This window comes from Mirounga leonina, unplaced genomic scaffold, assembly GCF_011800145.1.
Source record: "Mirounga leonina isolate KUSES-001 unplaced genomic scaffold, KU_Mleo_1.0 Mir_129, whole genome shotgun sequence".
In the NCBI taxonomy this organism is placed as follows: Eukaryota; Metazoa; Chordata; class Mammalia; order Carnivora; family Phocidae; genus Mirounga; species Mirounga leonina.
Genome location: NW_023270323.1, coordinates 70,334,163 through 70,478,341, shown reverse-complemented (window position 1 = coordinate 70,478,341; position 144,179 = coordinate 70,334,163). Strand labels below are relative to the sequence as shown.

General features: G+C 37.8%; 1 protein-coding gene across 7 annotated transcripts; it reads left to right on the top strand.

The window, feature by feature from the left end:
* The first annotated feature begins 63,812 nt into the window (after nt 1-63,812).
* Nucleotides 63,813-134,697, top strand: CPEB2 (cytoplasmic polyadenylation element binding protein 2). Of its 7 annotated transcripts, XM_035005285.1 has the most exons (12): nt 63,814-65,708; nt 68,556-68,837; nt 69,601-69,690; nt 77,952-78,042; nt 93,743-93,793; nt 101,486-101,509; nt 115,701-115,871; nt 117,024-117,113; nt 122,337-122,455; nt 122,727-122,841; nt 125,536-125,717; nt 130,704-134,697. In XM_035005285.1, exons 1-12 carry the CDS (start codon nt 64,005-64,007, stop codon nt 130,929-130,931), a joined length of 3,147 nt encoding a protein of 1,048 aa, XP_034861176.1. In that variant the 5' UTR covers nt 63,814-64,004; the 3' UTR covers nt 130,932-134,697. The 7 variants fall into 7 exon arrangements, with proteins under 7 accessions (XP_034861178.1, XP_034861181.1, XP_034861176.1 ...); XM_035005286.1 differs by lacking the exon at nt 101,486-101,509 and having other exon boundaries at nt 63,815-65,708; XM_035005288.1 differs by lacking the exon at nt 69,601-69,690 and having other exon boundaries at nt 64,005-65,708.
* Nucleotides 134,698-144,179: the final 9,482 nt, after the last annotated feature.

Here is a 144,179-nt window from a genome sequence, read left to right as displayed (position 1 = left end):
GCTAGAATTATATATATATATATATAATTTTATATATTTATATATTTATATATATAATATATATATTGCATTTCTTAGAGGTTAGAATTATATATATATATATATATAAATGCTATGACCCACAAATTCACTCCCAAAGAAATACTTAAGAGAAACACATGTGTGTGTGTCTACCACAGGAATTTTGTTCATAATACCCAAACATTGGAAACACCACAAATGTCCACCATCAATAGAATGGATAAATCAATTGGGTGTATTCATAAAATGAACACTACAGAGAAAATTAAAAAGAATGAACTACTACATGCAATGATATGGATGCCTCTCTCAGACATTATGTTGCATAAAAGGTGTCAGGCATGAAGAGAAAATACACTATAATTCCATTTATATTGGGCTCAAGGACAGGCAAAATTAACCAATCATAATGTAAGTCAGAATAGTGATGGGGGAAGAGGGACTGTAGGTATTGACTGGGACAGGACATGATGGAGGCTTCTGTGTGCCAGAAAGTTTCTAAATCTTGATCTGTATGTGGGTAGATGGGCGTATACAGGTATAGAATTCATTGAGCTTACACAATTCACAGCACTCAACATAACATAATAAAAAAAAAAGAATTCATTGAGCTTAAAATTAGTTCAGCTTATTATACAAAGGTTTAACCTCTATGGAATGGAAAAAAATGTAAAAATAAAAATAAATAACAAAGCATGAATTTTGAAGGACCATGTAAGTATATGAACCCTCTTGTGAAGGTCCTTTAAGGTAAATGGTTCATTGCTCCATTTTATGGGAGTGAGAACTGGTTTTTGGATGATATCACGCTTTGCTGTTCAGGGAGTTAGATAATGAACTCACTGAACTATTTACACATATGTTTGAAGGTTATAGAAAACTGGAATGGTGCCCAAAAGACTTAAAAAGTAAAGGAAGTCATTTTAGCAATTACCATCTGGCAAATCTACCACTTCAATTATTATTTAAATTACCCTTTTAGGGACAAAACATGATAAGCATAAAAAGAGAAGAAAAGCATATAAAAGTCTTCAGTAACTGGGAATGAAACAACACTAGGAATCAGAAGAACTGCATTCTAATCTGGGGTTTTTTAATAAATGATTTCCAGAACACCATGGTTCCCTGGTTTTCTTCTACCTTCCTCTTTTTTCATTCTCCTTTGGTGCCTCCCAATCTTCTTCTCTTCCTTTAAATATTGGTGTGCTCTGGGGCCTGTCTCCCTAAGGTAATTGTGTGTAATTCCATGACTTTAGGTAGTACCATCTATAAGCCAGTGCCTCCCAAATTTACATCTCCAGACGTGACCTCTCATCTAACCTTCAGACTCCTATAACTACCCACTTGACATCTCCATTAGGTGTCTAATAGGCACCTCAAATTTAAGATCTTCATTTTCTATACACACTCTACTCCCCAAAACTACTCTTCTCCCAGCTTCTTCACCTTAGGATGGAGTAACCACACACTGTTCAAAGATCAGAACCCAGACATAGAGAAGGATCATGACATGGGGAAAGCCCCTTTCCACATATGCTTTTATTCCTAGCATTTATAACCACATCCCATATCATATATTAGTATTTTTATTATCTGTGTTTCTGAAAGAAGAATGAAAGCTCTATGACGGCAGAATTTTGGTTAATTGTGGTATCACCAGTACCTAGAATAGTGGCTGGCATGTTGTAGGCACCTGGAATATGTTGGTTCAAAAAATGAATGATGTATTGAACATTACACATTCTGACTGAAATAATTTGTAATAATAACATGAAGGACCATATTTAGTAATACTATCATTTACTCATTGGGTGCTATAAGGTTTAAGTGAAATAGATTATTGAAAATGTCTTTTTTTTTTTCAATAATAAAATGGCAGATTGTTCTGCTGGTCTCTACAGGACAATGGCCTCATAACTCTGACACTGGCATTGGTAGTTGGGAGTCAGAAAGTTTGTGTCCTGACTCTCTCCCTGACTATTAACTGGTGGCCCTTAGGTTATATGTATAATCTCTCTGAATCTAGGTAGTATCATCCATAAATTGAAGATAATTAAACCTACCTCACAAGGTTATAATGCAAATTACTTTAAATGATGCAATGTTTATGACCATGCCAAGCAAGTACAAGATCCACAAAAAAAAAAAAAAAAAATGACAAAAAGCACTGATGTCTGTATTTATGTAAATTATACCATTGAGGATTATGCTTTCTTGAGGGGCCAAGTATTATTCCTAAATAATATTTATTATTCTTTTTTCTCCTCATTATAAATACATACTTACTATAGAAATTGTGAACCTTCCATCAAAATATTTATTAAATGAAGCTTGCTTAGAATTGTACTTCCTTAAATAACATGACTTACAAAAGCTGTATTTCTTTCTTCTGAGGTCTTACTAATAGTCAATATGGTTGATTTACATGTTTATAATTATAATAATATTAATAAATTTTTGTGATTATTTCCATGATTGAAATTCCCAAATGGAATAACTGTATAAAAGGGAATGGAACCCTCAAACTGAGGGTTGCTGGAGGGGAGGTAGGTGGGGGGATGGGGTAACTGGGTAATGAGCATTAAGGAGGGCACATGATGTAATGAGCACTGGGTGTTACATGCAATGGATGAATAACTGAAGTCTACCTCTGAAACTAATGATACACTATATGTCAACTAATTGAATTTAAATAAAATAAGTTTTTAAAAAAGGGGAATGGAAACCATTGGAGTTTTGAATGCACTTTGCCAAAATTTTGTCCAAAAAACATAGTACTAATTTATACTAAAACCAGCAGTATATGATTGTGTGTTTCCTCCCATCTTCATGAACTATTGAATTTCAGTGTGGGGGGAAAAACACAAATACCATTGTGATAAGCAAAAAAATAATATTATTTTTGTTTTCAATTCAAAATTTAAAACCCCACCGTCCAATAGTAGTGATTGTCAACTCTCACTGATAAAATTCCAGACATCTCTCTATGTATGGAAAGATGTATGGATAGGTAGGTAGTTAGAGAGCAGAGGAGAGAAGGAAAAAGGATGAGATAAGGTTTTATTAGAAATAGAGTTAATTCTCATTATCTGTGGACTCTGTATTTGTGAATTTGTCTACATGCTGTATTGTGGTGATCATTTTGCAATATATACAAATATCTAATCATTATGTTGATACACCTGAAACTAATGTAATATGTCAGTTATATCTCAATTAAATTTTTTTAATAAAACTTTTTGTAACCCCAAAGTCAATACTCACAGTGCTTACTTAAGTAGTCATTCACTGACACACATGGAGCAGCCAAAAATTTGAGTCACCCAACTTGAATATTCCCCAGAGGTCAAACAAGCAATGCTCTGTCTTCCTATTTTGGAGTAAACAAGTGTCCTTTGGTGGTGCCTGGGTGGCTCAGTTGGTTAAGCATCCAACTCTTGATTTCAGCTCGGGTCATTACCTCAAGGTCATGGGATCGAGCCCCACATAGGGCTATGCCCTGAGTGCTGAGCATGGAGCCTGCTTGGGATTCTTATCTCTAACTTCTCTCTCTGCCCCTCCCCTTGCTTGCACTCCCTCTCTCTCAAAATAAATAAATAAAATCTTAAAAAAATAAGTGTCCTTTATGCAGTCTATTTGGTGCCAAAGTTTTTGCATTTTTGAGCTTTCTGTTGGTGATTTCACTTTTAAAATGCCCCCCAAGCACAGCACCAAAGCGCTATCCAGTGTTCCTAAGTGCAAGAGGGCTGAAATGTGCCTTATGCTGGAAATGTGTATATCAGATAAGCTTGTTTCAGTGTGACTCAGAGCTGTCAGCCCTGAGTTCACTATTGATAAATCAACAACATATGTTAAATAAAGTGTCCTTAACAGAAATACACATAAACAAGGTTATATATTGATTGGCTGATGAAAATGCTGTGATCAGAGGCTTGCAGGATCCTAACCCTGTATTTCCCCTAGGAACCATGGTTCGGTATTTGTTAATTAAGTTTTTGCAATGACTTTATACAACTTAACTACCGTGGATTTCAAGAATCTGCTGTACTTAAGAAAACTTAGAAGTAAGATATTTTTTAATGGATTATACTATAAGTACTGCTATTAATAAAAGTATCAAATTTGTTTTTACTTGAATTAACAGTAAAAATATAAATCATGTGGAATTAAAAGAACTGCTGAAAATTATTCAATTTTCTTCCCAACAAGAAATATCAATTCCTAAATGATCCCTCTATATTATTAAATCTAAAGGGATGAAAATGATTTTGTACTAAAAAGCTGGAGTCATTGTTTTTAAACTATGCTTTGACCTTACCATTCATGGACTCTCTGATATGAGCGCATTGGAACACTTATACTTGCCAACACACACATCTTCCCTCTACCTCTCACCCTGTATTTATTAAAGTATTATTGTGGCATTGTCAAAATCTGTGTCATTTGTATTTGGGGCTGTGACCATAAATTCAACAGTTTTTCAGACTTAATCTGTTTTTAATCTGATTTGATATTCATCACCAGTACTTTGAGTGGAGTTTCTCCATACCTGGACTCTGACTTCACAATAAAGTGGTTTGGTATTATTGTTCCTATTATTCTTATTATCAGTGACTATTAGAACAGAACTGCATTGCTATCCTTAGAGCATGGGGCATGCCTTTATAATGCACACACACACAAACACACACACACACAGGCACACAGAACCAAACCACATCACACCTGACAAGAACCCCACCCCCTGCCCAAGCAGGCTCTCTTACAAGGGTACAAACTGGGACAGCCACCCATGTCAGAGAAAGCCAACCACCTTGGGAATACTATCTCCAAGTCCAGGAGCCACACTGCATGGCACATATTGGCAATCTGAAGCTGCCCTAGAAGAAACAACTGCCTTACTATATTTCACTGATTCTAAAATACTCTTTTTTTTTTCACATTTTAACACTTCTGAAAATGAAGTGTGCTTTATAATTGACGTCATGTCAGAAATTAATTGGCAATGGTTTTGTTTGTTTCTTAGTGGTACACAAAAGCAATGATGGCATTGCACACATACATAACACAATGGTGTGTCACAGACCTTCTGAAAGGCAGCCCATGAACAAGGCTGGGGGACTGTGGGTGATTGGCAGGGAGAGGAGGAGGTTTGGGTAATTGGGGCAGAAAATGGCAAAGGTGAGGGAGTAGGAAGATTCAGAGTCACGGATGAAGAATATTTTAGTTGAAACACCGTGCAAAGGTCACTTGTCCATGATCATCATCCTCAAATATTTGAAGGGCTGCCATGTGGAAAAAGAGAACACACCCGTTTTGTGCAGCTCCTGAGGGCAGAATCAGGACCAATAAGTAGAGTAAATGTTGCTGCTTTGGGCTCAAAAAAGTAAGGATTTTCATATTTTTGTTTTGTAAATAAACAAAGTGGATGAACTTCCACATGAGAAAATGAGTTTTATTGGAAGGAGTCGGGAAAAGGCATGTTGCTTTACAAGGCATCTCTGCCTTGAATTTAAGATTTGATGTAGCAACTTTTTTCCAGTTTTAAGACTCTAAAATTCTAAAATTTCATGCCTATTTTAGTCCCTACTAAGGAATTATTTTATGTAAATAATCAAAAAGAATAATGAAAGTAGGTGTAGAAAGATGTTATTTGTAAAATAAGAAAGATTCAATCAATATATCCATTCCCTGGGATATGATTAAATAAATACAATGTGATGAAATATACAGCTGATTAAAACAACCACTATGAAAGCCAAGTACCAGAGCAAGGAAAACTATGTGGGATAAAATCTTAAGTGGGGGAATAAATCACCATACATCGTTGCTGATTGTATGTAAAAATATCATGTCTATATATGGACAAGGTTTAGAGGGGAATAGATCAATGAAAACAGATGGTTATATGAAGGGTAGAATTCCAGGTTAGTCTTTTTCTTTTTTAATTTTCAATTTCCATTATTGTTGGGGCTAGCTGTTTCAACAATCCCTGTTATGAGGATGTTAGCTCTGCTCTTGCTCTAAGGGATACAAACTGGGGCCTTTCCAATGAAAACCATGCAGTGTAAGCTCCTGGTGCTCCTTCCCAAAGCACTTATATCTATAAAGGATAATCTTAAATTGTTTTGACCTAATTAGACAATAAACAGACCTGCTATTTCTTTTAGGCTAGGGACCCCATAAAGAAATGACTGAGAGGGCGCCTGAGTGGCTCAGTTGGTTAAGCCACTGCCTTCGGCTCAGGTCATGATCCTGGAGTCCCAGGATCGAGTCCTGCATCGGGCTCCCTGCTCGGCAGAGAGTCTGCTTCTCCCTCTGACCCTCCCGCTTCTCATGCTCTCTCTCTCTCTCTCTCTCTCAAATAAATAAATAAAATCTTAAAAAAAAAAAAAAAAGAAATGACTGAGAAAGAAAGGGCAACATGAACCAAGAGATTTTGGGGAGCCTCTCACATAGTCCCTACAGACAAAAAGCTCATCATCTAGTGGCAAAAACTGGATCATAAATAATTAAAAAAAAAAACTAGCATAACAAATCATACAATGTAAATGAGCACAAAATAGGGGAGGGGGATTCATGGGGAAGGAGACAGAAAGTCAAGTCATTTAGACCATATGGGAGGCATAAAGAAAAACTGCATGGGAAAAAGAACTGCCAAGGTTGGTGGCTTTATTTAATCTAAATAATAAATGCCCTTTTTTAAATCAAATAAACTGGTTTATACTGAAAAATGATAATCTACTGCCCCACTCAGCATCACATCCCCAGTCCTACTCCCTAGAGCCAACCTTTCAACTACTTTATCTACTTCCCCTGGTAATCATTCCCCTATCTCTAAATAAGAGGCTTAAACTGCTATATCTTGTTTTATAAATTTAAAACCTTTTATATTGAATTCCTGTTATAGAAATTAAGCATTTAGCTTTTTTACACCATCCTCAACTTCTTAATTATATATCAAATACTGTGATCTTCATACCCTTTCTTATTGAACTTATAGCTTTTCCTAGAGTTAACTTTTTATAATTTGTTCATTTTTAAATGTATTTATCACTATTTTTCATTAAGTTTTTATTTTAATTCCAGTATAGTTAACATACAGTGTGATATTAGTTTCAGATGTACGATATAGTGATTCTTCAACAGTTCCATACATCACCGGTGCTCATCACAAGTGCACTCCTTAATCCCCATACCCTATTTCACCCATCTCCTCACCCACCTCCCTTCTGTGACCATCAGTTTGTTCTCTATAGTGAAAAGTCTGTTTCTTGGTTTGTATCTCTATCCTTTTTTCTTTGCTCATTTGTTTTGTTTCTTGAACTCCACATGTGAATGAAATCATACAGTCTTTGTCTTTCTCTGATTTATTTTGCTTAGCATTATACTCTAGCTCCATCCATGTCATTGCAAATAGCAAGATTTCATTCTTTTTTTATAGCTGAATAATATTCCTATACATATATATATATATGTATATATGTTTATGTATATATAACCACATCTTCTTTATCCATTTATGGGCTGTTTCCATAATTTGGCTATTATAAGTAATGATACTATAAATATAGGGGTGCATGTACCCCTTTGAGCTAGTGTTTCTATATTTTTTGTGTAAATATCCAGTAGTGTGATTGTAGGGTCACAGGGTAGATCTATTTTTAACTTCTTGAGGAAACTCCATACTGTTTTCCACAGTGGCTTCCCACCAACAGTGCACAAAGTTTCCTTTTTCTCCATATCCTCACCAACCAACCTTGTTGTTCCTTGTGTTTTTTATTTTAGCCATTTTTATCACTACTTTTTCCCCAACTACCCCAACAGAGCTTTTTAGAATTTTTACAAATGCTCAACCACAGTTGCAAATACTCCATCCATTTCTGCCGCCTGTTCTCCCTTCTTCCACTCAACCGTCCTGCATCTCCTTTCCCAGTACCCTCAGTCCTCTGTTCCTGTCTGGACCCATTGATCTCCAGGCCTGCTATATAGGTTTCATGCTTTGCCTTCTTTTCTCCACTACTCTACCCCAGGCATTAAACACCTTGTTTTTAAAGCCCGTCTTTCTTTTTCTTGACTGACTCCTCATTTTATAAAGCACATCCTTTATTAGGTCCCTAAGAAAAGATTTGTAGTGGGTACAATGTTTGAGCCTTTTATGTCAGAAAATATCTGTATACTACCTTACACCCTCAATCAATAATTTGGTTGAGTGTAGAACACTAGGTTGAATGTAATTATCCCTCTGAATTTTGGAAATATTGCTCTTCTGTTCTAGCATCCAGTATTGCTATGGTTAAGCTTGAAGCCATTTTGAATTCTGAATCTTGTGTCTGTCTCTCTGTCTCTGTCTCTGTCTCTTGTCTCTCTCTGCCTCTCTTTCTCTCTTATATTCATTCCAAATGTTCTAAAATTTCAAATAATGTGCCTTGCTGGAGGAAGGTCTCCTTGCCTATAAGAAGCAGTCAAGGAGCCTTTCAATATGAAAGCTCTCACACTTCAGTTACAGAAGACATTCCTACATTATTCCTTTGATAATTTCATTCTTTTCATTTTCTCTTTCATCTTCTTCTGAATATCTTAATGTATTGATATGGGAGTCCCTGGATTAAGCTTTTGATTTCCGTATCTTTTCCTCTTTCTTGTCCATTAATTTTTCCTTTGTTGGGCAATATGGTATTTTTCAATGTTTTTGTGGCCTTTTTAATTTTGGAGAGGGGGAGTATGAAATAAAAATATCATCTTTTTCTCCCCAAGAGTTCTTTATTGTTCTGATATTTTCTTTTCCCAAGCATCCTATTGAAAGTCTGTCAATGCAACAAATTTTCTTACCTATATGAAGGTATGAGTTGCAGATTTTTTTGAAGTCTTCCTCTGCTGCCAGCATCATCTCTACTTCACTGAGCTCCTTTTTCATTATTGTTCCATTGGATTATTTATTTCTTTGGTTGCTTGGTTTTTTTGGTGTGTTTTCCTCACTTTCTGTGGAAGGCCTTCCTCAAACACCTAGTTATCCTGGATATTAGTTTTTTTAAGTATAAAGCACCAAATGTTTTATCTGAAGCACTGTGAACATGGGCAGAAACTTAATTGCTGGGTTTTACTTGGGATAATGCAAAGGCATTCCATCCTTGTGGGTGGAAAGCTCTGGTCTGTCTCTGGAAATCTTTTCTCTGGAGCTATTTCATTTCCCTACAAAATGATCTTCCAATCTGCTGCTAGAGAGGTTCAGGAAAGGGATATGGGGACAATGTGCTATAGTTTACTGGAAGCCTAATGTCAATTTCAAAGGAACACTGGGGTTATCCAAGTGGAGGGAGTAGAAGGAGCAGTCCAGGCAGATTTCAAATGATGGTCTTATAGCAGATATATAAAATAATCTACCTATGGATAAGGTCTTCAGCCTGTTCCAGAAAAGACATTGAAGTAGCATAGTACTCAATATTCAAGCTCAAGATCTGGAAGGATATACACTTCATCGGATATACACTTCATCCCAGGTCTTTTACTTAGTAGCTATATATCTATTGGGAAAATTTAACCTCTCTGGACCTCCATTACCTCATCTGTCAAATACAGAGAATAACTGGACCTACCTCATAACCTTATTGAGCCAATTAAAGGAAATGATGCTTTGTGAAGAGTTTAGCATTATGTCTGGCAAAATAGTAAGCACCAAATAAACATCAACTATGGTCAGTAGCAGCAGCATATAACTACACAAATACACATTAATAAAGAAAAATTGGCTAAAGAGACAAGCAAAAATAATTTAGATAAGCAGAAAAGAAAATTGTATGAAGAGTCATTGATGGAGTTATGAAAGCCTTACATTTGATTCTGTTTCCTGACAGAAACTAGAGTTATTTGAAGGGTGAAACTAAACATGAGTATATGTGCAAGGTGCTATGTAGGAACCTCTCGCACAGGTACTTATTAAATGGTAGCTATTTTGTTATCATTATTGTTAAATGCAGTAAGAGTGGGACAAAGAAGCCACCTTGAAAGTTTAGAAATGGAAAGTGGGATTATGTTGTAAAGCAGATTGACTGTCAGCCTTAAAAGCTGGCCTTGAGATGCTCTGATATGCCAGCCAATCCCTGGTATAATGAGAAGCCCCACTGTGTTCCCCTCCAGGTTCTTGTACTTGCCTTAATACCTCTCATTATCCATTCATCTCTTTTCCTCAAGAGACTATAGCTGTGAGTGGGAGGCACTCAGTGGGTCTAATTCTCCTCTAATTCCCAGCACCTAGCAAGTATCTAGACACAATAGGTTTCGATAATACATGAAAACTGGTTAAATGTTCTACATAAACATTTTTTAAACATTTATTTATTTATTTGAGAGAGAGAGAAAGAGAGCAGGGGTGGGGGGGAGGAAGAGGGAGAGAGAGTCTCAAGCAGACTCTGCACTGAGCACTGAGCCCGATGGGGGGTTTGATCCTATAGCCCTGAGATCATGACCTGAGCTGAAACCAAGAGTCAGTCATTTAACCAACTGTACCACCCAGGCCCCCTTCTACATAAACATTTTTTTAAAGTATTTTTATTTATTTATTTTTGAGAAAGAGAGAGAGAACAAGCAAGAGGGGGGAGGGGCAGAGAGAGAAGCAGGCTCCCCAGTGATCAGGGAGCCAGATACAGGACTCGATCTCAAGTCCTGAGATCATGATCTGAGCCAAAGGTAGACGCTTCACCAACTGAGCCACCCAGGCGCCCTACATAAACATTTTTAAGAAGAGCGTGGGGTGATAGGAAGGATTGAAAATAGCTGGTTTGCCATGTCTTTCATTTAATGCTCATGCCCCAAAATATCCCATATCCAGACTTTTTTTTAACTAAGTTTTTATGCATAAACTAGGCACATTGAGTGGCACCTAAGTCAGCAACCTAATCTGACTCCAACTCTTTTCACAAATCTCCAAGGCTGGTAAATCCCACACGAGCCTACCTGGCAGCACTAATTTCCCACTGGACGAAAGAGTTGATAGCAAAGTGTTTCAGGAAAAGCTTGCAGTGCTGACTGTATTCCTTTTTACCTCATGCATTTAGCATGCTTTTCTTATTAGCTAGACATTTTGTCACAGATTATTAAAATGAAACAATGCGTGTTAAAACAAATGGGTAAAAGATTCTCTCTATAATGTCTTGAATTTTACTCTTTATAGATGCCAAATTGTAGGATTCAATAATGTTTCCTGACACCAAAGGGAATGAGTGACTTTTTCTGCAGAGTACCTGGGGTTGAGAAGCATCCTATGATGAAACCTCATGCTTTGAAGGTGCATTTATAGTTCTCAAAGTGTTTTCATGTATTTATATCATTTGGTTCTAGCCAAGTATCCAGTGAGAATAAAATTCCATTCTTGCAATGGAAAAACAAGGACTCAGCGAGGTTTAGGTGACTCAAGTCAAGGTCACACAAGGTATTGAGAGCACACAGCATGGCAAGAAAGTCGCTGGATGAGCAGTAGTTTTGGGCAAGAGAGCTGGGTTCTCCTCCTGGCTGTGAGTCTAATAAGCTATGCAACCTTGGGCAAGCTACCTCATCCTTCTGGGTCTCAGCTTTCTTATTTGAAAAATGAGAAGGTTAAAATAAGAACCCTCCCAAATTTAATATTCTGAAATTATAGAATCCAACCTGGACTTTCTGAGCTCTTTCCACAGAATAGGACAAGGTAGCTTATCCTCTGGGATTAAACCTCTTCTATTACTAAAGAACCCAATGTATCTCTGTTCCTCAATTTCCAGTTGCTTACCCTGAAGGACAGTGAACTATATACAAAGGGATTGAGTACCTGCTATTTGTCAGGCACTGTACTACACAGTAATGATGCCAAGCCAAGGGGACCTCATGCGTACCCTCAAGAAACTTACTGCCTGGTGGAGGCACATAAGTGGCTACAAAGCTATGTCATGGCTTCAGTAATGGAGAGGTGATGGGCAAGGTGTTAAGGAAGTATTTTAAAAAGCAAGCTCAGGTCTGTCTTCCTTAAGAAGTGATGTTTAAGTTGACTCTTGTTAACCTACAGGAACAAGACATTGTGACAATGGATAATAGCAAGCGCACAGTCAAGAAGGCATGATGCATCTAGAGAAGAGTCAATCCTTCCGGACTTGGGACAAAACTGGTGGAAAGAAAAGAAATATATAACAAGAGATTCCAAGAATGGGAAGTGGGATGAGATCCCACTATGAATGACTCCTCTTGTTGCCATTTTAACCTGGTTTTATTTATTTATGTTCTGCCTTGTTCCCGAAAGGATCTGAGGTGGTTTAAGTGAAAACAGAAGCAAAAACAAAAACAAATAAACAAAAATAACAAAACAATTCAGAATGGCTTAAATAACAGGGAACTATATCTGACTCAGAAGAGGTACAGTGAGAAATAACTAGAAAGCAAACTTTCTAGTTTTTAGATTGTAATACACACATATATAAACATACAAATCCAAAATTTTTGAAACAATATTAAACTTTTCTAGATACCAAAGCATTTTTTAAAAATCCCAGTATGTTGATTAGACTCTGTGGTAGACATCTATTTTTATTTTTATTTTTATTTTTTGCTGAGCAACAAAGAAGAAGCCTAGAGACCAGTGAGACTTCAGGATTTATTAACTGAGAGACACTAGCTCAGCTCTTGTGCAGTTTGGGGATCATACTTTCCTCAATGTTTTTACTTCCCTCCAGCTCCAATAGTTTCCTATGTGGAGATAGAAAATGTTTGGCCCAAGAAAATACCCCTCTGTCTCTCTGGCCTGAGGTGGGTCACATACCCATTCACGAATCAGTCCTCAAGTCCAGGGAACTGCCAGGTGCTGACTGTCTTAGGCCTGCATTCCTGAACCACTGTGCCACATTGGAGGGATTACCCCTAGACTGCTCGTGTCCACCTCTGGAGCTGAGGATGGAGCCAGCCTCCCTGAAACCATAGGCTGTGATGGGAAAGGATGCATCAGTGAATGCACACTGAGGTAGTTTACAATGATGAAGAAAAGGATGGATGTAAGATATATAAACAGCAATGTCCACTGCATTTAGAATACATTAAAAAATGATATAGACACCGTGATGCTACATAATGGTATTATTACAATATTATCTTATAGTATACATAATCATATATACTACATAGTAATACATAATGCTATTGTGTTATAAATAAAAAAAATAAACGTGAAGGGATAATAAAGGTAAAATAGTAAGATGAAAACAATGATAATGTTGCTAGACAGATTCCAAACAGTACAAGTCCCAAATAAACATTGAAGATGAAATGGTAATTTAGTTTTGAGTTTCCTAGCAGCCAAATCAAAGAAGGAACTTTGATCAGTTAAAAAGAATCATAGTATACTTTGGAAAAGCAAAGCTATTTCTGGCCCAGAGTCCTCAGAGAAATATTTTTCCTGTGGTTTTTCATAAAAGGACCACTGATGTTATGGAACTATCAGCAACATCCCTATAGTATACATAACAGCACATTTTAAAACATCTATCCACACCAACTCAAATTTAATTTAAGGTGTTCGGAGATTTTTAATCCAAACAAAAGCAAATCCAAACTCTTGAAAGCCTAGGATTAATCCAAGCATGAAGTCTACACTGATCGGAGCCATGTTTCTCAAACTGGGATAAAGTGAGTACCCGAGGGGATACAACAGTACATAAAAATGGTGGATCTTCCTGGTGATAGGTAGGAAGCCATTTAGGCCTGACTTTTTCTTGGTGGTGCCAGATTTAAAACACTGATTACATTATATGTTAAAAAAAAGAAAGAAAGAAGATAGTAGGAAGGGAAAAATGAAGGGGGGAATTCAGAGGGGGAGACGAACCATGAGAAACTACGGACTCTGAGAAACAAACTGAGGATTCTAGAGGGGAGGGGGGTGGGGCAATGGGTTAGCCTGGTGATGGGTATTAAAGAGGGCATGTATTGAATGGAGCACTGGGTGATATATGCAAACAATGAATCATGGAACACTACATCAAAAACTAATGATGTAATGTATGGTGATTAACATAACATAATAAAATAAAAATTTTTTTAAAAAATAAAACATTGATTACATATCTTAAAAGCCAACACGTATATATACAGAATAGACTATAAATGCATCCATGCTTTGAAAGAGGGAGCAGGAAACCTCAGTGAAAGGAATATCCCACTTGTGTGGACAGCCCTAGGTCTACACACCCTAACCCCCGGAGGGACGCTATCATGCTCTTCTCCCCTTGCGGTTTGTTCAGGGGGATGCTTGAAAACACTTTCCCCTGCACTCCCCCCTCTGGCCAACTCCTAGTCACCTCTTGTGGCTTCTGGTAGTCCTCCCATTATGTCACTCTTCACATTTTACTGCAGGGACTTGTTTAATATCCTTCTTCCCTGATAGAGAGTAAGGAACTGGCTGCTTTGACACTTGGATTCCTGGCACAGTGTCTGGTCTGGCCTGAGGGATCAATGAATTAATACGTTAATGAACTAAAGATACCCAGTTGCTATGGGTTGAATTGTGTCCCCACAGATTCATAAAAAGTCCCAACCCCCAGTACTTCTGAATGTGACTTTATTTGGAGATGGTCTTTACAGAGTTAATCAAGCTAAAATTAGGTCATTAGGGTGGGCCCTAATCCAGTGTGACTGGTGTCCTTATAAAAAGGGGGAATTTGGACATAGACATGCGCAGAGGGAAGATGCTGTGAAGACAGAGCCAAGGAGAAAGGCCTGGAATGGGTTCTTCCCTCAGGGGCCCTCAGAAGGAACCAACCCTGCTGACACATGGCTCTCGGACTTCTGGCCTCTAGAACTTGGAGACAATGACTTTCTGTTGTCGAAGCCACTCCCTTCACAGTTCTTTATTACGGCAGCGCTAGCAAACGAACACACTGATTTTCAGATACTTCAGATGACTGCCCCCTCCATGGATACATTTCTTCCAAAAGGGCATTTGAGGAAATCAAGTCCTTTACAAGGACGGTGAGGATGACATTGCCTTCCTCTGCAGCCGTTGTTGTGGTGACAAGGCGAAGCCTGTTTTGGGAGATGGAGGTGTACTCCAGGAACGAGGGCGTCCTTCTCCCTTCCCACCCCATTCCAAGCCCTGGATCTGACAGATACACACAGACCACCTTGTGTATAAATGAGTTCTAATGTTAATTAGCTGTGTGACTTGGGGCCAGATGATCAACCTCCCTCTGTTCCTTCATCGCAAGGAAGAAATGATATAATATACCTAAATCCAAACCAAAGTACTGCCCATAGAAACTCCTCATATGATGCCCTGTATGTAATAGAACTCCAAAAATGTGAGTCTCCTTCCTTGCTGTCTTGCTATCCTTATAAATGGAATACATATTTCCCCACAGGAGGAAGCAGGCATCTAAATACTTCACAATTTTAAGACACCTTTTTCCTTTCATATTATAATCTGCCACCTTCAACATTAGGCAGAAAAATCAAGGAGATAGTTTGAGTAAAAAGATGACAAATAAGTATCATTTTATTTTGGAAAGAACTAAATTATTATGAACTAAACATCTAAACTAGTATCTTAAAATTTTTCATTAAAAACAATCTTGGTCCATTGAGTTTCCTTATAAACTTTGACTGAGGTTTACACTTAAAACAAATGTTTTTAATTTCATTATACACTACCAAACCAACCAAATCATTGTATGTGTAAATTCAACCTCCATATCTTGCAAATGTGCTTTTTTTTCTAGGGCCTTACTCTGTATGATTTTCGTTGTTTAATTTTTTTTCCCTTTATTTTCTTCTCAGGAGCTGTGTTCCTTAAACCGAGCAGAGACCAAAAAGAATAACATTCTCAATCATGGGTTTGAGGCTGTTTGATTCCAGTGATTACTTCCTAAAGATTAAAGCAAAATATAAACTAGCATACTTTTCCAGAACTAGCAACAAAGAGATGATTTTGGTACAAATTAATTTACCATGAAAGAAGAGAAAATTCAGTACTATTATTACTCCAAGCCCTAAACATCTTTGCAAGAATACCAAAACCCTAGGTTAGCATTCTGTTTCACTTAATATAACCTTATTAATAATGATTAAACAGGGTCAAACATGATGTAAAAATTAAAGAGTTCTACTAATATATAGTTAGCATTATCTATGGAGCATTTGGTTACCTGCCGCACATTTTAAATTCAGGTGTAAATCATTAAGTGTTTAACAAATTTAAGAGAAGGCAAGCCAGGGTCACTCAAGGCAGGGGCATTTAGGGCAGGGAGAACTGCTAGTTGGCATCCTTGCAACAAATGAGGGAGCCAGGAAAACCACAAAAATTGGTCATAAGCCTATAAAAACCCAGCATAGAAGCACAGAGGGTTAAATGTATCATAGGCCTCAGGACATTACTATAATACAACCCAATGGAAAAAAAAATAGGGCAGCTGCAGAGTTTCCTTGAAGGGCCAGGGTCAGGAACCATATACTCTGAAGGATCCCTGATTAGACGAGTCTCTTGAGAACAGTCATTTAATCTCTCAAAGCCATTCTTTATCTCTAAAATGAAAATAGTGATTCTGTCACTGCTTACTACACAGGCTTCTGGTGGAGATCAAAAATAACAAAGCTGGATGGAGTCACTGACATGATTTCACACCCTGACCTGTCCCTTCTCTTCTCGGCTTCCAGGACCCCAGACTGTCCTGTCACCTTCTCATTTGTTGGCCAGTCCTGCTCAGCCTCCCATGCTGGTTCCACTTTCTGATCTCTAAATGTTGGAGTACCCTAGAGTCCAGTCCTCATTCTTTTTCTCTTCTCTATCTGTAGTCTCTCCCTAGGTAATCTCAAAGCTTTAAGCATGATTCATTTTGCTGATCATCTCCACATTTATATTTCCAGTCTTAACTTCCGTTCTGAACGCCAGACTTATAAACCCAACTACAGACTTGACATCTCTACTTGATGTCTAATAGGTATCTCAAACTTTATATGGCCAAAATAGACCTCTTCATTCTCCATCATCCAACCCTAGTCCTCCCTATTTTTTAAAAAGATTTTATTTATTTACTTGAGAGAGAGAAGAGCGAGAGGGAGGGAGGGCGAGAGCGACAGAGAGCGAGAGAGTGCACAGGAGAGGGAGAAGCAGACTCCCCACTGAGCAGAGACCCTATGTGGTGCTATATCCCAGGACCCTTAACCGACTGAGTGACCCATTTTAGTCAATGTTATCCACTCAATTGTTCACATTAAAAATCTCTAGGAGATATCTTGAGTCTACGCTTTCTCTCCTCTCTCATATCCAATCCATCAGCAAGACCTAGCAACACTATCTCTGAAACACACCTCAAGTCTGTCCACTTATTTCTACTTCCACCACCACTGTCCTGGTCCAAGCCACCATTTTTGCTCATCTGAATGTTTACAATCGATTCTGAAATAGTTGCCCAGTTTACCAAGTGCCCTCTGCAATCTTTTTTTTTACATTTATTAGAACTTTTATATAAATGTATGACACATAAATAAGCAATGCATTTGATACAGAATTTTTTATTTTAGAAAAATACACATGTGTATATAAAAAAAAATAGAAACTGAACAAAGGCCTACAAGGATACACACATCTATGATGCATTTAACTTCTTAGAAAGAAAATAGGATAGGAATGAAGGACAAAATGGACTTAACTTTTACACATACTATTTCCTTATTTTATTAAAAAACATAAGATCTTCTCAAACTCAACACCCAAAAAACAAATAATCAAGTCAAAAAATGGGCAGACATGAACAGACACTTCTCCAAAGAAGACATACAAATGGCCAACAGACACATGAAAAAATGTTCATCATCATTACCCAACAGGGAAATTCAAATTAAAACCACATTGAGATACCACCTTACACTAGTTAGAATGGCAAAAATTGACAAGGCAAGAAACAACAAACGTTGGAGAGCTTGTGGAGAAAGGGGAACCCTCTTACACTGTGGTGGGAATGCAAGCTGGTACAGCCACTTTGGTAAACAGTGGGGAGGTGCCTCAAAAAATTAAAAATAGAGCTACCCTATGACCCAGCAATTGCACTCCTGGGCATTTACCCCAAAGACACAGATGTAGTGAAAAGAAGGGCCATATGCACCCCAATGTTCATAGCAGCAATGTCCACAATAGCCAAACCGTGGAGAGAGCCAAGATGCCCTTCAACAGATGAATGGATAAAGAAGATGTGGTCCTTATATACAATGGAATATTACTCAGCCATCAGAAAGGATGAATACCCAACTTTTACATCAACATGGATGGGACTGGAGGAGACTATGCTAAGTGAAATAAGTCAAGCAGAGAAGTCAATTATCATATGGTTTCACTTATTTGTGGAACATAAGGAATAGCATGAAGGACATTAGGAGAAGGAAGGGAAAAATGAAGGGGGGGGAAATCGGAGGGAGAGATGAACCATGAGAGACTATGGACTCTGAGAAACAAACAGGGTTTTAGAGGGGAGGAGGGTGGGGGGAGGGGTAGCCCAGTGATGGGTATTAAGGAGGGCATGTACTGCCTGGAGCACTGGGTGTTATACGAAAACAATGAATCGTGGATCTCTACATCAAAAACTAATGATGTATTGTATGGTGACTAACAAAACATAATAAAATAACATAAATAAATAAATAAATAAATAAATAAATAAATAAATAAATAAATGAATAAAAACTTGAAATAAACATGTCAGTATGTTAAAATGTCAATTCTTAGTTGGACATTTGGATATTGTGCTCTGTAAATTTCTTCTAATGTTCTCAATAAAAAGAACATAAACACATAGAAGGGAAGATAAAGAACAGTAAGTTAAAAGGGAAATATCCCTGAGCCCAAGAATGCATTAAAAATTTAAATATATCCTATGCATAAACAGGTGGCAAAATATTTTAATTTCATGAAAACAAAAAAAAAAAAGGAAGTCCTGCTCTATTCCTTATTTTAATTGGAATATTTCTACTTGCCTCCACACTGTACAAAATCTTAAAAATGTAAATCATATCACAACCTGTTTAAAGTCCTCCAAGGGCTTACCAACACGTTTAGAATCAAACTCAAATTCTTTCTCAAGACCCACAAAGTCCTGCCTTATCTAGCCTCTAACCATCTCTCCAGCCTCCTCTGCTGGCACTCTGATTATCCAACTCCCAGCCATGTTTCCCTTCTCTCTGTCAATCACATGTTCGTTTCCACATGAAGCCCCTTTCCATGGTCCCTCCTACACATGGGCAACTTTTTCCCCCAGAATCTTCTTGTGATGCAAGCTTCTCCAGATATGACAGCCTCAAAGAGACTTCCCTTGACCAAGTGATCTAAAGGAACCACCAGACATTCTCGATCATATCACCCTGTTATAATTCTCTCCACAGCACTAACCACAATCTGATCTTTCACTGTATGTTTATGTATTGGTTTTTCTTCATTGCATCTCCTTCATCCCCCATCCTCTTCCCAGAACATAAATTCTATGAGTGCAGAGGCCATGTTATTATATTCCGAGCACCAAGAACTGTGCCCGGCACACAGAGGGTTTATTAGTTTATTATTGCTGCATAACAAATTACCGTCATTTTAGTACCTTAAGCCAACACACCATTTATTACTTCACAGTCCTATAGGTCAGGAGTCCAGGCTCAGGGTGGCTAGGTTCTACAACCTGGTCAGGGCATTAAAGGCTGAAATCAAGGTGTCAGCCAGGCTGAGTTATTTTCTGGGTACTCTGGAGAAGACTCTGCTTCCGAGTTCATTCAGACTGTTGGCAAATTCCAGCTCCATGAGGCTGTAAGACTGAGGTCTTCATTCTCCTGCTGACTGTCAACAGAGGCCATTCTTAGCTCCTAGAGGCTAACCACATTCCTTATCATGCAGCCTCCTCCATCTTTCAGCCAGCAACTGCATGTTAAATCCTTCCTCTGCTTTGAATAGCTGATTTCCTCTTCTACAATCAGCTGGAACACTCTTTTCAAAGGAGTCATGTGATTCAATGAGGCCTACCTGGATAATCTCCAGATCTTAAGGTCAACTTGCCAAGTAATATAACCCAACTGCAGGAGCAAAATCTATCATATTTATAGCCCTGGGGATTATTTGAAACATGTACACCAGGGGCAGGGAATCTTGGCACCCATTTTAGAAATCTGCCTACTGCAGAGGGTATTCCACAAACATTTGCTGAATGAAAAAATTGAATAACAGATGTGTTCATCTAAAACCATAAATAACTTCACCAATGTCAACATTAAAGTAATTATTATTCATAAAGATGTCCCTGTGACATCATGAAAAGGTTAAACTTGGTACAACTGCCATAGTAAAGACAATCCAGGAAGGCAAGGCTATTTTTGATTTACAGTTTGGGGCTCAGAAAGATAGATTCTAGTCCGCTGGTAAAGTTTAAAAAGATGGAAACAAATACAAGTAAAGAAAAACCATAAGCTTGGGGTGCCTGGGTGGCTCAGTCGTTAAGCGTCTGCCTTCGGCTCAGGTCATGATCCCGGAGTCCTGGGATCGAGCCCCACATCGGGCTCCCTGCTCGGCGGGAAGCCTGCTTCTCCCTCTCCCACTCCCCCTGCTTGTGTTCCCTCTCTCGCTGTGTGTCTCTCTCTGTCAAATAAATAAAATCTTTAAAAAAAAAAAAAAAGAAAAACCATAAGCTAACTGATAAGGGTGGGTTTCCATATGACTCAGCTACTTTCTAGCTCTGACTTTGGGCAATTTATTTGACATGTCCAGTTCAGGTTTTTTCTTTCTAAAATGGGCAGCAATTTGACATGTGGCCCAGAGGTTTAAATTATTCGAAGTATGTACATTACCTAGTACATTTTCCAGAGAAGAGCATTTTCTTGCTAATTAACTCCCAGTAGTCTGAAGAAGTTAGCTGTTTAGAATGACAGTTCACAGACTTGCTTCATCCAGGCAAGGTTTTTCAGTGAAGTTGCAGGGTAAGAGAGAGAGTAGGGGTATGTTCTAATGTCAGAAAATTAGTCAAAATTCTGGAAAATCTTCTTGGAAATAGGAAATCTCCACACTAAAGGCTTTCTTTCTTGGCAAATTTAGGGCAGTTTCATTCTAGTATTGGGGAAAAAGTCTTAATTTCTTTAGCTGGTAATGCAAGATAATTGACCAAAATTTAGAGGATATATTGAAGAGAAAGAGAGGGAGAGAGAGGCAAGCCAAGAAACAGATTCTTAACTATGAGAACAAACTGATGGTTACCAGAGGGGAGGTGGGGGGGGTGATGGGTTAAATAGGTGATGGGGATTAAGGAGTGCACTTGTTGTGATGAGCACCAGTTGTATGGAAGTGTTGACTCACTTGTTGTGATGAGCACCAGGTATAGTATGGACGTGTTGAATCACTATATTGTACACTTGAAACTAAAATCACACTGTATGTTAACTAACTGGAATTTAAATAAAAACTTAACAAAAATACTTATCTTTAAATATTTCAATCTCAGCACAGCAAAGGACTCCTAACATAAGAGACAACATAGTGGAGTGGAAGTAAATTCCAGCCCTGCTACAATAGTTCTATGACATTGGACAAGTTTATATAATCTCTCTGTACCTCAGTGTTCTCATCTGCAAAATGGGAATAATAATTCACCACAGAGCTGATGTGAGTACTAAATGATTCGGTATGTGTAAAATGCTTGGAACTATGCCTGGCATGACATAAATCCTACAAAATTTTTATTGAACAAAAATTCCACCTTTTTTTTTTTATGAACTAGTGTATCAATTCAGGCTCTCTGAGAGACAAGCATCAAGAATGGACACAAGAAGTTTATAGGATAAGGGAGAAGGGAGCAGAGGTGAACAGGGAGAGCATTCAGACCATGACACAGGTAAAACACCTGTGAAAGGAGAGAGGGAAGGAAGGAGGATTGACTTAGAAGAGCCTCAGACCCCTGTCCAATTCTCAGAAAGTCTCAGCCAGGGCAGTGGGGGAGTCCACAAGCAAACACTGCCCGTTGGAGGAATCCCATGTCAGGCAGGAAAGTCCTGGCTCTGGTGCCCCAGCCTTGCTCAGATGTCGGCTGGGAAGAATCTAAGGCAAGTACAGCCTTGGCACCGTCAGATGGGAGTGGTCCAACAGCTGCTCTCAGCTGAGCTCTCCGCAGCAGGTTTTCTTGAAGGGAGATATAGGTGGCTCATCTCCACAGCCACCACAGCCCCTGGGACTGCATTTGTATGAGTGAAATGCACATATGATGCAATGTCTGCTGAGCAATTTTTGGTTAGGCCATCACTTAAAGAACACTGCTGAGAAGCTGACACTGTCCTGGGCAGCTAGCAGGCATTACAGCATACCTTTCTGCTCCTGAGGGACCAGCCAGGAGGAAGCAGCTGAGGCCAGTGTTGGCCCTCCAGTGGGATCCATCAATAGGGAAAGTTGGTATATCGCTGGTTGAATGTGTCTGGAAACTAATGCATTGAACCCTTACTGGATTAGGCATTCACTGAGCATGGGCTCCAGTGGTGAGCAATCTCCTTTTGCATGAAGGCAAATTCAGGCATAATATGTGTGTGTGTGTGTGTACGTATGTGTGTATATGGGTATGTGTGTATGTACATATTACTTAGAGGCCATGTTGCTTTCACTCAAAAGAAAAATAGCTGTATTAGTTTCCACCAAAAAAATAACTATTCTTGGACCTTTAATTACCTACCCACTTTATTGAATAGAAGATTTTCATTAAGAACACTGGCATTGCTTTTTAGCCACCAAAATTATAATATTGAGACTTCTTTGAAAAGCATCAATACGGGGCGCCTGGGTGGCTCAGTCGGTTAAGCGACTGCCTTCGGCTCAGGTCATGATCCTGGAGTCCCGGGATCGAGTCCCGCATCAGGCTCCCTGCTCGGCAGGGAGTCTGCTTCTCCCTCTGACCCTCCTCCCTCTCATGCTCTCTGTCTCTCATTCTCTCTCTCTCAAATAAATAAATAAAATCTTTAAAAAAAAAAAAAAAGAAAAGCATCAATAATTTGGTGACTTACTAATTTTTCCCTCTTGAAATGAGCTCACAGGCCACATTCCGAAGCTCAGCATCCCCAGCGGGCCCTCGACCTGTGGGCTGACCACAGCTCTGTTCCAGACCTTGCACTGCGATGGCAAAAGGGCATAGAACACAAAGACTCAGTGCCAAATGTGGGAGGACATAGCCTATTGGGCAAAACAGACAAGGACAAAGAGCTATGAGAGGTCTTTGGAGGTGCTTTGGGAATTCGGAGAAGTGAGCCTTGATTACGGGAACAGTAGTGGTTAGCTGAGACCTCCAGACAGCCAGCCTTGACAAGCTACTGTGCACAGCTGACAGCCAGCTTTTTCATCATCTTACTCCAAACCTTGACTTTTGCTTAACCTTGGCTCTCCAGCACAGATGGGGTCAGTGTGATCCTTGCCACCCCAGTCCCTGAGTGATGCTATCATTCATTCACCCATCCATCCATCCATCCTTAATCAAGGTCATAATTAAGCACAGAATTCATTTAGATCACAGTTTGTACTCACATCAGTTACCTTACACAATAAAAATCTGTTTTGTTATATTAATTTTCAATATTAGCCACTCAAATCACTTTGAGAATAAATGAAAATATAAAGAAGGTAAGCTCCAGTAATTATAAATGACCCGTTGTCTCAACTATATTTTGCATCGCAAGGTTGAAAGAGCATGACCTTGGTGTCAGAATCCCTGCATTTACTGTGGATGACCTGGACAACTTTCTGAACCTCATTTTCCCTCTCATAATCTGAAAAGTAGAGATAGCAACAGCTATCCTGAAAAGTGTTATATATGCAAAGGGCAAAGTATAGTGATTGGATTAGAGTAAAATAAAATGTAGAAAATAAATGTATAAATATGCGAAAAAAGGAATTTTGATTTTTTTAAAGATTTTATTTATTTATTTGTCAGAGAGAGAGAGCAAGAGCGCACACAAACAGGGGGAGCAACAGGCAGAGAGAGAAGCAGCCTCCCCGCTGAGCAGGGAGCCCGATGCGGGACTCAATCCCAGGACCCTGGGATCATGACCTGAGCCAAAGGCTGACACTTAACTGATTGAGCCACCCAGGCATCCCAGGAATTTTGATTTTTAAAAATAATCTGGAGGTAGGAAAAGTCCTCCTAAAGAAGTAAAAAAAAATTGGAAATCATAAAGGAAAAGTATAATAGATTTGAATACATACAAATTATTAACCTCCATATGATAACATATACATGAACAAAATTCTTAAAAAGCATATAACAGACTAGGAAAAAAATAATTGCAATGTACATAACTAACAAAGATCAATAGCTATAGTATGTAATGAACTCCTTCAAATTAATAAGAAAAATACAACCCCACAGAAAAATGACCAACTATTATATATGAACAATTCCCAGAAGAATTACAAATAGTCCATCAAGATCTGACAACATTCTCAACTTAGCTAGTTCATAAGGAACTTAGATTTAAATAATGAGGTGATATCATTGTTTTCACCCACCATATTGACAAGAAATCTTCAATATTAATAACATACCTTACAGACAGATAAATGGGAAAATGGGTACTTTTAGATGTTGCTACATATAAGATACTATGAGTCAAGATACTATGCAGCAGGCTTCATTCTTATGACTCTTGGCTCTAAATATGGGGGATTTGAACAAACAAACAAAAAAGGAAATTATTATTATAATCATTAAAAAGAAATTGTGATGTTTCAAACCTTAGTGCTGCTCGTGTGGTTTGACTGAGACCCCCGGAACCAGACACACAGACTGCATTTGGACTCATCCCTTCTGGTCATCTCTGCATGTTAGCTTCAGATTTCTCTTTCTTGGTGTTGACTGGTTTTCTCCATCTGGTGGAAAACATGGCAACCAGCAGATTCTGAATTTTATGGGTTCAACCAACAGAAAATTACTAATTCAAGTTTCAAGTTCAAGGAAGGGACTCACTGGCCCTGATTAGAACCAATGGCCACACCTGGACCAATAAAAAATTGATAACCTGAGAGATGGGATTCCAGGACCGGCGCAGCTTAAGTCTGGGCCCACTCCTGATGCCATGCGCTGCAGCAGAAGATGAGTACATTCAACTTGACAACTCCCATAGAAGGATGAGAGAAGGCATAATTCCTAAAAAAGGGGAATGCTATTCCCCAAAAAATATATATATGCTAGCCAGATATAAAAGCAGTCAAAATATATGGTCATAAATATCTTTTTAAATTAATTAGACAATTAAAAGATGAATTAGCAGTTGATTAGAAGTATTCAGCACTATCTATCAAGATTAAATGCATATAACCTTATGCCCCTGGTTCTACTTCTTGTCATATATACTAAAAAAATTAACATTTATACACAAAAAGAGGTTCGTTAAATTATTAATTCATTCAACAAACATTTTGTGCATACCGTGTGCCTGTATTGTTTTAAGAGCTGAAATAATAGTAGTAAAAGAGAGGAAAGTTTCTGCATTTATATTTGAGTGGAGAACACAGATGATAAGCAAGTGATTGGCACATTGCAATTGTTTATTATTAAGCATTCTGTCCAATTTTGATTTCTAGACTTCACAGTCTCACGATATAAATGTATTTTCAATTTATGCTCAGGGAGTTTTCATTATCTTCAAAGCTCCATTTGTGATACCACATACACTCGCAGTTGGAAATGGTATCAGGTTATGTCTAATTTTTATGGAATTGTACACTTTACAAAGAGCTTTCACATTTACTATCTCATTTCTCTCATGCACCAACACTGTGACTTAGGTAGAAGAGGCAGGCATTATTATTATTTTGACCAGTATTGAATCTCCAGAGCCAAGCAAAATGCAAAGTGTAAATTAGGCACCAAGTAAGAGTTTGTTGGAGGAATCAAAATTAAGAGACACAGCTAAGGACACAGAACCACTTAGGTCACATAGCAAGTCATCTAACCTAGAACTGCGAATTCCAATTCTTGGATTTTTTCCAGCCACATGATGTTTGTAATTTCTATAATCATCTAATCATAAGATTTTAGGTACTCCCATTATACTTTGTAGCTGCCATTCCTCTGAGTTTAAGGACCTTGGAGTTTTGCTTTTTCGTTCTGAAATAAATCGATATTTTGTTGAGGGTCAATTCATAAAACATGAACTACTCTCAGAAAACCTGGGAACAAAGAGTAACTAGAGCTTACAGTATGGGGTATAGAAAATAAAGTTGGTAACGCTCAGATCTGAGCCTCCTGAGTAATCTAAGACTCGTGTTTTCATTTTAAAAATATACGTGTGACTTGGACAAGTCACTACCTCTCTATGAAATGGGGTGATTATTCTAATTGAATGCTGATCCCTTCTGGCTCTGAAATGTGATGTTGCATCAACTTTTTCAGCCACGCCTGCTGAATAATTGTGGACATCAAGGGCTGTGTTTTAGTTGACCCTGAAGGGCAGCTTGATACACATTGCAAAACAAAGTCATTTCAGGCAGTTCTGTGAGCCGCTGCGTGTGTTAGGCTCCACAAGTTGCAAACTTATGACAGAGGACAAGAATTAATTCTTCTACATGATAAAATGAGTCAACAGAGGAGAATTTGTTTGAGCCCTCTCTCCTCCGTGGAAAAAGGAGGACTCATAAGCTAGGACATGACTTTGCAGATGCCTGGGTAAAAGTAACAGTGTGCACAACAGAAAAAGAAAATCTGTACTTAGCCAATCACCTGTGCTAAAAGTCTGCTGGCTGAACCCATCCTTAAACAGGGTAAAACACCATTAGTTTCATCCTTCCAGATTACAAAGAACAGCAAACACACAGAGCCCCTTCCCTAATTTTCATGACAGCCTTCTGCAGTGGAAAACGTATGGGTTTTGGAATATCAAAAAACCCTGGTTGCAAATTCCAGGCTTTGCCCTGAATAACCTTGAGTAAACCATTTAATCTACCTAACTTCAAGTTTCGAATCTACAAAATTATGCTAAAAATATTAACTTTCCAAGATTTTTAGTCACAGATGCATTTAAGCCCCTACTTGAATCCTGACACCAAGTAGATGCTGAATAAGTATATGGATGTACACAATGTGTACAGCTATTCTATTCTACTCAACTTTTAAGGGATATCTGAGTTGTGTCTAGTTTTGCCATTATAAATATAGCTTCTTTGAACATTCATATACAGGCTTTCTGAGTGAACACATGTTTTCATTTCCCTGAGATGAATGTCCCAGAGTGGATTACAGGGTCGTTGCATGTTTAGGTCGGACAGAACTTGCCAAAGTGTTCTCAAGAGCACCTGCACAGTTACCTGTCACTGTACTGTCACTATTTTTTATTTGAGCCATTCTGATACCTGTGTAGCGATATCTCATGGTTTTAATTTGCATTTCCCTAATGCTAATGATGTACAATTTCCATGTGCTTATTTTCCATCCGTTTATCCTGTTTGGTGAAATGTCTATTCATGACTTTTGCTTATTTTCTAACTGGGTTGCTTCTTTGCTATTGAGTTTTGAGAATTCTTTATATAGTCTAGATATTAGTCCTTTGTCAGATAAGTGGTTTGCAAATATTCTCCCCCAGTCTGCATCTCATCTTTTTTTTTTTTTTTAAGATTTTTATTTATTTATTTGACAGAGAGAGAGAGATAGCGAGAGCAGGAACACAAGCAAGGGGAGTGGGAGAGGAAGAAGCAGGCCTCCCGCCGAACAGGGAGCCCGACGTGGGACTCGATCCCACGACCCTGGGATCATGACCTGAGCCGAAGGCAGACACTTAACGACTGAGCCACCCAAGCGCCCCGCATCTCGTCTTTTCATCCCCTTAATAATGTCATTCCCACAGCAAAATTTCTAATTTAGCTATCCTAGTTTCTTTGCCTTCCATGTAAATCTTAGAATAATATGATCTACAAAAAATATTACTGAGATTTTGATAGGAATTTCATTAAATAGGTGTATGTTAGGGGAGAATCGACATTTTTACTATACTGATTCTTCCAATCCATGAACATGGCATTCCTCTTCATGTATTTAGATCTTCTTTGATTTCTTTCATCAGTATTTTGTCCTATAATACTTCAACATGCATGCCCTGTACAAATTTGTTTTATTTCCACCTATTTGATTTTATAAGCAATTGCAAATGGTATTATATTTTAATTTCGGTGTCTGTGTGTCCATTGCTAGTTCATAAAAATATGAGGCAGTTCAACAAGGATATAAGACAGCTTAGGAGGATCCTGAACTCCTCCCTCAGTTACAACAAATCTACAGTTACATATGCAACAAATCTCTTTGAGAAAAGCCTGAAAACTAGCTGAACAGGTCCTCCACAGCAAAGGACACAAAGACCACATCTAGAGGAGTAAGAAAGGCAGAGACAGTGTCACCAAACCCCCGCCCCCCACTGGCAACCCACAGTTCGGCAGAGTCACGAGAGATCACACACATCAGGCACACAACTCCTGGGATCTATACCGGAAAGACAGCCCCCAAAAGAGCTGTCTTCAAAGACCAACAGAGCTTGCATGCAGGAGAAACACAGGGCTGTAGGGAATGGATATTCCACTGTTAGAGGGCTCATGTGCAGACTCATTCACTCGGGAACCCTGCAGAAAAGCAGCATTTGAAAAGCGCCGAGACCACATCTGAACTAGATTGGTTTGCTAACCTTAAATCAGCCATGGGGAGCAGAAGCCTGTTGGGACTCTCTCTGGGGATGGAAGTGTTGGCAGGCACCACTCTGGGTGTTCCCCTCCACCTTGCAGGCGCCATGTGGGTGGCAGCCATCTTCAAACTCTCCCTGCTGGCTAGCCCCATTGACCGTCTTGCTCCCACTGGAGCCTGACCCCTGACCCTGGGCAGCACGCCCCGCCCCCCATTCCTCCTCACTGTTCTTGCACGCTCGAGTTTGGAAGATTCAATATTATTCAAATGTTCATATTATCCAAAACAATTTATAGATTCAATGCAATTCCTATCAAAATTCCAATGGCATTTTTCACATAAGTAGAAAAAAATTGAAAACTTACATAGACCCACAAAAGATCATACAGCTCAATAAGAAAAAATAACCCAATTAAAAATGGGCAGAGGATCTGAATAGACATTTTTCCCAAGAAAACATGATGTTCAACATCACAGTCGGGAAAATGCAAATCAAAACCACAATGAGATAACACCTCACACCTGTCAGAATGGCTAGTATCAAAAAGACAAGAAATAACAAGTGTTGGTGAGGATGTGGAAGAAAGAGAGTCCTGTGCACTGTGGTGGGAATGTAAATTGGGGCAGCCACTGTGGGAAACAGTATGGAGATTCTACAAAAAATTAAAATTAGAAATATTCCACTTCAGGGCACCTGGGTGGCTCAGTTGGTTAAGCGACTGCCTTCGGCTAGGGTCATGATCCCAGGGTCCTGGGATCGAGCCCCGTGTCGGGCTCCCTGCTCGGCGGGAAGCCTGCTTCTCCCTCTCCCACTCCCCCTGCTTGTGTTACCTCTCTCACTATCTCTCTCTCTGTGTCAATTAAATAAATAAAATCTTTAAAAAAAAAAAAAAGAAAGAAATATTCCACTTCTGGGTATTCATCCAAAGAAAATAAAAACACTAATTCAAAAAAGATATATGTATCCCTATAATCATTGCAGCATTATTTGCAATAGCCAAGATATGGAAACAACTGAAGTGTCCATTGATAGATAAATGGATAAAGAAGATATGGTATACACACATACCCACCCATCCACCCCACACACACATATACACATGGAATACTACTCAGCCATAAAAAAGAATAAATCTTGCCATTTGTGACAATATGATAGAACTTGAGGATATTATGCTAAATGAAATAGGTCTGACAGAGAAAGGCAAATACTGTATGATTTCACTTACACGTGGAATCTAAAAATCAAAACAAATGAACAAATAAAACTCATAGAGATACAGAGGACAGATTGGTGGTTGTCAGAGAGGACAGAGGTTGGAGGGGTGGGCAAACAGATGAAGGGGAACAAGAGGTACAAACTCTCAGTTAGAAAAGAAGTAAGTCATGGGGATGTAATGTACAGCATGATGACTATAATCAATAATATTGTATTGAATATTTGGAATTTATAAGAGTAGATCTTGAAAGTTCTCATCACAAGAAAAAAAATGTTTATAACTTGTAGGAAGGCAGAGGATAAGCCCTAGTGTGATGATCACTTCATAATGCATGCAAATATTGGATCATTATGTTGTACTCCTGAAACCAACACAATGTTATATGCATATTATGCATCATATACATGTATATATGTCAATTATACATCAATTAAAAAATAAATAAATAGAAAAACAATTAGTTGTATGGTTATCTTGTATTCCATCATCTTTCTGAACTTTTAAGTTCTACAAGAGGGTTTTGGGTTTTATCATTTGCTTTTTGTAGATGCCTTAAATTTTCTATACAGGCAATCATATCATCTGCAAATGACAGTTTTATTTCTTCCTTCCTGATCTGTTTGCCTTTTATTTCTTTTCTTGTCTTATTTTCACCAGCTAGAACTTCAGTATTATATTGATTAAATGTGATGAGAGCTAACATCCATGTCTTTTTCCCAATTTTAAAGGGAAATTATTCAGTCATTCACCACTAAATGGTAACTGTAAATATTTTGTAGGTTCTTTTTATCAAGTTGAGAAAGTTCTCTGGTATACCTATTTTTCTGAAAAAAAAATTTTAATCATGAACAGGTATTGAGTTTTGTCAAATTCGTTTTCTGCATTGGTTGGCAAGATCGTATAATTTTTCTTCTTTACCTGTTAATATAGTGAGTTACACTGATTGATTTTTCAATATTGAACAAGTTTTGCATTCTTAGATAAATATCATTTGATCATGAAGCATAATTCTTCATATATAACTTAATTTTATTTATTTTTAATATATTAAATATTAAAGTTTTTTGTATCTTTTATTATTTTATTGAATATATCTTGTTAAATATTTTATATTTTTAAAGATTTTTATGTTTATGTTCATAAGGGATATTCATCTATAGTTTTCTTTTCCTGTACTGTCTTTTTTGAGCTTTCATTTCAGAGTTAATATTAGCTTCAGAAAATGAATAGGGAAATGTTACCTTCTAATTTTGGGGGGGAAAGGTTGTGTAGAACAGATTTATTTTTAAAGATTTATTTATTTATTTTAGAGAGAGTGGGAGAGAGAATCCCAAGCAGACTCTGCAGGGCTTGATCCCCACAACCCCAAGACTACGACCCGAGCTGAAACCAAGAGCTGGAAGCTCAATAAACTGCACTACTCAGATATCCCCGGAATGGATTTTAATTATTCTTCAAGTGTTTGGTGGAATAATCCAGTGAAACCATCTGGGCCTGGAGATTTCTTTTTTGACAGTTTTTAAATTACCAATTCAATTTCTTTAAGTGTTGTTGGGCTATTCAAATTATCTCTCTTATCTGTGTGGAGTCATTCACTTATTATCTTTCAAATGCCTGCAGGATCTATAGTAATATCCTCTGATTCATTGTTTATGTGGGAAATCTGAATCTCCTTTCTGTTTTTGTCAGGCTTGCTAGTGGCTTGCCAATGATATTGATCCTTTGTAAGAGCCAGTTTTTTGTTCATTGATTTTCTCTACTTTTCTGTTTTCAGTTTTATTAATTTCTGCTTTCATCATTATTATTTTCTTCCTTCTGTTCACTTTGGGTTTATTTCTCTCATCCTTTAATTTCTTGATGTGAGAGCTTAGATTATTAATTTGAAATTTGTCCTATGTTCAAATGTAAGCAGTTAGCATTAAATTTTCCTCTCTGCACTATTTTAGCTGCACTTCACAAATTTTGATATATTTTACTTTCATTTTCTTTCAGTCCAATATGTTTTTTAAAGATTTATTTGTTTAGAGAGAGAGAGAAAGAGAAAGTGTGTGAGTGGGGGCAGGGTCAGAGGGAGAGAATCTCAAGTAGGGTCCCCGTTGAGTGCGGAGCCTGATGCGGGGCTTGATCTCACAACCCTGAGATCACGACCCAAGCCTAAAGAAATCAAGATGCTTAACCAACTGAGCCAGGTGCCCCATCAGTGTATTTTTTTTAATTTCCCTTGAGAATTCCTCTTTGACTCATGGGTTATTTAAAAGTGTATTGTCTAATTGTTAAGTGGAAATTTTCCTGTTACTTTTCTATTAATGACTTCTAGTTTGATTCCATGTGGTCAGAGAACATGCTCTGAATAATTCTCATTCTCATAAATTTGCTGTGGTTGGCTTTATGGCCCAGCATATGGTTAGTAGCTTATTATATGTCTCATGGGGTGCTTGAAAAGAACATGTATTCTGTTGTTGGGTGGAGTGGTTTGTAAATGTGTATTTGATCTTATTGGTTGATGGTGTGGAGTTCTACTATGTTGCTGATGATTTTCGATCTAGCTATTCTATCAGTTGTTGAGAGAGGAATGTTAAAGTCTCCATGTACAATTGTGGATTTTTTTATTTCTTTGTTCAGTTCTATGAGTTTTGCTTCCTGTAAAATAATTATTGATATATTAGGACTTAGGTTTGCCATTTAATTCCATCTTTTGTTTGTTCTGTTTTTCTTTTCTGTTTTCTTACCTTCCTATGGGCTACTGAAACACTTTCAGAACTCAATTTTGATTTATCTGTGATGTCTTTGAGTATATCTTTTTGCACAGTGTTTTAGTGGTGGCTCTATGTGATAGATACAGAATTTATCACAATTTACTGGTGCCAACATTTTACCAGTTAGAATGAAGTATAGAAACTTTACTCCTCTTATGTCTCTTTACCCTACTATACTCAAAATATAATTGTCTTAAATATTTTCTCTACATACCTTTAGCACCATATCAGACTGTATTACTATTTTTGTTACAACTGTCAAACATAATTTAGAAACTCAAAAGACACCGTTATATGTGCTTACCACGTTCCTTCTTCCTTCCCTAATGTTCCAAGATTCTTTCTTTTTGTTTAAAGAACTTCCTTTACCCATTCTTTTAGAGTAGTTGTCCTAGTGACAAATTCCTTTATCTTAGACTATCTCCCTTTTATTGCTGAAGGATATTCTTACAGATCTAGAATTCTGGATTAATAGTTATTTTCTTTCAGCAGTTAAAAAAATGCCATGCCATTTTCTTTTGGCCTCTGTGATTTCAAATGAGGAATGTGCTGTCCTTTGAATGGTGTTTCTTGTATAGTTAAGGTGTTGTTTCTCTCACTGCTTTAGGAGTTTTTCTTCAACTTTTAGATGTATGACCATAATGTGTCTTGGTGTGGATTTTTTCTTAGTTCACCCTGTTTGGAGTTCACTCAGCTTCTTGAATCTATAAGGCTTATGTCTTTTGCCAAATTTGGGAAGCCACTATTTCTTCAAACACTTTCCATTCTCAACCTCTTTCTCCTCTCTTTGCAGTACTCTAGTGACACAGATATTAGGTCTCTCGTTTTTGTCATACAGGTTCCTTAGTCTCTGATACTTTTACTTTAGTCTATCTTCTCTCTGTGTTAAGATTGAGTAATTTCTATTTTCTTTCTTTGGATTTGCTGATTTTTTCCTCTGATCCCTCCATTCAGCTATTGAGTCCATCCACTGAGCTTTCTATTTTGGTTACTGTATTTTGAAATTCTAAAGTTTAGGTTTCTTTATAGCTTCTGTTTCTTTGCTGAGACTTTCATTTTTTAATTTGTCTCAAACATGTTTATAATTGCTCATTGAAGCATTTTTATGATGGCTGCTTTAAAATTTTTATCAGCTGAGCAGAAGGGACAGAAAAAAGAACTTGTAAACTGGGAGAAAGAACAATACAAATTTACCAATCTTAACAACAAAGAGAATAAACTGAAAAAAGAGATAGACACTCAGGGACCTGTGTGACTATAATAAATGTTCTAACATTTGTATCACCAGAATATGGAAGAGAGAAAAGAAAAAAAAGCTGAAAGAAATAATATCTGAAGACTTCCCAAATTCTAACATTTCTGTCATCTTGGTGTTAGCACTCATTGTCTTTATTCATTGATGTTAAGATTTTCCTGGTTCTTGGTAGTATAAGTTATTTTCAGCTGGAACGTGGATATTCTTAGTATTCTGTTAAGAAACTCCAGATTTTACTTCAGCTTTCTGTTTTCATGAGCTTTCTATGGTATTTCCTCAGTACTGCCAGGTTGAGATAGACAAGGTCCTCCTTGGCCTCTGTTGACACCTGAGGAGGACAGGGCAGGAGGCTCCATGATACTACTGGGAAGAAGTGGGCTATCCAACTTCTCAGTAGGCCTCCCCCAGTAACCCCAAGGATAGGAGTAAGAATGCCTCATAAATGCTCCCCACACACCATCCAATGTCACCACAGGGGTTGTATGGTCTCATTACCTCTAGACATTGGTAAAATCTTGACTATCCACTAGCTCCTCTGAAATCAGCCCACTAAGTGTCTTTCCCACAGTCCTATAGCTAGGAGAATTGGAGTGACATATTAACTTCAGGGAGGAGAGGGAGGTGAACCTCATTATTGTAGGTTGTGGGTACACACATGACACTGTAGTTGGAATGGGGGGCAGAAGGAGGGTTCAAGCCTGCTTAGCAGGAATGAAAGTCCTTTTCTAATGCCATCCAGTGAGTGGAAGGGCACCTTCTTATACCCAAGCTAGGGTGGAGCCCTAGGATACCCTCGGTGTTTGCTGACATGGGTGGGGGTGGGGCCACAATCTCTTTCTTGTGGTGTTTGGCTAGAATAGAGCAGCTATTGTCTAAAAATTATCTGTGATGTGCGACTACCCTTTTCTTGGTCCTTTGGTTTCAGAGAGCAGGCTTTTTGGGGGGCTTTCTTTTCCCTGTACCTGTTAGCTTTTCAGTGTTCTAATTTCTCCAATTCCAATTTTGACACATGTAAGGCAAAAAGAAAATCCAAGGACCTAATTAACTCGTTGTTCCTTGGATTCCGAGGTCCCTAGACAGTTTGCCCTCTTTTCTCACCTAACAGACATTCTATGTTTGCTTTATTTATAATGTCAGCGGTTATTAGTTGTACTCAGTGGGAGGAACAGAGAAAAATCATCTATCTTCATAGAAGTTGAAGTTATGAATATTCACCTTTATTAAAATGTTATTACAAAAACAGTTTTGAGTCACATTAAATAAAATGTGAAAGCTAGAAAAAAGAATTCTAGATGAGTTTGCTAATATTAAAGTTGCAATCACACACAAGATTAAGACTTGGAAGTGGTACTTATTTGCTCATATCTGTAGCAAAGGCACATATATGTCTGGCCAATGATCCAAACTAAAAGCTAGTCTTAGTAAGCAGATAGATAACTGCCTTTGGGTGTGTGGTTTGATGCTGCTAAGTAAGCCAGCCTTCCTCAAATAAATCCTCTCTCTGGCTAGTGCATAGCATGACCAGGCTTAAGCTTTATCCCCTAGCTTATGTCTATAATACCTGTTGAAATATAAACATCCATGGAGAATATATGGTACTATTCTAGACCCCAATAGTGCTGCATGCTGTGAGAATTTACCAGTAGAGAGGAGCAAACAGATACTTAACAGAACCAAATAGATATGAGGACTGGTCCTCACAATCCCCCAAATATGTTCTTTTAGACACACATACACAGTCACATACATAATCTCCAAAATAACAACCAAATGAGCAAACAAAATATCCCATTTAAATGGCAGTTTGGATTATAACTAATATATTTGTTGACAGCTGCTTGGTGTGTTCACAAGGTGCCAAGAAGTTGGGTGCAATATGTCCTCCCCACTAGCTGGAAGAAAGAAGATTTGGTCCCCTCTGTTCTCTTGCAGCCAATTCAGGAGCTAAGCTCAGTAAGTATTTATTAAGCATTTACTGTATGACAGGCACCAGATTATGTACTAGGGATAAGAATTTATAAATCACTTCTCTATGCTTTCTCTTATTTGATGGCTCTTACACCAAAGAGATGTTTCTAGGAAATTGGCTTTCTTTATCATTCACCTGTACTGAAGTTTAAAAACTGTCTTCCCTTATCCCAACACATTAATTCTCGAATAAGGTAGAAACCTCACCTATTGTTGCTCTTGTTCACCAAAAGAAGACAGTAAGGTCCAGAAATGTAAGTGTCTTGCCCATAGTCCCCCAAGCAGAAGAATTGGAGTGAGGTCTTAAATAGTGGCTTTTAACCCCCAGGCCCAAGACACTTTTCACACCACACTGAAATGCTGCTCAGGTCCTGAGAACCATTTTCCCCCGAAGCTCTGTCAGTCTTTGGTTAAAATCCTACCTTATGATTATGTTAATTTTTCTAAACCCTTCCACCAAACCAAAAACTCCACAAGGGTGGGAACTTTATCATTATAATTCATTATCATTTTATACATCTGTCCTTGTTGATATTCTATTAGTATTTGTTGAATTAACTTCAGTGACTGCCAGAGAATCTAGTTTCTGAAGTGAAAAAATAACCCTTGATGCTCTTCCTTGTGATTAATCGATGTGGTTCACTCCCTTCCTAGCTTAGTGATCCCAGCTAAATTAATAAAATTCCCTTAGCTTAGGGTTCTTTTTGGAAAATGAGCATAAAAGTGCTTACCTGACAAGGTTGTTATGAATATAAGAAATACTCAGTAAATGGTAATTATTTAAAATATGTAAAATTTCTAAGACGCTGTTTGGTTTGGAGCAGGCCTTCTTCCCTCCCCTCTGCTGGATAACAAACTTCATGAGGACAGGAATATGACCATTTATAAACCATAGCACAGTGCCTTGTACTCATCAGCCACTGGAAAGAAATTTGCTAAATGAATGGGTAAAGAATACAATACTGCAAAAGGATGTCTAATTGTCAGTGTTACAAAATATTTAACTTTACTAAGAGCAAGTTGGTACTGTATTTTGGCAGTTTAGTAAATCTATGTATATCTTCTAGACTAAAATAAAATATATGATCACCAATCACTCTGAATCTTCTCACTTTAACACATTTACTCTATTATTTATTTTACTTTTGAAGTCCCCATCAGCGCCCTACAACTTACCTTTATCCTTTTCTGGGAACTAATCATTCATTCATGCAGGCAATTAACATTTACTGAACACTTACTGTCTACCACAAGCCAGGTTGCAAAGATTCATAAGACTCTCTCTCTGCCTCTAAAGGATTTATATGCTATAAGGAAAAACCAATGCATAAACAATTTATAATTAATGGAGGTGTTATGACAGAAGTACAAAAAAGTGCTATGGTTATAAGAGTGATTCATTCTGCCTGGGGAGTTTGCTTATGGGAGCTTACATGTAGGGAAGTGATTTTTTTCTCTTTGTAAACTAAATTGACTTACTGGGAATAAAAATAGTTTCCATTTGTGTAATACTTTGCACATGCTTTCACATCCATTTATTCTTTTTATCCTCACAATGAAGGCTCTATAGTTTAGTGATTTTTGAAAAAAATATAGTCATCAAAAAAGGTAGCTAAGAGGAAATTTTTGGAAATTTTTTGAAAGCCCCTAGGTAGATGATACAAGCCAAAACAGAAGCAAGACTTTGTTAAAGTTTCACAGAAATCATTCCAAGAAGAGTTAATAGCAAAAACCCATTCCTTCCCCTTCATCCTCAGTGCCATGCCTGATCTACCATCTTGTTTGTGGGTTATTGTAACAACTTTCTAAGTGGATTCCCTGATTCATATCTCAACTCCCTCGAAGCCATTTGCTATACTGGCCACAGATGATAATTTTTACATACAAATGGAACCATGTAGCTTTCCTGCTTATAGCTCTTTTACTCTATAGAGCTACTCACTCCCTATAGTATAAAGTCTGAATGCTTTTGCATACTGCATGAAACTCTCCATTGTCTAAACCTACCAAATTCTTCAAATTCTTTATTGGTTACTCTCTTCCAACCATTTTATTGATTTTGCTCAAAGCCATCATACTATTTCCATCTCTATGCCTTTTTTGGTCTGTAATGCCTTAGCTCTTCACCTATTTGTCTAGTAAAATGATGATAGGCATAGAAAGTGTGCAATTTTTGGTAGTTTTATGGTTTTATTAACACAAATACGACATGTACATAAGCTGTCTATTCATTTTCTTCACTGCACAGCTTGGCATTAGGATTGCTGATTTTGACGGCCAGTTGGGCTGCTCTTTCCACAGTGTCTTGGTGGTTCTTGGAGGAGACATTGTGAGCAATCTCTGCACAGTGAAATTTGTTGCACATCAGCAGCATTTCAAGCTCCTTGACATTGTGGACTAAGAACTTCTGGAAGCCACTGGGCAGCATGTGCTTTGTTTGCTTGTTGCTCCTATAACCAGTGTTGGGCAACAAGATGTGGCCCTTGAATCTTCTGCACACTCTATTGTCAATGCTTCTGGGTTTCCATCAGTTGTGCTTAATTTTGACACAAAGGTCTGATTGGAGTTGGATGAATTTCTTGAGCCTCTTTTTAATGATCTTACACTTCACTGGAGGTCTGGGAGTGACCATGATGTCGAGTAAGAGATGGCTGCCACTTCCGCAGGCAGCAGTGAGGAAGAGAGGGGTGAAAGTGTGCATTTTTTATACAGTTTATATGTAGACTTACCTAATAGTAAAATCTTGGCAACACAATTTGGCTCTTGTTTTTGTTTTTTTTTTTCCCCTTAATTCACTACTGAATAAAATACAGTTTGGGAACCACTAATCTAGTCTTTTCTCTCTCTCTTTTTTAAAGATTTTATTTATTTATTTAGAGAGGGAGAGCATGCACGAGCAGGGGAGGGGCAGAGGAAGAGGAAGAGAGATTGCATCTCAAGCAGACTCTGCACTGAGCACAGAGCCAGCCTCAGGGCTCAATCTCACGACCCTGAGATCACAACTTGAGCCGAAATCAAGAGTCTGATGCTCAACCAACTAAGCCACACAGATGCCCCTAGCCTTTACTCTTTTTTAGGAAAAGAAGGAAAAAGATCTTTATGGTTTTTCTAATTACATACCAAAGATTCATGATATTTATACTCATTTAACATAGAACTAGTCTTTTGAGAGTATATTCTGTGCCATGTGCTAAGACACCAGCCAGGGATAAGTTATAACAAGGCAGGCATTAATCTGTCATGGATCTTATATTCTGTGAAATAAACAGACAATAAAATTAATTAATTAATTTAATTTTATGGATTGGTGGTAAGGGCTATTAAGGAAATAAAGGATGGCCTGAGAAGAGAGGTACTTTGGAGCAGATGGTCCATGAAGATCTCTATGAGGAAATCACATTTAGACGAGACATAAGAAAGAGGAGAAGCCAGCCATGTAGTTGAGAGAAGAGTCTGCTGGGCCAGGGGAAATCTTGAGGTCTTTGAGAAACTGGAAGACCAGTGTGGTTGAGCATGTGGGAGAAGGGGAGAGTGGTACAGTTCACTGTGGATCATGCAGGACCTCGTAGGCCAAGGCAAGGAAAACACTGAAAGAATGTAAGCAAGTGAATGATGCGCCTGCATCAACTGCAACAGATGATACAGGAGAAAGGATTATAAAAGGGCAGGAGTGGAGCTGAGGAGAGCAGTTAGGAGGCTATCATAATGTTCATAAAAGCATCCAGTATTCCTGAAACCTTGAAGCTCAAATAATATGTGATGAACTGCAGGTAATTTTTAAAACATTATCACCATACACAGGCGCTGTGTTGTTTAGGTCCTGAAAGTGGATTTTCAGTGATGAAACTTCTCTTTGTCTCTCCTGGTCTGGCCTTTGCCTGCTTCTCTAACCTTGTTGTAATGGCTGCACCTCACACTCTTCCCCCATTCAGGCAACCTTCTCTCCACTTCCTCCAACATGTCCTACAGTTTTACTCCTTCAGTCCTTTGCTGATCCCTCTTCCTGAGGTGCTTTTCTCATTCTGCTCTGATCATCGCACCCCCAAGCTACACATATTTTAAGGCTTAGTTCAAATACAACCTCTTCTCACAACCCTGAGATCACGATCTGAGTCAAAATCAAGAATCAGACACTTAACTGCCTGAGCCACCAAGGCACCCCCTTTTTTTTCCTCAGATGGCCATTTTTAAAACCATGTTTGAGCCTTCATAAAAGCCTTCATGAACCCTTGCCTTATTTATTTATATATGTATTTATTTAATTATCAACACCTGGCATAGAATTTGGCTATTTTAAGTAATTTCACTGACTTAGAGGAATGGAAGGGAGGAAGGGAAGAAAGAAGGAATGATATCCTTTTGTATGGTGTTTGAGGGGTGCCTTCAGTGGGCAAGAATGCACCCATGAGAATTGATGGCCCCCATTTCAATAAGATCAACAGGAAAACCATCCCAGCACAAAGCCATTAGCTTCTCATAGACCTGAGACCCCATCATGACTGCTGCATAGAGAGACCTTGCTTCAGATTTCAGTGAGACTCAGTTATCTGAGTAAGTAGAAGAATCCCTCAAAGCTACACGAGAGGGTTTATTTACAAACACTGTAAATTGTCTAGCTCTCCATTTTTCTAAATTTGTTCCCATCTTTGATTTTCTACAGTCCCGCTAAAAGACTGAAGTCTTTTCAGTTTGGTGGGAACAAAGTCATTGGACTCACAACTATTTTAGCCCAGCAGATTAAGAGTAGGAGCTCTGGGATTCTGGCTCTACTATTAGCTCTGTGGTTTTAGGACAGCTGCTTAACACTTCTCTGCCTCAGTTTGTTCATGTGTGAAATGAGGACAATAATAGAATTTTTACCATAGACTTGTAAAGTGGATTAAATCTTTAGAATAGCACTGTGCATGTAAGAGAGTACTAGGTAAATGTTAATATTTAATATTATAAATTGTTAACAGTTAAAATTATGTGTTAGTTAACATATAGCCAAGAACTACTGAATTCCTTTTCTTCATTCCATCCTTCCTTAAATAGGAAGAATGCAGGTGCCTCTGTTTTAATTATCATAACATTGCTTATTTTAGAAGTCATGGGATTAAATATATTGGCTACATTAAGGATATATTTTCACCTTCTGCATAAATATGTCTACACTTAACTTAAAAAATAGGAGTTTTTTCATCTTTGAATCCTCTGTGGTATTTGTTGCCTCAGAGTCTATATTGGCAATGGTGAAACTTGGCAAGATAGCCAAACTTGTATAATGGCAGAGAAATGGCAGAACAACCTTGCCTATGATTCATAAAATTTAAATAAGGCAGTATCTGTCAGACACACCAGGACATTTTTTTTCTATACTGGACTGAGCTGAACACAAGTATAAAGCTTATTATCAATCTCATTTTCAGTTCCTTTGAAATCTTTTTATGAGTCTCCCCTATCTAAGGAGACCAGCCATCAGAGAACAGTCTATGTGTCATAGGGAATTAGGTTAAAAAAATGCTTACAGAAATTCAGTATCCATCGTTCTCTTTCCATTCTATTATTAAGAGGGCATATCTTATCCTCCTTAATAAATGAACCACAGAAGGCTCTAAAGAGGGTGGGACCTTTAGCCTGGCAAGGGATGCCTGATGTTTCACCATGGACAGATTCCAGATTATGTCCCCAAGAAGGATGAATAAATAACAAGTCAATAGATCATCTTTCATTTACACTTAAAGTCAACAAACCAATATTTTTTTTACACATGGGTTGTGCCTAAATTTGAACACTCATGATTATTAATAAAAGGGAGACTATGCTAGTATTCACAAGCAATTTGGGCCCACAGACATCTCACAGTCTTACCAGAACCAAGTTCCTAAGTCCCTCAAGGAAATAGAAACTCCTAGCCAAAGAGTTTTCTCACTTTTTCCACAGCCCCTCTCTCCAGATTCCTCTGGACACCTGCTGAAGCATTCCATCTTCTTGAAGGTTAGGGGAAACAACTGGACTCACAGTGAGCAAGACTGAAACAGGACATGGGGTGTAACTCAGGAGACGGGGGTTTTGCTTGGTTTTGCCATTTCCTAGCTGTGTTTCCTCATGAATTCAGTTAACTTTAACTTTCATTTACTCAATAATAATATTGCACCCTCCCTCCATCTCACAGAGTTACTCTGAGGATATTAGAATTTTCTAGAAAATGTTGTTGTGTAGACAGTTCTAAGCTGCAAAGTGACATGCAGATGTCACTCTGACTCCACTTGTTCCATAGCATGGGAGTTAGGTGCAGGTGGCCTCTTGTGTTAGACCACCTGAGTTTAAATCCAGGCTCCCACCCACTAACTGTGACCCTGAACAAGTTCATGTTTCCGTTTCCTCATCTGTGAAGTATGAATTGGAAGGGCACCTGCATGGCTCTTAGAACAATGCCTAAAACTTCAAAAGCATTCCATAAAAGTTTGGTTATGATCCAGAAAGGATTTTTTTTAAGTGGCTACCCTTTGACTATGTGTGAGTTTGCAGGATGCCAAGGAATGGATAAGATCTACATCCCACCTTTGGAGGTCTCACAGACTTGTGAAGGGCGGACACTCAGATAAACAAGTGTTATGATGGAGATACAATGGGATAAAGCATAGGGCACAGATTCACTCCTAATCCCCTGCTCTGTCCTTTTGCTCTTACTCAGCTTCCCCACTCTCCCAAGACAGATTATTTTGATAACTGCATCCATTGTCATGGCTTCAGCTATCAACGGCGCATGAACAGAGTCAAGACCCCTAGCCCAGAATTCCACTCTCACTGCAAGATACCTCCATGTAGCGTACTCTCTTCCCCCTGTACCTGACCTGGTACCTGTTTCAACTAACCCTTCAACCTCGTCATTGACTGAACTATGATAATTCTATCACAGAAATGTTACACCCCACTTCACGACTCCTATACACACCTACTACATTCATCTTAATTGTTACAAGAGCTTCTTCAGCATCTTGATGCCTGTAGTCTCAACCTCCCTTCCCCCATCCTCTCCCCATTCAGTCACCTGAGTTATTCTAAAGCTGTTATCTGTTCACAATAATCCCTCTAGGAAATCTTCAGTGGCTTCCTATTGCGGATCCAACAGTGTCTTCTTAGGCCTATAGGACTTTTAACATAAGTTTCAGGCTCCTTTCTACTTTTTTCCATATTTCTCAGACCTCAACACACAAAAAACTGAATGCATCTTTCCAGAACACATCTATACCCTCTATACCTCTCCACTTTTGCTCTTGTTGATCCTTCTATTTCAAATGTCTTATCTGCCTTCCATCCATCCACTCACCTTCTTTCTCATCCTTCAGTGTTCAGCCCAAATGCCACCCACCACATATCACTTTCCCTGATTAGTAAATCTATTGTTCTTTCATATGGATTTACATTTCCATGTAGGTTGAACCAAATGAATTGGCAGTTTTTGGTAAGTCAAAAATGGTCAAATAGCAGTAATTTAATATATTCCTCTTCTGATAGCATTTATCCCACTTCATTAGACTTCTTAATTTAAATGTATTCCTCACGTACCCCGTCTTCTTCACCATTGCATGCCCAGTGCCCAGCAGAGTGCCAGACAAGAAGTAGATGCTCACAAAATACTTACAGCATTCAAGGTGATTGCTATGTATGGATCATAATACTTTGTTGGCCTCCCTTAAATCTTGGTCTCAATCTTTCTCTCAGGTTCCTGGGGTCTGACAAGGGAAAAGCTAGTCACTTGGGGCTATCTTCTCAAGTCAGGAATAAAGAATTCCCCCCCCCCCTTTTCCATCAGGACCCTGTTCTCTCTACCTACCAACTAATAATTACCTAACCCAGATAGGGAAAAATCTATCTCCAGGCCCATCCTTCTTTTAAGCAGCAGGTATATAATTTGTAATGTTACTATTCACTATATTCATTCATTCATTCACTCACTCATTCATTCAGTCAGTCAGTCATGGGGATCTGATTGGCACTGGGAATATAGCAGTAAATAAGGCAACTAGAGATGATGAATTTGAAATACTTTGCTCTTTGTGCCTAGTCTTCAAACATTTTTCCTCAAGAATCACCCAGAGAAATTTTGAACATTTAAAAAATCTTGTATATTTGAAGTTTTTTTTAAATTTTTTTATTAACATATAATGTATTATTTGTTTCAGGGGTACAGGTATGTGATTCATCAGTCTTACACAATTCACAGCACTCACCATAGTACCTACCCTCCCCAGTGTCCATCACCCAGCCACTCCATCCCTCTCACCCCCCTCCACTACAGCAACCCTCAGTTTGTTTCCTGAGATTAAGAGTCTCTTATGGTTTGTCTCCCTCTCCAGTTTCGTCTTGTTTCATTTTTCCCTCCCTTCCCCTATGATTTTTGTCTCGTTTCTCAAATTCCTCATATCATTGAGATCATATGATACTTGTCTTTCTCTGATTGACTTATTTCGCTCAGCATAATACCCTCTAGTTCCATCCATGTCATTGCAAATGGCAAGATTTCATGTTGGGAAAATTGGACAACCAAATGCAGAAGAATGAAACCAGACCATTTCCTTACACCACACACAAAAATAGACTCAAAATAGATGAAAGACCTAAATGTGAGACAGGAATCCATCAAAATCCTAGAGGAGAACACAGGCAGCAACCTCTTTGATCTCAGCCACAGCAACTTCTTCCTAGAAACATCACCAAAGGCAAGGGAAGCAAGGGCAAAAATGAACTATTGGGGCTTCATCAAGATAAAAAGCTTTTGCACAGCAAAAGAAACAGTCAACAAAACCAAAAGAAAACTGACAGAATGGGAGAAGATATTTGCAAATGACATATTTGAACAGTTTTAAGTGTTTTATATATTTGGGATGCCCAGGTGGCTCAGTCGATTGAGCGTCTGCCTTCGGCTCAAGTCATGATCCCACAGTCTTGGCATCGAGTCCCACTTCGGGCTCCTTGTTGGGCAAGGAGCGTGCTTCTCCTTCTGGCTACTGCTCCCCTGCTTGTGCTTTCTCTTTCTCTCTCTATCTCTGACAAATAAATAAAATCTTAAAAAAAAAAAAAAGTGTATTGTACATTTTAAGTCACCTAAAAATTTTTATCATAAGTTCAAATTGTTGCAAAGGATGTAATTTTAGCATATATTTAAACATAATGACTATATCATTTCAAATATATACAATGAAATTTGAATATTATAGTAATTTAATACCCATGACCAGCTATTAAAAATATACTAAAAAGTTATTTTGGAAATTTTAGACCTTTCCTTTTTCTCTTTGAGCTCACATTTCCAATATACTTTTTCCCTGGATTTTATACATACACATGAAATCAAAACTGTGGAACTGCATATTTAGCTCAATTTACGGAAATTGTCCATCATATATCTTATTGGCAAACCAATAAGCTAAATTACACTTTCTTTCAGAAAAATTCTGCCTTTATCTTTCTAGTTTAAATAAATGTACTAATAAGCATTGCAATATTATAAAAACATTGAGAAATAAATTACAAAATGAATCTTGTAGGATTATGAAAAGTAGTCAAATTTAAAATAATATAGATCAAATATAAATAATACATGTTCATAAATTGTAAAAGATGAATCAATATGCTAGTTCTCATTAACCAATTTGTAATAGAGTGATGAGTGTACAGCTTATGAAACAATGATGGTGTAATTCTTCCAATAAGAATGTGTGTCTCTCTGCAGTTGAAAGACAGAGAATGGTAGAATGAAACAAACTTGATCCAACTACCTGCCATCTGAGAGACACCCTAGATGCAAAGATACAAATAAGTGGGAAGTAAAAAGATAGAAAAATATGGACCATGCAAACAGTATCCAAAAGAGAGCTGGAGTGGCTAAACCAGTATCTCACAAAATAGATTTAAAGACAAAAATGTGTTCCTAAAGACAAAAAAAAAGGGGGGGGGTGCCATAGTAATAAGAAAGACAACCCATCAGGAATACAAAAACAGTTAAAAACACAATGCACCTAACAACAGAGTCCCCCAGAACATGAAATAAGATACATAAATTAAAGGGAGAAATAGATGATTCAACAATGATATTTGGAAACTTCAATAACCCACTTTCAGGAGTGGCTAGAACAACTTGGCACAAGATCAACAAGGAAATAGAAAACTTGAATACTATAAACCAACTAAATGTAACACATATCTATAGAACACTCTGGATCAAAAACAGCAAAGTAGATCTTTTTCTCAAGAACACGTGGAACATCCTCGAAAATAGAGTATATGTTAAGAAGCTATAACACAAATCTCGGGGGGCGGAGCAAGATGGTGGAGGAGTAGGAGACCTGGATTTCATCTCCTCTCAGGAATTCAGCTGGATAGGGATCAAACCATTCTGAACACCTACGAACTCAACAGGAGATTGAAGAAAAGAAGAGCAACAACTCTCTGAACAGAAAAGAGACCACTTTCTGGAAGGTAGAACATGCGGAGAAGTGAATCTGAGGCGATATTCGGGAGGATAGATGGCGGGGGAGGGGCCTCCGTCGGCCGATAGAGCCGCGGAGCACAAAATCCGAACTTTTAGAAGTCGGCTCCGCTGAGGGACGTCGCTCCAGTGGCTAAGCGGGGGGTGGAACCCTCCAGGACAGTGTGGTCTCAGGACCCTCGGGGTCACAGAAAGACCAGGGGTGCCTGAGTGCGGCAGAGCTCCCAGGTAACGGAGCAGGGAAGCCGCCTGCAGAGACAGAGAGGAGGAGTGGGCTCTCAGCTCGGGGTGGCCATTGACCGTGATCCGCGGCCCAGTCGGGCCCCTGCTCCTCCAGCAGGGACCCAACAAGCGGCAGATCCGGGGAGACTCACCTTCCTCCCCCGGGAGGAGCCGCGCGGGAGTGCACCGCAGGGATCTGCTGGGTTTGGAGACTCCAAACGGGGTCAGGTGCCAGAGATAGAGGCGCGCAGTCGCAGGCCGGGTGAGCACGGAGTGCGGCCGGAGACCAGGAAGACGGGAGTGACTGACTGCTTTTCTCTGGGGGCTCACTGAGGAGCAGGGCCCTGAGTTCTCGGCTCCTCCGGGGCAGAGATTGGGAGGCCACCATTTTCACTCTCCGCCTCCAAAGCTGTACGGAAAGCTCGCAGGGAACAAAAGCTCCGGAGAACAAACCCAAGCAGATTACTTAGCCCAGACCTGACAAGGGCGGGGCAATTCCGCCTCCGGCAGAGACATTTGGAAGCCACGGCAACAGGCCCCTCCCCAGAAGATCAGCGAGAACAGCCAGCCAAGGCCAAGTTTACCGATGAATGAGAATGGCAGAACTCCAGCGCTAGGGGAATACAGGACATAGAATCCATGGCTTTTTTACCATGATTCTGTAGTCTTTCGAAGTTAATTTTTTTTAACTTTTTTTTTTTGAATTTTTCTTTTTCCCTTTTTCAACCAACATCTTGTCAATCCCTTTTTTAAAAAAATTTTTATTTTTCATTTTTAGAGTCATATTCTATCCCTTCATAGTAGTTACCCATATTTTTGGCATATATATATATAAGTTGTTCTCTCTTTAAAATTTTGAGATAGTTTCTTCTAACAGATCAAAATATACCCTAAATCTCTAGTGTACACTTTTTTTCTTCTCCCCTGCCTGATCACATTCTCTCCTTTTTCTTTTTTTTTTAAATCCTCTTCTTTCTTTTTTCAAACAACTTCTTATCAATTCCTTTTATAAAATTTTTTATAATTTCCATCGTTACAGTCATATTCCATCCCTTCATCATATCAACCCTTATTTTTGTACATATATAAGTTTTTCTTTCTTTAAAATTTTGGAGGCACTTTCTTCTAATAGACCAAAATACACCCAAAATCTAGTGTGTGGCACTGATCTATATACCAGCCTGATCATATTTGATCACATTCTGTTTTTTTGTTTTGTTTTGTTCTGTTTTTGTTTGTTTTTATCTTTATCTTTTTCTTTTTTTTTTTTTTCTTCTTTTTCTCTCTTTCCCTTTTTTTCCCCACTGCTTCAGGTCTTTTCGGATTTGTTTAGAGTATATTTTCTGGGGACGTTGTTACCCTGTTAGCATTTTGTTCTCTCATTAATCTATTCTCCTCTGGGCAAAATGACAAGATGGAAAAAATCACCTCAACAAAAAAAACAAGAGATAGTACCGACTGCCAGGGACCTACTCAATACGGACATTAGTACGATGTCGGATCTAGAGTTCAGAATCATCACTTTAAAGATACTAGTTGGGCTTGAAAAAAATATGGAAGTTATTAGAGAAACCCTTTCTGGAGAAGTAAAAGAACTAAAATCTAACGAAGTCAAAATCAAAAAGGCTATTAATGAGGTGCAATCAAAAATGGGGGCACTAACTGCTAGGATAAATGAGGCAGAAGAGAAAATCAGTGATATAGAAGGCCAAATGATGGAAAATAAAGAAGCTGAGAAAAAGAGAGATAAACAACTACTAGATCACGAGGGCAGAATTCAAGAGATAAGAGATACCATAAGACGAAACAACATTAGAATAATTGGGATCCCAGAAGAAGAAGAAAGAGAGAGAGTGGCAGAAGGTATAATGGAGCAAATTATACCAGAGAACTTCCCTAATTTGGGGAAAGAAACAGGCATCAAAATCCAGGAAGCACAGAGAACCCCTCTCAAAATCAGTAAAAATAGGTCAACACCCCGACATCTAATAGTAAAACTTACGAGTCTCAGAGACAAAGAGAAAATCCTGAAAGCAGCTCGGGAGAAGAGATATGTAACCTACAATGGTAGAAACATTAGATTGGCAACAAACCTATCCACAGAGACCTGGCAGGCCAGAAAGGACTGGCAGGATACATTCAGAGCACTAACTGAGAAAAATATGCAGCCAAGAATACTATATCCAGCTAGGCTGTCATGGAAAATAGAAGGAGAGATAAAAAGCTTCCAGGACAAACAAAAACTAAAGGAATTTGCAAACACAAAACCAGCCCTACAAGAAATATTGAAAGGAATCCTCTAAGCAAAGAGAGAGCCTAAAAGCAACATAGACCAGAAAGGAACACAGACAATACACAGTAACAGTCACCTTACAGGCAATACAATGGCACTAAATTCATATCTTTCAATAGTTACCCTGAATGTAAATGGGCTAAATGCCCCAGTCAAAAGACACAGGATACCAGATTGGATTAAAAAACAAGACCCATCGATATGCTGTCTGCAAGAGACTCATTTTAGACCCAAAGACACCCCCAAATTGAAAGTAAGGGGGTGGAAAACCATTTACCGTGCTAATGGACAAAAAAGAAAGCTGGTGTGGCAATCTTTATATCCGACAAATTAGATTTTAAACCAAAGACTGTAATAAGAGATGAGGAAGGACACTATATCCTACTTAAAGAGTCTATCCAACAAGAAGATCTAACAAGTGTAAATATCTATGCCCTAACATGGGAGCAGCCAATTATATAAGCCAATTAATAACAAAAGCAAAGAAACACATCAATAACAATACAATAATAGTGGGGGACTTTAACACACCCCTCACTGAAATGGACAGATCATCTAAGCAAAAGATCAACAAGGAAATAAAGACTTTATTTATTTTTTTTTAAATATTTTATTTATTTGACAGAAAGAGACACAGCGAGAGAGGGAACACAAGCAGGGGGAGTGGGAGAGGGAGAAGCAGGCTTCCCGGGGAGCAGGGAGCCGGATGCGGGGCTCAATCCCAGGACCCTGGGACCATGACCTGAGCCGAAGGCAGGCACTTAACGACTGAGCCTCCCAGGCGCTCCGGAAATAAAGACTTTAAATGACACACTGGACCAAATGGACTTCAAAGACATATTCAGAACATTCCATCCCAAAGCAATGGAATACTCATTCTTCTCTAGTGCCCATGGAACATTCTCCAGAATCGATCACATCCTAGGTCATAAATCAGGTCTCAACCGGTATCAAAAGATTGGGATCATTCCCTGCCTATTTTCAGACCACAATGCTTTGAAACTAGAACTCAATCACAAGAGGAAAGTCAGAAAGAACTCAAATACATGGAGGCTAAAGAGCATCCTACTAAAGAATGAATGGGTCAACCAGGAAATTAAAGAAGAATTTAAAAAATTCATGGAAACCAATGAAAATGAAAACACAACTGTTCAAAATCTTTGGGATGCAGCAAAGGCAGTCCTAAGAAGAAAGTATATAGCAATACACGCCTTTCTCAAGAAGCAAGAAAGGTCTCAAATACACAACCTAACCCTACACATAAAGGAGCTGGAGAAAGAACAGCAAATAAAGCCTAAACCCAGCAGGAGAAGAGAAATAATGAAGATCAGAGCAGAAATCAATGAAACAGAAACCAAAAGAACAGTAGAACAGATCAACGAAACTAGGAGCTGGTTCTTTGAAAGAATTAACAAGATTGATAAACCCCTGGCCAGACTTATCAAAAACAAAAGAGAAATGACCCAAATCAACAAAATCATGAATGAAAGAGGAGAGATCACAACCAACACCAAAGAAATACAAACAATTATAAGAACATATTATGAGCAACTCTATGCCAGCAAATTAGATAACCTGGAAGAAATGGGTGCATTCCTAGAGATGTATCAACTACCAAACTGAACCAGGAAGAAATAGAAAACCTGAACAGACCTATAACCACTAAGGAAATTGAAGCAGTCATCAAAAATCTCCCAAAAAACAAAAGCCCAGGGCGAGATGGCTTCCCAGGAGAATTCTACCAAACATTTAAAGATGAATTAATACCTATTCTTCTGAAACTGTTCCAAAAAATAGAAATGGAAGGAAAACTTCCAAACTCATTTTATGAGGCCATCATTACCTTGATCCCAAAACCAGACAAAGACCCCATCAAAAAGGAGAATTACGGACCAATATCCCTGATGAACATGGATGCAAAAATTCTCACCAAAATACTAGCCAATAGGATCCAACAGTACATTAAAAGGATTATTCACCACGACCAAGTGGGATTTATCCCTGGGCTGCAAGTTTGGTTCAACATCCACAAATCAATCAACATGATACAATACGTTAACAAAAGAAAGAACAAGAACCATATGATCCTCTCAATAGACGCAGAAAAAGCATTTGACAAAGTACAGCATCCTTTCTTGATCAAAACTCTTCAGAGTATAGGGATCGAGGGTACATACCTCAATATCATAAAAGCCATCTATGAAAAACCTACAGCGAATATCATTCTCAATGGGGAAAAACTGAGAGCTTTCCCCCTAAGGTCAGAAACACAGCAGGGATGTCCACTATCACCACTGATATTCAACATAGTATTAGAAGTCCTAGCCACAGCAATCAGACAACAAAAAGAAATCAAAGGCATCCAAATCGGCAAAGAAGAAGTCAAACTCTCACTCTTTGCAGATGATTTGATACTTTTTGTGGTAAACCCCAAAGACTCCACCCCAAAACTGCTAGAACTCATACAGGAATTCAGTAAAATGGCAGGATATAAAATCAATGCACAGAAGTCAGTGGCATTCCTATACACCAACAACAAGACAGAAGAAAGAGAAATTAAGGAGTCGATCCCATTTACAATTGCACCCAAAACCATAAGATACCTAGGAATAAATCTAACCAAAGAGGCAAAGGATCTGTACTCAGAAAACTATAAAATACTCATGAAGAAATTGAGGAAGACGCAAAGAAATGGAAAAGCGTTCCATGCTCATGGATTGGAAGAACAAATACTGTGAAGATGTCAATGCTACCTAGAGCAATCTACACATTCAATGCAATCCCCATCAAAATACCGTCCACTTTTTTCAAAGAAATGGAACAAATAATCCTAAAATTTGTATGGAACCAGAAAAGACCCTGAATAGCCAGAGGAATGCTGAAAAAGAAAAGCAAAGCTGGCGGCATCACAATTCCAGACTCCATGCTCTATTACAAAGCTGTCATCATCAAGACAGTATGGTACTGGCACAAAAACTGACACATAGATCAATGGAACAGAATAGAGAGCCCAGAAATGGACCCTCAACTCTATGGTCAACTCATCTTCGACAAAGCAGGAAAGAATGTCCAGTGGAAAAAAGACAGTCTCTTCAACAAATGGTGTTGGTAAAAGTGGACAGCCACATGCAGAAGAATGAAACTGGACCATTTCCTTACACCCCACACAAAAATAGACTCCACATGGTTGAAAGACCTAAATGTGAGACAAGGGTCCATCAAAATCCTGAAGGAGAACACAGGCAGCAACCTCTTCGACCTCAGCCACAGGAACTTCTTCCTAGAAGCTTCGCCAAAGGCAAGGGAAGCAAAGGCAAAAATGAACTCTTGAGACTTCATCAAGATAAGAAGCTTTTGCACAGCAAAGGAAACAGTCAACAAAACCAAAAGACAACCGACAGAATGGGAGAAGATATTTGCAAATGACGTATCAGATAAAGGGCTAGTATCCAAAATCTATAAAGAACTGATCAAACTCAACACCCAAAGAACAAAGAATCCAATCAAGAAATGGGCAGAAGACACGAACAGACATTTTTCCAAAGAAGACATTCAAATGGCCAACAGACACATGAAAAAGTACTCAACATCGCTCGGCATCAGGAAAATCCAAATCAAAACCTCAATGAGATACCACCTCACACCAGTCAGAATGGCTAAAATTAACAAGTCAGGAAATGACAGATGTTGGCGGGGATGAGGAAAAAGGGGAACCCTCCTACACTGTTGGTGGGAATGCAAGCTGGTGCAGCCACTCTGGAAAACAGTGTGGAGGTTCCTCAAAAAGTTGAAAATAGAGCTACCGTATGATCCAGCAATGGCACTACTGGGTATTTACCCTAAAGATACAAAAGTAGGGATCAGAAAGGGTACATGCACCCTGATGTTTACAGCAGCGATGTCCACAATAGCCAAACTGTGGAAAGAGCCAAGATGTCCATCGACAGATGAGTGGATAAAGAAGAAGTGGTATATATATACAATGGAATATTATGCAGCCATCAAAAGGAATGAGATCTTGCCATTTGCAATGACGTGGATGGAACTGGAGGGTATTATGCTGAGCAAAATAAGTCAAACAGAGAAAGACATGTATCATATGACCTCACTGATATGAGGAATTCTTAATCTCAGGAAACAAACTGAGGGTTGCTGGAATGGGGGGTGGGGTGGGAGGGATGGGGTGACTGGGTGATAGACACTGGGGAGGGTATGTGCTCTGGAAGCGCTGTGAATTGTGCAAGACTGTTGAATCTCAGATCTGTACCTCTGAAACAAATAATGCAATATATGTTAAGAAAAAAAAAAAAGATAGCAGGAGGGGAAGAATGAAGGGGGGGAAATCGGAGGGGTAGACGAACCATGAGAGACTATGAACTCTGAAAAACAAACTGAGGGTTCTAGAGGGGAGGGAGGTGGGAGGAGGGGTTAGCGTGGTGATGGGTATTAAAGAGGGCACGTTCTGCATGGAGCACTGGGTGTTATGCACAAACAATGAATCATGGAACACTACATCTAAAACTAATGATGTAATGTATGGGGATTAACATAACAATAAAAAATTTTTTAAAAAAAGAAGCTATAACACAAATCTCAATAAATTTAGAATTTTAGTATGTTCTTTGTCCACAATAGAATGAAGTTACAGTCATAATAACAGAAGGAAATTTGAGAATTCATGATATGTGAAAATTAAACAAAATGCACCTAAACAATAAATAGGTCAAAGAAGAAATCACGACGCAAATATGACATAATTTGAGATAAATGAAAACAAAACACAATATACTACAACTTATGAGACTCAACTAAAGCAGCAATCAGAGGGGAATAATGCTATAATGCAAGATATAATGCTTGCATTTAAAAAGGAATAAAGATCTCAAATCGATAACCTAAATTTCTGCCATAAGAAACTAGCAAAGATGGGGCGCCTGGGTGGCTCAGTCGTTAAACGTCTGCCTTCGGCTCAGGTCATGATCCCAGGGTCCTGGGATCGAGCCCCGCATCGGGCTCCCTGCTCAGCGGGAAGCCTGCTTCTCCCTCTCCCACTCCCCCTGCTTGTGTTCCCTCTCTTGCTGTGCCTCTCTCTGTCAAATAAATAAAAAGAATATTTAAAAAAAAAAAAGAAAGAAACTAGCAAAAAGACGAATAAACTAAACCCAAAGCAAGCAGAAAGAAGATCATAAAGATTTAGAGCACAAACAAATGAAATAGAGAATAGAAATAATAATGAACACCAATGAAATCCAAAGTTAGGTCTTTGAAAAAAATCAACAAAAGTGACTTTTAGCTAGGCTGACAAAGAAAAAAGTAAAGGACTCAAGTTACTAGAATCAGAAATAAAAGAGAGGATCTGGAAACCAACCTCACAGAAATAAAAAGGATTGTAAGGAAATACTATGAACAATTATATGCCAACAAATTAAAAACCTAGACAAAATAGATGTATTTCCAGCTAGACACAAACAACTGAAACAGAAGTAAGAAGAAATAAAAAATCTGAATATACCTAAAATAAAGGGATTGAATTAGCAATTTTAAAATTTCCCACAAAGAAAAGTCTGGGCCCAGATGGCTTTACTGGTGAATTCTACACATTTAAAGAAGAATTAATGCCAATCCTTCACATACTCTTACAAAAAATTAGAAGAATGAACATTTCCCGACTTATTCTATGAGACCAGTATTACCTGGATACTAAAACCAAAGACATCACAATAAAACTACAGACCAATATCCCCTATGAACATAGATGCAAATATCCTCAACAAAATACCAGCAATCCAAATCCAGATATATATATTAAACAGCATAACCAAGAGGGATTTTTCTCAGAAATGCAAGATTGGTCTAACATCTGGAAATCAATGTAATATATTATATTAATAGAATAAACCACAGAAACCACAATCATCTAAATAGATGTAGAAAAAATAGTAATTACTCATATCAATTACATGATGAACTAATAACATTTTGCATGTGTTGAGTTAAAATATAATACTCGAGTTAATTTCACTTGTCTCATTTTCTTTTTTTAGATGTGGCTACCAGAAAATTCCACATTACATATGCAGCTTGCATTTGTGGCTCATATTATGTATCTATGGGACCAAGATGATCTAAATGTATCTTTGAAGACCAGGACTCTAACAGCATTGGGTATCTTTTGTGCACAGCTCCCTGTATTACTTGCCAGAGGAGAAAAGTGAGACTGAGAATGGTTAACCTGCCCAGGTTAACAAACTCCACCCTGTAGGTATGAGAACTGATACTGGAATTCAGTTCTGTCCTTAAGCTAGAGTATGCCCTATTTACATCCATTGTCTTCCTTAGGCATCAAGCCATTACCATCATTTATGTGCATGTTTTGGGTAATTGTTTCATTTTGTTGTTTTCTTTTTGCTTTTGTTATCCACTGAGCCCCCCCTACCCCCCTGCCCCCCATTCCCCCCACCCCTCACCTGGCCAGGACTACCACTGAGTTCTTCTATCTGGCCTTTGAGTCTACTCTTTCCTTTAAGCTGCATGGCACATAATAGCTAGGAGTTTTTGTTCCTTTGTTTAAATATCTATTCTGTCTCAAACATTATAGAAGACTCTCTACTTAAAATATTGCTAATCATCTTCACAACCCACACTTCGCAGATGATGGTTGTTGCTCCCTTCACTTTCACAAAGAAGAGAAAACTAAGGTCCCCAAAACTGTACTGCTAAAGTTACACAGGAACAGAGGGAGTTGGGACTGAAAGCCAGGTCTCTGACTCAAGAGCACTTATGTGTCCAGCATATCCCTCTTCCCTGACTCCTAAAGTGAGAGGAATATGGATCAACTGTGGGCCCTGAAACACATTACTATTTATAGATATGATTCATGTACTTATGAAAACTTTCTAAAGTATTTTTTCATAAAAATTTGTCTATAATTATTTTCTATTGAAAACTGAAGTCTATTTTTCTTCTTGCTATGGATTATGTTCTGCAAATTTAATACAATGATGTATACTTATACATGAATTTTGGATATAAGATGATATAAACTCCTACAGTAAATGTGAATTGATAGCAGTAAGGATGAAGCACTAATCTGGGCTAATATTAAATATCCACCTTGAATGTTACTCAGACATTGTCTTTATACTTAATCCTTATATAAAGGAGGGAGGTAATGCCTGGTACAACTAAACTTCATGATTTTTCTTTGTTATCAAACATTCAGAGTTGCCAAAAAAAAAATTTTTTTAAACTTTTAATCTTTCTAAGATTCTAAAAATATTAAGATCAAATTTGATAGATGCAAGATTCTTCATCCATATGAAGTTTAAATATTTAATAGTCAAAATGCTTCCCTACTTTGCAGAGCATAATTTATCAAGTGAAAGAGTTAGCTTTCTAGAATGAAAGAAAAGAATTAAATGCAATATATCCAATATATACTGCCAGGCCTCATTATTCTAATAGGAGAAAAATTAGTATGCACATTTGAGAAGTATTTCTGAATTTTTTGGGCTATGTATTTTGAAAACAAAATGCTTTCATTCTGAGATCACTACTGCCAATTGTTATTCATTTAGTGAGGTGTTACTGAAAAGTTTTAAAGCATTACACTTTCCAACAAAGAAAAATCATGAAGTTTAGTTGTACCAGGCATTACCTCCCTCCTTTATATAAGGATTAAGTATAAAGACACTTTCAGGAACAACCACTGTCCCTGTGGCTGTGTTTGGCTCAGACATGGTGCATATCTTTGATAGCCCAAGGGACAGCTAATGGAGCAGAAGCCTGAGCAATGAGGAGATGGGGGCTTTAAGCCCAGGCTCTGCAAACTACGGGAAGCAAATTACTTTATTTCTGGGCTTTGGTTTTCCACCTCTAAAATAAGAATATTATTTGCTTTATCTAGTCACCAAGTATACTGTGACAAGTTAAGGAGATAAACAGTGAAAATCCCTTTTCCAGCTAGGATTACAATGTGTTTCAGCCGTGTGATTTCTTCTGCCTTCCTGAGTTTGCCTTAGCTCAATATTCCACATTCACCCTGGGGCTTCACCCATGACCAGTCCAGCAAGGCTATGTTGCAGCATGTAGGACTCCAATTTAATAGGTCAGTTTCGGCCTAGAATCTCACTGTTTATGACTCTGTCTCGATAATTAGGGCCAGGAATTATCATAGCTGATACTAACAGCCTCTGTGATGCCACGGAATAGTGCGTGTGTCTTTGGTTTTGCTCTTGTTGGATCCCCAGGGCCTAGTACAGCGTCTAACACAGCAGTCACTCAATCAATAGTTTCTGGGTACATACATGCATCAAGAAGAACAAGGAAAAGAAAGGAATATAGAAGGCATAGCCACTGCTTCCAAAGATTTATAATCCAGTCAAGGTGACAACACCTAAAAATAGAAGTCAAGAAGTGATAGAACAGTTAAGTCAGTCTACATGCCACTGAGCATGTGGCAGGAATTACTGCAGAGGTTGACGGCTCCCTTACTGGAGCTGGATGACAAATGTCCCAAGCTGCACAAAGGGTGACATAAACTGTGAAGACCTTGTATTGTGTTTGGCCCCCAAACATTAGCCACAGGGAAAGATTCCAGATATTTTCCCTTGTCAGTGGATTCATCCTTGGATAGCATAACAACCAGAATGGAGTTTTCAGATTGGTATAGCCAAAAAAAACGATGGGAAGGGGAGTGAAATTTCGTTGTTCATTGTTACGATCTGTTCTTTTTTTTTTTTTTTTCTTCCTCTAGCAAACATAAGTCACTAATATTATGGTTCTCTAGAAAATGGCATATCTCCTTATAAGTGTGCTTTGGAAACATTTTTCTCCTTCCCTTCTTTCTTCTCTCCTTCCCTTCTTTCCATTGTTTCTCTCTTCCCCTTCTTTTCATTTTTCCTTCCTACAGCATTCACTGGGCAATTCACTAATCTACAAACATTTACTGAGCCCTTGTGTTTCAAGTAAAATGGCAGGTAAACATATGTAGAGAAATACATAAAGGAAAGTCCATGACCTAGAGCAACTCAGAGTCTAAAAGGGCAGATAGCCAAGGAGACAGATAATTATTGTCCATGTGACAAGTGTTCTAACAAAAAAAAGTTATTATGACAATATTGTCAGAGAACATAGAAGAGGGTTTAACTCACTGTCCAGGGAAAGCCAAGAAAGGCTATAGCATTGGGACTGTGTCCTGAATAGTAAGGAAGCATTAGCTGATGAAAAGAGGTAAGAGGCATTCCAGAAAATAGACACATCATGTGCAAAGGACCAGAGCTATGAAAAGACATGTCTGATCCAGAGGATTGGGTACTATGGGGAGTGACAGGTGATAAAGGCAAAGAGGCAAGTTGCAAATAACTTTTGAAAGGTCCTATTCCCCAGCAAGTTTGGATGTGATATGGTAGAAGCTAGGAAGGTGCTTATTGACCAGGACATGTGGCAGGATTATAGTTGTTTTTTGACACCATTAAAGGGAAGAGATTCAGAGAGGAACTGGTAGGAAAACCAGCTAAGAGGCTGTGCAGTAGGGCAGGACAGAGAAAAGACTGAGAGTTAAGGCATAGGTAGAGGAGTGGACTGAGGGGACAACATTTGAGCAGTATTTCTGCAATAGAATTAACAGAGTATGGTGACCAATTGTTTTTGGAGGGTGAGAGAGGGAAGAAGAGGACAACTCATGCTTCCAGCTCAAGCAACTTGTGTAATGACGCCATCAACCCAGATAAGGAGCAAAAGAAGAGGAGTGGGTCTGGGGGAAGATGGTAAGTTCAGGTATGGACATACTGAGTTGATATGTCTGAGGGACATCCAGGTCAAGCTGGTTAATGGGCAATTGGAAATACAAATTTGGCCTCTGGGCTAGAGAGAAATTTGTTAGACATTAGCATAAAGATGGTATTTGAAAACATGATAGTGGATAAGGTCACCTAGAAAGAGTATATAGAAGTAGAGAAGAGGACCAAGAATATAAGCCTAAGGAACTCCAACATGTAAGGGATATGTAAAGAGAAGGAAGGCAATGGAGGACAGTATGAAGGGAAGTGTGGAAAAGTAGAAAAAGAACCAGAAGTATTAAAGATGGTGGTACTCCGGGGTGCTGTGTCAATTAAGCAACTTGAAGTTGGACAAGGCCAATATGGGCCTTAATATTTTTCCCCAATACAAAGCCAGGTCAATGAGCCTCCAATGAAGACTAACCCTTTCCCATTTATAGGACAAGTAGCAGTAGGAAACCAGCAGTGTGGCGGCTCAGCATCAAGTTGGCCTCACGGCCATTCTATGTGAACTCATTCTGTTTCTATGAGCTGGAGTCTTGCTCAAATTCCTGTGATGAACCCTTGCATTTCAGTCTCCTTCCTCAATATCCCATTCTCTAAAGTCTGGAATCCTCCTCTAGGCTCCTAAAACAGAAGTCTTGCCTCCTGGAGTCTAGGTTTATCTATCCCCTGGTTTTTCAATCCTGAGCTGCCCTATCTGTGTGTCCTCACACATGTATCCTGTCGATGCCTGGAACTGTCTTGCTTTGCTTATAATTCCTAGCAGCATTCGGGTGGTGTTTGGGTAACCCCTGCTAACAAACAAAGACCTTCATATTACTATAGTATACTTATAGCTATTATTTTCTAAAACTGTTATTCATTTATGGAGCAGTGCATGCAATTTAACAACTCTTGGGTGCCTGCTGTGCGCCAGGATTTCTAGGTGTGGAAGATGCAGCAGTGAACAAAACAATGTACCTTTCCTCAAGGGGTTTGCCATCTAACAGGTAGGACAGATAAACAATGTTAAGTATAAAGAGTGCCCGATGGGGGATAAAAATCAAACCACTTACGAGTAATAGGGAGGCTGGAGTGGAAGGAAGGAGTTGCTATTTTATAATGGTGGTCGGGGAAGAGATCACTGACCAAATGAGCTTGAGCAGAGACCTAAAAGAAGTGAGACAGAGACACAAAAAACATGAGAGTGAGCCCTGCTGGTATTTAGCGGACAAGTATTCCAGGCAGTGAGAATCACAAGGGCAAAGACTCTGAGGCTGACTTGGCCTGGTGTGTCAAAGAAATACGGATTCCATTGTGGGTAGAAATGGTCAGAGGGGTTAGTGGAGGCAGGAGGCAATCCTGAATAACCATTTGGTTATTGAAAATGTCTTGACTGTTATTCTAGGAAAATATAAGTATTTAGTCAGGAAAGTTGACAAGATCTGTCTTCCATTTTGAAAGGAGCCTTTCTAGCTGGGAGGCTAGTTAGGAGGTAAGAGCAACAAGCCTTTCTAGCTGGGAGGCTAGTTAGGAGGTAAGAGCAACAAGCCAGGGAGAGATTGCATTGGTCTGGCCTGGTCTGCTTGTGGTGGGCATGATGAGAAGTAGTTGGATTCTGGATATAATTTAAAAATAGGACAAGCAGCATGCAATAATGGTTTGAATATGCTGTAAGAAAAATAAAAATCAAGGATGACCTTTTAATTTATTATTTTAATTTTGGCCTGAGCAACTATAACAGTGGAGTGCCATTTACCAAGATGGGGGAGTTCAATATTGGACCTTTAAATGCAGGATGGCTAGGAGACTGGGATGTCTATGAAGCCATGTCCTGAGCAGGTGTGGGATCTGGTGCACCAGTGGAGGGGATGGCCTTAGATGGGAGTGTGGGGTCTGGGCAGGCCCTCCACGTAGCAGGAGGGAAGAAGGTGTGTAGGAACGGATGCACAGTGGACTGGAAAAGGGTACAGTTGAAGACCTGTGGAAGTTCTCCTAGAACTGCTTCTATTTTCTCAGGGAAATAGCCAGGTCAGCTGAGAATGAGGGGAGGAGAGAAGGTGTCAGGAGGCTTTGAGATAGAGGCGAAGGTGTGAAATAGTCTTCTAGGAACAGTGTTAATAAATTTCAGCTCATGGCCTAATCGTGGGACTTAAAATCAACTAAGTGATTTGAGATCAATTTAGCAATTTAACACAGTACATAGAATTTAAAAATAGAGTTTATTGCATGTATAAAAAGAATTGCTTAGGGTGCACGGGTGTATGTGTGTGTTCTAGGTTGTAGCTAAAATATTTTTTAAAACACTGGCCCAGAACAATGGTACGCAATGAACAAGAGACTGTCGAATAAGGACAGGGACTGAGTTAATGATCATATGGTCAACATAGAATATAGCCTCATAAGATTTTGGCATTGTAGCTGCTAGAGGACCACAATCCCTCCTCTCACCCACCTCCACCTCCACTATAGGAAACCTTTCTGTTTGAGTATTTTCAATGATGGCATGCTCACCAGTTTAAAAGATAGAGATTTCAGGATGTAACTTTCTTCTCTATAAAAAAATGAGGTCCTCACAACACTCTGAGATGTTAAAGTGGTGAGCAGGGGTCTGGCATTTGGATTTTGGAATTTGGTGTACTTAAAATGAAATTTGACCTTATTACATAATATTAAACGTGATGGCTTTTCTCTGTTTTGGAGATCTCTAAATCCTCCAAAACAAAACCAGAACACTAGGAAATCTTGTTTTTATTCAAACTTTAGCCCAGAATGGCAGCATTTGACTTGTAAAGGTATGCTCTCTCTCTCCTCCATACATTACACTAACTGCAATTTTGGTGGATGATTGAGCCAATTTTCATGCCTATATTTTCTTCCTCTTTCAAGATTTGTTGTTGGATCTGCAGATGATTCCAAATATAACTTTAGAAAAAAAGTCTTCATTTTTAAGACAGTCTTAAAGTCTTCAGTTGTGAAGTAGTTTTTCCCTGTAAAATACATTAATAAATAATAGTTAAGAATATGTCAACAGGTGCTGTGGAAATGGCCATTTATATTTTTAATTGTAATGAGCTCAAGTTATTTTCTAGACATTGTAATTTAGAATAATAAAAGTACTTCTCCAGTTCTATATTTTGCCTGATTATTAAAAATGGTTTTGAGATTATTAGCTCAAACCAATTTACTATACACCTGACCAATTTCTGAACCACTTGAGTTTTTTAAGATTACTTTCTCCTATTGTAAAGGCAATATCAAACTTAGTTCATTAGACAGGATGTCAGACATAAACGTAATACATGGAACATATTTTGCTTCTGCAGTGTTGTTCTCTTTCTAGCATGCTTAATATGATTTATGTAAATTTGAAACACTGAAATAAAAGTAGAAATGAAATTGAATAGAGAATGAGGACTCATGAAAATGTACACTCTGCCTACATCAGGAGTGTACATTTATGATCTGTAACACTAATCTTAGTCCAGTTGTAAATCAAAATCAAGTAGAGTCTCACAAGAAAAAAAAAAATTGTAACTGTGTGGTGGTGGATGTTAATTAGACTTATTGTGGTAATTACTTCCCAACATATAGATATATCAAATCATTATGTTGTACATCTAAAACCAATAGGATGTTATAGGTCAATAATATCTCAACTAAAAAAAGAATTTAAAAAATCAAGTAGTCTGGACACCCCTCTATTGCTTTTGGGGTTAGTCTGTGTTCTGGGAGTCTTTAATAGTTTCACTTCTCTAAGTGCCAAGAAAAAGTTAAAATTGCAAAACAGGATCATTCTGTTATTCGTTATCTAGACCCTCATATAATTTTTTTTTTCTCTATGTTAAATGCTTCTTTAGAAAAGGAAATACACAGGATTAGTTCCTCTTCTAACCATGGAAAACTCTCCCCTTCCATTTTGCAAGCCTCAACAAGTCTGTTGCTGAGTCAGAACCTCCTTTTTTCCCTGATGTGAGAAATCTTTCTCCCTGGAAAACTCGTAAAGCTTAGGAAATGCTTAATTTTGAGTCTCCCTGGGGGGCAGGGACAGGGGAGCCTGAACCCATGTGGCAGGGAGGAGTCCCACACGGCAGTCCTGATGATGGCACATTAAATGGTTTTATGAAATACGAAGACTTGGAGCCGGCCCAGGGTTACCATGTGAGCTCGCCTCCTAACCTATTATATGCATGCATGTGTGTAGACAGCCACACCGAGCCCTGGTTAGGTTCCTGGGACTTTGCTCCTCATCGCCGAAGTGAAAACGTTTGGTGTACAGCTGGGGTTTCATGTTTGCCCTGCAGAAAACACCTTCAAGCGGCTGCAGGAAGGTCCAAACAGCACGCAGCAGGAGAAGCCCAAAACAGAAACAAGCCCGAGAAGGCGCTTTCTAGGGCGCCGACGAGAGCTCCAAGTCGGGGACGTGGTGGGGCACGAGGTGTGGAGAGAGCCGCTCAGAGGTCTGCCAGGCAGGCAGCGCCCACAAGACCTAGAGGGCCTACGGACCCCCGGGGCTGAGCCCGAAGGGCGGGGGGGGCCCGCGTCTCCGCTGCGCTCGCAAAGTGCAGGCCGCGCGCGACCGCCGCGACCGGGAGCCGCTCCCAGTCGCGTCCCCCGGCCTCAGTTTCCCCCGCCGGGCAGCACAACCCCGGGAGGCGGCCCAGCGGCCAAGCCTCATGTGACCGAGGGCGGGACCGAGGTGACAGGAAGGAGGCGGGCCGCGAGGGCGACGGGGGCGGGGCGGAGCGCGTGCGGCCACGGGCAGCCTTTGCGCGAACCCCGCGCCGGGAGGGGCCGTTGCCCAGGAACCGTCGGCGCCGCCCGCGAGCGCTTGCCCTTGTGCGCGCGCGCGCGCGGCGGGCGCTCAGACCCGAGTCTGCCGCCGGCTACCGCCACCGGCCTCCTCTTTTCCCTAGCTGCCGAAGGGGCGCGAGGAGACACGCCGCTCGCTCCCGCGCTCCCCCGCCCTCCTGGGAGCTCAGGCGCGCCCCTGGCCGAGCCTGCATACTAATGAGGGGCGGGGCGGGGGCGGGGCAGCGGGGGCGCGGCGGCCTCGCGCCCGCGCGTGCCGAGACGCACCGCGGGGGGCGGTGCGATTGTGAGGTGGCGCTGACGCACGTTCCGGAGTTCTTAAGCGGCGAGGGCGGCGGCGGCGGCGGTAGCGGCGGCGGCGGCGTCCGAGCGGGTCTCGGGAGGCGGCGGTGACTGCCGCGAGGGCTGGCGGGGCCGAAGTGGGTGCCCCTGGCTCAGTCACGGTGTTCCTCTCACTGACTCCCCCTCCTTCCACCACGGCCGTGCCGCCCCAGATCCGGCGGCTTCCTAGGCGGGGCAGCGGACGGGGCGCGTCCCCTCCCGCTGCCGCCCGCCTGATAAATGAGGGACTTAGGGTTTGGGGTGCTGCAGACCGCCCCGCTCCGAAGCAGCAGCCCCGGGTCCCTGTTCAGCAGCGGGGCGTACCGTCCCTACGCTGCGGGGCCCGCCGCGGCCACCGCCCCGCAGCCCTCCGCCACGCCCTTCGGCCCGCTCTCGCCGCCGCCGTTGCCTGTCACCGGCATCTCGGAGGCCGCCTCCCCCTTTCCTATCCCCCTCGGCGGCGGCGGCGCGGGCAGCTCGGCCGCCGCCGCTTCCTCTTCCTCCCCGTTCCTGGCGCATCAGCAGACCATGCAGGATGAGCTGCTGCTGGGGCTGACACAGCAACCGGCGCGGCCGCTCTCGGGGGCGGCGGCCGCGGAGAAACTCCCCAACCACCACCCCGGCGGCGGCACGAACGCGGGTGTGACCCACCTCCTCCCCTCCCAGGACTTCAAACCGAGTCTGCACCACCCCTCCTCCTCCTCCGCCTCCTCCTGCTGCTGCTGCCGCACCTCCTCCCCGCAGGACTTCAGTAAGCGGCAGCAGCAGCAGCTGAGCAGCCAGAAGAGGAAAGAGTTCAGCCCTCCCCACCTTCCCCACCCTCCGGACTCGAAGCCGCCGCCGCCGCCGCCGCTCCACTGCCCCGGCCGGTTCAGCCCGCCGCCGCCGCCGCCGCCGCCGCCCGGCCCGCTCCTCCAGCCGGCGCAGCTCGCCCAGCGCCAGCAGCCACAGCAGCAACAGCAGTTCAGCGTACCGCACCCGCAGCGCCTCCCGCCGCAGGACTTCGCCCCGCGGCAGCGCCCGGCCGACCTGCCCCCGCTCCCGCAGCTCCAGCCCTCGCCGCCCGCAGCCCCGCGGCGCCGCCACGGAGGCGCGGGCAGCCCTCGCAAGACCCCGGCCGCGGGCGAGGGCAGCGCCGCCGAGCCCCCCAATGCGGGCTTGGCCCCCTCGACGCCGCCGGTGAACCCCGCGCCGGGCTCCATGGAGTCCCCCAACCACCCTCTGCTCAACAGTCCCAGTAACCTCCTGCCCGGCGGGGCGCTCGGCGCGGGCGCCTTCAGCAGCCTGCAGAGCCCGGACCTTCCGCACCCCGGCGGCGGCGGCGGGGGCGGGGGGCCCCCCGGAGGCGGAGGGGGAGGCGGCTCCGCGTCGCCGCCGCCACTGCCCGGTTTCGGCACCCCCTGGTCGGTGCAGACCGCGTCGCCGCCGCCGCCGCCGCCGCCCCAGCCCCAGCAGCCGCCGCCGCCCCAGCCGCAGCAGCCGCCGCCGCCCCAGCAGCCGCCGCAGCCGCAGCCGCAGCAGCCCGGCTCCTCGGCCGCCACCCCCGGCGGCGGCGGCGGCGGCGGCGGCGGAGGCTCGCTCAGCGCCATGCCGCCGCCCAGCCCCGATTCGGAGAACGGCTTCTACCCCGGGCTGCCGTCGTCCATGAACCCGGCCTTCTTCCCGAGCTTCTCGCCCGTGTCCCCGCACGGCTGCGCGGGACTCAGCGTGCCGGCGAGCGGCGGCGGCGGCGGCGGCGGCGGCTTCGGCGGCCCCTTCTCGGCGGCCGCCGTGCCCCCGCCGCCGCCGCCCGCCATGAATTTACCTCAGCAGCAGCCCCCGCCGCCCGCGGCGCCGCAGCCGCCGCAGAGCCGGAGGTCGCCCGTCAGCCCGCAGCTCCAGCAGCAGCACCAGGCGGCGGCCGCCGCCTTCCTGCAGCAGAGGAACTCCTACAACCACCACCAGGTACGGCGGGCGGCGGCCCGGCTGCGCCGCGGGGCCGGGGACCGAGACGACGAGGGCCACTCGCCCAAATGGGAGTGGGACGGCGGGGTGGAGGAGGGTGACAGGAGTCGGGACGCCAGCCCCCGGCGGGGCGGGCGGGCAGTGGCCACCGTGGGCTGCGAGGCTCGGGGAGGGGGGCGCGCTGGAAGCCGCCCCGGCCGGGCGCCCCCTCGAACGCCCGGCGCGGCGGGGGGGGCTGGGGCCGGGGCCGAATGGCGCCCGGACCGAGGGCGGCGGCGGCGGGCGGGCGCCCCTGACCCGGAGGGCCGCCGTCCGCGGTCCGCGAGCCCGGGAGACGCGGCGAGGCCGGGCGGGGGACGCGGGGCCGGCGGGCGCGGGCGGCGGCCTCGGACGAGCGGCCGCGGGAAGCGAACTTGCGCAGGAGGAACACGAGCGCCGCCGACGGTGCGTGGGAGCCCGTGAGTCTTCCCGGCCGGCCAGCGAGGGGACGGACGGGAAGGTTTTCTCCTGCCGAGCCGGTTTCTTTCCGCGCGGCCCGGCGCGAGTTCTGGCCGGGGAGGCGCGGGCCGGCCGGGACGCCCTGCCCGCCGCGCCGCTGCGCCCGCCGAGGGCCCGGCGTCGGGAGAGCAGCGGCCGGCGCGCCGCGGGCTCGGTCCCGAGCTGTCCGACGCCCGCAGACAGGAGCGGGCCCGCGGGGCTCACTCGGGCTCCGCCGAGGTGCTGCGGCACCGGCTTGGTTTCTGCGCTCTCCGTGTGGGAGGAATGTTTGGTTTTAGCGTCAGACAGAAGTAAACTTGAATTCGGGGTTCGTGTTCGGCACCCCGAAGGGAGGACTCCCACTTTTTTCGGCGGCCTTACCTTTTCCTGAATTGGGGGGCATGTATATTTTAAGTGGGTAATGCAGTTATGAAGTAACACCGGTCAGGGTTTGTTGTGTTTTTTTTATCCATCCGGGTCCTTTCTGGTTCAAGCTCTTGTTTTGTTATCTTCTCAATACAATGTTTGAATGACCGCTGGGTTGGTTAATTGGCATTGAAAGAGTATTTTGTTGTTCTTTTTTTGGTCCAGTCAGCATTTACTGTAGTGATTGGTGTGTTTAAGGTCAATTTCGTGATTAAGGATCGAGAGAGAAACAAAATTGGACCTTAACCAGTGCCTGCTTACTCCTATAACTTTTTCCGTTGACCTGTTAAAGTTTTCAGGGGCTAACCTTTTAAAAGGTGAATACTGTTTAACCAAAGTAACGGCTAAGAGTTTGTTTAAATCAACCAGAGTAACAATTAACAGTTTTTGTTTTGAATCACTGGTGTCTCCCCCAGAAACGAGAATGTGGCCTATGAGAATTGAAAAGACGGAATTTTGAAATAATATTCCACTTCCTATTATTTCTGTAATCTCGAGCAGTTATCTTTTGTGTGTCAGGGTCGTCATTTTTTAAACTGGAAGCTTGCCACAGAAAATTATTTATAGGTACTTTTGTATTCTTAGAGCCATGATATAGAACATTGGAAGACCATATACCATGATTCATATTTAACTATAATCTGCTTTTTGTCAGAAGATGGTTCTCACAGTGAACTTTAAGAGGTCACACAGCTGTCATATGGAATTTTAGATCACTGGAAGAGAACTTGAACACTGTATCAGTAAGGAAAGTAAGGCCCCTCAAGAATGGAGTGATTTGTTCATGGTCCCTGAGCTATACTTTTGAACTATGTGGAGGGGGCAGTGTATATTCATGATTATATTGGCATTTAAAAAAATTTTTTAAATAGGCACCATAGATCAAGTTCTTTTTTTTAAGTTGTCTTATAAGAAGGAGGTCTCATTTTAAGAATACTTATAGTAACTTACTTACTTATAACAACTGTATGGTCCATATTTCCTTTAGCTAAATGTTAGTTGTAAGCTTATTGACAACATAATTGCTAGCAAATAATACTTTTCAAAACTCTACAGTTACTGTCTCTTGGTGGATTCTCAACTTTTTTTGTCATAGGTTCTAGTTTGGAATATAATTTACTTTTGAAAATGAATGAACTGGATGGAGATTTGTATTATTGAGATCTCTACTAGAATAATCAAAGCATGTGTAGTTGCTTATCTTTAGTATATCTCAGTGGATCCACCTATGGGTAACGTCAGATAATTGCTTAACTGTTCATGGATAATTAAGTGAAAGAAAAACAAAAACACTTTAAAAGAAACTACATTAAAATTAGAATAAAATACCTTAAAAGTTGAGTAAACAATACAAAGAAGACACATTTTCTATACTGTCCCTATACTAAAAGGTGTTTTTAATTCACGCAAGAGAACACCATCAAATGTTACCATTATCTACTGTTGCGGTGGTGCAATTTGTTTGGGAACCCTAAAGACTAAATATTGTACTCCTCTCATTACTCATACCTTTATTAATTCAGGACCATATTTTTAGTTATACGCCTAGCAGAATATGGTTGTTTTGAGATAACAATGTAGGTTATATCTTTAAGGATCTTCAAAGTTAATTTCAATTTTCAAGTATTTATTTTCTTTTCTTATGTATATGATTCTGAAGAAAAGTAACCGCATGGTTCTGTTTCAATAATTATCCTGAAATACCTGCTTAGTTCATTATAATTTAAAGTGGACAAGAGAATGAAAATCCATCTAGCATTAAATGAATATCTTTTCATATAGCAAGATCTCAAACCCATTACTTCTCATAACCTGTTAACCTTTCATAACGTTTAGAGATTTTATTTTTTTACGATTATATATATTCTTAGCGCAGGCCTAAATTTCACTTTGAATTATAAACTCTTTAAATGCCTATAATTTAAACAGATGTGTTTTTCTCAGCCTCTTCTGAAACAGTCTCCTTGGAGCAACCATCAGAGCAGTGGCTGGGGCACTGGAAGTATGTCCTGGGGAGCAGTGCATGGCAGAGATCATCGTAGAACTGGAAACATGGGAATTCCAGGAACTATGAATCAGATATCTCCATTGAAGAAACCATTTTCTGGTAATGTCATAGCACCACCGAAATTTACTCGCTCTACTCCATCACTGACTCCAAAATCTTGGATTGAAGATAATGTGTTCAGAACAGACAACAATAGTAATACACTCTTACCCTTACAGGTAAGAATGGTATGTAAATGGTCTTATTTCTAATGTTGATCTTTCAAAGTAAGAAATTGGGTGGTGGTGGTGGTGGTGGTAGTAGTAGTATGGTAAAATTAAGAGATTAAAACATAAAGTTTTAATTTTTAAGCATATAATTTAATTGCCAAAGGATAAAGTACTTATGTAGAGAAAATTGAGACTAAAATATTCTCTAAACACACAGTAGAAAAGAAGCTTCATAAAATCTAGAAAAACCTGTATTTCTTAAATACATTTTGAAGCTTTTAATTGGCAGCTCAAGAATGCCTTAATTTATTCATCTTTAATAGGCCACCAAAATGAATGTCTTCTCCAATATAACTAAACTAAAATGTTAAGTAATTGTGCATAGATTTGACTGTGATCAGCTGTATATATATTAGAATATACTTAGTACAGCTGTGATTATGGCAAAATAATATTAGGGCTTTTTGCATCAAATTAAAATCTGTCCTTCCTGGTTCAATGACTATTTTTTTCTAAATGTGGCCTAATAGTTATGATGATTAGGCATTTTTTTCAGGCATTTTAATGTTTTATTGATATTACAGGCTAATAAAGGTCCTTGTAGCTATTCACAATGAGACTTTTTTCCCAAGACTTTTAGAGGACCAAAAATACAAGATAGAAGGAACTTTGATTGTTTTTGTTTTCTTTCCTTTTTTTTTTTTTTTTTTTTGTGGGTGGGTGTGGGGAAGAGAACTGCTTATTTCTGATGAAAACTTCTATGCTATTGAAGGTGAGATCTAGTTTGCAGTTACCAGCTTGGGGCTCAGATTCACTCCAAGATAGTTGGTGCACTGCAGCCGGAACATCCAGAATAGACCAGGTAGGCTGCACAGTGTATATTTTTCAGGATTTTGACTAGGAGTTTAGTGTTTATATTATGAGTAAGAGTTGTTATTTACTTTCCAGTTATACCTTTGTAAGCATATGTCAAAGAACATGAAAGCAATTTATTTTTAAAAGGTCACTTATTTAGTATAAAATGCTTCATTTTCAAATTTATAAGTAATTCATAACTATTTTATATTTCCAAAACAATTTGTTTTTGGAAAAAGGAATTATATACCCAAGAGCACCTGACTTTAAACATCAGTCAAACTGAACAGATTTTATCTTTCAGAATTATTTTCAGTTGGGGACAAAATCATATGTTTACTTAACATTCAATTTTACATTTCATCAGGGTTCTACAGAATTTTTTAGTAAATTTTTGTCATGAAATCTACATTTGTCTTGAGGTATATTTCTAAAGAAGCCCTAGCTTCAATTTTTTTACCTTTAAGAAAAACTTCATGTATAGTATTTCTTTATTCTAAAATTTGTCACTGCTGTTATATACTATCTTCTTCCAAATAATCAGTTTCTTATAGAAAAACCATAAATCAAAAAGCTAGGAATTGGTCTTAAATTACCTTTAAGCCCTTTGTGGTTACAAAATGCTCTCTCTTTTCCTGCAGACTAAATTAGAATTCATACTGGGTACCCAGTGATGAGAATTATTACAGGACAAGTAGAAAACTCGGTCCTACATGAGGATTCTTTACTACAGAGCCAAAGCTTGAATGAGCATAGACTTGACATTGTGGGAGCCCACTGAATGGAGCTATGTTATCCTTAGCTAAGGCTCTTCCTTAGTTAATTTATCAACATGAGATGATTTTACAAGTAAGGACTCTATAAATAGATTAATAATGCATTTGTCAATAGCTTTCAAATTTGGAGGGTTAGCAGTAACTTCAATAATCTATCATTAGCACTTATTTTAGACAAGTCCTACCGTTTTACCAAAATAGTCCTACCAGGATCTCCACTTAGAAGTAAGTAGTTCTCTCACACACAATTTGTGATTTATTGTTTTGTTAATAATTTAAGTTAGCTATCCATCTATTTCTACTCTCTTCTCCACTCTGGCCTATACTTAGGCCATATTAGTGACATTTTTATGGTAGCACTTTTATGTTCAAATTGAATACATAAATGCCTAGGAGATGATATGTTAGAAGATGAAAATTATAATCACTTTGAAGGTGGCAAGGGACATGTTTTTAGAGAGGACAGGACATAATTATTTGAAGAACATGTGTAGGAAGAAGCAAGAGGATATATATATGAGGAATATTTAACTGTGGAGAAGAGAGAAGACAGATTAGCTGTCTTAAAGGGACCATGGGGGCAGGGCACCTGTTGAGAAATGAGGTTATTGAGATGGTTTTAGTTGGTGGAGTGCTAGAGAGTAGATAGAGGTGATAATGAAAGGGAAGTCAGCCCCTGGGCTGCTATAAGATGAGGGCCTCCAGCACTCCCACTTAGATTTCAGTCAAAGCCAATCTGTTCTTACCTGTTCTATAACCTAGGATTTTAGGTAAATTCATTTTACATGAAAGGATTTAGGTGCTTAAAGATAATTTTTTTTTTTCTTTTGGTAAACTGCTGAGATACTGTCATTCCCTTGGGACCCTTGAGCCAGAGGTGTGATATGATGAAGTTGGAAGAGCTTGGTGAAGAAAAAGATAGTGGGAAATGAACTGAACTAGAAGAAAAGGAGGTCTGAAACCTGAACCTTCTTCCTCTTTCTCAGTCCTTATGACATCTGAGGATACAGTCTATGGGTCTTTTATGTCTTTGGGTCATAGTTTCCGTATCTATAAAAGGGAGAACCTTGAACTAGATCATGAAAGGCCTTTTTAGCCAGCTCTTATACTTTCTCTGATCTATTTTGGCCATTTCTTTTCCTCCCTGTGCACCACCAACCCCCCCCCCCCAACACACACACACACACACACACACACACTTTATTTTTAGAATACAAAGGTCCTGGTTTATTGGGGAGAAGGGGTGGGAATTGGATTGAGGCAGGCAAGGTATAGTGTATGACCTCCCAACTGGTCTTAAAAGTAATGTGGTTCTCTCTTTTGAGGACCTTAAGGGTACTTAATGATACAAAATTTGTTCTGTGTTTCTATCTTTCCATAAAAGGTTGAGGTATTTGAAATTGAGGTTTTTAAAAATACAGCAACAGCTACAAACTTCAATTGGTATTTTAAACCATTGGGTAGTTCCTCACTATTTGGCAAAGTTAAAATTATAGAAAATTCTTAAGCACTTAAATATCTGGGGCAGTATTTTCATTCTGACTTTTTAATTATACAGAACATTTTAATACTAATATATCTCAGTTAACAAATAAATTATTTTAAAACATTTAACTTTTTATTTCTTTTAGTTTCAAATTGATTAGGCATAAAAAATATACTAAATTCTAGAACTGGAGTCTCAATTCCTGTACCTGGATACTTGAGGCCTTACCTATACCAAGAACTGGACATGTAATTAACAATCAGCAAATGGGGAAGAAATGGTTTTGTAGATTGGTTTTACTCAGTTGCATATAAAATTTGTAGGGTTGGTTGGCATTTCCTTTATTTTCTTATGGAAAGCTTCAAATATAAAACTTTTTAAAAACAAAGGTAAAGTTTTAAATACATTTCAGACTTTAAAATGAATTTTAGGTATTTGTGTTAATTTCTTTAAGGCTAAGAATACTTTTCTTTAAAATACTGTTAGGTAAGGCGCCTGGGTGGCTCAGTTGGTTAAGCGACTGCCTTCGGCTCAGGTCATGATCCTGGAGTCCCGGGATCGAGTCCCACATCGGGCTCCCTGCTCAGCAGGGAGTCTGCTTCTCCCTCTGACCCTCCTCCCTCTCCTGCTCTCTGTCTCTCATTCTCTCTCTCTCAAATAAATAAATAAAATCTTAAAAAAAAGAAAAAAAAAAGAAAAAGTGAAGTCTTAAAATGCTGTTAGGTAGTTACCCTTGCAAGAAGTCATACTCTGATGTATGAATTCTAATTGCCTTAAAATTGAATTTCAATTAGATATTGGGATTATAATATATTCATTAATACTTTAATATTTTAAATCAAAAAGTAAATATACTAGTAGCTGAGATTATTACTTGCAGGTTTATATACGGTACATCAGTTCACTGTAAACAAAGCAACAAAATGCCTTTAAAAGTGTAATATAGCCGTGAAGCCTTACAAGATGGATGTTGGCCTGTCCTCTAGCTAAGGGATTATCAATATATTCAATTCTAGATTTTTGTTCCTGTGGAAGTTCTTGAGCATGTCACATAAACTACCTTGAATTAATTGTAGATACTTCCCACCAGTCTTTAATATCTAGACTGTTACATGACAACATGATAAATGATAATATGGGGGTCTCTTGGAAAAATACATTATTTGGTATCTTTATTCACTTTGCACAAAAAACAATATATAGTAGCAGACCAAGTCTAATTTTTCATTTAATAGAACATTCCTTAAATTGTGGTTCTTAAATGTGATGAACCTCAGGGGGCACTGGTAGTCAGCGAACTGTTAACACTCACTGAAAATGAGAAAGAATGGGTTCTCTTGTACCTGCTTAGGTAATGGATGCTTTCTTTTCAGGTTTTGTATCCTGCATTCAATTCTTTAACTGTACTTGATATATTTTTATACCGCCTATTTTCTCCTTGCCTTTCCATTTAATCCTTGTGGATACTAGTATAGCTTTAGCTATTTGGGGCCTTGAAAAAATTTTTTTTAAATTTTTTTCCGTGTCACTGTCATAGCACATTGTCAAGGTTCAGATTAATAAAGGAAGTTCAAAAAATGTATGTTCGTTATGTATGTTGTAGTGTTTTAATTACCCTTGGGATATATGGGGAGAAATTCTGTTCTTTGCCTTTGAGAAGGTGAAGGTCCAGGTGGATGAAGAAGGGGTGTCTGTGTGGAACAACCAGAGACTGAAATGAGAGAGTAGGAGACTGAACACGACATTGTGCAGGAAGACAGTAGCACATCATCCGCTGCTAATTCAGTAGAGTAGCAGTGTGTCGTCAGGAACGTAAAATCAGTATTTACTGAAGATTGAGGACAATATTAGTACAACTTGTTATTTTAAAGCAAAAACTGGAAAAGTCAACACAAAACTGCAACAAAAGCTGATCTTTTTACTTAGAAGGATATATGTTAAAGCATCTGGTATATCTTTAAATATGACAATATGGGGTTTTCCTATAATCCATCTCCTTTTTCTTTGGGTGAATACTTCATTTTCAAGAGGAAAATGTTCTGCTTGACCACTTCTTTTGAAATGAGACAGGGTTTTTAATATATCAGAGTAAAAATATAACATCCCATTGAAATGTCCCCTTTTAATTAAGTTCAAGTTCTTTTTGTTGTACTAATTTTAATAATCTTGACCTCTTTATTTTTTAGCATTTCTAATCTTTTTTTAGGTTATCCTATTTAAGATTAGGATTACTTTGTTCTTTCTGTGTTTTTCAGTCTTTCTAGGACTGTATTGTAGCTTCTGTAACTCTTTATGGCAAATGTCTGGGTTTATGAAAATAATAAAATATTATAATAGAGTGTAATTTTCCCGAAAATTTATCCCACTGCTTGTGGGATTCTGTAATCTCAGTTTCTGAAAACCCATTTAAGTTGATTCTTTGCCAGATAATTTTCATATTTAAAGTAGATTGGGGTAATCTTTTCCTCATAGAGATTCTTACTTTTGTGAAACATCTTGGCTGTTGTCGTATAGTCATGTAGTCATAAATATAAGTTACATTGCTATGATTTTCCATATGTGCGCTAATCAGTTTTGGTGTGTTTATGTTTACCTTAAAATAGTTTCAGGCAGTTTGTGTGAACACAAATTTTTCTAATACCCTTATTCTATAATTAGATTTGTTTCTGTTGTTGTTTTTTTCCAGAAGTTATATTCTAATCCCCACACTTTATTTAATGAAATTATCTCTACTTTTTGAACATGAACCTATAGGTTTCATTAAATTTAGAAAGTGATTTTGAGATGTCATGAGCTCTTTGCCTGCTCAAGGCTATTTTGTGTTTAGTGCTTTAAAAATCATGTGGGATGCAGCTGATGCTCACCAAAGTATAAGTAAGCTAGTAGTTTTATAATAGCTTTGTTATTTTCCTTACTAAAGCAGGAGTTTGTTTCATGATGAGACTTGAAATGCAAGGGAAAATAAGGGGCCTTATTAAGTGGGCATCACACTGTTTCAGTTGGATATAGGCATTAAAGCTAAAGCTATCAATACATGCACCTTTTTTGAATAACCACTGTTTGTTTATTACCTAGTGGTCACTGATATTTATTGACTAGCTTGCTTTTATATTTCCCTTCTTAGCTTAAATATTGCCCATTGACAGTGTATATGGAGTTACTTCATTAATTTTACTTTAAATTTTGCTCTAAAGCAAGATCATACTCCTTGAATGGAGTTAGTGTGTGACCAAAAAAAAAAAGTGAGAAATATCATTTGGGTGGTGGTAGTAGTCACCATTAATTAAGTTCATAGGTCCACTGTGATGGGGCATAGTCTGATTCTTTTCAGAAAACATCAGCCTGAGAAGATATCCCTGAACCATAACATGTTTTCTTTGCAAGAATTTAAGGTAAATAGGATACAAAGTATTTATAATATATCTTAGAACCTACATGATACAACATACCTCCTGAGGTTTTTTTTTTTTTTACTTAATTATATATACAATTTTTATCATGATAGCTTACATTTTTAAATTTTATTTTAAATATGTTTTTAATACATCTTAGCTTTGTCAATTAACATCTGAGTACCTATTCCATGGAGAATTCTAAGAAGACTTCATGGTTCTGAACAGTCTTTGCCCTCACAGAGCTCAACTTTAATTCGCAGTTTTTATAGTAGAGATAAACTACTATTGATTCAACAAATATTTGAGAGTTAGCTATATTCCATAATTAGAAGGTCCTTGCCTCTAATTAATTTAGTTTAGTGGGTAAGGCAGGAAAATCAACAAATTAGTTACAAACATAGTATGGTGGAAGCACAGAAGATGGAAATATTTGGATTACTAAAATTGTATGTCATTTTTGCCCAAGGGCCTCTCTATTCCAGTTTTATTTAATTTATTACATAGTGCTTTGAGTCTTTTGCTTTTCTCTCTAATCTGAGACAATTTTTTTTTTCTTTTCTAGAAGATAGAACAGAGCCTAAAAAGGTTTAGTAACTTACTCAAGATAAAGAAGCTCTGCAATTCTTTTTTTTTTTTTTTTAAGATTTTATTTATTTATTTGACAGAGAGAGAGATAGCGAGAGCAGGAACACAAGCAGGGGGAGTGGGAGAGGGAGAAGCAGGCTTCCCGCCGAGCAGGGAGCCCGATGTGGGACTCGATCCCAGGACCCCGGGATCATGACCTGAGCTGAAGGCAGACGCTTAACGACTGAGCCACCCAGGCGCCCAAGAAGCTCTGCAATTCTTAAAATATGGTCTCTGGACTATCAGTCTAAGTATCACCTGGGAACCTACTTTAAATACATGTTTTCAGGGGCCACTGTAAACCTTTTGAATTTCAGACTGTGCCAGCAGAGTCCCAGCAATCTGGGGCCCAGCGATATGTGTGTTTGACAACCCTCCCACATGATCCTAAAGCATGCTCAAGTGAGAGAACCACTATTCTAGTTCACTGATTCTCTGTGCCTCCCTCACTAATCAAAGTCACTGTTAATGATGTAAAATAAAGTAAGTAAAGATAAGTAAGGAGTATGAATATAGCTGTATGGTGATAAAGCTGGAGTAAGAGCAACTGGTCTAGGAGTCTACCGTTTAGTATTACTTTGCACGCTTTCTAAATTCCTCAACAGCAATTTGTTTAGTCTGCAATACTGATTCTGGTCCCCTAGCTTTAAAAGCTCACAACCCTGATTTATTTACTCCACTTGCTGGAGTAAATAAATCAACATATTTTCAGTAAAAGCTTTTTATGTTTTTCTTTAGCTTTCTGAAAGACTGGCTCTGAATCGTCTCTGGATTGTGGACTCCTTTGGAAAACTGATGAAGCCCTTTTCTTCAGGAAAAAATTATGTGTACACACACATACAGAATATTGTATATAATCTCAGATTTCATAGTCCTTGAAGTTCATGGACTCAGGTTAAGAAGTGCCTAATTCTGATTTCTGTAGAGACTTTTTCCCCCTCATTTTTCTTACTCTTCCACTTTCTTTTTATGTATTAATTATTTTTTGAGAGTTAAAAATGGCCTGCCCTGCCTCTCCTTCATATACATACACCTGTACAAACACCTACACATTTAAATGAGTGGGAGTCATCACTGACATTTTGGCAATTTAGGGGGCATGGGCCAGAGCTTGCTGTCATTGTTCCCCGTGTATGTTTGTTCAGGTACATTGAGATGTGTTGGGCAGAATAACAGCATAAATTCATAGGCGTTGAAGAATCCCATTCCTTCTGGTAAGCAGGTTGACAGATTTAACATTTAGCAAACAAGACTTTCAGCTACACAAAGACTTTGTTCTGGGACTTGAGGTAGGAAACTTGTTGAGATGAGAATACTTTCCATCCTCTCTTCCCTGCATCCCTGCCTTCTTTGCAGGGTGTGGAGGGAAAGAGGATTTAGAAATGCAGAGACCAATATGTGAAGACTTCAGGGAGCAAGATTTGGTTATAAGTATTTTAGGTGTTACTCTTTGTTCTGATATTAGTAGTTCATGCTTTTGATATTAACTGAATGGGTTGTTTATGTATTTATTATTGTGAAATTCTAAGTCAAATAATGTACACTGTTTGATAGATATTTAAAGTATGGTGCCATTATGGGATTAATTCCTTCCCCCCAAATATTTATTGTTTAAGTGCCTGTGTCTTCCTAGATATATGAGAAAAGCTTAGAAGTTAACAACTAAAAATGCTGTGTGTATAACATTTCAGAAATCTTTATAAGTTGAGATAACAATAGAAATTATTTTACTATATTAATGCTTCCAGTGAATTAAGATTATTTTTGATATGTGATTTTAGAGATGAATACAGTAAATGTAGTATTCTCCAGTACAAGAGATATTGTAACTCATGGGATCCTTAGTTACTGGTATTGTCTTGGGATGCAAGTGATTAGTAATATATTAATCAGATGTCCTGTTTTATGTAAGAAGATTTAGATGGTATATTTATCATCAGTTTTTGAAAAAGTTGCATACATCATATTGAGTCTTTTTCTCTTCTAGGATCGAAGTAGAATGTATGACAGTTTGAATATGCACTCTTTGGAGAATTCCCTTATTGATATTATGAGAGCAGAGCATGATCCTCTTAAGGGTAGGTGACTTTTTTTTTATTTCTTATATCATGCATCGAACTGTGTCTGTCTCACCATTTTTTATAAGAAAATTAGCACTAAGTAGCACCTATGTCATCTATAAGATTCTGTTATGTTTGCTAATAAAAACCTTTGTGAAATGTCCTACTTTTTCTTTTGTAGCTTATTTAGATTTATGCTGATTTATGCAGAGAGAAGTGTAAACCCGTGCCTCTTGACTTGTTATCTAAGAAAAAGCCACTGTTGAGAAATATTTTGCAGTTCGCCATAGGATCTAAGTGTATAGTATAAGTCACTTTTCTAGAATTCTATCAAATACAGAAATTTAAAAAAAAATCCTTGGAATACTTGAATTTACAATTTGCAGTGATTCCTACCTGTAATTGCCCTAAGTTAACTTCCTTTCCGATTTTTCTTCTACTGTCATAGGGTTTTAAAAGGAAATCTTTTATAGTAACTTCTCTGAGGTTTCATAAAAGTTGGGGCAGATTAGGAAAAAGAATCAGCTCCACCGATCTTAGAGTATTAGTCTTATTGTTAACTGTATCTGAAGGTATTTCATTAACATACTTGTTTTCGTTTGTACATTACATGTTACTAATTATTTTACATTTCTTTGTACAATATATCTCATTGCCTTTTATTTTCATGGTGAAAATCTAGAAAAACTGTGTACTTGGGTGATAAGAGATATGCTATCTCTTGCTGCATAATAAATTATCCCAAAATTTAGCAGCTTAAAACAACAATAAACATTTATTATGTCACACAGTTCTGTGGGTCGGGAACTCAGGAGCATTTTGCTTGGTTCTGGCTCAGCATCTCTCATTTAATCAAAACCATGGGCTACTTGGTAATTTTTCCACATTTTTAATTCTATAAAGCCAAGTAAGAATTCCCTTGAAACATTTAGCCTAAAACTCTAGAACTTAAGTGTTGGCAGCAAGGTGGTGGCTTGAGGCTGAGTTGGTAATACTGATCAGATATCTAAACATTTTGTTTTGTTTCTAGATTTTGTTTATAAAGGAGTTTCTTGTCTTTCTAATTCCTTTATTTTTAAGGAGGGTGAAAAGCTCAAGATATCATTAATGATTGTTAACAGCGTGTGGCAATGGTAATTCTCCCAAACTAATAAAGACATACTTGGGTTTTTTTTGGGGGGGGGGGCTTCTAACCAAAACCTAATCTAATTTTTTTAGTATCTGTATATTGGGGTCTTGTTCTCTTTCACTGTTACTCTGACAGTTCTAATGGTATTTGTCTTGGATCCACTGTTTAATAATAGAATCCAGCAGTTTATGATTATGAAGAAGTTCCATCTGTTTATTTCTTTGGCTTATCTAGAAAGAAAACGCTTAGAAATTCTTATACAAGATAAAGTCATTATTCACTGTTACCAGTGAATAATGAAACATTTTTCATTGTTGTTTCTCCCAGTCTTCTTTAAAAAGGTCTTTTGAAAATGTTAAGAGTAAACATTCTCTGCTGGAGAATTATCTCAGGTTTTCTTTTTTTCTAAAGTCTGTGTTATAATAAAACTGGGAGAAACCTAGAAAGAAGACTTTGAAAAGAAAATGGAAGCAGCCTAAGGCTAAGAGGAATTTAATAATTTAAAAAAGAATCTCAAATGAATTCAAACTCTTTTGTTAGAAAAATTATCTTTGGCCATGGGAAGGGGGAAAATGTGTTCAGCAACACCTTTTGGAATTATGTTAACAAATCTCTGTTTCTAATTGGAGTATTTTGTGTTCCACATTTATTATGGCAGGGAATTAAAAGAGAAAAAAATAAAAAGAATTGAGAAATCTTCTCTACATAGAAATAAGACTGGTACTTCTGCATACTACTATCATATACTTATTTAAAATGATCCTCATACCCAAGTGCTGCCACATGAAGATTTTTCTTTTCTTATTAGTACAGACTTCACTGCCTTTAGGATATCATAAGGATGTCATATTGTATATCTTCCTCCTCGTATTCTGATGATTGCACATTTTCTCTGGGTGGGACCTCAGTAAACTCTGCTATAAGTGAGGTTGTGACAGAACAGAAGCCAATCTCGAAACTTTCCCCTTTTTTCCATTCCTCATCTTCAGGACAGCACTTCAGCCTATGTCCCGCCTCTTCCATCTCATCTTTCATTCCTTTCAGAAAAGCGTGTCTTCTGTTTAATACAAGAAAATTCTTTTTTTTTTTCCAAAAAAAAAAAAAATGAATGAATCATGTTATCCTTTTTAAATGTTTTCAAAAAGTCTGCCATTTGCTTTGTCTTCCTTATGGGATCTAATGGAAACGGAAAAGGGAGTTCTAGGGTAAATTTTTTTTAATTAATTTTTTGTTTCCCTTTCTATTAATGATAAAAGTTTCTAGAAAATTTTCATATAGAAAAATTTCCTATATGAAAATTTTCCACAGGAACTTCAGTGATGAGAGATTATATTGTTATGTATTGCTGTATAACAAATTACCCCTAAGTTTAGCAGCTTAAGACAACAATAAACATTTATTATCTCACACAATTTCTTTAGGTTAGAATTCAAGAGCTAAATTAGCTGCTTGGTTCTGGCTGAGGATCTCATGAGGTAGCAGTCATGTGGAGGCTTGACTGGGGCTGGAGGTTCCTTTTCCAGGGTGGCTCACTCATGTGGGTGGCAAGTTAGCCCAGGCCATTGGCAGGAGAACTCGGTTGCTCACCATGTGGACCCTTCCACGGAACTTCTGGTGTGTCCTCACAGTGTATTCAGTGGATCCCCCAGAGCAAAGATAAAGTTCAAGGTGAATGTCCCAGTGTCTTCTGTGACCTAGCTTCAGAAGTGTCACACCACCATTTCCATGACATCCTAGTAGCTACACAGGTCATCCCGGCTCAAATGGGGAGGTGTCTGCTACTCAGGAGATGTGAATATTGGGAGGCAAGCATCAGTGGAGGCCATCATGGAGGCTGGCTTGGCTTCCACAGAGATGAAAGGCGGAAGCTAAATTTGCATTCAGTTCTACTTTTCTAAAGGAAAAGAGAAAACTACTCAAGATAAAACTTCGTGTCAGTAGAAAGGAAAACAATCAAGCAGCTCTCTGGAATCCAGAGGAAGTCTGGCAAGTTACTGGCCTGAGAACTGACTGATAGTACTAACAGAGGGACCTCCCATCCCCACCGCAGCCCAGAATACTTCACTGCAGCTTGTTTCCATTTTCCCACCCTCCAATGATTTTTACAGGTCAGTAGGGAACCTCCATTGTTTAATGTTGAGGTTCTGTGGTTTAGCATAGCAGGTAGGAAGGGTCTTGTCTCATTGAAGTTCTAAAGGTGTGAAGAGATGGCAAACAAAGATGCAGCTCTATATGCACTTTATTCCACTAAGTGTGTCCACTTTTGTACCAGGCACTGTCCAAGACCTTGGTTGTAATTGTGCAAAACAGACATAGTCTCTGTTCTCGTGGGATTTGTAGCCTACTAGGGAAAGAGGGACCTTATCATCATATGTATAATATGCATATATACATATGATATAGTCATATAATATTTATATACATAAAACCCATACCTCTAACCATAGAGTGTTAGAAGTGCTGTGGAGGGAGATGATAAGGTGCTTGGAGAGGTAATAAGTAAGGGGAGGGGGGTACTTAGTTTATCTGTGGAGTAAAGAAAGCTAAGACCTGAAGGTTGAACAGCACAAAGATGAAAAAATATCGGGGGAAAGTGTCAACTAGACAGAGGGGCCAGGGTGCATGGAAGAGCCTGTCACATTGGAGGAACTGAAAGTAGACAAGTCCTGGCTTAGCTTGTTGAGGGCTGCCTGACGCTCATGGGATGTAACTGCTCAGCCGGCCCTAGGGAGTGCGTGCCGTCTTTTGCTCCAGATCAGGAACACTAACACACCATTTTATGCTTTCCTTAGTATCAGTGACACTGATCTGTTTTATTTATTCTGCAGTGGTTTTTTGCCATTAACATCCTGTTTTCTGATGACTGTCTTCATTCTTGGCAAATATTTTTATTTTCAAAGGAAAAACAAATATGGATTCTTTTAATGGCTAAAGTAAATCATGCTTTGCCAACTGCAGTTTTGTGATATTGCAGTTTTGTATTTGAATACCTATGTTAAATAATCTGTGATCTTTTTATGTATGTGTGGGTCAGTTCATTCTGCTTTAAACAAAAGAACAAGAACAAGACAGTGATTATTGTTAAGCTCTCTTCCCTCCCTACCCTCAGCAATTTGCAAAAAGGTCTTACTGTGTAAGCATTATTACCAAAAATTTCTTACACCCTCCCCAAAAGTATAAGAGTAAACATAAAAATTTAATTTCAGCTAAAAAAAATGATTTGAAAACTGTGGAAAGATGCACTTCATTCATGCATAAATGCTGTAATATAGCAGTTCTTGGAAAGATCTGTTTTAGCAAGTCACAATGACTTTACCAGTGTTCCCTGAACGATTTAAAGGAATTCAGGAAAAAGGATTTAGAGTATGATTTTATGCCAACACATGTTTAAAAGTGGATGCCTTTAAAACTTCTTATTTACTCTGTGTTTTTGTGTGTCTAACATCATTTTTATTACTTGACTGCTAAACTCCTGTTTTCCAAGACTCCTGACGTAGAATCTCTGCTATTTTAAGGAAGGTAACTACTGAGAAAATAAGGAATTACTTCCCTGTAAGGCAATAAGTGGTTGCGGTACTATCAAATCAATTCTTGCCTCTTTTCTTCTATTGTTCTTTCCCCTCTGATTCTCTTCGGCTTGGCAGGCCTTAATGTAAATTTGAAGTACAAAGTCACAGAGTAACTTGTATAAATTTCTAAAAGTCTGTCGGGTGAGAATTTACATTTTAGAACTTAAGAACTTTCAAGCTGGGCAGAGATTCCGAAACTCTGAGAGCATTTATTAGGCAGGTTTCAGTACCCCACTCCAAGAGACTGTGCACTCCAGGTTGTGTAAAGAGCACACTTGGAGAAACTCTGAAATAGTGGAACAAGATCAAAGAGATCTATGAAAAGTTGTAGAAGTTTTAATGACATTTATTAAAATACAACAAAGTGCAAAATAAAACTAATACCAATAATACATATGCCCAGGCAGTTAGGTCGATTGTCTTAAGTTCCTCATACACTGCTCTCACTGATTCTCTGGCAGAGAGAGGAATGCGTCTCTCAGAACTAATTTTACTTTTCGTCAGCCCACTTGTGTTTACTGAAGTCAAAATTTTTACAAGTGCCAGAAAGTATAAATGAAAATCATGTATAATAGAAAATACCTTCAAAAAAAGATGTGGGATTGCTGTATATGCTTTCGGTCTTTAAAGAAAATGTTTCTTTTTATTCTAAAAAGGAGTCAAATTTACGTATTTTTCCCCTGTATTTTGTTTTTCTTTTTTCCTAAGAAAAAAATCATTAATAACTTTGGAATAAATCATTTATATAGAAGCCTTACACAGTTTGTTAAATTATTTTGACTTTAAGATGATCACTGTTGTAATATGCCTGAATCTTAATACTTTACCCTCCAGCTACTCAGAATTTAATTCATCTTAAGAAAAGTACAATTTTCAAGATTTTAACTTTTCTTGTCAGTGAGAATGTCTGCAGATTGAAAAGGAAATTGTGAAAATGTGTTTGTAAAAGTTCTTGTTTTAGAAAACTTGAAGTGTGGCATCATGAATAGAGATTTTTAAATTTTATTTATATTTCTTTTTAGGTAGTTGCAACAATAGGTAATTAGCAACAATATTATTTTTACATAATTAGCAACAGTATTATTAAATTTGGAAACATAGTTGTTATTTCTTCCAGGCAGTTTTGACTATTTAAACAATTTGAGTTACAACAAGCTGCAGTTTTTGTTTTTTAAAAACAAAAACCCATCAGAAACCACAGTGAATTTTTTAAAAACGCAATTATTTATTCAGAGCATATATGGGCTTACTAAAAGCGTGTTTTCACCACAAATCTTCATTAGGACTTTAATTATGGGCTCATAACTCTTACTTTTTAAATTGAAAATAAAACAAATATTTTTTATATAGAATTTGTCATCATAAAAGTGAGTACTTGAGATAATTAGGCTTACGGATTTTAGTTGCTTATAGTATTTGAAGGGCATCTGAGAATCCCTAATGAAGGTTTTCCCTCCAGAGTATAAGACTTTATCCTTTTTTAAAATGTTTGTTTTCTTATTACAAAAAAGTAGTATGTGTTCCTTAAAGAAAATTTGGGAAAACTGGAAAAAAATGTTTTCAATCATCAGTTATTTCCACAAACTAAAATAACCACGTTTGATATTTTGGTGTATAATTTTTCTAATCTTTTCTTTTTCTACATATAAGCTTAAAATATTTGCAATAATCAAATCTTTATCAGTCCTCGAACCTGGTTAACTTTAAAGAAAAAGAGTTTAAAAAATATAGGTACTTAGGTTAAAAAGTCAAGTAGTGCCATGAGGCTTATATAACAAAAAATAGAAGTCGTCTTCTTCATTCTTCTCTCTTTGCTACAGATTCCCATTCCTTAGAGGTAGCTACTTTCGTGTAATTATTTGTAAATAATATGTTTGGCTTGTAAATTTCCTACATTTTAGGTATTAATTGTTGACTCTCTACTTTGGCTTACCCATTCCCCAACACTTACCTGCTCTGTCCTCTCAAAATGATTAGAGGATCATTTTGGTTTAAATTAGGAGTGACAATACAAATATTCATAGATTAACCTCATATGTTTTGTATCATAATGTAGCTTTTTTCCCCCTTACATCCTTTTCCTGGAATTAATCATTGTCTCTTGGTTTGATTGCTTTGTTATCTAAGTACTTGTCACTTGAATTCATCCCAAAATTTATCAATAGAACCTTGAAGCTTCTTTCAATATATCTGAAAACCTCAAATAATCTTAGATTGATTTTTTTTTTTTTTTTCCCCTGCCATCGAAGGCATCTTTCTTGCAGCCTTTCATAATTGTCACTGTGGGACTCCATAATGCTAGGAGTTCCTTTTTCCTCTGGAATCCATGTCATGATCTCCATAGCCTTTTCTTAATGCTCTATACCTTTGTTTTATTGGGCGTTTCTTCCAGTACCTTCCTTCAGGTGGGACATACATTTTAAATCTCATATCTGTAAAAACATGTTTATTCTACTATGTAAGATGATAGGCTGATGTAGAATTTTACATATTAGTAATTGAGAATATTGAAAGCATGGCTTCATTGTCTTTTATCTTACATGGTTACTGTAAGTGTATTACCATTCTTAAATCTGTTCATTTGTATGATTAATTGCCTTGTTTTGTGTTTTTAAATTTTTTGTCTTTCTTTCTGGAAGTTTTTAAGATATTTTCATGCCTGTGGTTCTGAAATTTCATAAGGATATATGGATCTTCTGATGTGCGGGGAAGGGGGTGCTGCCTGTCTTTGTTCCTTTCTACTTTCCTTCCATTTCTTTATTTCCTTCACTGCACGTCCATTGCCATTGGGTCTTTTTTTTTTTTTTTTTAAGATTTTATTTATTTGAGAGAGAGCATGCACACAGGCCGGGAGGGGCAGAGGAAAAGGGAGAAGCAGGCTCCCTGCTGAGCAGGAAGCCCATTGACCCGGCTGTCGCTTAACCTACTGAGCCACCCAGGTGCCCCTCGTTGGGTCTTTTTAAGTTGGAGATTCATTTCTTTCAGTTCTTGGACATTTTTGGTATTTCTTTGATAATTTCTTCCCTTCTATTTTTAGTATTTCTCTTTCTGGAATTGCTGTTCTTCAAATAGTAAACTTCCTATATTCCTCTGCTTTTCTGTTTCTCATTGCTTTATCTTTTGTTTTGCTTTTGAAGGCATTTCCTCATTTATTATTTTTCAGCCCTTTTATTGATTTTTGTATTTCAAAACTTTTCTCTGAAGAACTTTTAAGACCCTCTTTAAAAAAAATTCACGGAACTTTCCTATTCTTCCTTGATATTAATTCTCTGGTGTTCTTATCTTTGAACACTATATTGTAGTGTCTGAAGATTATTTTTCCATTTCCTTATATTTATACTTCTAAGTTCCTCTTTTCTATTTGTTTGGATTGTTCTTTCTTTTACTCATGCTGGAAGTGTTTGTCAAATATCTTATGATCCTTTGCTCTCTGTTCATTTTTAAAGATAAGACACAAAAATGGTGATTGGGAAGCTTTGTGTATGTAGCTGGGGTTTATAAACTGGTGAGCATTGCTATAAACCAACCAGGTAAAACTCTCACCATGTCTGTATTTAGGTCTTTTCTTCTGGTTCGGGAAATGAACCCTGGATCTATGTCTTCCATTCTTCTGCCTGGGAGCTGGAGACCTGACTTCTAGCTGCCTTAGAAAAGCCGAAGAGGGGCCTGTGTGTCTCTCTGATTCTCCACCCCACATCTACTCTCAGTGAGAACTAGAGCTTCTTATTTCTGAACATCTCCAGCTATCTGCTACAGTAAACAGCTTGTTTCTGGATAGTCTTCACATGCACACACCAGTTTAGGTTTCAGTGTTGTCAATGATTTCTGGTCTGTCTACAAAGGCAGTTAACCACTCAACCGTTCATGTTCACAGCTTCCAAAAATTTGTTGACATAGTTCTTCTGTGATCCTATCTCATTTTCTTTGTCCTGATGAAGTTATGCCTCTTTAAAACTTCTGTACTGTCATTTTAGGGGTTTCAGAAAGCAAGAAAGATGCACACATGCATTCAGACCAACATGTTCAATTGGAAATCTTTATAATCCCTAGTCTGCTTATCTCTTTAGTGAAGCCTCCCTAACACTCCTAGTCAGTAGTAGATTACTTTGTTAAAGATTGTTAAAGAATCATATTCCTTTTTAAATGGAGTACCTTGCTCATTTATTTTTGATTCAGTCGTTTTTTTTCAATGTATGTATCTCTCACATGATACTGTGTCATGGGAGCAATGAACACCTCTGTTTTTGCTGTATCTCAAGTCAGCATTTATTGTAGTGCCAAACAAATAGAAAGGGCTCGATAAATTATTGGTTGAAGGATGAAACATTTTTCTATAGTAATTCTTATTTTTCATCAGTATTTACTTAGAACTTTTAAAAATTATTTACATGCATTTAAAATGGTTTGTGTAACCATTCCCCTACAGTTGGAAATTTAGGTATTTCAAATTTTTAAATAAAAATCAGTGAGCTTTTTCTGTTTTTTCCAAAAATAGACTTAATACATTTGTTTTTGAGGCTCTAAACACATATATTGCCAACTTATTTTAAGTTTTATGCCAGTTTACACTGCCACTGGCAATGCTTGATTGCCCATTTGTTATTCTTAATATTATTTTCATTTATAAAAGTATCACAATGTATTTGCAACCATTAGTTCAACTTGATTTTAATATTAATTGCATATATCTTAATACCAGTTTTATTGTAATAACTTTATGGTGATATATTATCTTAGCAGATGATTAATGACTTTAGTCTTTTGTTGTTGTTGTCATTCTTTTGTGGTTATACTTTACTTGAAACAAACTTTTTGATATTCTATATTCTTTGGTGTTTCTTAGTATGTTTTCTAGTATTGATTGGATAAAAGTTTTTAAAGTTGTAAATAATTCAGTGAAAAAAACTTATAATGGGACCCTGCTTTAAGAGTGAGTTAACTAGATTAATTTTCCTGGAAACTCACTTAGATTGATGGCTTTTATTAAAGAATGATTCTTTTGCTCTCTTGGGATCTGGTACTTTGGATCTAAGGGTCTTTTCTGCATTTGTATGATCTTATTCTTAGGCTTTTATGAGGCATGCATTGAGATTTGGGAGTGAGGTCAGGAATGACTGTCCTGCCCCTTGGATCTGAACAGAGATTGGAGTTATTCAAGGTTGGTAATGACCACATTCTAAGTGGATTTTACCAGACTTCCTGTGAACCATTTTCTTTCTAACTGATTTGGAAATAAAGGTAAAACATAGAAAATGAAAAAATATTAGAAGAGATGACCAAACCTGTGAAACAATGCTTTATATTTAAAGCATATGAGAAGGAAGTGTTAGATCTTTTCATTTGTATAACTTGTTCATGTGTATAATAAACACACACACATATGCACACAATATAAGACCTATGATACATATCACGTACTAAGCACTTGATACATGCCAAACACTGCTCTGAGGACTTTACGTGTATGTATCAACGTAAGTCATTCTCACAGCTAAGGTGTGGATATTAACTTTTATTTTACAGCTGGGTGACTGGTGGCTCACTAACAATAATTGTCCGAGTTTCAGTGCTATAAAGTGGTTGGACTCTTGAGTTTGTGCTTTTAACTGCTGTACCATACTGCCTATCTTGTTATTTGGTTTAATATTAATTCTAACCTAATATCTTTATGATTCTAATATGTGATTTAAAATTTTTTGTTGTTAAAAGAAGTTGGCAGAATGTGTGACATTGTTCTTTAATAATTTTATCATCACTAATGAGTAATGGGTTGACATCATTAACTGTGAATATTGGGACTTTGGAGGTCATGTTTTAGATGTATTCATTAAAAAAAAATATTTGTGGAGAAGGGAAAAATTTATCTTGACAAAGGGCAAAAAGCAAGACTTGTCTTCCTCCTTCTCCTTACCATTCTTAAGAAGTTTAAAAATGAAGTAATAAACACTTACTCTGTAATTTTTCCATTTACCGAGAGAATGTCCTTCCTATGCCCCACATACAAACACATATTTAGTAGTAAGCTTTCGATTGAGCTCAAGGGTCACATAATACAATGAGATATTTCATTCATCCATTTAGCAAATACTTAGGGGCCTGTTATGTACTAGGCTCTGTTTTAGATGCTAGAGATACGGTAGAGAATAAAAAAGACAAGTCCTCTCCTCATGGATCTTCTGTTTTAAGGAAGGATGGAGACAAAAAGAACCAGTGCTATGAAGAAAAAAATATAGTGTCAAGTAGATAGAGAAAGAAAGAAGCTGCTATTTTAGAATGTTCTCTGATGGCATCTCTTAAAACACCTGAATGAAGCGAGAGGTACAAGCTTTGGTCCTATCTGGGCAAATGCATTTTAAATAGAAGAGGAAATCGATCCTGAAATGGGAATACGCCCAAGTTTGAGTAATAGCAAAGAGGCCAGCATGGTTAGAATGGTTAGAGGATGAGCGGCCAGGGTGGGAGGATTTTAAGCAATAGAAGAACACGAACTGATTTAGATTTTAAAAGGATCACGTGGGCTGCTGAATGGAGACTAGACTATCAGGTTATTCTAATACTCTGTGAAGAGATGGGGATGGCTTGCGCTCCGGAAACCAAGAAGGAGCTGATGAAGAGCAGTCAAATCTAGCTCTGTGTTTATAATAGAGCAGTCAGGAATTGTTGACTGGTTTGTACACAGATTACACAGAATAAAGTGTAGGGGTAACCCAGGGTTTGGGGATAAGCATCCATATGAAAGGAAGACTGTGTTCTATGCTACTCTGGGGAAGTATGGGGTGAGAGGTTGCAGTTGGAGGTATAAATGTGGGAGTCACCTGCTTAGAGATGATGTATGAAGCTTTGGTAGTAGATAACAGCATGTAGGTGGGTGGTATAGAAAGAGAAGTCCCAGGAGTGAATGCTGGGGCCTCACCATTTAAAAGTTGAGGAGGGAGACATAGGAAAGAGCATTTCAGGAGTAGCTAGTGAGAGCAAACCAAGAGTGTATGGTATCTGGGAAGGGAAATATGATGCTTTAGCAAATGGGGTACTAGAGCTTACTTTTTACTGGAGGCTTTCAACTTGAGCCTACACAAACATTAACAGATGTTAAGAAAGTGATTGCTTCATTTTATCCTTTCTGATTCACATTTCTGCAATTGTAAAAGTATGTTTAAATCCAAAGAGAAGTGACATAAGTGTCATTATTTTATCATCTCTATTTTATAAGTTATTTTTATTCAGAGTAGGTAGGTAATTTGGAGAAACAACTTAAATATGTATGAAATAGTCTTTAATGCTAGCTTAAGTTATTGCATGTCTTTAAATACCGTTTTGCTTTCTATTTTAGTAATTGGTAATTCATCTATATCTTAAGTGATAAGTTGGATGCAGTCATCAAATTCCTGTTTTTTGCTGCTTGAATATACATTTAAAATGGCCGACATGAATTGCCTCTTATATATATGTATTATACAGATAACTAAAATCATAATAGACTAATAAGACAAATTTTAAGATGCTGTATGTTCTCTAGTTATTTACTGACACCTAAGAATAAATATGTTTTTCAAAATTATCTATTTTTAAATTGCATAGTATCAATGTAAAAGAAGTGCCAAGAGTAGGAGATACCCACTAATTATAGATATATTAAAACCATCATGAAATTATTATATCATATTTTCACAATAATAAATAATAACCTGGTTACCTAAAATTCAGTTTGCACAAATTTAGACTAGAGGGCTTTATTTTGTAAGGTTAGGTTCTTCTGGGACAACAGAAAACACATAAACAAGATATTTTTTTTTCCATTACAAAAATATAACACCCCTAGAAGTGGTATGGTGATGTTCATGCATCTAGGCACCTGTCTTTTTGTTCTGCTGTCCTTACCACCTGGCTGTGGCCTCATAATATCATATGGCTGATTCAGGTTAGCCATCAAATCTGCATTCCAGCAGGCAGAAAAGGAAAGGAAGGGAAGGTCTTCCCTTTTGGGGATACTTGCCAGAAACTGCACACACCAGCTTTATTTTACATCCCATTGGCTAGGTCTTACTCCCATGGGCACACTTTAACTACAAGGGAGGCTGGGAAATTTAGTTTTTTTTTTACCCTGGGCAGCCCTGCACCTTGGTAGGATTTGGGGTTTCTGTTACTGACATGTACAGGGGTTAATGTACAACTGGCAGTCTCTGCGCCACAGGGCGTCTAGACAATAGGGAGAAACTGGTTTTGTGGCAATGTGATTTGCTTTTTTTTCTGTATTAAAGTGTAAGTTATCTAATATACTACATAGTCACTCTGTGAATACTTTTAATGGATTTAGGATAGGAATTTGCCCTATAACTAACCATACATATGTTTCTCTGTATTATTTTATCAACTGGGAAGTCATTATAAGATCATGAGTAAGAGCACGGAGCCATTCTGCCCAGGGTCATGTCTTGCTAGTGCTATATGCCAGCACTATAACCTTGAGCAAATTTTGTGACCTTTTGTGGTACAGCGTCTGCACCTTCAGATGAGAAGATAATCGTACCTAATTCACAGGATGTCCATAAGGGCTAAATAATTGGTTGTAAAGAACTTAGAAAAGCTCTTGGCATGGAGTAAGCCCTCAAATTTTAGTTATTTCTATAAATTATCATGTTCTTAGTGAAAGTAATTTTAATACTATCCCAGGTAAAATAGAAAGGTTACTTGTCTTAAGATGTACTGATATTTTGCTGTGGTAGAGGAAAAGGGATTAGATAATTGAAAAATGAGTCTGAGTTTGCTTATTTCATTTTGGAGTATTTGATTAGTTATATTGAGAGATTTTCCTATTTGGAGAATTATATTTTAGAACATATATGCAAATATACATCCTGTAAATAGATATCTACCTTGTGAACTTTTTACATAACGGGTGTGCCTTTTAAGTCCATTCAGAGCCAGGAAGTCAAAAGACTATTAGCAATGGAAATATCTTCTTACTTGTGTCTGTCTTAGGATAGGTAAAGCAAACAATGAACCTGTTAGAGGATAAATACGTGGCAGTTGAAAGTTGAGTGGAACCTGGCTTAAGGCTTTGCTCAGTTTTACCTCTCTAGGAGGTCTTTCCTGAGTCCCTGGTTGGTTAAATACTCCTTTGTTTTTTATATAGCATACTGTACATGATTCTTTTAACATGGCAGATTTTATTGAAGTTGTTTCTTCCTGTCTTTCGTACCACATCATAAGCAGAGACTCACTCATAGTTGTGTCCTTAGCATCCTACACACTGTAGGTGTACAAGATTTAATGAACTTGTTACAGTAGATATAGCAATACAAGCTACCACTTTCATAGGGATCTTGATTTTCAATCTCAAGTCAAAAATAACTGATTTTTCATGGCCTTAAATTGCTCTCTAAATTTAGTCACCTGCAACAAGATGCTTAGAAATAGGCATATTTCCAGAATAAGCTATGATAGTTCAGACAAGTAAAGCTCTGTGCTGTTAAAATCCAGTTTAGAAAAGGTCTGCTTTCTCTTTGTATCTTCTGCCTTTTGTACATGCTGTCTTCTTTCTCACTCCATACTAAGGTATTACAACAATAAACTTATTTGCGTGTTTTTAGAGTATGATGACTTTATTAGTCTACTGAGGTCATGCTGCATGAAATGCAGGAGTAAATAAGAGGTGGTCAATTGTCTTTTGAAGGACAGTAACGTTTGTTTTGTTTCACCACTTTGAGTCTGAATCTGCTACAGTTAAATTAGAGCCCAGATGACGTACGTGTGTGTGTATTAGTATATGTATAAATCTATAGCTCAAATATATATATATTTTAATGTCAGAATTGGATTATTTCCTTCATTGGCAGATGATTGAATTCTTTAGCTTCATAATTAAAACCCAACAGTCTGTGTTTTGTATGGAATGTTTGGGTGTAATACGGGGTCTTACAGTTGCTGAGGTGGTCGAGATAGATGCAGTTAATCTGTATTCCTTATTAATCATGTCAGATTCATTCAGATATTTATTGGTCACTATTCTGGTGGCAGCGCATCCCAAGCTGTCACAGAGTCTTTAAAGGGCTGTGCTGAAAGCTGCTGATGTTCTATCGCACAGACATTTAATTTTAGTCGTTTTCTCAATAGATTTTAATGAACCTTTCTAATAGCCCATCAGAGATTCAGGCATTAGAGGAAGATCCTCTGTTTTAACGGGCTAAAAACAATGATCATCCTCGATGTTGGCAGGTAGTCAAACAAGCGTTATGATGTAGAAATGCTGAAGGAGCCTCACGGTATGTTCAGACATGCCTTTTCTTCTTTTCCCCGGCAGTCTGCAGTACTGCTGTCCCTTCTGCATGTATCAAGTGCAAAACTCTTAAATGAAGAATGGCTCAAAGGAAATACTAGGCTACTATGCTCCTAAGCTTTAATATTTTCCTTTTTTTATTTTTAGATCGCTTGTAAACTTTGAACAGGTTAAATTTGCAATATCACTTGTAATAATATGTTGAAGACGTTTTCATCAAACATCCTTATTTAAATACAACTATATATAAAATCATATTGAATTAAGTGGCAAGTTGTGATGAGATTTGGTACTCATTTTTTATTTTAATATTTTGGTTGTATTTTGGTTAGGAATATAAATTCCTTTTCTTCAGATTTTATTTTTGGAAAAAGAAAGCTGTGGAGAGAATTATAAACAGTTTTGGAAATACTAAAAAATGTTTACATCCTATTTTAAGTTTGGAGGACCCGGATACCTACATTATTTTTACATCTCAAAAAACAAATAGGCTTTATTCTCCAGGCATTGCTCCTAAGTCACATTGTGCTCTTATCTTATGATCTGGGAACTAAGGTTAGCTGTTTTGTGTCTTGCTTTCAAATTTCAAAGATGATTTTGGTTAATATGTTTTGAGTTAAGAAATGTTTTTTTTAATTTAAAAAATATACCATGTTCGGTAATTTCCTCCCTATCCCTCTTCCCTTTTTTTGCTTTTCAAGTAGCTCCATAGTCTTCAAATTTACCTTTCCTGTCTTTTTAAAGGTCGATTGAGCTATCCACATCCAGGAACTGATAATCTGTTGATGTTAAATGGTAAGTTTTAAAAAAACATTTTACGTTTCCAATTTGACTCATATAAATAAATATGATTGAGTACATGGTTTTCTTTACCTTCCCCATACACAGAAGTTAATTATTTTCTAAGTATAAAAATAAAACTACAACTTCTGTACAGAAAGCAGAATTACAAGTTTGAATATATTCTGGCTGTCAAAGCAGTCATTGTAGTGTATTTGTGACAGGGTGATTTAATTCATTGATCGCAGACTTTGGAGAGAGTCCTGAGTTTGAATACTGGCTTTCTAGTTTATGGTGAGACCTTGTGCAGTAATTTCTGTGAGGCTTAGTTTACAACATCTATGAAATGGGAATAACAATCTCAAGGTTTATTATGAGAATTAAATGAGATGATATTTGCAAAGTGCATAGAACTTGTTACTTAGTGTAGTACTTGTGCTTATGTTAACCAGGGAATGAATATACTAGTGATTCTATATAAATGTGGTGCTCACACTAACTTAATTTATTCTGACTAGGAAGTTTCACAGTGAACTTCACCAGAGTTAGAAACAGGATAAATAAACTTTCATTAAAGTTTGTTTTCTTTCTGTTGGACAAACATTGTATTCAGAATGGCAGTACTTAGCACATCCGTGACTGTGGGAGTAGACGTGGAGGATGAAAATACCCTTCACAAAGGTATTTTTAAATCAGAGGGTGGACGAAGAGAGGGAAGTAGGAAGAAGGAAGAGTAGAGATAGTACTTACTTTAAAATACATAATTATATAATTAGAATGGCTTGGCTCTTCTATTTTAACTAAAGCTTTGTTAAGAACAGATGGCAGTGAAGTTGGGGAACAAAGTCTAAAAAAAGCGAGTATAAAGCTCGACCATGTGAACTAATACTAAGTAAAGACTGTAGTGACAGAAAAGTGGGAATAAAGTCCAGGCCACCTGGGAGATTGTCAAGGGAAATAGGATTTTGGAATGAGAGAAAAATTGAAGAAGCAAAGTGTCTGGTGATGTGATTGATTGGTTCATTTAACATTGGATTGTTATATATTGAGTTGCCCACCACGTGCCAGCTTTGTCTAGGCACTGGGTTATCTGTTAGGATCTTGAAGGATGGTTAGAGGTTGAATTGTCAAAGTTCTCACCCTGGGGCCTGACTGTGCTCTCTAGGCTGAGGCTACATCTGGGCTAGACCTTACAATGGTCCAGCAGGCCACATGCATGAATTCAGCGAATTATAGTGCTTACATGTAGGACTTTGACCAGACAGGTACTAGAAATCGCATTCCAGGGCTTCTTCAGTCAACTTTTTCTCTACCATGGAATTTAAAAAAAAAAAAAAAAAGCCATTTCAGTAGCTAGTCTCTGAACTCTAAATCTGTTACTAAAACTTACAGTGTTGAAATTGAGTTTACAAACTGAAAATAGATCATAATTTTTATCTTCATGACGTGATTTATAAAATAATGATGTGTTTAGGTAACAATAAACTATATATTTACCCTGACTTCCTTAAATAATTTTCTTTTGGGACATTCTATGTAATAAAAATCATTCACATTTCTATTATAACTTCTAAAAAAAGCAATTCAGTAGAAAAATAGAACGTGTATATTTCTCATACTCTGTTAAGATCCATTTGAAGGAAGGTACTGTATGAGGCAGTATGTTAGATCATTCACAGGTGTTCTGAGATTTCTTTATGCGTAGTACACTAGGGCAATTCAGAAGTATATTGTAATCACAATGGAATACATCAGTTATATGTGAGCAAAGAACTTAGGAGCTGCACTGTTTTTACAACTTACACTTTCAGCTACACTAAATATTACTATTTTTTTAAAGATTTTATTTATTTGAGAGAGAGAGCATGAGCTGGGGGGTGAGGGGAAGAGAGAGAGGGACAAGCAGACTCCCTACTGAGCAGGAGCCCCATGCAGGGCTCATCCCAGGACCCTGAGATCATGACCTGAGCTAAAACCAAGAGTCAGACACCTAACCAAGGTGCCCCATGGTTACACTAAATATTAGTAAATTAATTGATTTCATCAGTCACCTACAGCCTTGATAAATAGCCTAGATGTTAGGTTAGAAGTGTTTCATCACTTAGATGAATATCACAAGAATATTTTCTTTTAGTCAGGAGTTGAATCTTGGACAAATCTGCTTTTTCATTATGTGAGGACTCTTCATAGCCTGCCACTCTAGGGCCACATTACATACTCGATACAGTAAGCTCTACTGGATATTCTGAACTTTTTCTGGCAAGGCACTAGGGGGAGAAAAGATAATGAAACTAGGACATCAAAATGTGTTTAGGTCAGTAAGGACAATTTGATCCAAGAGAAGAAAAATTATTCTGCTCATTTGGGATCATTGTTAAGGGAGAAGCAGGAATTTATAGGGTAAGGAGGTATTTCAGTATTAAGGATTTAAGTAATTGTTTTGTAGACATCTAAGGTATTGAAGAGAGAAGTAGGCAAATGGCAATAAAAAGTAGGGGAAATTTTCCTTGAGCTGCTTTTAATTCTTGTAATTTAACTATATTCATAGCATATTGTCTCCCTAGGAAATGTGGGAATTAAGTGATATCAATACCAAGCCTTTGCCTATACTAAGTTATTATTAAATATTATTGATGAAAGAAATTATAGCATCTCAATACATAGACTTTTAAAATTATTATTTTTTAGTATATCACAGATTTAAACTCACTGTTAACAATTGATTAAGTTGTATTATTTAACCAGCAAGCATAGCTAATATTATTGACTTTGAAAATCAATATTTGGTAATAAATTATACATCAGTATTTTTTTGTGGTGGTTTAGCAATAGTTAACAGTAGTTGGGCACGTGATCTGATAAGCACTGGGTGTTATACACAACTAATGAATCATTGAACACTACATCAAAAACTAAAGATGTACTGTATGTTGGGTAATTGAACTTAAAAAAAGAAAAAACAATAGTTGGTACCACAGACTCTGGAGCTAGATTATCTGGGTTTAAACCCAACTTTGCTCTTTCTGTGTGACTTGGACAGTTCACCTAACTTCAACTTGACTCAGGTTCTTTATGTCAAAAGTAGATAAAATGCTGCCCGCCTCGGGGATTGTTTTGAGAAGTGAGGGAATTCATTCATGTAAAGTGTTTAGAACAGTTCCTATAAGAAAAGAGTTAGCTGTGGCAATGGGTGATGATGAAAGGTGACAAAATGACTTTGAAACAATACATTCATGTCCTCTGAATAGATGAGAAAGTGTTGGAGAATATAAAATTAAAAGAAGATGTAACCAGTGTTTTCAAGTATTTGAAGGAAGTTATGTATAGTGACCAAAGAAGGTTTGTTTTATGTTATTGCAGGAAGCCAAACCAGACCCATTTGGAAGGAACTATAATAGGAAGAAAATTTGGGTCAAAAGCAAAATGACTCTCTTGGGCAGTGTTTCCTAAAGTATGGTGTGCATGTTCCTTGTGGTACCCAAGATGACTTTAGTGGTACACAAATACGTATTAAAATAAATGCATGACTACTTAGAAAACACAGAACTGGCAGAAATCTGTGATGTTACTAGGCTATTACTAGGTGCCAGGCTTGAGCCCATTTGCTAAAAAATAATACATAAATAGTATTACAGTTGTTATGCAGATAAGGCATATGTTGTAAAGCTTTCATGATTCTGCCTTCCTGGTCAATTGACATTATAGTTAAACTTTGAAATATTCCTGTAAGAAATGAACAGGGAATGGGGTAAAGGTCAGGAAGTTGGTCAGACAAGATAAAACTGTGAAATATCTCTGGCAAATCCTTTGAGCCTCTGTTAACTCTGAGAAAAAGAGGTATAATCCCACATCTATGTGTCTCGGGAAGTTGTATAGATTAAAAAAAAAAAACAATAAAAAATGCCATAGAAATACGACTGCAAGTAGGCTCCTGTTTCTGAACACACCATGTCCCTCAATCTAACTAGAAATCAAGTTGAATTGACTGGTGGAGACCACCACTATTGAATAATATTGTAGAAGAGTCCAAGTTTAACATCCGGAAGCACTTTAGGGAAGTTACATTATATAGGAATGAGTAGATTGTCTAAAAAACAAAAGTTAAATACTGTCTGAAATTAGATTGACAGCCTGAATGTTTATATTTATAAGTGTATAAATCTGACATATTTTATTGTCATTAGGAAAGAACGAAATAAAACAGAGCCACCCTGTTTTCGTAGTGGTGAGAACTAATTCAGAATGATGTATCATTCAAGTATTTGTTTCTATTTGGATCATGTTGTGTTCCTCTCACCCCTCTCCCAAGGAAAAATAGCTTATATCTTTATTAGAACATATGGCTTTTCAAAAGGAGAACAAATAGCAGAAGTATGGGGTGATGCAAACTAATTTGAAATTTAAATTTGCTGTGATTAACCACTTGCAGCCATGTTTGTAATCAAGAGCTTGCTCTACTTTTTGGGAGGAGAGAAGTTATATTTATCTTTTAACTAAGAAAATTAACTCAGTAATGGAATTGTGTTTCTGAGGGCAGATATTCTAAATGTACTGTATTAAGTCATGAAAATAGGAAACTTGAGTACATAATCAGTTCTTTTTTATGCTGATGGAAGTAAGTGGAGTAGATAACAGATTTATTTTGGATCTTGAAAAGGATTCTGATTTGGGGGTATATTTCTCTCCCTGGCTTTGGCTTCTTAGAGCAAGAAATAAGAATTTTTTTAGTTTCACACCAAGAGAACTTTAACCTAAGTATTTCCAGCTAATTTAGTATGTTTACCCATCTCTTCCTCCAGCTGCAGTAATTCATGTACCACAGCTGTAGCTAAGAGCCAATATATAAAGGCACAAAGACACCAAAATGAATGTCAGAATCCTCCTATTTCTTTTTTATGGGTTAGAACCTAAATAAGATTATTGATAACCCAGGACCAAATTAATTGTAAAGTCACTTGTATAGAAAAGGTCTTTTTTCACAACCTTATTATCTCCATGAAAAAAATATATATATAATCTAACATACATGCATATACATGTATACACATATATATTTACATATGTATGTTAAATAGCCAATTCCTTACTTTTGAATGAGTTGTACTTTTTTATAATGCTTTATAAAACTTATGTACCTGAAATTTAATATTCTAGATAGTTTTTATACAAAAATTGCTCCCTTTTTTTCTAAGTCATATTCTAAATGAGTTTGGAGGGGCATATGTTTAAAGAAGTCTTCTTTAATTAAAACATAACGAATAATAATTTAATGATTTTCTTTTCTTACTGGGGGCTTTTCATAATTCTGAATCAGAGTTATAGAGGAACATACCCCAGAAATTCCCATAAGAACACTGGTAGGAAAGTGAGTACACAGACCATTGTTTAGTGTGATGGTAGCAGATTGGTTATTTCCATGACAGGGGATGGGAAATGTTTCACATGGTTTAGCTTCATCTGCAGTCAGTTCTATTTTTGGTAATGTAGAGATTTGGAATTTGAGAGTTGTCCAAAAAATAAGTGGAATAGCTCTTTACAGGATTCTAAAATTCCTCAGGTATGAGATAGTTGGAGAAATTTTCTAAATAATGTGTTCAAGCCTAGGAATGAGATGAAACCTAAGATGTTATGAACATTTGTACATATTTTGACTATTTTAGTATTGAATAACCTCAGCAAAGAATATAACGGCTAAGAATATAAACTGGTTATGATGTCTTTAATTTTCTTAGTAGGTCAAGAATTATTTGTCGTGTTATTACTTCAGTATAATTCATAATTTGACTTTAAACTTGATGAGAATAGTTTTATTTGCTTTATAAATGATCCACCTTGTACACCCATGAATGGAATCCCATAAAGCAAATTTATACTGGATTAATACCATTTAGATCATGCCTAGAGATAAGTAGGAAGTCTAACTCCTAAGATTGGTGTTGTGACTGTTTGGGGCCTATTGGCCATTTCCTCACTTAATACAACTATCAAAACTTCAGTGAATTGATTCCTCCGTGGTCTGTTCTTGTTAGCTCTTTTAAAATTGCTCTTAGATTTTCCACAGTAAGTCTCCCATCTCTTTGAGACCCTGATTTTTTTAAGGCTTTTTTAAGTCTTGGGAGACTTCCACAGCAAAAATGTTACTTCCACCCCTACCCTTACCCTAAACTAATATATAGGTCAGGTAAGCTATATATAATATATACAGGTAATGTACATATAAGCTATATATATACACACAAACACACAGGTAAGTTTACATATAAGCTAATGTACAGGTCAAGTCAGTCTGCTAGGCTGTGAGGTAATTGGAGCTACCGAAAAGGTTAAATGTGCAGTAGTTCCAGCTAAATAAAGACAATAGAGAGGCAAAGATACAAATGAAGTTTGTTTTTTTTTTATAAAAGACTCCATTGTAAGCATTGTATTTATTGACTGACTTCTTGAAGTGTAAATGACTAAGGGTTGACAAGTTTGTTTTTCCCATTGTTACTCTAGGGGAATTAATGCTATATTATTCTCACCTGTGGACATACTTCTTTATGTTAAAGCCTTATATTTTGTAGAACTTCTGTAATAGAATGCAGTTAATGATGTGATGTGAAACATTTTCTTTTGATCTTTGCTTTGTACTTTGGAGGAAACTATATTTCTGATGACTTTCAATATATATTTTGATTTGAGATTTATTCAGAAAGTTTCCCAGGCCTAAAAAATTCATGAAACTTGTTAAAATCTTGATTTTAACAGTCATTTTTTGTTTTGGTCTACTGCTTTGATTTCATATTATATTAATTCCAGGGTAAAAATACTCATTGTATACTCAGATTTTGGGGGGAGGAGTTATTTAAAAATATGTTGTGGATTTTATCAAACTGGCAATTTCTTATGGAGAATAAATTGCAGTATTTTTCTCCCTAAGGAATTATGTAAACTTCTAGTAATGTAGATTGAAATACTTTTCTGCTTTATACTTTTACAGTATTGAACCAATGTGCTATTCTATGATGATGCTAATAATAATTTGTGTCTGAATCCCTCTTACCCCAGAGATAGAGACATAAACACTTACAGATTATAAAATGTACCAGAAGGATTGAAAGCATTGTTAGCTATAGTGTATCATTAGTCATTTCTTCAGTTAAGCAAGTTTGAACATGGATTAAGTTCTTTACCTTCTATCTAAGCTCTATAGGCTTCAGAGTCTCAGTTTAACATTGTTATATCTTTTCATTCTTCTGTGTCTGCCAATACTTTCTTCACACAAGGCTTGGTATAATGTGAATTGGGTTTGAATAGCTATTTGTTGGACTGTATCTCCTGTATCACTCTTTATAATTAGGAAAATAAGGATTTAATTCAGGTTTTTCCATTCATTATTTGGGATGCTATTTAACTGTAAGGTGTTAACATTACTATCCTGATCAGATGAAAGAAATATTTATTCATGAATTTGAGCATGAATGAGAATAAATGGTTTATTTCCTGTTCATTTCATTTTTTGTACAGTTCAGAATATATATATAATAAAAGTGCTTTGTAAATGGTAAAACACCATACAGATATTATACAGTGACTTTGTCCTAGCTCTTAAAACAAAGTAGCACTGATTACCAGATGCCCACTTAGCTTTTCATATCACAAGTATTTGTATGGGTGGGCTTGTTTTTAGTTCTGACATTTTACAATTTGTCCTTTGTTTACATGCAGCAAGGAGTTATGGGCGAAGACGAGGTAATTCATTTCTGTTTGCTATGGTATAACTGTTCTTAATTGGGTTTTACTGATCACCACTGTAATTAGCCTAGATTTTTTTTCTGCACTGTCCAAAAACTCACAGAAAAGTTATATTTTGATTTGCGCACTTGTCAAAGTTTTGAATCCTAAATCTCTTAACCTTTAAAGCACATTTTCATACTAATATGGTTATTTAATAAATGTCTTTTAAATTGTCCAGATTTTAACTGTTTAAAGTAATTTTTATACCTTTTAAAATAAAGCTACTATTTATAGTTTGCTTAAGAAATATGTTTAATAAATACTAGTGAAGGTGACATGCAGTATGATTTTTCTACTTTCTAAATCTGTAACTGATTATCTCTGGTATATAATTTACAACACTCTTTAGTTTTATGTCTGACCCAGTTGAAAGTAAATACCATATAGGCTCTTGTTAACACTGATGTGTAGAAATCATGTTGCTAATATTTCTCTGTGTCTTCTAAGAATATAATGCTTTCCTTCTCCCTCTCTCTACACCAAGTAGGCACACTCAAACACTCATTCACACACTCTGTCTCCCGCACCATTCTTCCCCTCTGGGTTCTTGCTATCTTCCGGACAAAATGAGGACTGTGAAAGGCTGGACTACTAAACCTCTTTGGACAGTAGCTGACATGTTCTGTGGCTTAAACTTGGCTTCTCTTTCTCATGTGCAGACCGGGAGGGAGCAAAGTAGATGGGATGAGAAGAAGCAAAAGTAATTTTACACAACTAGATTATCCTCTAAGTGTGCAATAATCATGATATTTAAATAGCTGTTGTAAGTAGCAAAATGAATAAAAAAGGATTTTCTTTGACCCCTAAAACCTCCTTTGAGCCATGGAGGGCAGACAGTAATAATAATGCCTTTTGATAAATTTTATAAATATGTGCCCGTGGTTCAATTTCTTTTCAGGTAGTCATGAAGTATGTGTGCTTTGAAAACAAACAAGCTCAAACTTTCTGCCACCACTGATGACAGAAACAAGTATTATATATTCTTAAGGAGTATTTCCAGTTTTGTATTTCACATTGTCTGAATTTAACTTCATTTTTGGAATTTGGTTTCTTCAAATGCTTGACTGAATCTCTTGGTTCTTTAGTTTTCTGACTAAAAAATTATAGGATATAGAAACTCAAAACTCAGAAAACTAAAGCTCTATTACCTTGTAAAGGTTATTGTTAGCAACTGAGAAGAGGGGGAAGGTTTAGAATTTTAGTACCTATTTTCACATCTATGGACTGTCTTATTTCACTGTACTATTTTAATATGGAGCTTCAATTCTTTTGGAAAAACCCACTTACCAAGCTGTGATTTTAGGTATTTTTGAAACTAGAGCAATTTAATTTAGGATCTTTTCCTTCTGTACACTTTTCATCTTTTAACCTTAGTAACTTATGTTTAATTTGGCATACTACAACATAAATATTATGATCTAGGAAGTTCTTAGGAGCACAGTATCAGAAAGTCATGTTGTTTATCTTCTTTTATCTCAATTCAGTAATTATAGACTATTTTTATGATATTAAGAAAAAGCAAAATTTTCTGCTTTCAGATAGGAACTTGCTACTATTCTTTATGGCTCCTAGAGGATAGAGATATAAAGATTTCCTCTACTTCAGAACTGCCTGCCAGCTTTGGAAGAAAGAAGACTCACATGGTTTTAAGGCTTCTGGAGAAGCTTTCTTTAGGATGGAATTGATAGTTGTCACACTTACTTGGCTTAACATGGAGGGGTAATGCCTGAATTTTCCTTTCAAATTATATGGAATTAGTAATTTTTTTAGTTGGTCCTCTTTGAATAGTCAGAGTCTGCTTTTAAAATTTCAATTTTGATGGCCAGATGAAAAATAGACCTATTAGAAATACCTATTGAGAGGTTTTATTTGAATTTGAACGTACTTTAACACAGTAATATAACATTAAAAAAAGAAAGAAAGAAACCCACACACATACCAAAGGAATGACTCAGAAAGGACTAGAAGTAGCCTGGCTCTCTTCCTATTTTCCACTCATTTTTTCCCCTTTCTACGCTAGATACAATATCATTATCACACTGCTAACCTTATAACTACCAAGATCCCCCTTGTATGGGCTTCATGTTTAACATTTTGTCCATCAAAGGAACTGCATCAATTAATTTTATTTAATCATTTTTCTTAAAAAACAAAAAAAAGTCTGATACATATCAGATCTACTGCTCATGTGGGATGTGTCACAATGAATTGATATAATTCTTACCAAAAATAACACATTGCTCTTTACCAGTGCAATGGTGGGTGAACAGTATTATTTTCACAGGGCATTTTGACTTTGTAGAGCAGTTTGGGAAGAACTGTTTGTTCTTACTTGCCACCTTTGACTCACATTTAAACCCAGGCATAGAGGAGCTGTTTTCATTTAAAAGATTTCCCACTTGACTGCAGTCAGACCAAATTGCTACCAAAATGACTTCATGTATTTTAATTTCCTTAACAATGTCAAGAAGAACTTTAAATCAAGCTGGTTCTAGATATAAATATATAAAATATACTTTAGGAATATTCAAAAATTAATTATACTGGGAATAATTAAGAAGAGCAAATATTTCTTTCCCTGTTTTTTAGCTGGGACCTGCCCCAAGTCCTATGTATCTCTATACCCTGGGAACCATAAAAAGTTCTACTTCAGAGCTGCCTGGGGACCAGGATTGGGAAGGAGGAGACTCATATGGGGAGCTGACTTTAATATATGGAAAACTATCTTTTGTATTTATTGTCCAACGTTTCTTCCATTCTTTCCAAGAGTGAACACACTGGTCTGGGGTTGGATTAGGGTGGGAGTGTGAAGTGAGGTGTGGAATATAATTTAAATTCTCTCTCTCCACTTCACATATTTTTATATTGCAATCTATCCTTGTAGTACAGGATTAAAGGGCTACTGTGCTCCCAGGGAACAAAAATATATAGGATACTTTAAGTAATAGACATAGACCCTGTTTTAGTTGATAGGGCTAAACATCACAATGCAATCTGTTGTAGCAGGTAATCCCAAAGCTTTGAGTTAATAGATTGTATATGGAATGAAATAGGAGAAATTATTTTAAAAGGGAATGAAATTATGGAAGTTCAGTTAGAGAGGTTGGATATATTTATACTGTGTAGCTATTTAGATTTATGCACTGTAATAAACAAGGAATTATTAATAATATAGTACACCATGTGTTGCTTTAAAATTGACCCAGGATTTTCTGATTTGGTTAGATTTGATTCAAATTTGTTTGACTCTTAATCTTGTGAAGTAGCCAGAGTAAGGGTACACCCCCTAAATATCACCACTATCAAATCCTTTTATGATGAAGTCAAGGCTGAAATTCTTCATCTTTGATAAATACTTTTGATAACTGTCAGAGAATGAATAAAATCTCCAAAGCATGAAAAATTAAAAAAAGCCAGAGTAATACTGTAAGACAGAGGTCAGCAAACTGTGGCCCACAGGCCAAACTTCCAAACTATAAACAAAGTTTGTTGTTGTTGTTGTTTTAAAGATTTTATTTATTTGACCGAGAAAGACAGCGAGAGAGGGAACACAAGCAGGGGGAGTGGGAGAGGGAGAAGCAGGCTTCCCGCGGAGCAGGGAGCCCATGCAGGGCTTGACCCCAGGACCCCAGGATCATGACCCGAGCCGAAGGCAGACGCTTAACGACTGAGCCACCCAGGCGCCCCTGAACAAAGTTTTATTAGAACACAACGATGCCCGTTCGCTTTTTGTCTGGTTGTTTTGGAGCTACAGTGATGGCAGAGTTCAGTAGTTACAACAGTACACACAACAGTGTGGCCTACAAAGTCTAAAATATTTACTGTCTGACCCTTTACAGAAAAAAATTTGCTTACCCCTCCTCCTCGAAGAGGCCAACTGTACCTACTCTACACCTATACCCAGCCATACCAGTATCTAAAAGAAACAAAATTTTAGTGAACTTATCAGATATATTATGTCCAGAAAGTAATTTACAAAGACATACTAGGCTATAATTGATTATTAAAATTAAATGTCTTAGCCATCCTCTCTGAGAAAAGGATGAACCTATTATTGGGGCAAAATCTTTTTAGGTGGAAGGGTACCTTATAGCTTCTTCCTCAGTTCTTTGGGAAAGCATGCCTTCTCAGTGATTCTATCGGATTAAACAGATGGTGCTTGAGAGAGTTCAGTCTTGGATCTGCCTCTATTGTTTTGATAGTTTTTTTGATCCTTTCATATTAAATAAAAACCATGCCATCACATTGGTAGATTTTTCTGCTCCAATAGAGTGACTGCTAGGGTCTTAGAAGATGGGAAGAATATTCATATTCATCCTTAATTTATATAGTTTTTTTTTTTTAGAACAACATTTAGTAAATGAAAGTACAGGATAATGCATTGAGATCAAAGAACTATGCTTAGATTCAAATTTTGTACGTTTTGTACATTTCTAATTTTGTCAAATGTTTTCTTCTCCTTTCCTGCCTCCCCCTTTGGATGTGTTGAGAAATTTCTTTAATCTGGGCTTCCAAAATAAGGTCAAAATCTGAAAAGTCAGTGTAGCAATGATTTGGGCATATTAACAGCCACCAGAGTAAAGTTAGTAATTGCTTACAACCCCTCTGACTCCAGGCATGTGTGCAGCACAGACCTGCCCACACCAGGAAGCCGGGTGTCAGGGCCAACCGTCCTGTCACGCAAGCATCCTATTCATAATTTAGTCTCTCTCCCCATCTTCAGTTTAGGAAGCTCATCATGTGACTTTTATTATTGGTTGGAGTAAACATTTTTTATGGGAATATAGAAAAGTCTCAAGCATTCTCTAATCCCTTTTATTAAAATATTTCGAAATGAGTAATTTGAATCTTAATTATCCATAACAAACGAGGCTCATATTTGTGGTAATGGCTGTGTTTCTTACTCTAAAACCTTTGCCAATTTTGTGTTTTGGTAGAAGGTATATTTTTAGTCTTGTTAGAGGAATGTAGAGCCTAAAATGTTGCCTTCATATTAGAAGGATTTGGGTTACCTGTTAAAGAGCCCTGGCAGCAGGGAAGCCATCTTAGACTCTTTTCATCTCCATCTGTCATTCATTTCTTATTACTTCCTCTATAATCTTTATTGTAACTGTTTTACCTTTAAAATTTTTATTGTGCATTTTAGGTGACTAACTTACTGTAAGGTATTTTACTTGCATTTGTTAAGTAGGGCTTTTGAGCACATAGTTAAGAATGTCTCCAGTTTTCTATATTTTACGTTGATACGGCCTCTGGAATGTTTCTGTAGTTCTGCTCAAGCAGGTATCTTCTACCTATAAAGAGTGTCCCCTCTTTTTTCTCGTCTACATTTTTCTATCTAAATCTATCACATTCTTTGTAAATCTCTTAAATAACTTCTAGTTAGAATCTCACTCTGATCGATCTTGCCATTTGCAACGATGTGGATGGAACTGGAGGGTGTTATGCTGAGCGAAATAAGTCAATCAGAGAAGGACATGTATCATATGATCTCACTGATATGAGGAATTCTTAATCGCAGGAAACAAACTGAGTGTTGTTGGAGTGGGGGGTGGGGTGGGAGGGATGGGGTGACTGGGTGATAGACACTGGGGAGGGTATGTGCTCTGGTAAGCGCTGTGAATTGTGCAAGACTGTCGAATCTCAGATCTGTACCTCTGAAACAAATAATGCAATATATGTTAAGAAAAAAAAAAGAAGAAGATAGCAGGAGGGGAAGAATGAAGGGGGGGGAAATAGGAGGGGGAGACGAACCATGAGAGGCGATGGACTCTGAAAAACAAACTGAGGGTTCTAGAGGGGAGGGGGGTGGGAGGATGGGTTAACCTGGTGATGGGTATTAAAGAGGGCACATTCTGCATGGAGCACTGGGTGTTACGCACAATGAATCATGGAACACTACATCAAAAACTAATGATGTAATGGATGGTGATTAACATAACAATAAAAAATTTAAAAAAAAGAATCTCACTCTGATCTTGGTTATAACTCATCTGCATTGTATTAATTTTCATGTTTATGTACATGCATGTGTTATAAATGTATGTATATTTAGACATACATATTATAAGCAAATATGGATGTATATACATTTTAAGTTAGAATCACTAAAGTAGGATTTCTTTATAACAGTTCATCCTTCTTACCTTATAGTATGGGCAAGAATTTTGAGTCAAGAGTTTCATAACAATAGCCAGAGAATATAAATGAGGTGTTTGATGTCCAAGATCAAATGATTTCAAAAAGTAGGAAAAAAAAAAACCTTAACCCTTCGAACAGTGCAACAGTAATTATAGTTTAAAATTCTTTTGACTGTAGGGCTTGTTAATCAGTATCCGTTGTTGCTGGTTTTAACAGCATGGAAATCTCACCTTTAAGATTATTTATCTGGAGGAAAAAAACACTTCTAATTATTATGGTAAGAACCTTAGGAACAACCATATCCAGTTTTTCTTTTAAAAGAAGAAGACATTTGAAAATTTCATAAATAATTGCTTTTAAATACTTAACAAACTTCAGTCTCAAAGGGAAATTGTAAGATGTTAAGATTGTATAGAAGATAGAATTGAAATTACTATCAGTAGTTATTTATTTTTATTAATGAATAGAATCATTGTATAAGTATACCACAATTTGTCTCTTTCCCAAATATTTACAGACATTTGAGTTGTTTTCCATTTGGGACCTCTTATAATAAACTACCATAAACATTTTTATTCCCTTTTTCTTTTCTCTGTGTGTGTGTACACATAAGCACTCATTTCTCTTAGATGTATAACTAAGAGTGGAATTGCTAGTTCATAGAGTGAATGTATGTTTAACTTTATTAGAGACTACCAACTCGTTTGCCAGTTTTATACTCATGACTTTGTATTGTTAAGCTTTTTAATTTTACCCATCCTGATAGGCATGAAAGTGACATCTCATTATTGTTCTAATCTGCATCTTCCTGATAACTAAGGGTGATGTTGAAGCACCTTTTCATATGCTTATAACCCATCCATTGTATTCTTTTGTAAATTTCAGTACAAGTCTTTTGCCCATTTTTAATTCAATACAAGTCTTTTGTCCATTTCATTTAAGAAGAGTTCTTTATGTATTTTGTCCTACTTTCAGTAGTTGCTTGCCTTTTCACTTTACTGCCTTTTGATAAGCGGCCAAGTATTTAATTCTGATGGAAGTCCAGTTGTTTTCTTTTATCATTAGTGCCTTTTGGTCCTAAGAAATTACTGCCTATCCCCAAACATCATGAAGAAATTCCAGAAACTTTGTTGTTTTATCTTTCACATTTAAGTCTTGAATTTATTTTTGGTATGGTGTGAGAATAGGGATCAAGGTTCCTTTTTTTTCCCCACTCCAGCTGGATATCCATTGGTTCATCACCATTTATTGAAAAAAATCTCCCTTTCCACAGTGAACTGCATTGATAACCTTGAAAAACATCAAGTGACTGTAAATTTGTGAGTCTCTTCCTGGACTCTCTTTTGTTCCAGTTAGCTGTTTGCCTGTCTTAACATCAGTGTTACATTCTTAATAATCATAGCTAACTAGTATGTCTTGAAATCAGGTTGTATAATCCTCTTTTATTTTTAAAAACTGTTTTGAATCCTTTGATTTATCATAAATTTCAGAATTTCCTTGAGATTTCTAGAAGACAAAATTTTCTTGGATTTTGAATGACATTGTATTAAATTTATAATTTGGAGAGAATTTACATTCTCACATGTTGATTTCTTCTCTCTCTTCATTTCCTTTAGTCTTGTAGAATTTCTCAGCGAATTTTTGTTTTCAGTGTAAAGGTCTTACATACCTTTCGTTTAATTCATTCCTACTGTTTGATGAGTTTTGATGACATAAGGAATGGCATTATTTTAAATTTTTTCCCAATTAGTACTATCATCTAGAAATAAGTTGATTTTTGTAAGTTGACTTTGTATTTGTCCCCTAGCTAAATGCACTTATTTCTAGTAGTTTGAGTCTTTTGAATTTCACTTTCTGTATGAAATCATGTTCTTAGCAGGAACAGCTTTATTTTTTCCTTGCGAGTATTTGACACTTTATTTTTCTCATCTGAAAATCATCTACCTCAAAATAATTTGAATAGAAATAGTGAACATTCTTCCAAACCTCAGGGGGAAAGCATTTGATAGTTTATCATTGAAGATGCAAACTCTGAGTTTTTAATTCTCTTTATCAGATTGTGGAAATTCTTTCCTATTCCTAGTTTCCTGGGAGTTTTTAATCATGAATGGCTGTTGAACTATCAGGTGCATTTCCAATATCTGTGGAAATGACTGTATGATATTTCTGTTTCCTTCTGTTAATGTGAATTACAGTAACTGATTTTCTTTTTTTTTTTTTTGCTTACTCTTTTTTTATCAAGTGCAAACCAGCAATTTAAGAAAACTTTGTCTTTTGAACAGAGAGAAGAGCAGAATTTTAATCTTATATCACTATACTTTAAAAATTTTTTTTTTCCATTTATTTGTTTATTTATTTAGTAAACTCTAACACCCAACGTGGGGCTCGAGTTCCCAACCCCAAGATCAAGAGTGGCATGCTTTACTGACTCAGTCGTATATTCCTGGGGGTGAACTCCATTTAATCATGATGTGTTTTCCATTTATGTATATTTCTAGATTCAATCTGTCAGTATTTTCTTTAGGATTTCTGCCTCCTATGTTCATAAGGGATATTGGAAGGTAGTTTTTTTTTTTTCTTGTAATGTTCTTACCAGGTTTTACTATCAGGGTTGTAAAACTAGTTAGGAAGTGTAGCCTTTTATTAAAAGTACATAGACTCTGTGTTGGTTGATGTCCCCTTTTCCATACTTAGTATTGGTAAATTGAGGGGTTTTTTTAAAAAAATATTTATTTGACACAGAGAGAGAGAGAGCGCACACGAGAGCAGGAACACAGCAGGGGGAGTGGGAGAGGGAGAAGCAGGCTTCCAGCCGAGCAGGGAACCCAATGTAGGACTCCATCCGATCCTGAGCCGAAGGCAGAGGCTTGACGACAGAACCACCTGGCACCCCGAGTTTTTTTTTTTCTTAATAAACTTGATAAACTTTGCTTAAAACTTTGCTTAGAGGTGTATCAATTTTATAAGTTTTTGAAGAGCGATTTTTTGGCTTTGTTGATTTGCTTTCATGTTAGTCTATATTTTATGTCATTGATTTTAGTTTTTTATTTCCTTCATCCTACTTTCTTTGTATTTAATTTGCTATTCTTTTTCTATCTTTTTATGGCAGAAACTAGGATTATCTAAGCATTTCTTGTTTTCTAATATGCATTTAAAACTATAAATTGATTTCTCTAAGTATGGAAATTTTCCTCTAAACATATAGCTTTTGCTACCTCCCACAAATTTTATATTGTGTTTTCATTATCATTCAACTTCAGTCTTTTGAAGTGTAAGAACCTGAAAATACATCCTAGTTTCAGAGCAAAAAAAGAGAAAGGTAATTTTTGGTTACCTTTGGTTGAAAACCATTGGTATTTTAGTCCAAATCATTTTATAATCAAATTTTACTTCTCCCCGCATATATAATTTTACCTTTATTGCCAGTCATTTTCAGGCACTAAATATATGTGTGTATCATTCTTACAAAGCATGTTTAAAGTGTACTGCACATGAAAGATGTCATTATTTAGTGGTTCTCCTTTTATAGCCATATTAATTTAGGTTATAGGGAAAGATAATTGGCAAGATAAAAAGTGAAATTTTTGATGTATACTCTGTTAACTCCTCTTTTAAATGAGTACTTAATTCCATAATTTTTATGGCTTCTTGAAAGTGGTCATGATTTTCTAGCAATGAAAATTTTTTTTTAATATTTTATTTATTTATTTGTCTGAGAGAGAGAGAGTGAGCACACAGGCAGGGGGAGGGAGAAGCAGGCTCCCCACTGAGCAGGGAGCCCGATGCAGGACTCGATCCCAAGATCCTGGGATCATGACCTGAGTCGAAGGTAGATGCCTAACTGACTGAGCCACCCAGGCACCCCTAGCAATGAAAATTGTTAGTATGGCCAGTGTGTGATGTTTCTTAGACTTTCTATTACATCCTTTGTTCAGCTGAGCCTTGGTTACTAGATTTTAGACATAGATTATAGATTTTTGATAGTTATTTTATTTACTATAATTTATTTGTTATAGTTAAAACTATTATAAAGTCCAACCTTAGAAGTTGAACCAGTTATTCACAATATTGTTTGTAATGGATCTTGATGAGGTTTATTTTCTTAAATGAAATAGATAAAATACTTTTGAAGGGCTTTCTTTTTGTTGTTCACACAGACTATTGACATTTGTTTTACATTGGTCCTTATTTCTGATAGCAAAGGTATTGGAAAAGTTAAATTAATATTCACAAAGTTAACTCTGAACAAGGACATCTTTCAGAACATCTTATTTAAATTGAATTTGAATCTGTATAATAATTCCTTATTCCTATACAAATAGGATCTTCCTCCCTGTTTTTGGTGTTAGAAACTTCAGATTCTGACTTCCAGCACCCAGCTAACTACAGTACAAACATATAACCCCCTTCCTTCTCATCCCAACCCCAGTTCTCCACAGGCCATCACATTTCACATTGTCTTTGTTTATATCACTTGTATCATTATGTGTTGTATTTTTCAAGATGATATATTAATGACATTTTAATGTTGAATATTACTTGTACATGTTAAGGCACATGCTATAGATTCTGTGCATAGTCTCCTCATCCAAAAAAAAAAAACCTTTCATTCCATCTTGAAAGAAAAACAATTTCCCTGCATTCTTATTTTCTCTTTTTCCTTCTCTAATAAACTTCTAAAGAATCATCTTCTTTTGATGTCTTTATAATAAACTCTACAGTACGTAGCATGGCTCCCATCCAACTTTATTAAAATTGCTTACCTTCAAAGATCATGCATGTCCTTGAATATAGTTGTCATTTTTTAAAATGATTATCTTAACATCTCACACTGTTACTTCATGGCTCCTATTTTTGTTTGTTTTTACTTTTATCACATTTTTCTTTGGCACTGTGTTACAATAATATTTTGACTTCCCTTATACTTATCTTACCCCACTCCTTTCTTGAGCTCCTTGAATGTTCCATTACTACCTTTTAAGTTTCTCAAGGAACTACCTCATCATTTCTCTCTGGAGTTGTCTAGTGATACTACAAAGAACCTTCAAGTGTCATTTCTGTAAAGTTGACTTTCTTCTAAAAAATGTGGCTTATTTCCTTTCTCCACACCATTTGCAACCCCCTATCTTATATTTAATTCTGAATATCCTCTCAGTCTATGCAGCTTCACATACCTACCCTTCTTTTTTTTTTCTTTCAAGGTTTTATTTAAATTCCAGTTTCTTACCATACAGTGTAAGATTGGTTTCAGGTGTAGAATTTAGTGATTCAACACTTACATACAACACCGAGTGCTCATCACAGTAAGTGCACTCCTTAATCCCCATCACCTATTTCACCCTGCCCACCTCCCCTCCATCGACTTTCAGTTTGTTCTCTGTAGTTAAGAGTCTGTTTCCTGGTTTGCCTCTCTTTCCCTGCCACTGCCCCCACCCTGGGTTCATCTGTTTTGTTTATTAAATTCCACATATGAGTGAAATCATATGGTATTTGTCTTTGACTTATTTTGCTTAGCATAATACTCTCTAGCTCCATCCACATTGTTGCAAATGGCAAGATTTCTTTTTGATGGCTGAGTAATATTCCATTGTACATATATACACCACATTTTTATCCATTCATCAGTCGACGGACGTTTGAGCTCTTTCCATGATTTGGCTATTATTGATAATTCTATAAACATCGGGGTGCATGTATCCCTTTGAATCAGTGTTTTTTATCCTTTGGGCAAATACCTGGTAGTACAATTGCTGGATAATAGGGTAGCTCTATTTTTAACTTTTTGAGGAACCTCCATACTGTTTTCCAGAGTCGCTGCACCAGCTTGCATTCCCACCAACAGTGTAAGAGGGTTCCCCTTTCTCTGCATCCTTGCCGAAACCTGTTGTTTCTTGAGTTGTTGATTAGCCATTCTGACTGGTGTGAGTGATAATCTCATGGTAGTTTTGATTTGCATTTCCCTGATGATGAGTGATGATGAATAACTTCTCATGTGTCTGTTAGCCAACTGTATGTCTTCTTTGGTAAAATGTCTGTTCAGGTCTTCTGCCAGTTTTTTAACAGATATGTCAGTGTCTGGGGCGCCTGGGTGGCTCATTCATTAAGCGTCTGCCTTCGGCTCAGGTCATGATCCCAGGGTCCTGGGATCGAGCCCCGCATCGGGCTCTCTGCTCAGCGGGAAGCCTGCTTCTCCCTCTCCCACTTCCCCTGCTTGTGTTCCCTCTCTGACTGTGTCTCTGTCAAATAAATAAAATCTTAAAAAAACAAAAAAGAATGTCAGTGACATTTGCAAATGTCTTCTCCCATTCCAAAGGTTAGCTTTTAATTTTGTTGATTGTTTCCTTCCATATCTACCCTTTCTTATACCAGTTTTTGTCTTTATTGTCCTTATATTTAATTAATGATTCTCATTATTCATGTTCTAATGCTTTCTTTTAGTTTCTCCTTTCCATTTTTCTGTTTTGTTTCCCAGATATCTACTCTTTACTGCTGTAGTTATCTCCTCTGTTCATCCTTCCTGATCTGGTCATTTCTAATCACTTTAACCACATTTGCTATATGTCTTCCCAAAGCACCAGTAAAATTATCTTGCTTGAGCCCACATATCCATCTTTTTGTTTATTTTAATCACATACTAAATAAAACATCTCCTTTAGCACTGGCATTCAAGGCTAAGTATTCTGACCAGCCTCAAAGCTATTTTATTACTTGCAATCTCCTTATTTCCAACATGTAGTAGTTAATTTTGACTCCTCCCTATTTCTTAAATAGATTCATATTTTCCTCTTTTATGTTTCTCCTTCCACTTGGAAAATTTACTCAAAACCATGTTCTTTTTTTTTTTTTTAATTTTTTTAAATTTTATTATGTTATGTTAGTCACCATACAATACATCATTGGTTTTTGATGTGGTGATCCACTATCCATTGTTTTCCTATAACACCCCGTGCTCCATGCAGCACGTGCCCTCCTTAATGGGAGACAATATTTGCAAATGACACTACAGATAAAGGGCTGGTATCCAAGATCTATAAAGAACTCCTCAAACTCAACACCCAAAAAACAAATAATCAAGTCAAAAAGTGGGCAGAAGATATCAAAACCATGTTCTAACGTTTCTAATGCACTGAGTAAATATCACTAGCTTTCCCTTTTTACCGCAATTGCCATTCAGTTTCACTTGAGGATTTAAGAAATTACCCATTTATTAGGCAGACTACTCCCTTCCTCCAACAAACTTCCTCTGAAGTACTTTGAAGCTTTCTTATGGATATGTGCAATAGTTACATGTATAGATCTTATCTTTTCTAAATGTACATCCCTGAGAACAGGGGACTATATTTTATTAAGTCATTTTATTTTTTAGAATCCCATGGAGTCTAGCATCAGGATTGCTGCAGAGAATTATACAGGACGTGCCCTGTACAAAGGGTGTACCCCCTGAATGGTGGGCTTAGATGGGGACCAAAGCCCTAGAGGGGATGCCTTTTTCTGTTTTGCACATGTGCAGAAGCCCTATCTCCCCTCTTATATAATTGTCACATATGTAATCAATTAATTCAAAACCTTATATGCAAGTCTTACTTGTTGCCTTTGTCCTTACTTACTGTGGTCTGCAAGTGGCTTTTTATTATGTGCTCTTATCTATTTAGTCTGTGCCATTTCCCTTTTGCCATCAGTTTCTCAAAGGTTTCTCCTGTAACACATCCAGTTTAAACTGTCCCCATACATCAGATTCTTGCTGCTTTCCATAAAAAATTGAAGTGATCTAGTGTTTGCAGTATAATTGTTGTCATATGACTATGTTTATTTCTGAGTCATTCTTCAGACTGCTTCTCTTTTGAATCCAGGTAATTAAAACCTTAAACTGTCTGAATTTCCCTTATTTTTTTTATGCCTGTGTCACCTTATTTTAAGCCTTTGAATTTGTCATTGCTATTTTAGTGCCTGACTTTAGCATTTCCCTGTATCTGAGACTCAGGTTATATTTGTTCTTATATTTTAGGTCGTTCTTCCCTCTTTCCAATAGATGATGGTCTGCTCGATGATGGTCATAATGATCAAGTTGGTGTTTTAAATTCACCCACATGTTACTCAGCTCATCAAAATGGAGAACGAATAGAACGCTTCTCTCGAAAAGTTTTTGTTGGTGGTCTTCCTCCAGATATTGATGAAGGTAGAGTGATAATTTGAGCTTAAAACAAACAAAAACTTAAAATACAATGTGATTGGGGGTATGGAATTTTTTACCTCAAGATTTTCAGTCAGAATGGATATCCATCTCTGTTTTAAATGTTCTGTCACCTGTTGAAATATGAAACAGGAGATAATTGAACAGTTTAAAGATTTTTTCTTTATATGTTAAAATGCATACTGTTATTTCTAATAAAACTTAAAATCTTTTGTATTACCATAATACAAGACACAAACTAAAATACCTGCAGTGCATGATAGTCAAAAGTTTAATTTCCTTAAGAATAAATAGGCTGTTAGAAACAGGTAAGAAATAGGTAGTAAAACCCAAAAGGGTAATGGAAACAGAACATAGTAAAAATAATCATGTATAATAATAACAAAAGAAAATAATTCAAAGTAAAGATTAAAAATACTGAAGCTGTCTAATGTTTGTGTAGTTGTGGGAAATCTGCCACTCTTATTCACAACTAAGAGGATGTTGATACACTTTGAGAAATGTTTCAATTACGATTCAAATATCCACAACCTATTCTAAGTGTTAATTAGTATAATAAGGTTTTCATGTGATGAAATAACCTAGAGTATATCATTGTATTTGACTTGTATTTGTCTCAGTGAAGCTACCTGGTGTGTGTCAGACCTTAGTATATTTTATGAGTGTGATAATTCTACATGTCTTGTTCTAGCAGACCTTTTCTTTCCCTATGAGATTTTACTTATCAAACAGTAATCGTCTCTTTGTTTAACTTGAGATAACATTGGCATGTTTTTCAAGCCAGTAATATTTGTAGTTTGGTATACTATCAATCCATTAGTATCTACACAATGTTATATAAAATTTTAAAACTCACACTGAATTGATTGCTCTGGCCAATGTGCTGCTTAAAAATAAATTTATTTTGACTACAATACCTATTTATTTCATATATTCTTTTAGTAAGGGTATTAGATGTGTTTTGAGTTTTCATATTCTAGTTTAGCTTAGGGTACTTAGTACTTTTAAATATTAAATCTTTAACTTATAAAATATGGGTTTGGGGGGTTTTTTTTGTTTGTTTGTTTTGTTTTGTTTTGTTTTCCAAAATGAACCATTAAAACTAATTCCTAATGTGTATTATTGTACTTTTTTAAGACGAAATAACTGCTAGCTTCAGAAGATTTGGGCCCTTGGTAGTAGATTGGCCTCATAAAGCCGAAAGCAAGTCCTATTTTCCACCAAAAGGTAAGAGTTTTTATTGTTAATATTTTCTAAGGAATCAGTTTTATGAGAGCAAATAAGACAATATCAATTACTTTGTGTTTTCTTTTCTTTTAGAATTGTGTATCATCCTATCTTTATATAAAAACTAATAATTTGTGAAGGCTGATAACATGTGTCAAGTGAGGAAGAATGGGCCTAAGGACTATCATAGTTTCACTTTAAGCCACTCAGGAACCATTAGACCCTTGTCGTGCTTTCTCTATAATGATTTGACAATAATTTCAAAGACTCAAATCAACAAATGTTTTGAGGGTTTTTTTCTCTGTTTGAAGCATCCTTCTAAGTAACTTGGGTACAGACACAGAAAAAGTGTCCCTCTATGCAGTGAAATTAAGATCTATTTGAAGTGAGAGAAAAATATAAACACATGAATAGTATAAATATTGCAAGATTTACTTAAGTGTTCCAAACAATAGCAGATAGCAAAAGAGTAATATTTACTCTGTGGGTGAATTTAGCTAGAGGAGAAAGTGACTGCTCCGAACCCCCATTATATAAAGAGATCAGATGTGAAGAGAATACCTAATTGTGCTAGTAACTTATTGCTAGGATGCTACTGTGGCTTGTCACCATAGCACAAGATCACAAATCACACTCTCATTCGTGTGAGCAAAAGCAAGGCCACCATCAGTGGGGAGCGGAAGTAAGTACCCCTTGCCCACAATGAGCAGGGGAGGTGAGTGGAGAGAATTAAACATGAATCCAGTCAGGTTGCTAATGGCAGATTCTCTGAAATGAATAAAAAGAAAGGGAGAGGTTGAAAAACTAAGACTTTTCTTTGAACATCATTGAAATAAAATTTTAGAGAAACAAAAACCCTGTTATTCTCATGGCTAAGTGAATTTTCAAGCCTGGAAAAAAGACTCCAATAGATATGTTAAATGGCCTGATTTGGGCTCTGGGAAAGGAAACATGTTAGAATAGTTATTGGCATACAAAAACTAGAGGTTTCTGGTACTGAATTATATGGGATATCTCACTTTTCGTCACTGAGAATTCTAGAACCTCCATTACCAGTTCACGTAGATTTTTAGAGAAATGGAATAACACAGTGGTTTTTGTTTTATACCTTTAGATCTTATATTTATGGAATCAAGAACATCTTTTGAGCAGGAATTCTGAATCCCAGGTCTCTATGAGAATCTGGTTAAAGCTATAGACCTTTTTCCATGTACCCCAAATTTTCACCCAAATTTGGAATTTACTGGACTTGGAGGTCCTGATACTTAGTTTAGAGAGAAAATTAGCTCCATATAGATGTGGATGTTCATTTGTTCATCTGAGTTTTAATCTGTTACTGAGTTTTAATTTATTGCTGAGTTTTAAGCTGAATTTTAATATGTTGTCCATTGTTTCACTCTCGGCCTTTTATAGTTTTTTGAGTGTTCAATAAAAATGCCAATTAGTTTCTAATATTCCAGCCTAAGTTACCAGTGCCCTGGCCTACTTCAGGAATGTGACTAGTCTGTCCATACCTCTGGCTCTCTTCAGTTTTTCTCCCATAGCACAGCCAGAATAATCTCTCTGAAAACTCATCTGATAGTGCTGTCCCTTGACCATCTACTTAAAACCCTTCAGTGGTTTCTTTTAGTTAGAAAAAAGGCAAAAATCTGTTTGCCCTGCCCAGCCTCCCCATCTCTCTGGTTTCTTCTCCCACTATTGGTTCTTATTCCGGTTCCAAAAACCAGCCTTGTTCTCTCCTGCCTTAGGGCTCTTGTGTATGGTATTCTCTCTCACCCTGAAGGCCCTTCTCATGTGTCTTCATCTACATACCCCCGTTTATCTGTTTAAACATTGGTTGCTCACAGGATACTTTAAGGACCCGCCTAACGTTCACAAATTCCTGTTGTAGGGTCTCCTAGCACTGCTCTGCTCTTTCATAGCACTTGTCACAGCTACAGTGTTACATTTTTACAACTCTATAAATCTGTGATGATTTTGCTAATACTCAATTCTTCCCATATTCTGTAAGACTCTGCCTTTACTCGGGTGCCTGGGTGGCTCAGTTGGTTGAGCGACTGCCTTCAGCTCAGGTCATGATCCTGGAGTCCTGGGATCGAGTCCGGCATCGGGCTCCCTGCTCAGCGGGAGGGTCCCTCTCCCCCCTCTTGTGCTCTCTCTCTCTCTCACTCTCTCTCTCAAATAAATAAATAAAATCTTTAAAAAAAAAAAAAAAGTGGCATGCTCAGGGGCGCCTGAGTGGCTCAGTCATTAAGCATCTGCCTTCGGCTCAGGTCATGATCCCAGGGTCCTGGGATCGAGTCCCACATCGGGCTCCCTGCTCGGCAGGGAGTCTGCTTCTCCCTCTGACCCTGCTCCCTCTCATGCTCTCTGTCTCTCATTCTCTCTCTCTCAAATAAATAAAATCTTAAAAAAAAAGACTCTGCCTTTACTCATCTTTGTATTCTTGGTAATGCACAGAATAATAATTGGCTAACAAATGATATAAACAGCTATAAATACTACAGGATGGAGAAGTTCCTTTGACCTGAAGTAGGTGGGGAAGGCTTCACTGAGAAGTTCTGAATCAAATCTGAAGGTATTGTGTAATCTATATAGACATAAAGGAGTTGAACAGAGTTCCAGGCAGGAATTGAAATACAGTTTTAGAAAGGAATGAAAATTGGTTTGTGTGGAGACAGGTATACATTTTTTGCCTGAGCCTCTTGTTCATATAACAGGATGATGGACTCTAAGCCTAGAAAGATGTGTTGGCACAAATTTAATCAAACAGAATAGTTGCTGTCTTTGTTGCTCTTGTTGCCATTGTTGTTGTCATTGTGGTTTTTGTGGTGATGGTTAGTTTATTTTCTCAGACTGAAAACAAAACAAAAAGACCTCAAAAAAGTAGCACTGGCAAGTCATAGTTTTTGGTACAATTATAGTTAATTGTCATTGTCAAAGACCAGTGTTTCCAAACCTTGTTCTTTTAAGCAGTTTTGTCATTGTTGTAATTCATTTTCCATGGTTTGGAAACACTGGTACAGAAATATCCAGTGAGCCCTTGGATATGGAGCCACACATGTACTTATGTTTCCTTTACAGTGAATAAGGTTCACCCAATGTGAGTATTAATTTGCTGTATAGTATGTTTTTGGTAAGAGTATTTTAATATTTAATGGTTTTCCTTAGCTAGATCATAATTTACCTGCCATGTTGCTTAATTAGTTTTGTGATACAAACATTTCTTCCCTAATAATCACACAAATCATTAAGCAATATTAAGAATATTGAATGTAGGGGTGCCTGGGTGGCTCAGTCAGTGAAGCATCTGCCTTTGGCTCAGGTCATGATCTCTGGGTCCTGGGATCTGAGCCCCGTCAGCGGGGAGCCTGCTTCTTCCTCTGCCCCTCCTACCGCTCATGCTTTCTCTCTCTCTCTCTCTCTCTCTCTCTTTCTGTCAAATAAATAAAATCTTTAAAAAATATATTGAATGTAGGGCGCCTGGGTGGCTCAGTTGGTTAAGCGACTGCCTTCGGCTCAGGTCATGATCCTGGAGTCCCAGGATCGAGTCCGGCATCGGGCTCCCTGCTCAGCAGGGAGTCTGCTTCTCCCTCTGACCCTCCCCCCTCTTGTGCTCTCTCTCTTTCATTCTCTCTCTCAAATAAATAAATAAAATCTTTAAAAAAAAAAACAAAAAACAAAAACAAAAAAATAAAAAATAAATAAAAAATATATTGAATGTAAAGTATTACTTTAAAAACTAAGCAAAATTAAAATATTAATATCAAAAATTAATATCACAAATCTTAACATTAAAAATACTGAATTTAAAATACTGTTTTAGTAAATTGGTCTTATATCCTCTCAATTATTACAAAACAGTTATAACTCTCAAATCCTTAACTTGGATCAAAATTAAAGCCTTCACTTAAAACCAGTCTTCATTTTTTATTCAAGCATATTTAAATTATTTCTAGCAGTTGGAAATGTCTACAGTGTGTTTTCTTAATCTTGCATAATCACACCTTTGGAAGTTTCTATTGCAAAGGTTGGTTTGATGGCTTATTTATGCCATTAGGTATTATAAATTTAAAATGAAGCACTTTTGTGTCACATCAGACCTTTGTGGCAATTACAGCCATTGTTGGCAATAAAGCTATGTGTTTTGATTTCTGCATAAAACATGACCTCACATTTACCATTGTCTAATGGAATAAATAGATGTGCATGGCCTGCTTGATGACTTCTTCGTACTAGAACCAGATTACAATCCTCTAGGTTTGTTTGCATAGAAATCTTGTCAAGGAAAGGGGTGTATTTTGGTCAGTTAGTTATCAGCTTCTAAGGAACAATTACGTAATGGTGAACTTGCAGTGTAAATTTTGATACCTTCTTTTTATAATGAAGTCTCTTCTGCTTAACGATTTACAATCTGTTATCACAAAGAAAGGAGGAAGGGCATATTTCCCAAAGGTACAGGCATCTAAGCAAGAGCTTGGGTCCAAAGTCCAAACATAGTCTCCAGACGATTTGAAAGGAGTGTTCCACAGCTCATCCCAGTTGAGAGTTTGAGTTTAAGGTTCTGACCCATGCTGGAGTACCCATTTTCACTCCAGCCTCCTTAAGGTAGTTTTCTTAGTACAATTTTGAAGTTGTCATGCTGACTGTGGTTATTTCCCCCTCCTTATGGAAATTGTTGGGCCTTTCCAAGTGTGCTCTAGTCCAAAGTGTGCACCAGAACGTGTCTTAGCCTGAGGGCATTTCTAGGAATCTTCTGCTCCTAATATGCTCAAGGGGTTAATCCTGCCAAGTTCTTGAATAAGACAGTATGTTGGGAGACCTTGGGGGCTCTCCTGGGTTTGAAATTACTCCATCAACTGCTTGCTCATCTGACTGACTTGGGGCAAATCATTTTAACTGCTGGATACCTCGGGTTTTTCTTCTATAAAATGGGAATAATGTCTTACAGACTTGTTGTGGAAAGCAAATGAAATAATTTATGTAAAGCTGTTAGCAAGGAATTGTATAGTAAGCACTCTATATAGGGTAGCTAATTAATGAGTATCTGTTTTTGTGTGTATTCCGTAGGATATTATGTTCTCCTATAGAAAGTCTAATGGTTCCGGTTCTATCTGATAATTTTTTTTTCTTTTCCTAAAGCATGTATTTTCTAAACAGTACTGAAATTTGGGTGAAATCACTTACTTTGCCATATTGCCTCATTTTTAATGGTTATTACAGGCTATGCATTCCTTCTCTTTCAAGAAGAGAGCTCAGTTCAGGCACTAATTGATGCTTGTATTGAAGAAGATGGAAAACTGTACCTGTGTGTTTCCAGCCCCACCATCAAGGACAAACCAGTAAGTAAATACTACATGAACTTTAGGCTACAAATGCGAGTTTTCCAAAAACTGATTTGAAGTAATTATTAATGATAAAAAAGTTAAAATACCATGTTAAGAGTTCAGTTTTTAAAAATTTGGATAACTTATAGTATCTAGATTAAAAAAATAATTTGTTTTCAAATCCAACTGAATTTTGAAAAATAAAAGGACCACTGTTAATTGGCACAAAGCAGCCTAAGTTGTCAAGGGAGTAAGACCCATTATAGCGATGTGATTTTCTTCATAGGTTCAGATCCGTCCTTGGAACTTAAGTGATAGTGATTTTGTGATGGATGGTTCTCAACCTTTGGATCCTCGAAAAACAATTTTTGTTGGAGGTGTTCCTAGGCCATTAAGGGCTGGTAAGTAGAATGTTAACAAATGTTGCTTCTTTTTAAAAAAAAATTAAATATTAATTCAGTAAATTTTGGGGAGCTATTATGTACATGGCACTATTGGGCAGGCAAGGGGCAGATTCCTTATGCTCCAAGAGTTGTTCACTACAGAATTCTGAGAAGTATTCTTAAAACTATCAAGTAAGTGGAGAAGTGGACACTCATCTATCAATATTAATAGTTAACTCCAAGCAGACTCTGTAAGAAGAATCCAAGTACTTCTGACTTCTTAAGTGTAATTCTCTAAAATATAAGAATTTGGGGTCTGTTTATTTTATGTGGGTTGATTCTGATATTTGAAGAAGTATGGGATTTTTTTTTAATAGTGCTTTGATAAGTAAGAAACTTCTGTTCATGAGTAAGCAGAAACCAGAGATTTACCAGAAATGTCATCTAGGAACATAATTACAGACCTAAATGTCCACTGTACAAGCATGTTTTATGATTCCATGTGCCCTGTGAAGTGTGTTAGTGCCTTCCACCACTGAGAACATCCTCTTCCAGTCAGTATAGGAGATATATGTTAAAAGAACCATTCACACATGTAAATACTTATAGAACATAACTGCTACAAAGAAAGACTGTAGAAAATAGAGCATCAAGGGAATGTGGTATAGTCTGATATTTAGAGATACTTGTATTTGAGCTGACACACAGTAGAAGAAATAGAGTTGAGGTGGCAGGTGGGTTGTGAGGAGTGTGTTTCAGACAAAGGGAAGAGCATATTCAAAGATCTTTAGTGGAGGGAAGTGTGGAGGGCATTGGAGGAACTGAAAGAAATCCAGAGTAGCTGACTAGGGGTATAAGAAGAGGGGAGAGATTAAAAAAAGGCATTGAAAAAGTGAATAGGAGTTAGATCATACAAGTCTGATAAGCTAATTCGGTATTTATCCTCAGAGCAAGGGGAAACTAATGAACTTTTACATAAGTGTAGCCAATGACATGTTTTGGGGGCAGTTGGGTTGAGAGTAGATATGGGTAGACCATTTTAGGAGCCCATTCTTGGAAGACAGGAGAAAGATAATGTGAGTTTGGATTGAAGGTAGCAGTGGTGAGGAGCGAAGTGAACGCATGTCACAGACGATTTATGGGGTAAACTCAAAGGCTGAATCTCAGCTTTCAGTCTTAAGCCACTATGTAGATAATGGTACCTTCTACTGAGATAAAGAACACTGGAGAAGGAAGATTGTGGTCTTGGTTTTGAAAGCAAGTTTATGGTACCATTTCGAGCTCCTAAGTAGAAATTTTAGTTAAGCCATTTATATCTGATAACTAAGAATTACTGTTGCTACTGTTTTGAAAATAAATTTTGACTGGCCTTGCTATTGTTTTTGTTTTGTTTTTTTTTTAAAGATTTTATTTATTTGACAGAGAGAGAGCGAGAGCAGGAACACAAGCAGGGGGAGTAGGAGAGGGAGAAGCAGGCTTTCCGCCGAGCAGGGAGCCCGATGTGGGACTCAATCCCGGGACCCCGGGATCATGACCTGAGCCGAAGGCAGATGCTTAACGACTGAGCCATCCAGGCACCCTGGCCTTGCTATTGTTTTGACAGTAAATCAGAAGCAAAACGTTAAGGCTATTGCCATGATCAGATAAAAAATAGAGTTTGGAAGAGGATGTTAGTTGATGGAGGTGAAGAAATTAGATTTTAGAGAGGTCTGGAAAATCAGGTTCATAGGATTACATGTATAGTGGGGCAAAACAGAAAATAGAAAGGATGAAGCCAAGGGTCTTGGCAACTTCATCTTCTCTATTGCTTACCAGCTGAGTCAGCAGAAACTCATTGGAGCAGATTTAATGGGATAGTGGAAGATCAGGAGTGCCATTTCAAACTAAGTGATGAAGGTCTGTTAAATATCAATATGAGTTGTCCAGGACAACAACTCCAGTTGACCGTCTCCTGATGGTTGCATAGATGAGTTTGGAGTCCAGAGAAGAGGCCCAGGCTGGAGATAGGAATTTAGGAGTTGAAAACAGATAGATGGTATTTAAAGCCATGACATGGGATGAAGTCACCATAGTCACAAGTATAGAGGAAAAAACCATGGACTGAAAGAGTATTCTGACATCGAAAAGTTAAGGAGTTGAAGAGGAACCAGCAAGGAAGGCTAAGAAGGAATTGTGAGGTGGGATGAAAATTAGTAGAAAAATGTGTCCTGAAAGCCAGATGGAGAAAGTAGAGATTAACTGTGTTCAGTGCTGCTTCCAGGTAGATTGACCATTGTACTTGACAGTGGCATGAGCAATTAAAAATGGAGTCACAGGGTGAAAGTTTTGAACAAGGAATGGGAAGAGAGAGGGATGAGGTAGTAGAAGAAAAAAAAATTAACAATTTGGCTGTAAAGGGAGAACATAGAAATTAAGCAGTCACTGAGAGGGAGAAAAATAGAATTAGGAGTTTTGTTTTGTGTTTTTTTAAAGATTGGGAATGATCTTTAGAGGGAAAAACATGATACAAAAAGGAGAGAGGAGAATTGCCAAGTAATTCTGTATTGAGAGCAGATTGGGTCCAGTATGCAGGTGAAAGGATTGGATGTAGAAAACAGGATTGGATGTATAAAACTATCACCCTATTGACTTTTCCTTTTTAAAAAAATAGTTAAAAACTGTTGATTTACTGTGTTCTCTCACATTTGATGTGAATTTCTTTTCCTCTTCAAGTGGAACTTGCTATGATCATGGACCGGCTGTATGGTGGAGTTTGTTATGCAGGAATTGATACAGATCCTGAGCTAAAATACCCAAAAGGTGCTGGTCGAGTTGCTTTCTCCAATCAGCAGAGCTATATTGCTGCCATCAGTGCTCGGTTTGTTCAGCTTCAGCATGGGGATATTGATAAGCGCGTAAGTTGCATATTGGGAAAGCATTTAACATCCTATAATAAAGTGCTGACCCAAAGCTTACTACCCCACCGAATTAATACTATAATTCAAACACTTTATTTTTTTATATATCTTTAACTCTTAGAGTATTATATCGAAATATCACTGAAATATAACATTATTGAACATACAGATTTTATTTATTTGTCGGGGGGGGGCAGGCAGAGGGAGAGGTAGGTTCCCCACTGAGCAAAGAGCCCGATGCGGGACTCGATCCCAGGACCTTGGGATCATGACCTGAGCCAAAGGCAGACGCTTAACTGACTGAGCCACCCAGGTGTCCCCATGCTTTGAACTTTAGATACAATATACAAAATATAAATGTCATTGTAAAAGCATGTCAAGTTGTGGGGTTTTTTGTTTTTTGGGTTTTTTTTTTTTACTCCACCAATAAGGGCTTAATACCTTTCTAACCATAGAGGCAGAGCTTGTTTTAAGAGCTTGTACCCTGGGTGCAGTTAAGCGTCTGCCTTCGGCTCAGGTCATGATCCCGGGGTCCTAGGATCGAGTCCTGCATCAGGCTCCCTGCTCGGCGGGGAGCCAGCTTCTCCCTCTCCCTCTGCCCCTCCCCCTGCTCGTGCTCTCTCTCAAATAAATAAAATCTTTAAAAAAAAAAAAAAAAAAAGGAAGGAAAGAAAGAAAAAGAAAAGAGCTTGTGCCCTGGAGCCAGCACGCCCAGGACGCCCTCTCCGTCATGTGCTCCGTAACCCACAGGACGTTAACCCTCGGTTTGCTTCTTTTTCCCCACTTATCAAATGGAAAGCAATAGTAGTATCTCTGTCACAGCTACTTTGAGGATTAAATGAATTCTCATATGTAGAAACATTTAGAGTTTGGCACTGAGTGTTATTTACGTGTTTTTATCTTTTATCATTAAATTTAAAATAATGTTCTGTGTATATTTTCATAAGTCTAACACACAAGATTATTATCCTAAACTTTAAAACATTTACTCTTTAGTAGTAGTACCTCATTGTTTAGGTAATCACAATAAAAACTTTTTAGGAAGTCCTATCAATGTTAACTAAAAGCCACCCCATTGAATAATTCCTAGTACTGATTACCATCTAAAATAGGGAAAAGGAGTGACCCCAACTCAGTTGTTCATTTGCAAATCTATTTCATACTAAAATCTGTTCATAGTTCCTATGTACAGCTAAGCAGTATTCTAAAATAATCATGTTTGCGTTACAGTACGGATGAGATATGCTAAGAATAAGAGGTAACTTAACTTTTTTTACATCCAAATTAGTAGATATAACTTGAGTCTGTATTTTCCCAGTGTAACAGTTTCTTGAAGTTTCTTCTTTGAGCCTGTCTGTATATATTAAAAGACTATTTTGGAGGCAGGGGAGCTGGTTAAGGAATATGGTTTGACTAGACCATGGACTCTAAAAGTAGTCATCAGTTTAATTACCAAGCCATCCCATTTAGGGGGAAAAAAGTACAGCATAGGTTCAGTTCATACAAGCAGAGTGATTTTTTTGCATGTTACTTAAAATGTTGCAAAACACACACACACACACACACACATATCTAAGTGGAAGGTCTCTGCTTTAATTCCACTGTGCAGGAAAATTTGTTGAACTGGAATTCCTCTAGTCCAGTGGTTTTCACGCTCAACTACAGAAAAAAGTCATCTGGGAATTGAGAAAAGTCTTGACATCTGGGTTCCCCCATCCCCTGACCTCCAGAGATTTTGTTATAATTGGTCAGGGGCAGCAGGAATTTATAAAGCTCCCAGGTGATTCTAATGTGCAGCCATGCTTTAGACCATGTATCTAGTCTAACCCTAACTTTTGCAAAGAAGTGATCCAGTCAACTGAGGAGGTTACCTACATTGTATATAACTATAGTTATTTAACATGCAGGAGCAAGGGTAAAAAATTGTTGCAGTGTCTTACCTACCTCTCCTTCTTTGTTTCCAAAATGATAGTGAAGGACCAATTATTTGGGGCAGAGTATTGATTCCTAAAGAGCAACTCAGATGCAGAGCAAGTGAATTAAGAAACGCATGCATGTTTTCTTAAAAAGGCATTGAAATGCCTCCTAAGAGAAAAGTTTATTTTTTAAGATATGTGCTGCTTAAGACATATTTTGAACTTTATCTGAAATAACAAGAGATGTCAGTCTGGTTCAGTTGGTAGAGCATGTGACTCTTGATCTTGGGGTTATGAGTTTGAACCACACATTGGGTATAGAGATTACTTAAAAATAAAATCTTTAAAAAAAAAAAAAAAAGAAAAGAAAAAGAATTTGAGCCTTAAGTATTTTGTAAGTCACTAGTATTGCTCACACACACACACACACACACACACACATAAAAAACATTAATCTTTATACCTTTCATGTCTCTAGTATGAATGTAGTTATTAAACCATAATATCAGATTAATTTTAAATTTATAACTGATAACCCAAAGATTTGGGGAGCATTAAAATTGTTCATTCAGCTTACTCTTTTGGCTCATGAACACTTTGAGATTTAATCCCTATCTTCCCAAAAGCTGGGACACACTGTCACCACAAAAGTGTAATTCATTGTAATTTGGTATGTTATTCCATGAGTAATATTACTCACTGTGCCTTCTGGTACTTACTGAAGGGAGCTGTGCTACAGTTCAAGTTGGATAATTAAATATGAATTATTTCATTAGTTATGAATCCAGGCGACAAAGTATACAGGTAGGTTCTCTGAAGTAAAATAAGGAAGGGCATCATAATAGAAAATAAGAATAGGTACAGAATTGATGAAACTCCAACTCCTTTTCACAAATACAAGAGTTAATTTTTAGAGATTATTAAAAAGAATAATCTAAAATCGTAAGTCTGAAATCCAGTTTTCTATCTTTAAAGTCTGTGATTTTGAAGGTAATTAGATTAGCTTCATAAAATGATACCTAGAAGTTTGAAATACAAATAATTGAAGTCATTGCATTTTGAAATTTTATTCAACAGTTTTACATTAAGTAGCTCCTGAGCACTAAGAATTTTATGAGGTATTATGGAAATGAAGTAAACCACACAGACACTCTGTCTTTAATTACAGTAAAGCCAAGATATATAATCATGAGAAAGAAACCCAGAAGCATATGTAAATGTACCACATTTATTCAGATACAGTTTCTACTTTGTGCTAAATATTCTGCTAGATCCTGGGTACTAAGTATCGAGCAGACACTTTCCCTGTGCTCATTTTGTTAATCATCTAGTAAAATGAAATCCAGTAATTCTCATGCCACTTTGGGATATTCTTTGGTAATTTCTTTAATAACAATACTATATATAGTTATATATACATAGTTATATAATATTATAATGAAGATAATCAGAAATAGCAGCCTGGCAATCAAGATAGGATCCATAATGGAAAAAGTTGAAAAATAAACATAGAGCATAAAAATTTTAGACTGAGTGTCAAAGATCTTTTAAAAAACCAAAGGCCAGGGCGCCTGGGTGGCTCAGTCATTAAGCATCTGCCTTTGGCTCAGGTCATGATCTCAGGGTCCTGGGATTGAGCCCCACATCGGGCTCCCTGGTCAGCAGAAATCCTGCTTCTCCCTCTCCTACTCCCCCTGCTTGTGTTCCCTCTGTCAAATAAATAAAATCTTTAAGAAAAAAACCTCCAGCAGGAAAATATGCAAAAGATACAGACTGTTCAGAAAAGCAAAATGTTGAATGTACGTAAAATGTTTATCCAGCCCTAATCAATGAAATGCAAATATAAACAACTTAATTCCATTACCTTTCTATCAAATGTTTGTTTTATAACCCTTTTCATCAACTTTTGGGTTTTTCCCTGTTCATTGTTGCTGTTGTGACAAAAAATGCTTCAGAAAATACCCTTATACGCTCATTTTCTGCACACATGCAAGTATTAATACATTCAGAATAGAAACTCTTGGTTTGTTATTTTTTACCTTGGGCAAACACTACTTTATCTCTAACCAACCCTTTAAACACTCAGATTTCCCTCCTCTCCTCAGGAAAGGCTGAGGTCTTAGGCTGCCTGGCACCGTTCAGTCAGACAAAGGTAGTAGCCCTACATTTGTAGTAATTCTTAGGCAGCACTGGCTTACAGAGTCTCTGCCGTGTGCCAAGCACTGCCTTCAGTGCTTTTACCTGCATCATCTAATCCTCGCAGCTCCGTGAATTAGGTTCTAGGATTCTTCTGACTTGACAGGGAAACTGAGGTTGAAAAGACTTGACACTCAGCTGCCTGGGCTCTGAGGTCTTCTGAGTCAGGCCTTCTCTGTGGGCCTTTGACTTTATATCTCATAAATTCACAGAAGTCTAGACATGCCCTTAATAAGAGTATCCAGTTCTGGTGTGTGTGTACCAAGTAGTTACAAGCAGGGTACATACAGAAGTGTTGCCATAATCATTGGTGGTTTGGGGTTGGGGTGTCTCTCAGGTGCTACTGGAATGAAGGGGAAAAGGTGTAAAAACCACTTGTCTTCCATGCCCTTCTCTTTTTCACTCACAATCACCCTGCCCCCAAAATATTAACACACAGGTGTTTCAAAGATGTTACTTCACCGAAGGTGAGGGTAGAATGTTTTACGAATCAGTTAGATGTATAGATTTTTAAAGTATTTTCTGCCTTTGAAAAATACAGTAAATACCACTCAGTTTATAGTCCTCTGAAGAAAAAGTATCAAAATAAAATTAAACGCTCCTTTAACCACATGGTCACTTACGAACATGAAACATCTTAGACAAAGATGATTAGTGCCGGAACAGAGTGACTTCGTTGTTGCTTTTTGTTTTTGCTTTGGTTTTTTGTTTTTTAACCTACTACATGGTAAAGCTATTTCCATGGGAAACTGCCTACTTTCTCAATGTTTAATGCTGGTCCTTTTCTCGAGAACGCCCTGAACATTTTAAATTCACTAAAATGATTTCTGAAGCAGAATTAATGGGAGATGTTTTTTGTCTCTGTCTCCAGGTGGAGGTAAAGCCATATGTGCTAGATGACCAGATGTGTGATGAATGCCAGGGCGCACGCTGTGGTGGAAAATTTGCTCCCTTTTTCTGTGCCAATGTCACTTGCCTGCAGTATTACTGTGAGTTTTGTTGGGCAAATATCCACTCCCGTGCAGGACGTGAGTTCCATAAGCCATTGGTAAAGGAAGGTGCTGATCGCCCACGTCAGATCCACTTCCGCTGGAACTAAGAATAGCACACCGGCCTCTGTGTATGTAACAAGGAAAGAAAGGGTGCATGTGGCTTACTGTGTCTGAAGACGTGACATGCGGAAGAAATAAGTGCATTCTTCTGCTTTCACCCCAGCTACCAATACATGCATCTTTATCAGCAGCCAAAACACTACAAGCCTCTTGTTTTTCACCAAAACCCTACATCTCAGGCTTACTAATTTTTGTGATATTTTCATGTTAAAATAAAATGTTTTTTTGTATTTTCTCCAAGTTATTTTTATATGTAAAGTTAAAATTAGATATGAGAATGTTTTGCGTAGGGGCAAACAGTCTGCTGCTATATAGTGGGTGAAGCGTGCACTTATTTCTAAACGTGGGTTTTTAACTTCAAGATCTGCCCCAGTAATTTACCAAAGGTAGCAAAATATAGTGAAGATGGAATATGTCTGCTACAAATGCTTATTTTTATTGTTGCTATTTTCAGTGTATACATAAACTAAAAATTAGGGTTGATTTTTTTGCTCTCCATTTTGACTTGCAAGAAATAATACCTCAAGATAATCTGATTTATTAGCTATTTTTAAACATTTTTAATCACAAGCTGTATTAGCTTTGCTGCTATATAGGTGTTATGTGTAAATGCCACCTATTAATACGGGATTGAAAACGTTAGAGACACACTGCATTGCAGATAAAATGCAGGCAGCACAATATGGCCTAAACTGCCATAGTTTTAGAATGTGAAAAAAATGCATGTTTACTTACCTGTATACACCTTATGCATGCACTAGAATTATTAACAAGAGGTGAGGTATTGCAGATGTTCAAAAAAGCTCTCTTGAATCTAGGTAGCATGAACAAATTATAAAATTTGTTTAAAAAAAGCAAACTTGCATGCATTATTGTGACTTCAAGTTAAAAATTTGTCCTACATGTGTACAATATGCAAATTAGTTTTAGATTAGAGAGTGCAGCCATTTTGTGATCTGGTCGGTAGTGGAATTCGATTTTATGCAGACTGGATGTAATATTTGTAATCCCTGTGCAATTTTGTGATGTGCGGTTCTAATTCATGTGCAGTGATATAGTATAGATAAAAGATTGAATAAAAGAAAAATACTAGAATTTTAAAGAAGGTTGATTTTAGCCCCTTTGATAGTTCACGGTTAAGACATCCTTTATAAACCAAAGATGGCCAGCACACTGCTAACCAGTCACCAAATGTAAGACCCACAGGAAGCCCATATCTAAACAAATGAACTTTATAGAAGAATGCAAAACTTAGTAAACCTAAGTAAAGTCAAAATGGAGATGGGGAAATATACAGATGGCTAGTTGCATAAAATTCAATTTTACCTTAAAGACAATGGTGAAATCTGGCTTAAACTTGCTTATGTGTTTGACCTATGTATATTGGGGTCTTCTGTCTAAACTGGGGTCACTGTTGCATGGAACATTGTTCTTAACGGTTAAGAATTGCTTTTTTTTTAGATTTTGATGAAGGAATTTTGGTAATGACTTTGCTTGCAGTTTTTTTGAGAAAGTGGCATGGAAACATGCAATAGTTAATGAGTTTCTCTTGGTACTGAACACTATTAGAATATCATTCGTGATATTTTTTCTCTTTAGAGCATTTTTAATGCAACTAGCCCCTATATTTTAATGTAAAAGTTACTCTGCAATCTAAGCAAAGCACCCAACAATGGTAGATGTTTTTTAAAAATGCAGAACTAAGGTTCTTGACTCTAAAGAGAGAAAAGTACAAGGGTGTTGCCTTATTGCACCCCCTTGGGACAATCCTTCACGTGAGCAAAGTGTTGATCTTAATATAGGTTGTGTCTGGTGTGCTTTTTTGTACTGTAAAAATATGTGGTTCATGTCTAACTCTGCTGTTTTATTGTGGTTGTGGTTCAAGTTTTTAATGTTTAAAGTTGATGCTGTTTTCAGAAGAGCTTTTTACTAATTTATTTGTCGATGTTCCCTATTTGTTACTTAACCATGATCCTCCAGATTTTTGGAGTATTCTTTTCTAACCTTAACCCTGCCAACCTTGATCCATTTGACATTTGTTATGCACTATTTTTATATCTCTGTGAGAGATTTTTCCAACAGTCAGCTATTTTATGGCACACTTTTTTTGACTGATGACATCTCCTTTGCTATACCTCAATTTTTGGAATTTAGAAAAGAAATCAGTAGTTTTGCAATGTTAATTATTTAGATATTTAATTTCGCAGATTTTTTAACTTTATTTTCATAATTTCTGCTTAATGTTTAAAATTGAAGAGCCTTTTCATGTATTAAATAATGAACACTAAAATAAATTATATGATGAAAATAATTGGAGATGTTGAAAATCACTTTCCCTTCTTAAACAGAAATAAATATTGGGAATGGAGGGAAATGAAACAGAACCCCCTTTTCACCCACGGGTAAAAATGGCAGAAATGTATGGTTTGTTTTACCTTCGTTTCTGTTGTAGTTAAAGCTTGTCAGTCTAATCTTTTGTCCTTCCCCACCTCACCCCTACCTCGTTTTTTTTTTTTTTTGCCTTTTATGTACTACATTCTTATTTTCTAACTGTTAAACACTGTATTGGAGTTTTTTTTTTTTAATTTACAGATCATATTTATTTTACTATTTTTGTAGAAAATTATTAATTTTGATTGTATTTTTGTATTTTCAAAGCTTCACTTATGTTCCCTAAATGTTCATATTGCTGCCCAAAAGTATGACTGTGGAGGGAAAAAAAAAAAAACTTTAAAAATCCACACTTTTTGTTAAGAAGGAAACATTTAGCATTTATATATTTGTGTATGGAAAACACTTGATATTTATCCCTGTTGCATCTGGCTGCACAGAGCCTCTCCTCAAAGATGCTACAAAACTTGAATATAACACATTTTGGAAGGCTGACTAACCTCGATTCTGTGTTGTGATGTGCAATACTGTTTCTAATGTTTGTATAAAAAAAAAATAACAGTGTAAACCTTTTTAATGCAAATTTATTTTTTTCATTGCATATTTTGCAGATTTTATCCACAGTGTCATTTTTTACTGTCAGAAAAGATACCCCTTTTGTCATTGCAACTATTTTTTAAATCCAGAAATCTTTGTACTGATGTAAATGATTGTAGTTATTTTGGATAGTGTTTTGCTAACAAAAGGAGAGACTTTTTTCATGCATATTTCTATTTTGTTTTTTTGGGTTTTATTTTATTTTAATAGTAGTAAAATACTTGGAATAATTTTTCATATTCTTGTCATTAATATTATTTTGTATTTTTATGTGGAAATATATAATTTTATGACACTAATTGCTAAAGTTTATTTTATGTTGAATTATTTTTGGAGCTGAAATCTTTGTAATATTAAAGCAACTAGTTTCTAATTCCCAGTTTCTGTATAGAATCGCACAAGTGGTTTATGGAGTGTTTGGATTGTAATTATAAATGGTTCTTTGATATGCAAATTAATATTTTCAGTTGATTTTATTTTATATTCCTAATGGGGTGTTAAAGCCGTTTTTTATTTTTTTCTAAATAAAAAGAGAACCCATGCTTTTATGGACACTAGGTAAACGCCTTCAGCTTAAATTTTTTCGTTAAAATATTTTAGTTTATTTTATTGTTATCTTCCAGATGTCTAAATCTCCAGTCTGTCTGTTGTACTGGTAATTTAACTCTGTAATGGAATAGTTTGCTGCCAACTATTTATATTAAGTAATTTTTAAATATTTGTAATATTGTTGACTGACTAATAAACTATTAAGTTATTGGCATAGTTGTGGAATCTTATTCTTCAGATCTACAAAGATTTTCATCAACGCCAGTAAACTTTTATTTAGGGAGCTTTGTGACATGAATATATGCAGCCCAGGGCCCTCTGTAGCTCAGTGTCAGGACTGGGAGGGAAACTTGGAGACAGTAGCCCAGTATTTCTCAGTATTTTGACCCCAGGCACTCCTGGCATCAGGAGTTCTCCTGATGTTCTGTTCTCCTCCCCACTCTCGCCCTTTAGCCTCCACATACATTCGGTAGAAATTCTAGGGTGGTGTTGCAGTCATCCCAGATCATCCGTGTTTACCATATTTAAACTGACGCTGCATTCAAAAAATGAAACCCTGTTGATCACTTTGCTATAACTGCACAGTTTCCAGGATGCTTTTTCAGACACCCTCTGGTTGGAAGTCACTTGTCATTTCCCTCCTTATTTTCAGCACAGCCTATCAGTTCTTCAATGGCCACATTATTGATGAAAAAGAAGGAGAAGAAGAGGTATAGGCTTAAGTTCTTCATCCTACTGATGGCTAAAACAGCTCTTGTTTTAACTTTAACAAAGCTAGAATTCTTAAACTGGTGTGCAGGCATGGTGGGGGATGGAGTTCCGTTTCTTTTTTAGAAAATATTTTTAAAATCACTGATCGTAGTCCATTTTTTTGCTTTACCTTTGCGGACATAGGTATCCCAGAGAGGGGAAACCCTGTATCTCTTCATATTCTACAAGACATCACAGAAACTCCTTAAATGGGCTAATCTTGACATTAGCAGCACTCAGAGCCTGTCACTGTCACCCATGTCCTCCAAGCAAATCATGCATCTCCGCACACCTGCATCTTGGCATATGCTACCATTTTTCTATTTGGAGTCTTACTTCCTTTCTGGCCAATAAATCTTCCATAACAAAAACGAAGAGCCTCTTCTGCATTCTGGCCTATCTTTAAGACTTAGCAGGAGTTTCTCATTGTCTTCCCTCCCCAGCTGCTGACATAAAGATTATCTTCCTGTGCTCCCATCCCCTTGTTATTTAAGAAAAGAATAAATTTTGAATACCTACCAGTGTTGGACACTAACAATGCAGGATCCTTGGTTGCCAGGCCATTTTACAGCCCTGTAGGTGAAAAATCAGGTTAATTCAATCTCAATGTAATACATAAAATAGACCATGGTGAATGTGTATCAAGGGCAAAGGGAAAGACTGCTGAAGTGATTTCATGTCTCTGAAATGATTTTATTTAAGAATTTCTCAGGAGTTAGCATTTGGAATTTTTGTATGAGTGAAAAATTAGAACAACGCATAACTGAGCACTCACAAACCATTTCTCAGAAAATTACTTGAAGATCTATTCCACCAAAAAGAAGGAATAACAGCAAAATATCCCAGCAACGGGAAGACATGTTTTACTGTGATTTATAATATATGTATTTGGTCTTTGTTCTGTTTCTGGTACAGAGCTCCTAAAATCCTTGGAATTTCCTGGGTGGTAAGAGTGATAAAGAGGTCTTGATTTTCATAACAAACCCCTTTCAGTCACACCTGAGTTGGTTAAGGAGGTGACTTTTGGGAAGCACCCAAGGGTTGGGAACCAGCCATGTGATTGGAGGGTAGAACTTTGAGTTCTACCTGTTCAACCACCTCCAGGAAGGAGCCTGGGGCTGGAGATTGAATTGATCACCAGTGGCCAGTGATTTAATCAGTCACGCCAAGTCGTGAAACTTCCATAAAAACCCAAAAGGACAGGGTTCAGGGAACTGCCAGGTTGGTGACCAGGTGCAAATTCGGGGACAGTAGCTCAGTTCGGAGATGGCATGGCAGCTCCACACCCTTTCCCCATATCTTGCCCTATGAATCTCTTCCATCTGGCTGTAATTAGGTTAAACCCATAATTAGCCAAACCCAAGGAGGTGGTTGTTGGACCTCCAATCTACCTGTAGCCAGTCAGTCAGAAGCACAGGTAACAGCCCGGATTTTGATGTCTGAAATGGGAGGGTGGGCAGTCTTGTAGGGCTGAATCCTTAATCTGTGGCATCTGATGCTATCTCCAAGGAGATAGTGTTTGAATTGGGTTGAACTGTAGGATATCCTTCAGGGGTCAGAGAATTGCTTGGTGGTGTGTTGGGAAAAACACATAACTGGTGTCAGAATTGTAACATGGGATAGTAGATGCTGTTGTGGGTAAAGACACCAGTCTAATTTATAGCTAGGAAATAAAATGTGGCCAAAAAGCTTACCACAATTCGTAAATAAGTCCAAATAGTAGAGACATGATTTAAAACATGGTATCAAGATAATACTAAAAGTCAAGGTATTTTAAACAAAACAGAGAAGAACCTAGAGGAACATTTGAAATGATGACAAAGGTTTAGAGTGGAGGAGGATAGATTATAGATATTGATTAATTTATTGTAAATAGGAAATTATTTCTCAAATTGCAATATGTAGCACGTATATATTTTCTAAAGTCAAATACATAAATCATGAAAAGAATAACATACTGCCCCAATACTTTTTCACCCCCAGTACTCACTCCTGAGAGGCAAACACTTTAAACTTTACAATATCATGTTATTTACCTCCTTAGATCTAAGTAGTTACTTGTTTCTCAGTTTAAAGCTTTGTTGACCTCCTTAAATAGATGACAGATGATAGATAGATAGATGATGATAGACAGATATAGAGAGAGAGATGATAGATGATAGATAGACACTTTGTTGACCTCCTGAAATGTGCATTATTTTGTTTCCAGACACACACCCTTCATGTACCTAACACATACCCTCAAACCAGACTGTTCATTTTGTGAATAATTTGTCACATTGATGTTTATTACTTGCACAATTTTCTGTAGGTTTCATACCTCACTAAAAGGTTTATTTTTAAATGGGCAAGAAAGCACTGCTTGCTTCATAGAAGGGACAAGAGAGAGAGGATCACAGGAAGAAAGGCAAAAACAGAAAGCTAGTTTCCATGGTAACTGAATTCCAGATCTATAGGATTTTTCTAAAAATCTTCTTATGAAATGTAATGCACATATAGAAAATGAATTAAGCATTAATTGGCACTATGAATAATTTTAAAACTTGTCAAGAAAATAGAAAATTATTGAAAGCAGGGACTCGCACAGGTATTTATACACTCATGTTCATTGCAGCTTTACTATTCACACTAGCAAAAGAGTGGAAACAGCCCAAGTGTCCACTGATGGATGAACGGGTAAACAAAATGTGGTGGATATATACAGTGGGATATCATTCAGCCCGAAAAGGCAGGAAATTCTTAAATGTGCTACAGCATGGATGAACCTTGAAGGCAGCATGCTAAGTGAAATAACCCTTCGCAAAGGACAAAGACTTTATGATTTCATCAGATGAGGTACCCAGAGTAGTCAAATTCACAGAGACAGAAGTAGAATGAATGGTGATTTCCAGGGGCTGCGGACAGAGGGAAATGGAAGTGAACTCTTTAGTAAGTACAGAGGGTGAGCTGGGGACAATAAAGTTCTACAGATGGATAATGGTGATGGTTGCACAGCACGGTGGATGTACTTAATGCTGCTGAATTGTACACTTAAAAATGGTTAAGATGGTACATGCTGTGTTATGTATATTTTACTACAATAAAAGAGAAAATTGACAGTATCCAGAAACCTTTCTGTGTCTTCTCAAGCATAACCATCCTTCCCATCCTCTCTGAAGCAAACCCTTTCCAAGCTTTCATATTTGTTTAGTTTTATCACCTAAGCATGAATTCCAAAACAGTATGATTTTTAAACTCTTAATTAAGGGAATCAAAGCTATGTATTTATGTGTCTGCTTTTGTGCTACATTATTTTGCGTAAAATACACCTGTGTTGTCTGTAGCTGCCATTCATTTTCACTGCCAGATAGTATCTTTTTTTCTTTTTCTTTTTCTTTTTCTTTTTTTAGAGAGGGCAGGGAGAGTCCGAGGGAGAGGGAAGACAGAGAACCCTAAGCAGGTTCCACACCCAGCACAGAGCCCAGTGTGGGGCTCTATCTCACAACCCTGAAAACATAACCTGAGTTAAAATCAAGTCAGAGAGGCTCAACTGACTGAGCCACTAGGCACCCCCACTGTCAGGCAGTATCTTATGGAACAAATATACAACATTGTTGATGGGCATTTAGATCATTTTCAGGTTTTGGCTATTGTGAAAGGTGCTACTGTAAACATCACAATATTTCCCTGGGTATGGATGCCCCAATTTCACGAGAATATTACGCAGGAGTGAATTGCTTGAGTCATAGGGTACACAAGCTTCCACATACTAAATAATGCTGTTTTCTAAAGTGGTTACACCAGTTTATACACTCACTAGCAATTTGCATAAACTCTGATCTTCCACATCCTAGTCTAGACTAGGTTCTGTCTGCCTTTATTTTATTGTCGATCTTGGGGTAGTTTTCATTTCCCAGATTACTGATAAGGTTGAGCACATTTACTGTGTAAGTGTTTATTGGCCATTTGGATTTCCTCTTTTCTGAAGTGCTCTTAAGTTTCTCACCTATTTTTTTATTGTGTTTTTTTTCCTTACTGATTTGTAAGAGCGTAATTCCAGACATGAGCCCTTTGTCAGTGATATGTCTTGAATATATCTTCTTATTCCCACAGTTGGCCTTTTCACTCTCCAATGAATAGATGTTCTTAATTTCGATGTAGTCCAATGTGGTCACCATTTTCAACTGTGCCCTTACCCTAAGATCAGGTTGATATTCTTCTACATGGTCTTCCAAAAACTTTATATTTTTACCTTTTATATTTTGATCCTTGTGCCTCTGGGGTTTTGTGTGTGTGCACACATCCTGTGCGATGTGATGTCATTGTGAGCTAACTAAAAGGATTTGGGGTCTCTCCAGAGATGTCTTCAGAGTCCTTATCATAGACTTTGCACTGTCCTCAGTGCTAGGAAATCCAGCTTTGAAAATGCCATGAAAAGACTAGTTTTTAGAAATAACACATGTTTGTTGTAAGATATTACAACATGGAAGAAGTATCTGTAACAAAGTAGTCCCCTTTTACTGCCTGCCTACCTAACAATCATTCCCCAGAGGTAATTGCTGCTAACATTTGGTGTGTACATTTCTAGACCTTTCTCCTACACACAGGTAAACATATATGGAACCCCAATGTCAGCTCCTTGCCATTTTCTCCATTTGTACCATTTCAAAGTCGACCACGTATCAACCGGGCTCTACTATCGAGCTCAGCCACTGGTTTCCATAAGAAATCCCCCTAGCATAAGCATTTCTTGATTAGTGTGGACTTTACTGACAATTTAGGGTCAAGAAGATATATTGTACTGTATGCTATTTTGTTGGCCCCCTTCCACCCAGTCGGGAGCTAATTTTTTTGTACCTCATTTTTCTCTAGCATGGTGATCTCCTCTTTTCTCTCATGGTACTTATGACAATATATGATGATATGCCCAATACATATTTATGCATTTAATGCTTATCACCCCTCAAGACCAGATATGAGCAAGCTGCAGCTCATGGACCAAAACCAGCCCACTGCCTGTTTTCACAGAGTTTTGCTGAATTACAGCCATGTATTGTCTACGGCTGCAGTCATGCCTACAACAGTAGAGTTGAATAGTTGCAACAGAGACCATGTGGCCACACACTATCTAGCCCTTCACAAAAATAGTACGCCAATCCCTGTTCTAGACTATGGGCAACATGTATTTTCATCATCTTATAACCAGCATCCAGTACCAATGCTCAGCCCATTCAAAGATACCTGCCACTGAGAATTACCTACAGTCATGAATTTCAAGGATTAAAATATCTCCTTTAGTCCTTTTATTATTATTGTCAGTCATATGAAATGTTTGCTTTAACCAGTGGTAGGAACCATTCAACAAATGTATTGAAAAGCTCATTTATTATTGGTGCACTTGAGAAATTTCATGCACAGCACATCCCCAAAGACCAAATCCTATTGGTCCTATGAATGTCTTTGCTTGACCTCAATCTTTAAAGAAATATGTATTTATATACAAGGGAATTTAGCTAAATGCCATCTCCTGTTAAGTAATCAGTGTAAAACCTATGCACCAAACAAGTAAACAATTGGTACTTTTGGTGTCTAGTCTAAAAACTCTTTGTCAAGCCCTAGATCCCAGAGATTTTTTCCCCTATGTTTTTATTCTAAAAGTTTTATAGTTTTACATCTTACATTTAAGTCTGTGGTCTATTTTTAGTTAATTTTTATATGAGGTATGAGGCTTAGGTCTAGGTTTATTTTCTTTTTTTGCCTGTAGATGTCTATTTGCTTGAGCACCATTTATTAGTAGACTATCCTTCCTCCACTGAATTGCTTTTACAACTTCGTCAAAAATCAGTTGGGCGTATTTGTGTGGGTCTATTTCTGGGCTCTCTATTCTGTTCCACTGATCTGTGTGTCTATCCATCTGCCAATACCACATGTCTTGTTTACTATAGCTACATGATAAGTCTTGAAACCAGATAGATTCTTCCTACTTTATTCTCCTTTTTCAAAATTACTTGTAATTCCAGTTCCTTTGTCTTTCCATATAAATTTTAGAATAATTTTGTCTATATCTACAAAACATCTTGCTGGGATTTTGAGAGGAACTGTTATACACATGTATAAATCTGAGAGAACAGACATTTTACTATGTTGAGTCATCTACTCCATAAACAAAGTATGCTTCTCTATTTATCTCTTCTTTGGTTTCTTTCATCAGCATCTGGTAGTTTTCAGGATACAAGTCCTACATTGGTTTTATCAGATAAGTATTTCTCTTTTTAATGAGTAATTGTAAATGGAATTGTACTTTTTTTTTTTTTTTGCAAGATAGGGAGAGAGGCGAGTGGGGCAGAGGGAGAAGGAGAGAGAGAGACTCTTAAGCAGGCTCCACACCCAGCACAGATACTGACATGGGGCTTGATCTCACAACACTGAGATCATGACTGAGCTGAAATTGAGAGTTGGAGGTTTAACCAACTGAGCCACCCAGGCACCCCCAGAATTATACTTTTAATTTTGGTGTTGATGTGTCAATTGCTAGTACATAGAAATTAAAGTGATCCTTGTGTGTTTATTGTGTATCCTGTGACCTTGTTGAACTCACTATTGGCTCCAAGTTTTTTGTAGCATATATGGGATTTTTCTACACAGACAGTTATATCATCCACAACTAGGGACAGTTTTATTTCTTTCTTTCTGATACATACACCTTTTCTTGCCTTATTGCACTGGCTAAAACTTCTAGCATTATGTCATACAAGAGTGGTGAGAGGGGGCATATCAACATGATATGCTCTTGTCATACAAATACTCTTAATTCAGTGACATATGAAGACCGCTATAAGGAAGTGATACATCTGCCTTATTCATGTAGAAAGAGCTTTCAATCAAAATGTGTTTGTTTGAAATTGTAGCTCCTGATCTTAAAGGGAAACTATTCAGTCTTTCATGGTTAAATAAAATTCTAGGTATTCTAGGTGCTCTTTTTTTCAAGTTGGGCAAGTTTTCTCTTTTCCTGTTTTTCTGAGAGTTTTTATCATTAATGGCTGTTGAATTTTGTCGAATACCTTTTCTGCAACAATTTACATAATCACGTGATTTTCTTTACACTGTTTTATGAGGGATTCTACTGATTGATTTTTCTGCACTGAACCAACTCTGCATCCCTCGAAGGAACCCCATTTAGTTATGATGTATAATTCCCTTTTTATATTGCTGAATTCTAGTCAGCTCTATTTTAAGAATATTGAAAACAAGCATCAACAACTGAGACTCCCTTGCATGGTTCTTGGTTCTTGGCTTGTGGAAGGTAATACCACCTCTGGGCCCACCTGGTTCAGAGCTCCACTTCCAGCTGTACCATTTCAGTGCCCAAGAGCCACCATCTCCATTCTGTTGTTTTCTGCATTCTTAATATTCTCTGAGCCAGCCTCCAGCTTCATTGTGCTGCCTACCAGAGGAGACCAAGGAGACGTGACTAATGCATATAATGTGGTACCCTGGATGGGATTCTGGAAATTCCAGAAAATGGACAGTAGGGAAAAACCAAGGTAATCTGAGTAAGTATGAACTTTACTTAGTGGTGTGTTACTATTGGTTCGTTAATTGTGGTAAGTGTACCATATTAATGTAATATGTTAATAATAAAGGAAATTGGTCATGGGAGATAAGGGAAACTATATTTGCAATCATCCCATAGAAATCTAGAGTTCTTCAAAAAAAAAAAAAAAAAAGCTTATTTTGAAAAGACATCTCCCCCTCAAAACCTTTCTGTTCTTGGTTCATACCTACCTGTTTTTATATCATAATTTCTTGGGGTTTTTTTCTTTATGAATATGGTGTCTTCCTTTATTATTTTGAGATTTAATCTATATCATTAAACTCCTTATTAGAAGATGGCTCTAATAGAATTTCTCAGGAATAAATTCTTCTGTTCATTGAGGTTGTAGGCAATCCTTCTTGATAATTGTTTTGATCACATACTTTGTAATTTTTGCTTTCAGATTCATCTTGAGTAGACGTTCCTTATGGTTTTTTTCCCACTTATAATGTCCATTCTTCTGGGTCTTGTGGTTTTGCAGAGTATTAGATTCCCCAGTCCAGAACCAGGTTTTATATTAGCACCTCAGACCTCCTACTCGATGGAACTTTCAGAGATATTAGCTCAGATCCCGCTCTTGTGCACCACCCAATAGGAGCTATAATCTTAAAAAGAGCGAAACAAACAAGCACGGAGGGAGCCAGGGGAATACATCCACAGTATATGAGACCTCTGGTATAGTATATGAGACCTTGGTACACCAACTCCCACACTCTTGTCCTCACCTCTAACCCCAGCCATTGCTCTGGTGAACAATTCCATGCAGGTTTTGAGCTGTTTCAGGCTGACAGTGCTGCACTCATGTGCATGCTGATCTTCCCTCGTTTTTTGCTCCAGATCTTCTCTAATGCCTATGACAACCCTCTCAGCACTTATCCATGAGAAACCATAAATGTGGAGGAAATGAATAGCCCATGGGGCAACCTCAGGAAATGAAGACTGGAGACAATGGTTAATTGCTTCTTCCTTGCTTCCCTCTGGTGGAAAATGCTGAGGCATATTGTTTTCTTCTCACAACCACTGAGCTAGTAGGACTAAACATGAGTTGTTCACCACAGTAACCAACTCTGAGGTCTTTATATTGACTTTGCTTCCTACCTGATTTTACTCTCCCTCTTCCTTTACCCCTGCTCTCTGTTATCACATCCAAAATAAACCATTTGCACATAAACCCTATTCTTGGACTCTGCTTTTGGGGGAATCTGGAATGACATATGCCCTGACCTCACTGAAACCAGTAGGAAGTCAGAGGCCAAGGGTGCTCACTGACGCAGTCAGTTAGCCTCTTCAGTCACAGAGGAGGGTTAAGAGTGGATCTGGAGGGGCAAATGGAAAAGAAAAAGAATACTCCCCAAAAGTTTATTAGCTCCTCCTT

Bases quoted from the DNA above. Each gene is read 5' to 3' on its own strand.
- CPEB2 (XM_035005285.1), top strand. From the start codon at position 64,005: ATGAGGGACTTAGGGTTTGGGGTGCTGCAGACCGCCCCGCTCCGAAGC. The intron at 69,691-77,951 runs GTAGGCTGCACA...TTTCTCTTCTAG, and splicing joins GAACATCCAGAATAGACCAG to GATCGAAGTAGAATGTATGA. The intron at 115,872-117,023 runs GTAGAGTGATAA...TACTTTTTTAAG, and splicing joins TCCTCCAGATATTGATGAAG to ACGAAATAACTGCTAGCTTC.